We start from the raw sequence: 144,179 nt of genomic DNA on the forward strand, positions 1-144,179 counted from the left end.
CTGTCTTCTCCTTCACCTTCCATGAGCCATCTTTCCCCCACCCCCACCCCAACACACACATACAAAGACCCTGCAGGAAATGGCCTCCAGCCAGGTGTCACAGCAGAGTCCAATGACATTCTAAGACATCCTCGTTGCATGGCTACTGCCCTGGCACTTTATTTCTTTGGGTCCCAGGATTCAGCATCCCGCTCTGAGGGATGCAACCACCCTCACACATTCAGAGTCACCGGGATGCTGTTTGGGGGTTAGTAGACAGGATAGAGTGAGGAAAAAAGGGGGCATCCGGGAGTGCAGGACTAGCTGCCCGCGGCAGAAGAGAGAAGGGAGGGGAGAGGTGAGGCGCTGGAAGGGGTGGGGACGGCTGGGCTGGCCCAGGCGGGACCGTGCACCCTGTGTGCGCGCGGCGTTGAAATGCCCTGCACGTCGGGGCAGCGGGACAGAGCTTAGGGCGCCCAGCGAGTCTGCGAGTGCCTCGCTCCTCCTGCCGCAACCATGACAGAGAACTCCGACAAAGTTCCCATTGCCCTGGTGGGACCTGATGACGTGGAATTCTGCAGCCCCCCGGTGAGTACCGCCAGGGATTCCACACGCAGGGCCCGGGGTGAGTATCTGGTTCCACAGTTCGGACTCAGGGATGCATGCCACCGAATGAGTATGTTGGCGGGGGGGATAAATTTGGGTTCCAAATGTGTGCGTGGGGTGTTGCCCCACGCGTATGAGTGTGCAGGGGGCACGGCATCCACAGGCGGGTACGGAAGGGCGTCCCGTGGCCAGTGGAGGGTGCAGGTCGTGGGGCGAAGGCCCCGCGCTGCGAGGTTTGCTCACCGCACTTCCTCGCCGGATTGCAAAGGACACTCGGGAGGGAGGGCGGCGAAAGGGGCACCCGTAGGAGCCCGGGCGAGCTGTTTCTCGCCCGACTCCCCACTCCCTGGCGGCCACCGCGTGGGTCCGGGTGCGCGCGGGGCCGCAGGTGCGGGCGGCACAAACGTGACGGTCCCTCTCCCGCCCCGGTCCGCAGGCGTACGCTACGGTGACGGTGAAGCCTTCTAGCCCCGCGCGGCTGCTCAAGGTGGGAGCCGTGGTCCTCATTTCAGGGGCGGTGCTGCTGCTCTTCGGGGCCATCGGGGCCTTCTACTTCTGGAAGGGGAGCGACAGTCACGTAAGTCCAGAGGGCGGCGCGCGGGGACACCCGTGTCGTCCACGGTGCCCCTAGGGGGAGCCCGAGCGCGGGCCGGCGAGGGACGCGCGGCTGCCGCAGGACCCCTCCGGCCCAGCGTGAGCTCCTCTCTCCAGTCCCACTCTGGCACGCAACTTTCCGCCTTAGGTCAGCTTTGTAGAAAAGCAAGTGAAGGTTTCACAGGAGAAGATTGAAGCATAGAGTAGGGGAGAATGCAGTGGACGGTCCGAGAAAGGCCGTTTTCGGCCATCTCCCGCTAAGCAGTGGCGTGACAGTGGGGAAGGCACGTCACCTTTCGGCCTCAGTATACTCCTCCTTAAGGGAAAAAATGGAACTGGATGATCTCTAAGGCCTCTCTCCCTGCTGAGAAAGGCTATGGATGTAAAATCCAGGACAAAGACAGTGGAGGAATATTCAGACCCATATTCAGACTCATTGGGAAGGAATTTTTGCCTTTCAGAAGGTTTTTTTGTGACCCAGCCATGAACATTCCCTTCTCTCTCTGGAAAACAAAAACAACAAACAAACAAACAAACAAAAAGTCTAACTTCCTTAAAGGTGGAAAATCTCTTTTAACAATTCATTCTGGCCTAGTCATCACATGTGATTTAATAGTAGGTGTTTTACTGACTGCTGCCCTACTTTCTTTGTATGCAACTATTTATTTTAAAGCTCCATGGCTCTTCAGGAGTATAAAGACTGCCTCTAAGTTGACTGGGCAGAGCTCCAGTGTGTTCTCTAAATACTCTGAATGTGTTCACCTATGTAAAAGGGGGCATTTTATCTTGATGACCACTGCCAGGTCTGGTATAAGCTTATTTCGACTAATGGAAAAGAATTCCATCTCCAGGGCACACACAAAGGGTTCTTTCATAATCACTATCCTCAGAGGATTGGTGACTGCTGTTTTTTCCTCTCTCTCCTACCATGAAATGCAAAGCATGAACGAATTCCAGTACTTACAGAAAATGGTGCTGAAAGCAATTCAACCATTTTACACATCACATCTTCTGCAGTCACTGCATAATTTGTATTTTTAACTCAAATGTCTAATGTAGATAAGCATGCCATTTAGCACCGAGTCTGTTTTAGAAACTATATCAAATTTACAAGCATCGATTTGTAAGATCAGAATTGCACTGTATTTTGTGGGTATTTGAAAAGTGCCTTAATGTATCTGTATTTTAAATATAGAAGCTGGGCCAGATGCTCATGTTTGAAACAGCAAATGTGAATAAGAGAATGATTTCAGTATCTACATCTCCATTAATAGCGGAGTTTAGATTGTCATCTCTTCGGGAAATTCTGTAGTTTTAGAATGTAAACGATATCTTTTTTTATTATTATTATTCTTTTGAGACGGAGTCTTGCTCTGTCGCCCAGGCTGGAGTGCAGCGGCGCCATCTCGGCTCACTACAAGCAAGCTCCGCCTCCCGGGTTCACTCCATTCTCCTGCCTCAGCCTCTCGAGTAGCTGGGACCACAGGCGCCCGCCATTGAGCCAGGCTAATTTTTTGTATTTTTAGTAGAGAAGGGGTTTCACCGTGTTAGCCAGGATGGTCTCGATCTCCTGACCTCGTGATCCGCCCACCTCGGCCTCCCAAAGTGCTGGGATTACAGGCGTGAGCCACCGCCTGTAGATAGCATTTAAAATGCTATCTTTTAAATAACAAAGCCTCAGTGGTATAGGTCAATGGGGGATAAAAATAGCTATGCTTTTTTTTGGGTAAAGATTCTGGACATGATATATATTTTAAAATGAATACCACTTGGCATTTAATTATTCAAGGTAAACTTCACTAACTGACAAGCTTCTAAAAAGGAATTAAACAATCATACTGAATAAGCACAACTCCCTTTTTTCATATCTTTTACTTTACTGCAAGATGATTGGTTGTCTGGTTCAGGAGAGCAGTATTAAATTCTAAGAATGCAGAGGAACAGTGAATCACATTTTATTGCCAACAATCAAAGTTATTACTATATCCTACACAGACAGGAGAATGAAGAAAACCACGATAGTTTTTTTCTCCCTGATCCATATGACTTAAGTATGAAAAACAAATCACAAAATACTAAATAGAGTAACTTTGGCACCATCTACGCATAGCACACGCACAGGTCTCTTTGCCTGAATACAAATCTAGGTAGCTCAGACAAAATGTAATCAAAAGAGGTAAGTCTCTGTCAAACAGAAAGACTTGTCATACCAGATGGATTATCCACTCTTGGGGATTATCTGTGCCTCGGCTCCTCTGTATTGGTTTATAGAGGAGAACCAGCTGTAATTCACCACCTATCCCTTTCATGTGGGTAAATCCCCTTAGGACAGGTTTAAGGAAATTTAGTTGGAGGACTATGAAGCACCGGAGTACTAATAATCAGGGTACAACTGAACTGGGCTCCAATATTGAGGCCATTTTTCATCCACATTATTGTAAATGGAACAAGGCATTGAAATATGGGAAATTTCCACCAGTATGAGATAACTGACAACCCTACCCTGTGGGATGAGGGAAAGAGATCATTGCTTGGGGCCTTTCCTCTCAGACTAATTTTTCTAGACATTTTCCCAAACATGTAATTAATCTTATAGAACGTAGGCCTTGTTAAAAACTCATTAGCAAATATCCTTGGCTGTAAAAGGCACCATATTGAGCAGAATTTTGGGAAATAATAAATTTCATCTTATTTGGATAAAAATATCCTTGGGTGTCCACAGTTCCATGGACTTAGAGCAGATAAGGTAAATGCTGCTCCAACAGCCCAGCCTCGTCCCCAGCTCAGAGTCCAGTATGTTAGAAACTGGACTGCCTCCTCCCCCCGCAACCTCCCCCAGTAGCTTCAGGAGGGCATGAGCTTTTCATTGCTGTCCCATGCAGATGGCACGGTGCACATAAAAGGTGGGTAGCAGGCTGGGCATGGTGGCTCAGGTCTGTAATCCCAGCACTCTGGGAGGCCGAGGCAGGAGGATCACTTGAGGTCAGGAGTTCAAGACCAGCCTGGCCAGCATGGTGAACTCCCATCTCTACTAAAAATACAAAAAAATTAGCCAGGCGTGGTGGCGCATGCCTGTAGTCCCAGCTCCCTGGGAGGCTAGGCAGGAGAATGGCTTAAACCTGGGAGGCAGAGGTTGCAGTGAGCCGAGATGGTGCTACTGCACCCCAGCTTGGGTGACATAGTAAGACTCCATCTCAAAAAAAAAAAAAAAAAAGGTGGGCTGCAGCTGCACAACCAAGATGCCCTATGTCAACCTTGTCCTGCATGCGGTCCAGGGCGGTTTTGAATGCAACCCAACACAAATTCGTACTTTCTTTTTTTTTTTTTTTTTTTTTTTTGAGACGGAGTCTTGCTCTGCCGCCCAGGCTGGAGTGCAGTGGCCGGCTCTCAGCTCACTGCAAGCTCCGCCTCCCGGGTTCACGCCATTCTCCTGTCTCAGCCTCCCAAGTAGCTGAGACTACAGGCGCCCGCCTCATCGCCCGGCTAGTTTTTTGTATTTTTTAGTAGAGACAGGGTTTCACCGTATTAGCCAGGATGGTCTCGATCTCCTGATCTCGTGATCCGCCCGTCTCGGCCTCCCAAAGTGCTGGGATTACAGGCTTGAGCCACCGCGCCCGGCCCGTACTTTCTTAAAACATTATGAGATTCTTTTTTTAGATTTTTTTTTAAAAAACTCATCAGCTATCGTTAGTGTTAGTGTATTTTATGTGTGGTCCAAAACAATTCCTCTTCTTCAATTGTGGCCCAGGGGAGCCAAAAGATTGGACACCCCTGCACCTAGTTAGGGAGGCTTTGTTGGGGAGGAGACAGCCAGAGGTAGTGGTGGAGGAATGTGAAATTCAGACCACAGACCACTCTTCTAGTGTGACAACCTTGTCTCCTTAAGAACTGCTAAGAATTTAGAAATGGTTATGTTCTTAAATGTTGCATTGTTTCACTAGTAAAAGCTTATGTGCAATGTTCTTAAAAAACAAAAAACAAAAACCGAACCTCTTGTCACATGAGTGGAAGACACTCACATGGGTGTTGCCTGCCAGGCTCCTTCTGACAGTTGTCGCTGACCCATATGAACACTGGCTGCTCAGAGAGCACCGGACAGAACAGAGCCTGCTTTCCAAATCTCACCTGCAGGAGTCTCACAGCCAAAGAAAACAGGTTTCCAAAACCTGGCTGATCATAAGGGCCACCTGAGGGGCAAGGGGAAAAGAGACTGGTGGGCTGTGCTCCAGCTCCAGTAATTCAGAACCCCTAGGAGTGGTTCTTGTGATCAGGGAAGCCTAGGAGACAGTAAATTGCAGACATCTAAGTTCCTCAGAAAGAGACAGGGAAAGAGGGGCGATGAGGGATGGTTGAGCTGAAACAGGACACTGGTATTTTCTGTGCTGCTGAATGAATGCTGTTCCTAAAAGGGTGCTGGATAGCAAAGCCATTTCTGTATCTCTGCTGATAATAAAATAGTGCACCATGGGTCTTGTAATAATGAGTTTTCTGCAAGAAATAGATCCAACAGTAACAGATCCTTCTTCCAGTGTTTGTGCATGTAGCAGTCACTTTTCATAATGAGGAAGAAAAATCAGACTTGAATTGGATCTGAGCTATTTGCAGTTTTGACTGGCTGACCTGACATTAAGTAGCAACAGTTTTTCATCAGTTCTCACTCCTCCCCTTTAAAGATTTATATATATGTGTACATATACATCTACAATTTATATACAAGATATGTAATATATCATATGTAAGATATATAGCTATACATCCATATGCATCTAAATCCAAAAAACAAACCCACCTCCTAGCCCTGACACACGGAAAGGTCTACCAGGACAGCGCACACTGAGCAGGAGCAGCATCTGAGTTATTTTGAAACCAGTGCAGTAATCAGGTGTCTGAGCCCTTGGGGTGGGCTAATTAGTGGCAAACTTAAAAAAAAAAAAATGTTTTAAGTGTTGAAATTTGTCTTTCTAACAAAATGTTACTCAGAAATGCAACACATAAGACAGAAAAAGCAGAGCCACTCTGGTTAGACTGTGGATGGACAGGAGAGAACAGAGTACTACAGTGCCATCCTCACCTTTAGGCCATGCCCATGAGATCCCAACAGTTCTAAGTACACTGATGAAAGCCACCTATGAGGTCCAACTTCATTCTACACTCATGGCAACTCACAAGATCCAGAGATGAGTGGTATGGCCACCTGTTTTCCTGATTCCTGGACCGGAATCTCTTCTGCAGTGCCAGGTCCCTTCCCCTCTTCCACACACCCCACACATCTCATAACAAAATGCCCTACAGCACCATGGAGTCGTTCAGGGAGTACTACCGTTTTGAACGGAAACAAACGTGCACATCGGCCTTCCTCTCCACACATGCTGCTCTATATCAAGCGTACCCTGGTCCTGTCTGCAGTCCTTTTCATATACCTAATACCATATACCATATGCCTAAGGCACTCCATGACTAATCTTGACCAAAGGATGAAAACAACTTGTGAAACTGAGGTGCCACTGCAGACATGTTCAGCTGGGAGCCCAATTAACCTTCTGCCTCCTCAATTTCGATTTATCCATCAATAGTTCTCAACCCAGATGCATAATAGAGTTGAGCTTTAGAATAAGAAAGACCTATGCCCACGCGCCCTCCCCACAACTTCTGATTTGATTTGTCCAGGGTGAAACCCAGGCATGGTACCCAGAGAGTCTACCCAGATGCTTCTAAAGTACAGCCAGCGTTGCAAATTACTGAGCTGTTGGAATAGGTGTCAGAGACAACCAAAGGTTTTACTCATAAGGTGTTTTTAAGGAAATCATTGCATTAACTAATTGCTGTATGAATGAAGTCTTTGTATATAAATGTATTATTATTAAGGACTATCCCAAGTATCTCTGAAACATATGGACGCTACCTCAAAGACTGCCATTCTAAAGATAAGCCCTGAATTGCTCAAAAAAGAAAGCATCACTAACTCTTATGCTCACTTTCAGATTTACAATGTCCATTACACCATGAGTATCAATGGGAAATTACAAGATGGGTCAATGGAAATAGATGCTGGGAACAACATGGAGACCTTTAAAATGGGAAGTGGAGCTGAAGAAGCAATTGAAGTTAATGATTTCCAGAATGTAAGTATATTTCATGCCTTTACAGAGTTTAACCAGGCAAGCCTGGGGGACTTTTCCAATTCATGGAGAAGCAGCATTTCTCACACACATCCAAACGGTAACTGTTCTTTATAGCAGCTGTAGTGCCACTAATCCACATATGTCATATAGCATATTCTCTTTGAGAAAGGACCAAACTTTGTCCTTCATATTTGCAAAAGAAAAAAACAACACTTCAGTTGTAAAATACCAAAAACAAAAAGAACCACCTTCATTGAATTCATATACACAAGGATTTAGCTGTTTTGAAAAAATTTTTTTACTTCTAGGAAATTAAAGGTATTTCCTAGAAATCAAAATAAAACTTGATTTTTAAATGTGGGGAAAAAAACCCCCACAGTACCATAGCACTGAAAAGAGCAAGTTCTTCTTAGAATTATATAAAGTCTTGGCAGAAAGACTTGAAGGAGCTACTTCTTTTCAAGCGGATTTCTGTAACACGATGAATGAAATGCTCAAAACTATCCAAGAATGTTGTGAGATTTGAAACTTAAATTTCTGAAGTACAGGGAAATTTTAATGACCTAATAATTTCATCAGCAACAAGTGGGATCTACTTACATACTTTTCTCAATTCTGATTTCCTATGTAATCCGGAAAATTACCATGAGCAAATTCTCCTATTATAGCATATGTTTTCTGACCATAGCATATTAGAGATAAAACATTCACATCTCCTTTGAAGAGGAGAGACTGTTTTGTTTTGATTTTTTAACAAAAATTTCATTTACAGGCAATTTGAGACATTAAGCTGTGCAGCAATGTTTCAGTGTACATCTGCAAACCAAAGTGTCACTCCAGGCTGAATTTCCTGTTGGTCAACATAAATTTTGTTTTTTGTTTTTGTTTTTGAGATGGAGTCTCACTGTGTCGCCCAGGCTGGAGTGCAGTGGCGGGATCTCGGCTCACTGCAAGCTCCGCCTCCTGGGTTCACGGTATTCTCCTGCCTCAGCCTCCAGAGTAGCTGGGACTACAGGCGCCCCCACCACGCCCTGCTAATTTTTTTGTATATTTAGTAGAGATGGGGTTTCACCGTGTTAGCCAGAATGGTCTCGATCTCCTGACCTCGTGATCTGCCCACCTTGAACTCCCAAAGTGCTGGGATTACAGGCGTGAGCCACTGCCCCTGGCCTGGCCTGGCCAACATAAATATTTTATGCCCTTTCATGTTTCACGATGAGGAAGAGGCATCACTATTTGTGTTCTCCTGTTAAATCTGCAGATGGAGTAGGTGAAACTTCATAATGAAAAAAGGCTCTTGAAAATAATGTCTCTTCTGATAGTTTATTGGTCCACAAACACCTCATCGACCCATCTTCCTCTGATTGATGAGAAAAGCTAAAGGTGCTTTTCATTTGAGTGAAAGCACTCCTCTTGTTGGTACCAAAATATACCTCATAAGTCCATTTGAATACCCAACAGATGCTAACATTAGAGCTGCTGTGATGTTGGATATTATTTGATCATGACAAGGACTGACTGACTATGTTCAGAATGATCTCTGCCCTGGGGACAGCCTCTGCAGCTCTATATGTGCCCAGCTGCACTTTGTTTAGTCATAGCTTTGCAAATGATTCTGGTCAATGCACAAGTATAATTTCTCTGCACTTATTAAAGGCTTTTACTGCAAGACCCAGGACAGGGTAAAATCATTTTTTCTTTGTACTACTCAATATAAACTAATAAAATGTGACTCCCCAACACACATTATTCAATCCAGAAATTGAATACCTGTGGTGTGCCACAATATTAAGATATGCAAAGGGAGCTACAGAGATGAATAAGAAAAGATTCATCTTTATTGAGATGTTCATGTATCAAAAATATTCTTTTAACATATTTTAATCCCAAACCTGTATTTCTGTTTTATAATCCTTTGGTTCTTTTCTAATAATGGTATCGATTGTGTTTTGTTCTCGTAGACCAACAGGGCCACAGATATTTTATAAACTGATCAATTCTCTTTGATAGCTTCCACATTTCTCTAAGTCAGAACTGGTGAATAGAACATTTTTTTGATGGATAGAACCTGTTGTGGGTTTAAACAAGCCTGAACTTTTGAAAACACATGAATCAGTCACTATGGTGCCTACGCTATTACTTTCTCCTGTATTTCGAATCAACAGTCAAATTCAAGAAGCATTTATTGAGACATACTGTGTGCAAGGGATGGTGCTAAGCAGGAGGAATGCAAAAATGATTGACCCCTCCCTCAAGGACCCTTCAGTTCAGTCCAGGAGGCAGACACACTCACAGAAATAGCTTCAGGTTCGCCTGGAAAATGTGTTCCAATGAGCTATGAACAGAGAGGAAACATCCTTGCTGAACAGGGGATTGGAGCAGGTCTTACAGAGGTGGTGATGAAGAATGATTAGGATTTCAACTCAGACAGGTAGGGGAAGGCTCTCCAGGCCCAGGGAAAAATAGCAAACACGAATGTGCAGGCTTGCTCCAGGGTTCTTATTCTAAGTAGCCCAGTTCAGCCCAACTTGGGGAAGGAAAGAAGATGGGGATACAGGTGGGGCTAGATCATAAAAGGTTTTGAATTGTAAATGAACAGTCTCCCCAGTTCATCCAGGACCCCACCAAGATTTTAGTAGAACCCAGTGGGAAAAAACAACCCCCAAGGAAGGATAGCACTGAAAAAAGTGCTCCAGGATCTCCACCCTGAGAGATAGAAAAGCCAAGTTCATTCAAGCTGTGTGAGTTACATTCCAGTTATACTCTCACAAACACCAGCGCTGTGCTTTAAGCCAACCCCCTTAGACTGAATACCCCATTTATATAACAAAAAGGCTTAGAAATTGAAAGAATAAACTGATGGGTATATGGGTGTTCACTGTATAATTCTTTTAATTTTGTGAATATTTGAAATTTTTTATTTAAAAAGCTAGAGAAAGTAAAGACAGCATAACCTATCAATTCAGCCTCCAACTACAAGGTAAAGGAAAAAGAAAATGAAACTAATTTATATTAAAAATATGGACTTCATGTGTAAATGTACAGCCAGATGCACTAAAAGACATAAACACTTATAGTATAGTAGTAGTTGAATGACTGTCAATGCCACAGCCCAAAATGCAGACAGACACAAGTGTGTGTTGGCAATTTAAATGCTATGTAATTTTCTCAAACAGTGAAGAAAAGCACTGTTTTCTCTCCATTTCACAGTAATTGCATTCCTAGGAAATTTGTTGTACATTAAGACTATGCCAAAAATTACTTTGTGTTTACATATAAAACAACATTGAGTGCTAGGCACTGATATTTACAAACAGGTTTTTTTTTCCTCCAACCCAGGACAATTAGTTCTTCAGGACTGTCCCAGGCTCTGCAGGACCTGACATCCCTGGGCCCTGTGCAATAAAGGTCAGGAGTGCCCCCATCTTTGTGGCAACAAAAAACTCCTCAAAGGATTTCTAAAGTGCTGTCTTGGGGACAGGAACTCCTACCATCTTTGGGAACCTCTGGTTTAAGCCATAGAAACAGATAGATGAGATACCTTAGAAAGAAAAAAATGTGCAGCCAAGGTAAGATTACCTCACTCTTTTGAAAAAAGAATGTTAGATTCTTGGACTCTTCACTCATCACCGTTGCTAGCAAATTTCTTCATTACCACTAGCTTCTAAAGCCTGTTTGTTTGCAAAAACAGAAGGTTTGCTTGGCTTTCTTGTGCTTCTTTCAGTTCCCTCTATTTAATCTCTTAATATAGCTGGCTGCTTGATGTGGAGTTTTAGCTAGACATGGTGGTTAATATGTGTGAATTCTTTCCCACACTTCCCACCCCATGGGGGTTTCAGTTCTCACTGCAGTGTGTCGACTGTCAGAACGAACTTAATACTAGATTCCCATTCAGGGCTGTGAATCCTTCAGTAGAATCAGCTCTCCCCTTCGGGGATATCGTGACGGTTGTATAGCGTTCCCTCCACACATCTCACATTCAGGGGATGTGTTTGAAGTTAAGAGAAAATGTCACATAAGGAGCACCATCTCCCTCCCTGCCTTCTGTTTTTCAGCCTATGAGTCCTAAATTTACACGCCAAATAAGAGCAGCGGCCCTACAGGAGGCAGCATAAGAGAAAGCAGTTATTCTCCACGTGTATTCCTCAGGCTGCCAGTGGAGCATCACTGGAAGGCTTGTTAGAAATGCAGATTTTAGGCCCCACCCCAGACCTACTGAATGGGAAACTGGGGGTGGGGTACAACACTGTTTAATTTAACAAGTCCTCCAAGTGATTTTTTTTTTTTTGAGATGGAGTCTCGTTCTGTTGCCAGGCTGGAGTGCAGTGGTGCGATCTTGGCTTACTGCAACCTCCGCCTCCTGGGTTTAAGTGATTCTCCTGCCTCAGCCTCCCGAGTAGCTGGGACTACAGGTGCATGCCACCATGCCCAACTAATTTTTGTATTTTTAGTAGTGACGGGGTTTCACCTTGTTGACCAGGATGGTCTCCATCTCTTGACCTCACGATCCTCCAGCCTCGGCCTCCCAAAGTGCTGGGATTACAGGCATGAGCCACTGCACCCCGCCCAGGTGACTTTTTAATTTGCCTTTTTAAAATTGTTACATAATATTTTATATATTTATGGGTTATATGTGATATTTTGTTACATGAATAGAATGTGTAATGATAGGATATTTGGTTTTCATTTCTACGTGTTGGGAACTATAGTCATCCCACTCTGCTATTGAACATTAGAACTTACTTCTTCTAACTGCATGTTTGTACCACCCATTAACCAACCTGTCTTCATTTCCCCAGCTCCACCCATATACCCTTCGCAGCCTCTGGTATCTATCACTTTCTGCTTCCATGGGATCAACTTTTTTAGCTCCCACATAGGAGTAAGAACATATGACATTTGTCTTTCTGTGCCATTTGTTTTTCATTTAACATAGCGACCTCTGGTTCCATCCATGTTACTGCCAATGACATGATTTCATTCTTTTCTATGACCAAATAGTATTCCATTGTGGATATATAGATATATATACCAGTGATCCTTCTCCCTTCCAAGTAGCTGGGACTACAGGCACACACCACCACACTTGGCTAATTTTTAAATTTGTTTTGTAGAAATGGGGTCTCACCATGTTGCTCAGGTTGGTCACGAACTCCTGGGCTCAAGCAATCCTCCTGCCTCAGCCTCCCAAAGTGTTGGGATTAGAGGCATAAGACACTATGATTGGCCCTTTTAAAATCTTTTTTCTTTATTTTTGTCTGACTGGGTTATTTCAAAAGACTTGTCTTCAAGTTCTGAGATGCTTGAAATAGTCTATTGTTGAATCTTTTTTTTTTTTTTTGAGACGGAGTCTGGCTCTGTTGCCCAGGCTAAAGTGCAGTGGCGCCGTTTCAACTCACTGCAACCTCTGCCTCCTGAGTTCAAGCGATTCTCCTGCCTCAGCCTCTCGAGTAACTGGGATAATAGGCATGCACCACCATGGCCAGCTATTTTTTGTTTTTTGTTTTTTTTTTGTATTTTCAGTAGAGACAGGGTTTTGCCATGTTGGCCAGGCTGGTCTTGAACTCCTAACCTCAGGTGATCCACCCACCTTGGCCTCCCAAAGTGCTGGGATTACAGGCATGAGCCACTGTGCCTGGCCTCTATTGTTGAATCTTTTAAGTGTATATTGTATTTAATTCAATGAATTCTTCAGTTCCATAATTTCTATTTGGTTCTTTTTTATAATATACATCTCCTTATTAAATTTCTCATTCATATTCATATTAAATTTCTCAATCCTAAATTTTCTTTCTGATTTGTCATGTTTTTCAGTATTCTCTTGTATCTCATGGAGCTTCTTTAATATCAATATTTAAATTTTTTTCTGGGATTTAATAAATTTGTTTTTGATTGCGATCTGTTGCTGGAGAATTATTGTATTCCTCTGGAAGTGTCATATTTTATGGCTTTTTCATGCTTCCTGTGTCCTTGCGTTGATATCTGTGCATCTGATGTAATAGTCGCTTATTACAGTTTTTTAAATTTGCTTTCATGGGGTGGACTTTTGGTGTTGGGTAAGTAGGGCACTTAGGCTTTGATTCTGGGTGCATGCAGTAGTACAGTCTCTGTATGATTTTTTTTTTTTTTTTTTTAGCTGTAAACAGCATCAGTGGTGTCTGTGATTTTCCTTGGTGGCTTAAGGTGTGGTTGTTAATGAAGACTTTTCTGAAGTTTTGCTGGGGACCCAGGGGATTTTTGATACAAGGGAAGGTTTGTGAACCACTGATAAAAAGAAACTTGGGTCCAAAGGTTATTGCAATCATTTTAAAAGCTTTGTTACCTTGAACACCTTTCTCTTTCATATGGTAGTCTTCAACCCTGGCATCAACCCTTTAAATTATGAAACACCTGGGGAGTTTTTAAGACTACCTGGGCCCCAAAGCAAACCAATCAAATGGGAATCTCTGGGAAGGGGCACAGACATCTGTGTTCTTAAACCCTCTCCAGTGAATTCAGGTGCAGTGAGAGCCAAGCCTCAGCAGTAAGCCTCAGAGTTCGTCCTCTTCTGTAAAGTGGGGATAATGCCCCTGTCTCTCTCTGAGTGAGCAGTAGTGCTGGGAGAAATAGGTGAAATGAGTTACATATGTATACATGATAAATTAAGCCACAAGAAAAATAATAAAGAGCTTGAGGAAGAATGAGCCTTTTCTTCTGTGTTCTGCAGTCCTTTACTCACCAGCTTCTGTAGGACTCCTGGCTCTGTGACTGCATAAGATAGAGCTATCCATGAATCCCCTCCAGCATGACTTACATTTAATTTTCTTCTTCATTTTAAAGGGCTGAATCTTGAGCCAGGATCCCTAGATTTTAAGTGTTTTCTTCCCCCATTCCTTGTCACTGGCCCTGGTACCATTTCTATATCATCCCAACACTTGCCTCAACTCAACAGAGGACTGATAAGGTTCAGATTTGTGCTAGTATCTCCATTATTACACCATAAAAATTGTAGGCCTTTAATATTATTTTAGGTTCACTACTCCTGAAACTAACAGCAGCAGGGGGAGAGTAAACATTCTTGGGGCAGAACATCCTGTTACCCATCATGTCCTCTGTGGGTAGAACTGGGGCTGTGCTGTCAGCCAAGACCGGAGCTTTGATGTTGATGTTTCCCCTTGAGGCAGGTCTTAGGCAGACCAAGAGAAGATATTGTTTATATCTCTCAGGAGACAAAAAAAAAAAAAAAAACAAGTCCTTGGGTAAGGTATAGAAGGAAAGTTCAGGACCAGGTGCTGTAAAAAGTTTTACTGTTTACTCTGGGCTCAGTAACTTAGGAAAATTCTGAATTCATAGAATTAATTAATTTGACCAACATCTTTCGAGAACCTTTGTGGGGTCACCAAAAAAGAAAACAAAAAAGATTCAAATAGTGATCTCAAGAAGCTTATAAGTAAGTAGGCTATGTATAGTTGAGTAATTATCCCAGTTGAGGAATGAAGAGGGGAGGACTTATGGGAAAGCAGAGGAAAGATAGCTGCTTAGGCTGAGATGTTTGGAGAAGGCTGCATGGAGAAGGTGAATATAGATGGAATAACTAACATACTCTGTCCCAGCTCAAATATCATCCCCTCACTGAGTCACCTCCCCTGAATATGCTGTCTAAATTACCACCTCATTATTCCTGTCTTATTTTTCTTCGTAACAGTTATTACCTGACTTTATCTCTGTTTTTGTTTGTTTGTTTTTTTTTTTTTTTTTTTTTTTTGAGACAGAGACTTGTTCTGTCACCCAGGCTGGAGTGCAGTGGCTATCTTGGCTCTCTGCAATCTCTGCCTCCCAGGTTCAAGAGATTCTCCTGCCTCAGTCTCCCAAATAGCTGGGGTTACAGGAGCTCGCTACCACACCCGCCTAATTTTTGTATTTTTACAGGGTTTCACCATGGTAACCAGGCTGGTCTCAAACTCCTGACCTCAGGTGATCTGCCCGCCTCGGCCTCCCAAAGTTCTGGTGGCATGAGCCACCGTGCCCGGCTGTTTTTGTTTTTTTGTTTTTGTTTTGAGACGGAGTCTGGCTCTGTCGCCCACGCTGGAGCACAGTGGCGCGATCTTGGCTCACTGCAAGCTCCGCCTCCCAGGTTCACGCGCCATTCTCCTGCCTCAGCCTCCTGAGTAGCTGGGACTACAGGCACCCACCACCTCGCCCAGCTAATTTTTTTTTTTTTTTTTTTTTTTTGCATTTTTTTGCATTTTTAGTAGAGACGGGGTTTCACCGTGTTAGCCAGGATGGTCTTGATCTCCTGACCTCGTGATCCACCCGCCTCGGCCTCCCAAAGTGCTGAGATTACAGGCGTGAGCCACCGCGCCGGGCTGCTCGGCTGTTTTTATTATTGGTAAATAATGCTAAAAGGTAAGTTCCATCAGGGCAGTTCCATCTCTTTTGTTCATCCCTATCCCCAGCACCCAGAACAGCATCTGAAACACAGTAGACACTCAATAAATGGAATAAACTGAACAAATGGATAGATAGATGGATACACTTTTGTTTCATAGGGCATCACAGGAATTCGTTTTGCTGGAGGAGAGAAGTGCTACATTAAAGCGCAAGTGAAGGCTCGTATTCCTGAGGTGGGCGCCGTGACCAAACAGAGCATCTCCTCCGAACTGGTGGGTACCAACATGCCTGAGACAGTGAGACTGCTTGGCAAACATTGCTTGAAGGCACAACCCTTTCGGTTTTTATTTTTTGTTTTTATTTTTATTTTTATTGAGACAGAGTCTCACTCTGGAATGCACTGGCGCTTTTGGCTCACTGCATCCGATTCTCCTGTCTCAGCTTTCCAAGTAGCTGGGACTACAGGCACGCCACCACGTCCAACTAACTTGTATTTTTAGTAGATACGGGCTTTCACCATGTTGGCCAGGCTCTTCTTGAACTCCTGGCCTCAAGTGATCTGCCCGCCTCAGCCTCCCAAAGTGCTGGGATTACAGGAGTGAGCCACCACGCCCAGCCTAAAGGCACAACCCTTTTGGTTTCTAGTATCTGGATAGGTTCATGACTAGATCGTAAATTCTATTTCTTCTCTGCCAAAGGAATTTAAACTGTTTTTGTCCTACTGGGGTCAAGGGATTCTTCTCACGTGATATAGCATATTTAAACGTTTTGGGAAGCCACATTTTAAAGTGCATAAAGGGGCTGGGTGTTCATATGGCCTTATTTGCCTGCGGTTAGGGAACTATCTGGTCTGTGGTTAAGACTCCACAATAGAGACAGGCATGGTGGCTTACGCTGGTAATCCCAGCACTTTGGGAGGTCGAGGTGGGCAGTTCATCTGAGGCCAGGAATTCGAGACAAGCCTTGACAACACAGCAAAACCCTGTCTCTACTAAAAACACAAAAAATTAGCTGGCCGTGGTGGTGCGTGCCTGTAGTCCCAGCTACTCAGGAGGCAGAGGTGGGAGGATCACTTGAGCCCAGGAGATTGAGGCTGCAGGGAGCTAAGATTGCACCACTGTACTCCAGGCTGGGCGTCAGAATGAGACCCTATCTCCCCAAAAAACAACACAAAAACCAAAAAACAAAAAATAAACAAAAGAGACTCCACAATAAAGACAAAGGACTCCACAAGATAGAGTCTTCATTAAAGAGACCCACGATAGCAGATCACACAGCCTCCACTGGAAAGCAGCCACAGGTTACTCATCCCCCACCCCAACGCCAGCCAGCTTCACTGAGGGTGGTTCTAATTGTTTTGCCCTACATTAAGCTGAGATAGCTCCTCCTACAACTTCTTCCCACTGGTTCAGTTTCAGCCTATTGAAGCTACACAACGTATATCCAATTCCTTTTCTATGTGTCAAACCTGTGAGTTTTTAAAACATGTTTCTTTCATTTATTATTAATAACTTGCCTTTGAGCTTGATTTTTTTAAAAATTTACTTTAGGAATTGCATACAGTGTTCTAAAGACACATTTAACAATAATACCTTACTTTTAATGGTGGTTTAGGGCTTACAAAGTGGTCTCATTGATTATTGTCTTTTATTTGAGTTGTGGCAGGAGAAGGTGGAGAGAAAATGGGCTTTGAAGTCAGAAAAACGTAGATTTACATCCTAGCTCTCATACCCCCTATGGATATTGTCATCTGCAAGCTGGGGGTATGCATACAGTACCCATGGCCCTGAATCTACTTGATGGTTGACAGATGGCTGCTGCTTATTGTTAATTTTATTATGATCATCTTTGATCCTCCCAGTATCCCTGAGAGGGAGGTAAAGCAAGTATCAGCTCCCTCAAGGCAGAAGAGGAGAACTATGGGTAAGCAAAGGTGCCTGGAAACTGCCTGATTTTTTGCCCCCATAGGAGCAGCTGCAGGCGGTGTCTCAAAACAGAACAAAACAAAAGCTAAAAAACAAACCTGTGAGTTTGTAAAGCTGGCTACCATTCCTCTGTTTTCTCTTTTCTACTCTGTTTCCCATCCATCTTGTGAGATGTATTCCAGACCTTCCTTGCTCTGGTCATTCTCTCCTGATGGTGTTCCAGCTGGTTCCTTATGAGCTGCGCTGTTCAGAATCAAAGGCCATCTTCTCGGTGCAAATATGTTATACCAAGTATAAAAATGGGACCAAGACCTCCTTTGTTCTGACCCTTGAGCTTCTCTTATTGCATTACCATGTTTTATAGTCATATCCCTCAGTTTCTGTCATGAAGACTTCAGTGAACTATAATCCTTGCCATTTTCCCTATAAATGGACCCAGAACTTGTTCTCTCCTGCCTTCAAGGACCAATTCCCCAACAATGGCTGACCCAGACTTAATCATAAGTTTGCAGTATATTTTCTGGGTTTTTAAATATAGTTTTCCCTGATTTTTTAAAAAAATACTTTGTCACTGTAGGAAATTTGAGAGAGACATAAAAGTATATACAGAGATGGCCAAATAGGAACAGCTCCAGTCTGCAGCTTCTAGCATGATCAACACAGAAGGTGGGTGATTTCTGCATTTCCAACTGAGGTACCTGGCTCATCTCACTGGGAGTGGCTAGACACTGGGTGCAGCCCACAGAGGGCAAGCCAAAGCAGGGCGGGGCATTACCTCACCCAGGAAGCTCAAGAGGTTGGGGAACTAACTCCCTCCCCTAGCCAAGGGAAGTTGTGAGGGACCATGCCATGAGGAACAGTGCCTTCCAGCCCAGATACTATGCTTTTCCCATGGTCTTTGCAACCTGCAGACCAGGAGATTCCCTTGGGTGCCTACACCACCAGGGCCCTGGGTTTCAACTGGGTGGCCATTTGGAAAGACACCGAGCTAGCTGCAGGAGTTTTTCTTCATACCCCTGTGGGGCCAGGAACGCCAGCACGACAGAGCCATTCACTCCCCTGGAAAGGGGGCTGAAGCCAGGGAGCCAAGTGGTCTACCTCAGCAGATCCCACCCCCATGGAGCCCAGCAAGCTTAGATCCACTGGCTTGAAATTCTTGCTGCCAGCACAGCAGTCTGAAGTCAACCTGGGACACTTGAGCTTGGTGGGGGGGAGGGGCATCCACCATTACTGAGGCTTGAGTAGGCGGTTTTCCCCTCACAGTGTAAACAAAGTCGCCAGGAAGTTCAAACTGGGCAGAGCCCACTGCAGCTTTTCAAAGCTGCTGTAGCCAGACTGCCTCTCTAGATTCGTCCTCTCCCGGCAGTGCATCTCTGAAAGAAAGGCAGCAGCCCCAGTCAGGGGCTTATAGATAAAACTCATATCTCCCTAGGACAAAGCACCTGGGGGAAGGGGCAGCTATGGGCACAGCTTCAGCAGACGTAAACGTTCCTGCCTGCTGGCTCTGAAGAGAGCAATGGATCTCTGAGCACAGCACTCAAGCTTGGCTAAGGGACAGACTACCTCCTCAAGTGGGTCCCTGGTCCCCCATGCCTCTTGACTGGGAGACACCTCCCGGCAGGGAATGACAGACACCTCATACAGGAGAGCTCTGGCTGGCATCTGGTGGGTGCCCCTCTGGGACAAAGCTTTCAGAGGAAGGAACAGGCAGGAATTTTTGCTGTTCTGCAGCCTCTGCTGGTGATACCCAGGCATACAGTGTCTGGAGTGGACCTCAGCAAACTCCTGCAGACCTGCAGCAGAGGGGCTTGACTGTTAGAAGGAAAACTAACAAACAGAAAGGAATAGCATCAACATCACCAAAAAGGTTATCAAAACAGAAATCCCATCCGAAGGTCACCAACATCAAGGAAAAACCAGTGCAAAAAGGCTGAAAATTCCAAAAACCAGAACGCCTCTTCTCCTCCAAAGGATCACAACTCCTTGCCAGCAAGGGAACAAATCTGGACAGAGAATGAGTTTGACGAATTGACAGAAGTAGACTTCAGAAGGTAGGTAATAGCAAACTCCTCTAAGCTAAAGAAGCATGCTCTAACCCAATGCAAGGAAGCCAAGAACCTTGAAAAAAGGTTAGAGGAATTGCTAACTAGAATAACCAGTTTAGAGAAGAAATTAAATGATCTGATGGAGCTGAAAAACACAGCACAAGAACTTCGTGAACCATACACAAGTATCAATAGCCAAATCCATTAAGTGGAAGAAAGGATATCCAAGATTGAAGATCAACTTAATGAAATACAGCATGAAGATGAGATTAGAGAAAAAGAATGAAAAGGAATGAACAAAGCCTCCAAGAAATATGGGACTATGTGAAAAGACCAAACCTATGTTTCATTGGTGTACCTGAATGTGACAGGAAGAATGGAACCAAGTTGGAAAACACTCTTCAGGATATTATCCAGGAGAACTTCCCCAACCTAGCAAGACAGGCCAACATTCAAATTCAGGAAATACAGAGAACACCACAAAGATACTCCTCGAGAAAAGCAACCCCAAGACACATAATCGTCAGATTCACCAAGGTTGAAATGAAGGAAAAAATGTTAAGAGCAGTCAGAGAGAAAGGTCAAGTTACCCACAAAGGGAGGCCCATCAAATTAACAGTGGATCTATCGGCAGAAACCCTACAAGCCAGAAGAGAGTGGGGGTCAATATTCAACCTCTTAAAGAAAAGAATTTTCAACCCAGAATTTCATATCCAGCCAAACTAAGCCTCATAAGCATAGGAGAAATAAAATCCTTTACAGACAAGCTAATGCTGAGAGATTTTGTCACCACCAGGCCTGCCCTACAAGAGCTCCTGGAGGAAGCACTAAATATGGAAAAGAAAAACTGGTACCAGCCACTGCAAAAACATACCAAATGGTAAAGACCATCAACACTACAAAGAAACTGCATCAACTAACGGGCAAAATAACCAGCTAGCATCAGAATGATAGGATCAAATTCACACACAACAATATTAACTTTAAATGTAAATGAGCTAAATTCCACAATTAAAAGACACAGACAGGCAAACTGGATAGAGTCCAGACCCATCAGTGTGCTGTATTCAGGAGACCCATCTCACATGCAAAGACACACATAGGCTCAAAATAAAGGGATGGAGGAATATTTACCAAGCAAATGGAAAGCAAAAAAAAGCAGGGGTTGCAATCCTAGTCTCTGATAAAACAGACTTTAAACCAACAAAGATCAAAAAAGACAAAGAAGGGCATTACATAATGGTAAAAGGATCAATGCAATGAGAAGAGCTAAATATCCTAAATATATATGCACCCAATATAGAAGCACCCAGATCCATAAAGCAAGTTTCTTAGAGACCTACAAAGAGACTTAGACTCCCACATAATAATAGTGGGAGACTTTAACACCCCACTTTCAATATTAGACAGATCAATGAGACAGAAAATTAACAAGGATATTCAGGACTTGAACTCAGCTCTGGACCAAGCAGACCTAATAGACATCTACAGAACTTTCCACCCCAAATCAACAGAATATACATTCTTCTAAGCACCACATTGCAATTATTCTAAAATTGAACACATAATTGGAAGAAAAGTACTCCTCAGCAAATGCAAAAGAACAGAAATCATAACAGTCTCTCAGACCACAGTACAATCAAATTAGAACTCAGGATTAAGAAGCTCACTCAAAACTGCACAACTACATGGAAATTGAACAACCTGCTTTTGAATGACTACCGGGTAAATAACGAAATGAAGGCAGAACGAAAGATGTTCTTTGAAATCAATGAGAACAAAAACACAATGTACCAGAATCTCTGGGACACACCTCAAGCAGTGTTGAGAGGAAAATTTATAGCACTAAATGCCCACAGGAGAAAGCAAGAAAGATCTAAAATCGATACCCTAACATCACAATTAAAGAGAACTAGAGAAGCAAGAGCGAACAAATTCAAAAGCTAGCAGAAGACAAGAAATAACTAAGATCAGAGCAGAACTGAAGGAGATAGAGATATGAAAAACCCTTCCAAAAATCATTGAATCCAGGAGCTGGTTTTTTGAAAAGATTAACAAAATAGAGAGACCATTAGCCAGAATAATAAAGAAGAAAAGAGAGAAGAATCAAATAGACACAATAAAAAATGATAAAAGGGATATCACCACTGATCCCACAGAAATACAAACTACCATACTATAAACACCTCTACACAAATAAACTAGAAAATTTAGAAGAAATGTGTAAATTCCTGGACACATACACCCTCCCAAGACTAAACCAGGAAGAAGTTGAATAACAAGGTCTGAAACTGAGGCAGTAATTAATAGCCTACCAACCAAAAAAAGTCCAGGACCAGACATATTCACAGCCAAATTCTACCAGAGGTACAAAGAGGAGCTGGTACCATTCCTTCTGAAACTATTCCAAACAATACAAAAAGAGGGACTCCTCCCTAACTCATTTTATGAGATCAGCATCATTCTGATACTAAAACCTGGCAGAGACACAACAAAAAAAGAAAATTTCAGGCCAATATCCCTGATGAACATCAATGCAAAAATCCTCAATAAAATACTGGCAAACTGAATTCAGCAGCATATCAAAAAGCTTATCCACAACGATCAAGTCGGCTTCCTCCCTGGGATGCAAGCCTGGTTCAACATACACAAATCAATCAACATAATCCATCACCTAAACAGTACCAATGACAAAAACCACATGATTATCTCAACAGATGCAGAAAAGGTCTTCAATAAAATTTAACACCGCTTCATGCTAAAAACCTTCAATAAACTAGGTATTGATGGTATCTCAAAATAATAAGAGCTATTTATGACAAACCCACAGCCAATATCATAGTGAATGGGCAAAAACTGGAAGCATTCACTTTGAAAACTGGCACAAGACAAGGATGCCCTCTCTCACCACTCCTATTCACCATAGTGTTGGAAGTTCTGGCCAGGGCAATCAGACAAGAGAAAGAAATAAAGGGTATTCTAATAGGAGGAGAGGAAGTCAAATTGTCTCGTTGTGCAGATTACATGATTGTATATTTAGAAAACTCCATCGCCTCAGCACAAAATCTCTTTAAGCTGATAAGCAACTTCAGCAAAGTCTCAGGATACAAAATCAATGTGCAAAAATCACAAGCATTCCTATACACCAATAATAGCCAAATCATGAGTGAACTCTCATTCACAATTGCTACAAAGAGAATAAAATGCCTAGGAATACAACTCACAACGGATGTGAAGGACCTCTTCAAGGAGAACTACAAACCACTGCTCAAGGAAATAAGAGAGAACACAAACAAATGGAAAAACATTCCACGCTCATGGATGGGAAGAATCAATGTTGTGAAAATGGCCATATTGCCCAAAATAATTTATAGATTCAATGCTATCCCCATCAAGCTACTACTGACTTTCTTCACAGAATTAGAAAAAACTATTTTAAATTTCATATGGAACTGAAAAAGAGCCCGTATAGCCAAGACAATCATAAGCAAAAAGAACAAAGCTGGAGGCATCATGCTACCTGACTTCAAACTATACTACAAGGCTATAGTAACCAAAACAGCATGGTACTGGTACCAAAACAGATATATGGACCAATGGAACAGAACAGAGGCCTCAGAAATACTGCCACACATCTACAACCATCAGATCTTTGACAAAACTGACAAGCAATGGGGAAAGGATTCCCTATTTAATAAATGGTGTTGGGAAAACTGGCTAGCCATATGCAGAAAACTGAAACTCGACTCCTTCCTTACACCTTGTACAAAAATTAACTCAAGATGGATTAAAGACTTAAATGTAAGTCCTAAAATCATAAAAACCCTAGAAGAAAACCTAGGCAGTACCATTCAGGACATAGGCATGGGCAAAGACTTCATGACTAAAATACCAAAAGCAATAGCAACAAAAGCCAAAATTGGCAAATGGGATCTAATTAAATTAAAGAACTTCTGCATAGCAAAAGAAACTATCATCAAAGTCAACAGCCAACCTACAGAATAGGAGAACAAATTTTTGCTATCTATCCATCTGACAAAGGGCTAATATCCAGAATCTACAAGGAACTTAAACAAATTCACAAGAAAGAAACAACCCCATCAAAAAGTGGGTGAAGGATATGAACAGACACTTCTCAAAAGAAGACATTTATGTGGCCAACAAACATATGAAAACAAGTTCATAATCACTGGTCATTACAGAAATGCAAATCAAAACCACAATGAGATACCATCTCATGCCAGTTAGAACGGCAACCATTAAAAAATCAGGAAACAACAGATGCTGGAGAGGATGTGGAGGAATAGGAATGCTTTTACACTGCTGATGGGACTGTAAATTAGTTTAACCATTGTGGAAGACAGTCTGGTGATTCCTCAAAGATCTAGAACCAGAAATACCATTTGACCCAGCAATCCCACTACTAGGTATATACCCAAAGGATTATAAATCATTCTACTATAAAGACACATGCATACGTATGCTTACTGCAGCACTATTCACAATAGCGAAGACTTGGAACCAACCCAAATGCCCATCAGTGGTAGACTGGATAAAGAAAATGTGGCACATGTATACCATGGAATACTATGCAGCCATAAAAACGATGAGTTCATGTCCTTTGCAGGGACACGGATGAAGCTGGAAACCATCATTCTCAGCAAAGTAACACAGGAACAGAAAACCAAACGCCACATGTTCTCACTCATAAGTAGGAGTTGAATAATGAGAACACATGGACACAGGGCGGGGAACATCACACACCAGGGCCTGTCAGGGAGTGGGGTGCTAGGGGAAAAATAGCATTAGGAGAAATATCTAATGTAGATGATGAGTTGATTGGTGCAGCAAACCACCATGGCATGTGTATACCTATGTAACAAACCTGCATGTTCTGCGTATGTATCCCAGAAATTAAAGTATAATTTTAAAAAATTAAAACCGTTGATCCCAGAAATTAAAGTATAATTTAAAAAAATTAAAACCGTTGAACTCATAGAGATAGAGAGTAGAAGGATGATCACCAGAGGCTGGAATGGTTGGGGGAAGGGAGGATGGTAATGGGCACAAAAAATAGTTATAAAGAACAAAAAATAGAAAAACTAAATAAGACCTAGTATTTGCTAGCACAGCAGGGAGACTGTAGTAAAAAATAATTGTACATTAAAAAAAACCCTAAGAGTATAACTGAATTGTTTGAAACAAAGAATAAATGCTTGCAGTAATTACCCTCATGTGGTAATTATGCATTGCATGCTGGTATCAAAATATCTTAGGTAACCCATAAGTATATATCTACTGCAGATGCACAAAAATTAAAAATAAAAAAAGAAAATAGGTGTAAGAATCTTAACTAAAATATTAGTAAAAGGAATATAGCAATATGTTGAATAAGTAACATGTCATGACAAGGTAAGGTTTATTTCAGGGCTGTACAAATGGTTCATACTGGGACATCTTAGGGAAAAAAAGTATAGATAATAAAATTACATACAATTATATAATTCACAAAAAGCTAATGCTAATGTTTTGGTGAATTTTCTCCGTTGTGTGTGTGTGTGTGTATGTGTGTGTGTGAGAGAGAGAGAGAGATAGTCTTTCCATAAGTGAAATTATACTGTTGTATGTATGGCTTATTATTGTCATAACTTTAGTTCTTCTAAAATGTAGATTATAATGGACATAATGCTTTATCATATGATTATACTTTTAAAAGTCTTTTATTCTTAAATACTTCAGGTATCTTCAATTTTTCATTACTTCAAATAATAACAATTAAAAATAACTATTTTTAAATACCATTATTTACCATGGTAAATAAATTCGCCATGATAGTGAATGCTTTTATATTTAAATCTTTGTCTGCATCTGATTCTTAGGCCAAAGAGGTAGATTATTTGTCGTGTGTTTCAGTTGTTTATGTCATGCATAATGGATCCTCTAGTGGACAGAAACAAATTCAGACAATATATTTGTGTGAATTAGGAATATGTTTGGCTGTCAGTAGCAGAAAACTACCCTTAGAGTAACTTACACAAACTGGGATCTGTTTTTCTCCACAGTAAGCAATGTGGAGGCAGGTGGCTGCAGGCATTGGCTCGGTGGCCAGCATTTCTGTGATTTTTAAAAATCTTGCCTTCCAGCTACAATCATGGTTGCCACTGCTCAACCTCTTCCTGACTTCCTTAGTTGGCATTCAAGTAAAAATGTCAGGAAAAAAGAGGTTGAGCAATGCCAACCACGACTTCCCTTTAATCAGGAAAAGCAGAAGGCCTCCCAGGCCCTCAGCATACTCTGGATCTCACTGGCTAGCACTGGTCACCCGGGCACCCCGGATTGCTGGAGAACTAGAGAAAGCAAGTGTCTCTCCTGGGGCTGGGCTCATTGCTGCGTCCAATAAAAGGACATGTTACAAGGCAGGTGAGGGAGGAAGGAGATTGGGTAGGCAACCGAAAGTACATACTTCAAGATTTATTTAACATTCTTAGCGTGGAGGATGCATCTATATGCATTATCCCAATCACCCCACTCTTCCCCACACACTTTAGACTAAGATGGGGTAGATTTATGTACCACTTGCTTTCATAAATTTTTCATCAGTTTTGTATAACTTTAAAAAGCTACAGTACTCAAAGAGCATTCATTTCCTGGATGGAGCCATTTAATTTAAGGTAAATAACTGGATTACCTGACTGTTAGCTTCCTCCAATAACTTTAAGTTGTTTTAATGCAGCCATAAGCCTGAGGGAGAAAGCATAAATGAAGTACCGCTTTTAGCTAAAAATTAGGAGAAAACATTTTAATTTCTCCAAGCTATTGCAAACTAATAAATACATGAAAGGAATAACCTGGCAAGATAAATTTGTCTCCTGGGTTATCAAACCATTCTCAGCATCTCACTGTGGAAGAAAATCCAAGGTTTAACTTTGAAATCTCAGTGGTGTGCTTGATGCAAGGAACATCTGAAATATGTGTTGTTACAGCTGGGAAATGGAGAAATGGTTTATGTTAAATAATACTTTGAACCGAAGACATTAAAGAGGCAATCACTTGCTTTTTCCATTGTTGTTCAGAAGCTGCAGAACCAAACCCCACAAGATTTTCACTTCAAATGAAGGCTTCCTCTATCCTTTGTAGGATTCCAGGGTTCATTCAATTGCTTTTCCTAAAAAACATCTTTGATCAAATACATCAGATTAACCTAAATCTCAAAGTTGGTATCAAGTAATTTTCACTTCAACTCAGGGTACTTATGTTCACATGGTACAGCTATCCAGAGGCAGGGCAACAGGAGGAGGCGTGCTGAATATTGTGAAAAGAGCTGCAAAGAGAAGAGATTAGAACCGTAAAGTGCACGACTGTACACACGCACGCTCGGAATTCTCATTAATTTTTTATAAGGCAAAATAACCTTTTAGCAACACGTGACTCTTAATATGCAGCATGTTTCACTGTCCTCTTTGCTCAAATGCAATCGTTTTTACTTTCAGGAAGGCAAGATCATGCCAGTCAAATATGAAGAAAATTCTCTTATCTGGGTGGCTGTAGATCAGCCTGTGAAGGACAACAGCTTCTTGAGTTCTAAGGTGTTAGAACTCTGCGGCGACCTTCCTATTTTCTGGCTTAAACCAACCTATCCTAAAGGTAACATTTTAAATTATCTTAATGCTGTTTACAACTCTCTCTGTTCATGCATGTGAGGTTCCTCCAAGCCCCTCCACAGGCCTGAGCATGTAACAAGGAGGATAAATCAGGATGCATGTGGCAGTGTCTCAGTAATTAGCATGAGAGATGAAAGCAGGAAAATAGCCCATGACTATTGTAGGGAAAGGAGGGAGCAGTAGGGTTAACAGGAGGCAGATCAGGAAGACAACGCCAAGGCATTACCTGCAGCTTTTGTTTATGACACTTCTTTCTGCTCTGCCCCTTAATCTCAGTTGTTTGCACCTTCCAATTTTACATTTTTTTATTTCTAAGGCATAGAATCAAGGGACTAAGAAACTGTCATACTGCCGAGTCTTTATTGTGTTCAAATCTAGAATTATGGGACAGCCAAAAGCTGCTGTGGGTATTGGCTGAGATTCCTCAAATTCAGAGCTTGAATATTAGCTTCCAAGTCCAGTGAAAATAAATGCAGACTCCCTGGAGTTCACAGCTAGGCTGGAGCATATCTTTGAGCTATTTCTGGGTGATGTAGGGCAGGTGAGCCCAGTGGACCTTGCTCTGCCTCCTGAGTTTCTCCTGTCCCCCAAATTCTCTCACTATTTCTACTGCAGTCACCACACTGGCCTCCCAAAGGCCTATTTTGTAGCTCTGGTTCAAGTGTGGGAAAAAAAGGCCTTTCTCCTAGCACAGCTGAGATAGGCTAATGTTTTCTGAAAGATTTTATGGAAGACTAGCAGAGAGCAGCATGGAAATAAAGAAAATATAGGCCTTTAAAACCACTAAGCTTGGTGGGCACGTAGGGAAAAGACAGGGCAGTTGGCGTTTAATAGGTACAGTTTCATGTTTTGCAAGATGAAACATGTTCTAGACAGTGGTGATGATTGCACAGCAATGTGAATGTACTTCATGCCACTGAACTGTACACTTAAAAATGGTTAAACGTGGTAAATTTCATTATGTATATTTTACAATTTTTAAAAATACCCACCAGGCTTAGGAAGTACAGGTTTCTGATTCTGCCATGACTAACTTATTCTTATGGTTCACAAGTCCCATTCTGTCCCAAAGCTGGAGAAGATGGCTCCTCTCTAGCCTGGGTGAGGCAAATAGGATTCAGTGACAAGCCACTGGCAGTAACTTCCCGGCACAGTGGGCTGGGAAGGAGCTCGAGACCATATGCAGGCTCAGGAAGAAAGAATTCCAAACTCAGTCAGCACGGGCTGGCTGGCTGAAGCGGGCAGGAGAGGGGCTGCCAAATGGGCTGTGCTGTTGCCATTCCTGCTCTTGCTCCTGTGGGTGGTCACAACTCACAGTTCTATGATGGCTTGCCAAGTTCTGACTTTCTGTTCCACACCTGCCGCCACCTGGGTGGGCCTTCTTACTTTCCATGGCCCAGGAACTCCCACCTTTTCCAGTTGAGGACGAGAGTCTGCAGTGCGCTACCAGTTAAGGCTCTCCCTAATCACACTGAGGACAAGCCTCTTACCCAGAGAGTTCGTTCACTCATTTGACAGACATTCATGAGGGCCTAGTATGTGCCATATACTTGTCATAGGTACTTGAGGTGCATCCATGAATAGAATAGACAAGAATCCATGCCCTCAAGGAGTTTTGCATTGTAGCAAGGGGAGACAGCAAATAAACACTAAATTAAAATAAGAAAATTGTATAATATGATACAAGGTGCTATGGAAAATGCCAGTGCAGGGCCATGGGGTGGGCATTGGCGATAAGAACACAGCATTATCGGCAATGCTAAGACAACTGACATGATGAGTAATTTCTCACTTGGGGAAAAAGCTTCTTCCCTACACATTCAAGATGTGGTTTGGTCCCTCCTAGCCCAATAGCATGAACACACTTTAAGTATTCAATCACCACAACATCCAGACAAGAATCACACATATTATGTACACAAGAAAAGTGGAAAATACCTCAATGCCCCCAGATTAGAAAGGTAAATGTTGATATATCCATAAAATGGAATATCATAGATAGGAAAAATGGACTCCCCCCATCTCTCATAAGTACAGTTATATTTTACAATACAATCAAGAGGCCGGGCACGGTGGCTCAAGCCTGTAATCCCAGCACTTTGGGAGGCCGAGACGGGCAGATCACGAGGTCAGGAGATCGAGACCATCCTGGCTAACACGGTGAAACCCCGTCCTACTAAAAAATACAAAAAAAACTAGCCGGGTGAGATGGCGGGCGCCTATAGTCCCAGCTACTCGGGAGGCTGAGGCAGGAGAATGGCGAGAACCCGGGAGGCGGAGCTTGCAGTGAGCCGAGATCCGGCCACTGCACTCCAGCCTGGGCGACAGAGCGAGACTCCGTCTCAAAAAAAAAAAAAAAAAAAAAAAAAAAAAAAATACAATCAAGAAACTAAGTCCCCCTCTGATGATGCCAGGCTTCCTACCACCTAATTCTAATAAAAGCACCACACTCCAGGGTCCAGTGGCCCATGTCCTTGGATCTAAAGCCAGCAGGTCATCAGTGTCACACAGCTGTATTATCAGAGACACTGGGAATGACAGCTGGACACAGGCCAGAAGGGAAGGGGGAGAGTTGACGCCTGCTGAGCTCTATGTGTCAGGCATGGCACTAGAGCATTACGCTTTGTCCTCATTTAATCTTCACCAACAACTGTTGGGGTAACTACTCGTTCCCATTTTATAGATGAAGAAACTAAGGTTCACAGAGATAAGTAATTTGCCTAAGGTCATTTAGTTAAATGAAGCAGAATTGTGATCAAATCGAGGTCTCACTTGTGCCTCTCCAACCATGCTATCTGTGGAAGCTGCCAATGGCTTTAAAGCACATCTGAGTTCTCCTAAATAACAAAGCATGATATAATCCTCATCACCTAATAATTCAGTGCTTATTATATGCAACACACTGTGCTTAAACCTTTAGACAGATTCTCATTAACCCTATCACTACCCTATGAATTAGATACTATTATTATCCCCATTTTACAGGTAACGAAACTGGGTCTCAGAGAGACATCAAAATCCAAGCTGTGTGGTACTTTCTACTTTTTTTTGAGACGGAGTGTCACTCTTGTCATCCAGGCTTGAGAGCAATGGCACAATCTTGGCTTACTGCAGCCTCTGCCACCCAGGTTCAAGTGATTCTCCTGTCTCAGCCTCCCGAGTAGCTGGGATTACAGGTGCCTGCCACTGCGCCCGGCTAATTACTGTATTTTTAGTAGAGATGGAGTTTCACTATGTTGACCAGGCTGGTCTCGAACTCCTGACCTCAGGTGATCCGCCCACCTCAGCCTCCCAAAGTGCTGGGATTGCAGGTGTGAGCTACCGCTCCTGGCCTGTATTTTTGTTAATTGGCAGCCATCAGCCCCACTGCAGGACCCATGAGGCTGTGTGGTAAACTAGACCCAGGGTGTTCACGCTGGGCACCTAGCTATGCCAACCATTCTGTGATCTTGGTCAAGTCACTTGGCCTTTCTGAGGCTTGATACCCTCATATATAAAAGCATTTGCTTTTTCTATCCCAAATATCTAGAATAAACCAAGATATTTCCCTTGCAAACTGTAAAGCTTTATACTGATATAGTCAATCCATTAGGAATACTTAGGGCTACAATTAACAGAATATTTGATCAACAGTGGTTTCAACAAACACAGGTTTATTTTTTTCATATAGTCAGAAGTCTAGAGAGAGGAGGTTTTTGACACTATCTGCTACTCAATGATACCATCAAGTCTCTTTCCAGTTACCATTTTACTACCTGTAGCATGCTGGCTTATGGTGCCTATCACTTCATAGTCACAAGTTGACTCTTATAACTCCAGATATCACATCTGTGTTCAAGAAAGGAAAAACAAGACAGACAAGCCTGTCTGTCCCCTTTTACCGAGAAAGCAAAAGGCTTCCCAGAAACTGCACTAGCATATTCTGCTGATGTCTCCCTGGTCAGATATGTCTCACCTGGCCACTTCTAATTGCAAAGGAAGCTGGGGAAATGAGTGGTGTTTTACTTTCTTAGTCCCAGTAGTGAAGGCAGACCAAAAGAAAGCGGGGAGGTGGTGTTGAGGTTTGCCAGACCATCTTACAATGTCGTCCTCAATCAGTATTACAAAACCAAATTCAGATTATCTGTATGTTTAACTATTAGCCCAAGACTCTAAAACATGCTTTATTATTACAAACATCAGTATAAAAATTTTAAACCATCTGGTTATGCACAAACTTTGATATCCTTTTCTTATGTTTTTCATCCTGATAAACACAGATCTAATTTCCTTAATTATTCAAATAAAGGGATTAACTTATGGAAATTTTTGCAGAAATCCAGAGGGAAAGAAGAGAAGTGGTAAGAAAAATTGTTCCAACTACTACTAAAAGACCACGCAGTGGACCACAGAGCAATCCAGGCGCTGGAAGACTGAATAATGAAACCAGACCCAGCGTTCAAGAGGACTCACAAGCCTTCAATCCTGATAATCCTTACCACGTGCGTTCCGGTGCTTTATGACATGATTAGACAAATGCATTAAATATAGTGCCAAGGCCTGGTGCGGTGGCTTACGCCTGTAATCCTAGCACTTTGGGAGGCAGAGGTGGGCGGATCACGAGGTCAGGAGTTCGAGGCCAGCCTGGCCAACATGGTGACACCCTGTCTCTACTAAAAATACAAAAAATTAGCCAGGTGTGGTGGCACATGCCTGTAATCCCAGCTACTCCGGAGGCTGAGGCAGGAGAATCGCTTGAATCCAGGAGGCGGAGGTTGCAGTGAGCCAAGATCGGGCCACTGCACTCCAGCCTGGGTGACAGGGCGAGACTCCATCTCAAAAAAAAATAGTGCCGAAATGGTGTTTGTACGTGAGGTTTCAAACGAGCATTTAGGTATTCAACTTAGACTTTTATTCAATTATTTTAAAAATACATTTTCATTTGTTGCAAAGTTTTTTTGTTGTTGTTGTTTCACAGCAACAACTCCCTGGTTCAAGCGATTCTCCTGCCTCAGATTACCAAGTAGCTGGGATTACAGGTGCCCGCCACCATGCCTGGCTAATTTTTTGTATTTTTCTTTTTTGGTAGAGACAGGGTTTCACCATGTTGGGCATGCTGTTCTCGAACTCTTGACCTCAGGTGATCCACCTGCCTCAGCCTCCCAAGCTGTTGTTGGGATTACAGGCGTGAGCCACCGCGCCCAGCCTGTTGTAAGGCTTATAATTAAGGGTAAGAACACTTAAGCATTACCTCTGTAGTGTAAAATCCTGATTGGCTGGTAACCCTTATTCAGTTGTTTTCTGTGCTCTCTTTTTTGAGTCACAGGCAAATTCATGAAAACAAATTCATATCAGAAATTTGATTATTTGAAAATGTTTCCTAGAGTGCTCCCTGGAGGAAACATATGGAAGTATTCTTTCCCCTTTATATCCACTTTATTCATTCATTCAACAGACAGTCATTTAGGCACCTGCTCTTTCCCAGGCTCTGTGCACAGTCAGTCAGGAGAACCTTCTGCCCTCAGGGGCTCTCAGTCCAGTTAGAGGATAGACCCACAGTTAGACGTCAAACGCTTTAGGCTGAAACACTAAAAAGTGATGTTTGTGAGGATGACACGAAGGTGCTAAAAACTCAAATCTTCCACAAAGTATTTACCATTATACTTTTCAGGGAGTGAAAAAGTAGAATAAGTATTTATTTGTAGCTAGCTTTTAAAATAAAAAATACGGGCTGGGCGCGGTTGGCTCACACCTGTAATCCCAGCACTTTGGGAGGCCGAGGTGGGCAGTTCATCTGAGGTGAGGAGTTCAAGACCAGCCTGGCCAACATGGTGAAACCCCATCTCTACTACAAATACAAAAAATTAGCCAGCACAGTGACGCGCACCTGTAGTCCCAGCTACTCGGGAAGTTAAGGTAGGAGAATTGCTTGAACCCAGGAGACTGAGGTTGCAGTGAGCCAAGATTGCGCCACTGCACTCCAGTGTGGGTGACAGAGCGACTTCAACTAAAAAATAAATAAAATTCAAAAATACATGCAGAAATTTTTTAAAAAACAGTACAAAAGTTTTATTATGAAGTGTTTTCCTTCCACCCAAAACACCCTCCCCAAAGCAACCTATTAACAATGACTATTTGTCCAGTGTCTTTGCTTAAGTACACACAGACACAAGCACACACACTTTTAACACAAAAAGTTTTAACACAAAACTTTTATACCTTGCTCTCATTCCAGTTACAATATTTTGGAGACTGTTTTCCTACATAGTACCTCATTCATTTAATGACTACTATTCATTTAATAGTAATTCATTGTATACATAAATGTACAGAAATTTAGTTATGCTTTCATGACTATAAATTATTTCCCTGTCTTTTGCTGTTTGCAAATACTGCTACAGGATACAATCTTGTACATGACTTACAGGATTTGTACAGGATTATCAACAGTAAATCAAGGTAATGCAGGTAGAGCTCTTAGCACAGGGCTTGGGACACACAGGTGAGCAGTAACTTTCTCAGTGTTAGCTATTAGTATTGTGCCGCTAACACACGGAAGTCTATGTTTAGCATAAATACTGAAGCACGAGTCTGCTGCATTGAAGTACATTTACATTTTAATGGAGGATACCAAATTGCCTTTCAAGAAATTACATCAGCTATATGTCTGCAAACAGTAATGGAAGGACCCACTTATTATCAAACTTAAAAAACTTTCACCAATCTCTTGGGTGTAAATTTTATCTCCTGGTTGTTTATCCTGCTTGTCTTTAATTATGCGTAAGGGTGAGCATCTTTTCATATACTAAGTCATTTGCACGTTTTTCTATGTAGCCTATTCAGTCCAATACTATTTCAGGTGTTGCCAATATATTTCCTAGTTTATCATTTTAAAAATATTTTAGAAAACCTTGGAGCAAAAAGTATTTTCTAAATAACCAAAGGCTTATCATAAAATTCAGGACACCATAATACTACCTTAGCTTGAAGAAGAAAAAAAAGAATCTGAATAGATGAACAAAATTTAATATTGTTTATTCCCTGGAGAGCTGGGCTGGCTGAATCTGGCTCAAGGGGTGAGGGCATCAGTCCCTTCACAGATGGGCAGGATGTGACTTTGCCTTGGATCCAGTCTTGAGTGACCTGTATCCCTTGAAAAACTCCAATTATATCAATTTTTTCCTTTATTATATGTTGGACTTTAAGCAGAAATGTTTTCAGCATTTATCTCCATGATCTCAGTCCTTCAGTTATTCCTTTAAAAAATGTATCTTAGGGTAACAGCATGAGATTTCCTCCCAACCTTTCAATCCTAAAACTTTGTCAGACCTTCAGATAAGGAAGTGCCTCAAGCCACAGGCCTTTTAACTCTCCCTGCCCCATAATAAATAAATGAGGTTGTTGTCTTTTTGGTGTCCCAGATTAACCTCTTCAAGATATAAGGCAAAGAACAGAGAGAGTCTGATGAATTAAAAAACGAATGCTTTAAGAGTAAGATAATAAATATTTTGACGACATAATTTGAATATAGGTTGTATCAGATCATGTCAATTTTGTGATAATGGCAATCTGGTTGTAAATTTAGGAAAACATCCTTATTTTGGGGGGCACATTCTAATTATTCATGGATGAAATGTTACAATTCCTCCAATTCTCTTTAAACTCACTTCAGAATTCACTTTAAAATACTAGTTTTGTTTTGATGGACATTTCCCTATCTTTTGCTGTTGCAGGAAGGGGAAAAGCAAATTTGACAATAGGTTAGCAATTGTCCAATCTAGATGAGTCTACTGGTGTTCAATATATAATTTCCTCTACTCTCCAGTATGTTTGAAATTTTTTTTCAAGACAGTTTCACTCTTGTTACCCAGGCTGGAGTGCAATGGCACAATCTCACTTCAACCTCTGCCTCCTGGTTCAGAAGATTCTCCTACCTCAGCCTCCTGAGTAGCTGGAATTACAGGTGTCCACCAACCACGCCTGGCTAATTTTTTTGTATTTTTTAGTAGAGATGGGGTTGGTTTCACCATGTTGGCCAGGCTGGTCTCAAACTCCTGACCTCAGGTGATCCACCTGCCTCAGCCTCCCAAAGTGCTGGGATTGCAGGCGTGAGCCACTGTGCCTGGCTGAAATTTTTAATAACTTCCGGGATCCCCATCCCAAATTATGATTAAAGACTTTTTGTTTCAACACCAGAATCAGCTAACTTTAGGAAAGAGGCTTAAACTGAATCAAGAATTTAAAGATAAGGGCTTCTTGGGAATGTACTTCAATACCGTATTAAAAATAATGCAGAATCTCTACCCTTAGAAGTCCCCCAAAAGGAAAACCAGATACGCAAACTGGGCAGGGTTGGAGGGATGGGAGTTCCTTCCAGTTCTGTAATCTCACCAGCAGTGAAGATGGAGATTTTTACTTCAATATAATCTTGTGTTTATATAACTATACTTACATAAAAAACTAGAAGGTAAAGTTTAAGGTCTTGAATTTTACATGTTTTTGTGGAGTCTTTTCCTGAGACCCCTTTGTCCCTACAGGGATAACATCCCCATTCTGTTACTGAAATGAAAGCAGGAGAAACTAAATGACTTGACAGTGTTCTCAGAGCCAGTGTAACTGGAACTGCAATCTGTCTTTAGCCTAGATTGATGTTTCAAAATGTGCTTCTAAAGAGCCTGGAAGCCATTACTGCAAGAAGTCACAAGCATTCCACTGACTTAGAATTAGCAGTGGCAGAAATGCTACTTTTGATCATAATGCTTCCTTTCTTGCTTTCCTACTTAAAACAAGCTGAGCTACTGAGTGGTAACCATGGTTCATTAAAGGCATGGAGAAACTTCAGGATATCGTTTTAAAAGACAAAACAACTTTCTAGTCAGTGACAGGTGAGATAAGTGTAGATTCCTTGGTGTCAAAAGGAATTATGAATGACAGCAGGTAAACAAAATCAGAACTCTTTACAGCAGATTACAGTATCTTGTAGCAGTGAAAAATTCAGAATCTTATTTAAAAATAACATGCATGCTATGACCTCATTATGCAGTTATCACAAATAATTATCTTTTATTTCACAGCAGCAGGAAGGGGAAAGCATGACATTCGACCCTAGACTGGATCACGAAGGAATCTGTTGTATAGAATGTAGGCGAAGCTACACCCACTGCCAGAAGATCTGTGAACCCCTGGGGGGCTATTACCCATGGCCTTATAATTATCAAGGTTGCCGTTCGGCCTGCAGAGTCATCATGCCATGTAGCTGGTGGGTGGCCCGCATCTTGGGCATGGTGTGAAATCACTTCATGTATCATGTGCTGTAAAATAAGAATTAGCTGAAGAGACAACCAAAGAAGCATAAGGCATGCTGATGCTGATGGGACCACAAAATATTTTTACACTCTGAGCGGTTATTCTTGACACTCTTAACAGAATTTTTTTCCAGAACTTTAGTATGTGCAAATGTACTGAAAGGGTAGTTCAAGTCTAAAATGCCATAACCCCTTTATCATTTGTTATTTTTTGCTTTGCTTTGCCGTAAGTCTTCCCTTGCTTGTATCTTCCAAAGCTATTTTAAAATAAACATGAAAATTTACAAGTTGTCAAAAATCTCAATCGTACACTTGAGCTCCTTTAAGTCATGATGAAAATAAGTCATTGTTATTTGTACAGAATTCCTCAATTGTTCTTAATCTTTTTGCTCTTCCTCTTATAAATGTGCCCCCAGAATTCCCAGATAAAAACACATAAAAAGGAAAGGATATATAATGGAATCTATCTAAAAGTGAACATTTTTAGCCTCAATGTGGAAGCTCATGGGGAATTATTTGAGTGCACTGGCATGTGACCTGTGTTAAGAGTCACCTCCAGGAAAAGAGCTCTAGGATAAAGAAAAATGCAGTCAACGATAAATCAGACTTGTGGGAAGGACTTTACTGACATTCTGAAAAGCAGGTCTTCACACCTTTCTCAATCTGTTTTCAATAAGTGGTCACTGGGCATGAAGAAGCATAATGATTTTTACCTTTGTAGTACAAATCAGGCTGCGGCTGTAGTCCAATTACCAATAAGTTACTCTCCTAGTAACAGGGCTGACAGTGTTGCTTGGCAGATACAGCTGAGGAGGAATAGCTTATTCATGTATAATGACATAAAGAAAGTCTCTCAGGAACAAGGACTGTCTTTAGAAATTGAAATATTAGATCAAGATGATGAGCAGGTATTTTATATTTTTGACATTTCAGTTTTGCATCCCACAGTTTTTGAGAGATAAACAAATTTCCTAAGGAAAATAAAAGTTTTCCAAAACACAGGATTCTGAGATGATAGAAAGGTCTTGATGCCATGATCTCACTACACTCTCATATTCAGAATACACCTTATTACTGTGTATTCCACAGTAAATCCCTAATACTGGTATTTTCCAATTAAAGTCTATAATGATACAATTTTAAAAACTGGTTTTCAGGTGAACACTCAGATCCCTCCATTTAATGAAATACCCAGCAAGCCTAGGTCTCTGGAGAAAAAGAGATGAAGAAAGATACTGTAATGACATGTAATGGTCACACTGTTCTCAGGAAGCAGCTACTTCCTACAGCTACGAATTTAACATGTTTAGTCTTTAAAACTGTTGTTACTCTATTAACTAAAGAAATATGCACCAATGGTTATGCATATCATCTCCCACCCCCATGGCTCAGCAACCTGTACTGGGTTCTAAAAATAAAGAGAATGATTTAGTGATCCCAGCCCAGAAGAGCACATGGTCTCATGAGACACACAGATAATAAGGGTTCAGGACACCAGACAAAGCCTTGATAAAGATGGAGGCAATGGGCTTCTTGGAGAATGCCTACTCTCTAGATTTTCAAGGATGAGCAGGAGTTAGCCAAGTGAAGGTTAGAGATTTGCATTCCAGGCAGAGGGAGTTTTGAGTAAGACCAGAGGTGTGAAGCTGCATGGTACAAGCAGGAAAAGAGCATTCAGGTCAGGGTAGGAAATGTCAAGATGGAAACGTAGGCAGAAGCTTTAAGTGGCATGTTAATTTGGGGATATTGTAATTTGGGGATATCGTGTGTGTGTGTGTGTGTGTGTGTGTGTGTGTGTGTAGGAAATAGGGAACCAATGAAAAGTTGCAGGCAAGGAGGGAGCTGGTTTTCACCTTAGATGAATCCCCTTTGGTGGCTTCCCATGTGAAAACTGAGCAGGTGCCATACAGTCCAAAGAGGCATCTTAATACGGACAGCAGGTCATAAGGAAAGGTTGCCTTTTGAAAAGATGCTCCCTTTCAAAGCTTCATAATTAGATGAAAATATAGGAGATGGATATTTACTTCTAACAGGTAAAGGGATTATGTTATGTTATGAAATGTTACTAAATACCCAAGGACATCAGTTTAACAGGAAAAAAATCAGGATGATTTAAAAACAGAGGAAAAATTCAAGGTTGGATTAAGGACAGGAATGACAAAGGAGACTTAAATTGTATTCAAGGATGAAAATAAGGGTCTACTTTGAAAGAGAAGTGGACAGATGAGCATTCAATAAAGGAAGAGACTGCAACAGGGAAGAATTACAAACTTCTTCACAACTTGGTACTAATTTCCCAAATTACTTTTAACCAGGCCAGTCTAAAAGTTACAAATACAGCCCAGTTTGCTGTGCTGAATCTTGACTGAAAAGTTAGCATGTGTGTATAGACATATGACTTACTGGTACTTTATTACAGGTACTCACTTAATTCTCAGTAGTGGTACAAGCCAATCCTGATGGAACATCTCAAATTAGATTTCAAGGTCCTAGTTTGACTTGGAATGGAAGGAAAAATGTGGTAACTGCCATTTAGTCAGCATATGGAAAATGTTTTCTTTTTGTTTTCTGGCTGCAAAAACTTATGTTTTTACACTTCCCCTTCCACCAACACCTCAAATAACTGTGACACTAAAAAAGTAGATATACTAAGAATAACCACTTAACCCACTCACCAGTTTCTTACATCAGATTTTATTATACTGAAATACAAGCTACATTTTTACAAAATAGAAATTCTTCGTGAGAGTGGATTGACTTAATTTTATTTCTGTATAAGGTAAATATGTTAATCTGTTTTATGAACATGTATTTTATAAAAATGGTCACAATATATTTTTTAAGTTAACTGATTTACTGAGGGAGGAGGAAGGAGTTGACCAAAGTCTACATGCACAGACAGTCCTAAAAGTATATCTCAAACATGAAGATGTAAATTTGAGAGTTAATGATACAAATTTCAGCAAAAACATTTACAGGCAGAGAGTGTTTTGGTGTTTATAAAAGCTGAACTCCTTCTGAAGGGCTTCTGTACATATATGCATGCTCATATACTATATGCATATATAGGTGTGCTTCATTTTGAGAAAGTCCAGTATAATACTAGCATCAAATTTACAAAACAAGTTTAGTGTTGACTGACTGAAGAACTCACTACAGGTTTTACTTCAACTGCTTACATTCAAAAGTATTCAATTTACAATTTTTAGGTACTTACTGTGTAAGGTAAGTACATCTATACATAAATACTTTTATGCATGTATAATCTAAACATAGCAAATAGCTGAGGCTATTTTCTAAGGTGTTTGGCTTAGTGAACCTTTTTTACATCTTAATAGTTTTAAAATCAAATACGTAACAGTCTTTATTTGGGTGTATGTTATCACAGAGGGATAAAAATCAGTAATGGGACTGGAAACAGTATACCCACTAAGTTAAATTAAGTCACTGGTTAAAACACCAAACTATTCAAAACCATTTAAGAGATATACCCCCACTAAATTCCCTCTGAATTTAGTAATTTACAGATGTTGTGTTTCATATTCCTGTTCTCCCCTTTGTGCCTGCTCCTTTGTAAACATTCTTTTCACACCAAATTCTTACAACTGAATCAGAACCGCAGAAAATCCAACACCTTTTCTCTCCTCTGCACATGGCTACAAAAATTCTAATAGTAACAAGATAGTTTGAAAGACATACCTCTATATACTTTTTACTAGCATTGCATTTGCAAATTTACTTGAAATTACTTTTTAAAAAATGTCCTTCAGGGTTCCTTCTAAGGTATGAATGCTAAGAATTTTCTTTTCAGCTGCCTATATTTCACCAGCCTAGATAATTAACTATCTTTTATACTAAATTTGCCATATACTGACAAAGTCAAAGACCTGTAATAAACTAGACAGGCAAACAACTTTCTCTTAGCGGGACTAACGCTGTTAAAGGCAAGTGGTTTTGTTTCCATGAAAACTATATTCCTGTCTGTTGTAACTCTAAAAAATTAAGTAGTAAAAAAGATCTCCATGGGATGTGCCCTAACACAAGTTCTACTCTGCCTATTCAACCAGCACCGTAATTTTTAACATTCACTTAGCACCTATGGGTAATTAAACAGGCATCATCTGAGAATATTCCAGTCGCTGAATAGTACCTCATTATTAATTAGTACTATGTCATGGCTCTCTATGACTATTTCTCTGCTCAGTTCTAGTAATATCTTAGCAGTGATAAAGTAGTGTTTTGCCCAAGTAGTTATTCCCATTTTGTTTCACTTTGACTGAAACATTTGATTTTCTTTCATCATGTGCTGTCATACGGTGATATGGATTCAATAACTTAATCATAATGACCCCCAAGGTTAAGAAGAAAAAAAGGATCATTCAGCATCTCTCTTCTACCTTTTACTTTCTATGTTAAGAGGGAAACAAAACCTTCAAAGGAGCAAGCCAAGTAGCTTTTCCCCTTCTCTAAAAGTTACTGGAAATAAGGCATTAGAGGTGATTAGTGCTAATCTCACTTCTGTTCTCTCCTTTACTCCTTGACATCACTGTGTTCTACATGCAGTCCTCCAGGTCACCTGCTTCAACACCATCAGTTCATTCACAACAAAGATTTACTGGACCCTCTCTCTCTCAAAGGTACTGATTCAAAATCTCAGGAGGAAAGTAATGAAGGTCTACATTTTTAAACATAAGCTTCCCAAGTGAGGGTTACTCACCAATAAGCTTAAGAACCACTACCCTATATATTATACAAAATAGCTGCCCAATGTTATAATTTTAGTTGTCTGATATCAGAAGGTCAGCAGAGGATTAGGGTAAATCAGCTAAGCATGGTGGCTCATGCTTGTAATCCCAGCACTTTGAGAAGCCAAGGCGAAAAGGATTACTTGAGGCCAGGAGTTGAGAAAGCAGCCTGGGCAACACAGCGAGACCCTGTCTCTACAAAAAAAATTTAAAAATTAGCTTAGTGCACTAGTAGTGTAGTCCCAGCTACTTGGGAGGCTGAGGCGGGAAGATCACTTTACTCCTGGAGTTGGAGGTTACAGTGAGCTATGATTGAGCTATTGTGTGCCTGGACAGCAGAGCAAAACCCTGTCTCTTAAAAAAAAAAAAAAGGATTAGGATAAATAAGTTTTAAGAGACAGTCTATCACCAACTATCTGAGTGAGTTACATTAAAAACCTGTTACAAATAAAAAAGTATATGAGATGACAGCACTCTGGAAAAAGTGCATCTGTAAAACCAAAGGTTTGGACTACATAGTATTTAAGATCCATTCCAGCTCTAAAATCCTGACTTTGTTTTTGTCTCCTCATATTGACAGTGGATGGAATGCAAATACATGTTTGCATTCCAGAGAATAAGAGGTTCCAAAGCTACCTCCAGTCTTGGTAGATGGCCCATAAAAACATGCTCTGATGATCTGATTTTAACAACTCTAAAACAAAATCCTATGCTACACATATTCCTAATTCCCTGTTCACAACTGGTCATTCTTCAATCTTGCCTTGGTACTTATTCTGTTATAACTGTACTTACATTCCAGAACAAGAAATAGCTTTGCTAAACAAAGATTAGACTCACATATGCTATTACCTGTAGTTTAATGTGTTAAGGGCAGACATAAGTTGAGTATTCAGGCTGAGGGCTTCTTTCCACCACCAGCTAAGCTCCATGAAGGCAGGGAATTTTGTTTACCTAGTACCTAGCACCTAGCTCAGTGTCTGACACATATTTGGCAGTCAATGAATATCTGCCAAGTGAATAAATGAATGAGTGGATGTCATGAACTAATTTCTTTTTCAGTTACCTATATTATTCTATTACATACCTTAAAGCAAAAGCCCACTCAAAAAGAAAAAGTACATGGTTTTTGACAGCAAAGACTTCAAGGGCCTCAAGGGTGTTAATACTGTTTAAAAATGAAGTATACAACCCTCATCAAAGAGGGCTTTCTAGTATTTAACCTCTCAAAATTTCTTCGAGGATTCCAGGAAAAAAATGGACTGGGGAGCAATTCAGACTTTCGTCTCCAAAGACTGGTATGCTTATAAATTGACTCACTCTGTTTCCAGATTGCTATATATGCTCAAACCTAATTCCATGCCTGGCTTTTAAGATCTGGCCTCCCCTGTACTCTACCCAAGACATTTGGGCTCATAATTTTTTTATGAATGGACGGCTAACCTAGTTAAAAAGTAAACTTCAGTCTGTTCCACTGAAAAACAAAACAAAACAAAACAAAAATCAGCCAGGCACGGTGGCTTACGCCTATAATCCCAACACTTTGGGAGGTCAAGGTGGGAGGACTGCTTGAGCCCAGGAGTTTGAGAGACCAACCTGGGCAATGCAGGGAGACCCCATCTCTACACAAAATTTAAAAATTAGCTGGGAGTGGTGGCACATACCTGTGGTCCCAACTACTCAGGAGGCTGAGGAAGGATTGCTTGAGCCCAGGAGATGGAGGCTGCAGTGAGCTGTGACTATGCCAATACATTCCAGCCTGGGCAAAGAGCAAGACCTTACCTTAAAAAAAAAAATAAAAAATAAAAAAATTTAAATACTCAGGACACCCCTCCAAAAAATGGTATCTCAACTCCAGCCTGAGCAACAAAGCAAGACCTCATCTTTTTTAAAACAAATCACTATTCCATTTACATTGACAAATATCATTTATTTGTTGATCATTTCAACTTTAAGGGGGTGATTTAAAAAAAAAAAGTTTTAAACACTACAATTTGGGATGAATAACTTCCAATATTTGAGTATATACTATGTGAAAGGCACCATGCTATGTATCAAAGATCCAAAGCTTAAGTAAATAACACTAACTGACCAAGACACACAAGGTAAAAAAGACACAGCCACAACTAACCCTAAAATATGTGACACCATGAGGTGTCATAATACAGGCATAAACAAGACACCTCCACATCACAACTAGAGTGGCAATGCATTTCAGCAGAGGGCTTGGAGCAGGGAATTCCACAAGAGTACTGATATTTTAATTGAGGTCTCATAGAATGAATGGAAGAAAATAAGGGCATTCTGTGCAGTGATAAGACCATGAGCAAATCCATCCAATTCTGAGAGCCTGTTCTGTATGCACCAGGTGCTACACATACAAAGATGGAAGCCAGCCCCCACCCTCAAGAAGCTCAGTCACAAGGGGGAAGAAACAATTAATGTACTGATCTGACAAACAAGGAATAGATCAGCACTCTCAAGCATGCTCATGATACACTGTAGTTTTGGTATGACTCCATCAAAGGATCCAATGATGACTCAACCATAAGCAAATAACCCAATCCAATGCCACAGAAGTCAGTAACAGAGTAGCAAAAGATTAGGTTGCTTTCCTGGAGGTAGCATACAAACTCAGTTTTGACACATCAGTATGAAACTGGAGATGCCCAGGAGGGGCTGAAAAAGGAATGAAAATACATGACATATTCAGATATAGCAGATGTCTGAACACTAAAAACAAAGAATACGCAATAGAGACTGTAAGTGTCCTTTAAAGAAAAAGTTTGACTATGCCTAAAAGATTCTTGTGTGTCTGGGAGCTTTAGTACACAGCAAAGCAGTGACAAGAGATGTGGCTAAAAATTTTGGCTGGGGTTGAATTCTGAAAACTCTTGAATAGCCGGTAAATGGCAGACTCACCCTCCTTTGAAGAATTTCAACAATAAACAGGACTGAGGGGAAAAAAATAAATCAAAGACTTTACACTTAAGTAGCATTTATTGATCACATAATTTGAGTCAGGACTTAGTTATTAAATCCTCACAATCCTGAGGGTTATCATCTAGTGTTATAAATAAGAAAAAAGTTCAGATAAGTCACTTGCCCTCAAAACGCACAATTATTAAAGTATCAGAACTGGGATTCTAAGAGTCTAGATTCGTAAGTTACTACTCCTTCCATTACAAAACAACAACTGTCTCTGTGGTGAAGTATAATTTTTTAAAGTCAACTGTTTTGAAATAGCAAACTAGTAATAATGATAAAGTCAAGGAAATGCACTCATTTTCTTAAGCATGTTTCATCCACCACTGGATATACCTCAGCCTAAGCTCATTACTTATGAATGTCTTCACTTTTAGTCAATTCAAGTCACAGAAAAAGTTTAGAGAACAGATAATCAGTAAAAAATGATAGTTGTGAGAACTCCCAGCTGAGAGTGAGCCCATATTAATGTCTATACACTTGTATTTGCTGCACACTGATTCATTTGGGGCAAGAATAAGATTGATGAACTAACTCATAAAAAACATCTATCAGCTTCTTTTCACTGATGGGAATAACAAGATAATCTGTGTTTATAAACAGTGTGATTTTGTACCTTGCATTTTTTACAAATTCTAATAGTTTTACCTTCTGTTTTGAGCTTTGAAATTGAAATGAAAACCAGAGAACTTCGGAAGGAAGTCCCTTAACATTCTACAAACAGTTGATATTTTCTGCCACCATTTTATTTTACGACTCTATAAAGTGCTGCTGACAAGACTTACATAACTAAGCTCTCTGTAAGTAAAATTATTAAAATTTATTAAAAACTTTTCATGAACTCTTATGCTCTCCAAAGTAGAAATTTTATAAATTACAGTAACAATTGTTAACTAGCTGATATACTTTCCTCAGAGAGAATTCCAAATCTTGCAAGACTGAACTTACAACACAAAAAAAGCTTCTCTAGGATTTACACCTTCCAGCTTAGGATCTCAGATCATCTTATCTGTTACACGAAACACTGCTCTTTGCACTTCACACACATAGATACATAATTCCAAAACCCTCAGACCAGATGAGTTTTTGAAGTCAGAATTTTGGATTTTAGAAGATAATGCAATATAGATAGACCATTAATAGTAATTTCCCTTTATCCAGTTTTGCTTTCCACAATTTCAGTGACCCATAGTCAACTATTGTCCAAAAATAACTGTTCACATAAGTTTTATTGCAGTATATTGTATATTCTATTTTATTATTAATATCTTACTGTGCCTAATTTATAAACTTTATCATACGTATAAGTGTATAGAAAAAAATGTAGTATATATAGCATTCAGTACTGGGGGTCTTGGAATGTATCTGCCACAGATAAGGGGCAACTGCTGTATTTTGTAACAATTTCAGCAGGATCAGTGCTAGCATTCTATAATTAAACATTTAATATTTCTGCAGCAAAATCTGACTATGCATATTACAAATTCAGGTTGGGTTTTATATCACTTGTCATACAAATGCGCGCACGCGCGCACACACACACTCACACACAAAACCTTAGTATTTTGAGCCTTTTGGATTAACGTAACTGTGGAGTTATATGAATTCATTCAACTCAGACCATGAGGCATGAGGTGGATCCTATTATCTCCTTTATAAAGACACAAAAACTGAGGCACAGAGACATTAAGCACCTATCCACTGTCACACAGCTAGTAAGCAATGTAGCCAGGATGATCCCAACAGGATGGCTTCAGAGTCCATGCATTTAACCACTATGCAGTACTGTCTTTTCATGTACTTAACAAAAGCATTAAATATATATTAATAGTATGCACAATTGTTTATTATTTAGAGCTTTTGTGGCTGCATTGTAGGGTACGGTTTTTAAGAAAACCCCATATGGGTATTAAGGACCATTTTCCTAACTCCTTCTAAAGAAACTGAAAATTACCTTTAGGTAAATAGTAGTGTTTCTGAAACATCTTTTTGTATAACTGAATCCTTTAATCATAGGAAAAAATAAAGTCAATGATATAGGCAGAAGTCTCAATGTAAAAATAAAACCAAAAATTCATATGTGAAGGCATACCAAATATCTAAAAGACTCCAGACAAGCCAAAATTAAAAAAAAAAAAGAAAAAAAAAAATATATATATACACACACACACAAAATGCTAACTAACATAATTAGGAAAAAGGAACTAATCTGAATTATTCTAATTTTATTGGAGAAATCAGTGATACACAAATCCTAACATATCTGTAGGAATAAAACCTTGAAACAATCTCAGCATTTGTGTAACGGAACTGGTATGAGAGCTCTCAAGTTAAAGGAAAAAAGGAATTTCACTGACATCATGTGCCAGTCTTCTTACACATCTTCTTACACATGCAACAGTTGTTAAAGGTATACTGTTTCTCTGTAATGATCTGGATTTGAGAAAAACATTACCCTCTCAAAAATCAGACTACTTCTTTGCATTACTTTCTGTAAGAGGCAAGAGATTTGGATTCCTAATAAGCTTTCCTACTTAAGAAAGTGAGGATCTCTAGGAATGTATCTTCCCAGCTCATATATAAGAATTAGTTATTGGCTGGGCACAGTGGCTCACACCTGTAATCCCAGCATTTTCGGAGGCCAAGGTGGGCAGATCATGAGGTCAGGAGTTCAAGACCAGGCTGACCAACATGGTGAAACCTCGTCTCTATCAAAAATACAAAAATTAGCTGGGCGTGGCAGTGTGGCAGCGCACACCTGTAACTCCAGCTACTCAGGAGGCTGAGGTAGAAGAATCGCTTGAACCCAGGAGGTGGAGGCTTCAGTGAGCCGAGATTGCACCAATGCATTCCAGGCTGAGGAACAGAGTGAGACTCCGTCTCAAAAAAAAAAAAAAAAAAAAAAAAAAAAAAAAAAAAAATTTAGTTCTTTAACTTGCGTATTCTCTGCTTCATTTCCAGTCAGCTGATTTGGTAATAAAAATCATTCATTCCACATCTAGCTTACTAACCTGATGAGAAGACTGCAGTTGTCAAAAGTAAGGGTAATGGAGTCTGACCGTCGGTCTGGGTTCAAATCCCAGCTACTGCAATTACTTACTAGTAGAGTGACTTAGGCAAAGAGCTTTACTTTGGCCCCATTATCTTTCTGATTTGCAATAATAGGATGTTATTGAAGGGCTATTAAAAATGAGATAGTGTCACCCAGTCCATAAGAAATGCTAGTACGCAGTAACTACCACTATTTGCAGTAATGGGTTAGCATTGTATATGATTTTAGCTGACTTGGAGAAGCAACTTTACTAAGGTAGGAAGTGAGGCTAAGAGTTAAATTAATCTCAGAAACAAAACACAAGGATGGCTCCGAATAGTAACATTTGTAGGTAAATCAATCTTTTCCCCACAAGTTCCGAAAATAAAATCTCTTGGTGTGTGTAAAATGATCTTATGATTTAAAAAATGCACAGATGGAGAATGGGAAACCACATCAAAAGAGATGATCCCTTTTATTTAAAACTATGTATGACCCTTCCCTGCACAGAAGGCAGCATTTTGTCCTTCTAGCTTGTATCATCTCTCTAGTTCCTCTAGGCAGAAATAACTTACATCCATACTCTCATATGGTTACAGTAGCAGCTATGAGCAAAAGATGTACTTCTTTAGAGCTAGTAACAAAGGGTAAGTGGCTCTAGGAACCAACAAAAACAAACACACCACCTAGAAACCTTCTACCTGTTTTTGGAAATGTCAGTAAAGCTACAAGTTCAGAGAGATGCACACCAATCCGAACAGGAAAGATTCCAAAGGAATTTAAGTGCATTAGGCTGATTAGATGGTAAATTAATATGCAGTTTTGCTCTGGGTCAGTGATATATCTCAGAAATCAATAATCTAATCCAATATGTAGGTAACTGAGGAGGGAGCAGAGAAAGGTAAAATGGGAAAGCATAGCCAAAAAATATTTAAGTACTGAACTAAGTTAACATTTCTATCTAAATAACTCATAATAGCATTGTGATATATCTCCATTTTAAACATTTACTTGAAGTTCATGACTGGGCCACCGTAGTGGCTCACTCCTGTAATCCCAGCACTTTGGGGAGGCTGAGGCAGGAAGATAACTTGAGCCCAGAAGTTCGAGACGAGCCTGGGCACACAGTGAAACGTGGTTCTACAAAAAAAAAAAAAAAAAAAAAAAAATACAGAAATTAGCCAGTCGTGGTGGTGCATGCCTGTGGTCCCAGCTACTTGGGAGGCTGAGATGGGAGAATCATTTGAGCCTGAAAGATCAAGGCTACAGTGAGCCAAGAAAGAAAAGGTGGGCCAGACACAGTGGCTCACACCTGTAATCCCAGCACTTTGGGAAGCTGAGGCAAGAGGATTACTTGAGCCTAGGAGTTGGAGGCTACAGTGAGCCATGATTGTGCCACTGCACTCCAGCCTGGGTGATACAGCAAGACCGTGTCTCTAAAGACTTTTTTAAAAAAGCAATAAAAATGTTCTTAAAAACTAGAGTTATTAATGCAAGCTATCCTCTTTCTCCATTCCATTTCATTCCCTACAGAGAGAAAACAGATTGGCCAGTAAGTGCCAGAGCTAAAGAATGAGTTTGTTAGTTGGCAATCAACTCTGAATGGGTATCAAGACGTAAGACAGGAAATTATCAAAATTGACCTTGATGTTCCAAACTTGTGGTATAGATATCTAAAGAGATTACTCGATAGCAGAGTTCAAAGAAGCAGATAATTCTCTTTGAAGACAGTGGGAGAATTCTGGAGTCATCAAGGCGCAAATTATTACGGAAATCAGAAGAGATGAGTCTGTAAGACCAAGAAAGATATGTATTCCAGGGCTAACCTTAAAAGGGAAAGGAAACAAGAGGAAAAATAGATATATTCTGAAGAAACAAAAGGCTACCAAGAGCACTAAAAGAACCAAAATTTGAGAAATGAAAATTGGAGTCCAGAAACAAAGAGGTAACAATTAATAGCTACAATGAGATAGCAGAGGATAAGGATAGAGTTAAGAGGCTCTCAATCAGAATGAAGTTTTCTGTTTTAACTTTCTGGAGGCTTACAAGCTTCCATTATCTAGAATGATTAAACAAAGCAGTACTTTAGACTGGGATTCTTGAGCAGCAATCTAGCCTACTTTTCAAAATTCCCTGGACCTATAAATCTAATGTATTTGACAAGGTGCGTTTTATAATGCTTTCAGTCGTGTGTTTTACAAACTCCCTTTAGACCAGCAAAATCCCAAATGCCACAACACTTAGCAAATCTAGCCAATAGGTAAGCATATTCTAGATAATATGTCCTTTAAAAACAACCAAAGATAGTACTAGATTTTTTTTAAAAAAGCAGCTATTTTATTTTTTTTGAGATGGAGTCACCCAGGCTGGAGTGCAGTGGCATGATCTTGGCTCACTGCACCCTCTGCCCCCCGGTTCAAGCAATTCTACAGGTTAATGCCACTACGTCTGGCTAATTTTTGCATTTTTAGTAGAGACAGGGCTTCACTATGTTGGCCAGGCTGCTCTTGAATTCCTTACTTCAGGTGATCTGCCCGTCTCTGCCTCCCAAAATGCTGGGATTATAAGCATGAGCTAAAGCACCTGTTCAAAACAGCTATTTTAGTAGTGTCATTTTTAAGAAAGAAAAAGTTAAGTGGCAAAAATATGCCTCTGTATTTAGAATCATGGACCTTTAATTATAACTCTTAAGACTCTATGGATTATTTACAAAGGAACTAAGAAAGGCCTAAACCTGTTGACGATTATGAAGGCAGCAATGACAGAAGATCTGCTAGAGCTAAGCATTCCTGTCTCTGGTGTAGTGCTGTATGTCCTCAACTATGCCTCTGCAGCAATAGCTTTCCTCCTCATCTTAGGAATACTGATACTGAGAAAATTTAATACACAGAATACAAAAGTCACTATCCTATTTCCCTAAGGAGAAAACTTTAGAAATTCATCCAACCAAAAACTTAATTTTGCCTTTTCCTTCAGTGTTCAAGAACAAAAAATGTATCTAGTAGCTCTAAGTGGACAAAAGGACAAATGAAAACTCTAGAATGCTTAACCAAGCTATAACAAGTTTGGGCACTATCTGGTATCATCCTACTGAAACTTTCCTTAGTAATTCCCCTACACCCCACAACAAAGGACTAGAAGGAAGGAGCTGAATTCCTACTGTTTTGGAGGCTGAAATGATGACCTGTTTGCCTCCCACTCACCCTGCTCTGATGGTACAGGGTAGTGCTTTGCCATAAAAATGTTAGTGACACCTAACAGAGCTGAGACCAACCTCTGGGGTATTACAGTTGAGAAAATTATGGTGAGAAAACAAAGTCAGATCTACAGGTCATCCATAGCCTATACTTTATAACAGCTTAGACTGTAAACAATTTTAATCACAGAACACTTTCCTGTCCCTAAAGTGTACTTATGCTGAGTTCAGCATTCAGTCTTTACACAGTTCCTTCATGAATGTTATTTTTTCCCTGCTACATTTATAAGCTCTTTGAAGTTAATAATCATGTCTTTTACTTTTTGTATTTTCATGATATCTATATATTTTAGGCACAGAGTAAATAATAAACATATACACATTAATTTACTCACAGCAGTTACCATAAACCAATGAAACCAAAGTAAACATGGGGACGTGACAACAGAGATTTTCTAATAAAGAAGAAAAAAACATACCAAAAAAACCCACCAATGCTGTAATTTCAGGAATCCTGCTGTGATAAAAGAAGCAAGCGGAGTTGGGCTTTCCTAGAACCTTCTTTGCCCCACCTTCACAGATTATCCTTAGTATAAACTTGCAGTGTGTTATAACTCAGGTATCTATGTTTTATACAGAAATTTGCAAGGTAAGGACCAAAATATCTCAGTGCAATTAAAATTACAAATTCTTCCCATTAAATGAACTAAATGGGAACTCCCTGTGATAATTTCTCAAAGTTCTCATTAAAAACTTAAGAAAAAGGTAAATAAACCAAACATCTTCATAGAAAAATTGTATTTACAACTCCATTCAAAAGCAGTTTTTAAAAGCAAACACAACGTTAACACTGAAGGTGAAAAATCTATGCTCACCCAAAGCTGCCAGATCTAATAAATTACTGACAGAATACTGCATCAAAAATAAGGCAATAACCCAAAATATACCATTAAAGATTTCTCCATCCCTACAACTAGATAGAATGAATCTATCTAGGAGTAAGTGATACGCTTTATTCAGTTTCACCATGTCTGAAATCTTTAAGGACAGAAGTGATAAAATGTTATCTTCATTCTTCATTAGACTTGAACACTTGAAGGAAAACAATTTCTAAAGCACAAAGAGGTAAAGAGGTATAATCTTTCAAAAAGATATTCAGTGTTCAAAATTCAAGAATGCAATATCAATACACAACGGGCATTAGGTGAATATACATAATACAGTGAGAGCAAATTAATTTATTTAGTACTTTTTCCATTCCATATCATCTGGAGGGTTGATTTCAACTTTCCTTTTACCTACATCAGACCAGTTGGTACTCAAAACTGTACCACCCGACTCCATCTGCAATAAAAAATTAAAATAAGATTAATTCCTGGACCATGTAATCAAAATAGAATATTTTTCTAAAAATGTTCCAAGCATAGAGCCCCAAATATTGGCTATTATATGCATCTCAATATAAACTCTATACAATACATATATATAAAACAGATTACACACAGACAAAATACATAGCTCAATATAAACTCAAAACAGTATTTTTATTTAATTTTAGGCATTCCAGAGGTTAACAAGTTCCATAAAATCTGAAAAGGAAATCCTAAACTAGTCAGGGAGGTGCACTACATGCTTTGCTAATGAGCATAGACATATATGGGGAAAAACGACCTTCAAATGAAGGTTCAAATTAAACTACCTTCAATTATTAGCTCCCGCCAAAAAATGATTATCGTAATTTCTTTTGCTGAAGACCATAAAGACCAATCAAAATAATCTCTTTCTATACCAGCTGAAGAGAACTTTAAGGCCTCTACTTTGTGCTTTGTGCCAAACACAAGCAAGTTTATCCAAAATTTTTTAAAAATCAAGGTACATATATGCAGGTATAGAAAGTCAGTGTCTCAGTGAAAAACTGGTCATTTATTTACCATCTACTGAATATACCACCCACTAACAACCCAAGAATATTCATTAATATATTTAAAAAACATCTGGACATTTCTTATTTTAACGATAAAAATCAATGGATTTGAACCACAGTAAAGAATAGTGCAAATTATTAAAATATAAACATTTAAAAATAACCAATTGGGTTAGTGGCCAATGTATACAGTTACATATCCTACACACTGGAACCTCAATGTAACCCCATGTCTGACACGCTCTACTGAGCTCCCTTACATGGGCTTTTTTTGCACGGCAGTGATTTTTGTGTCCTTAGTCATCTTCCAAACATGAAATGTCATCACCTCTCTGTGGCTTTACTCTGACCTCTTATTTCTCTATTCCTGTAAATTCGTCTATGTAAGCCTAATTACTACTTACATAACATGTGTCACACTGCATTGTTGCAATTTAAGGTTCTGTCTTCTTATATCTGCTTTCCACCCTCGACTTCAACTAATGCTGAGAGCTCATTAAGGGCAAGGAGTACATTTTACTAATATTCATATCCCAGTTCTAAGCACAGTGGCCTAGCACATAGTGGGCTTTAAATAAAATGACTGAATTACATTTGACAAATCTGTATAATAAACTACCCCAAGGTAGAGCGTAGTGGCTCACACCTGTAATTCCAGCACTTTGGGAGGCTGAGGCGGGCAGATCACCTGAGGTCACGAGTTGAAGACCAGCCTGGCCAACATGGTGAAACCCCGTCTCCACTAAAACTACAAAAATTAGCTGGGCGTAGTGGCATGCGCCTGTAGTCCCAGCTACTCCAGAGGCTGAGTCATGAGAATCAATTGCATCTGGGAGGCGGAGGTTGCAGTGAGCTGAGATCGCATCACTGCACTCCAGCCTGAGTGACAGAGTGAAACTCTCTCTCAAATAAACAAACAAACAAACACAAACTACCCCAAGAGGACCTTCGGTTATAAAACTAAAAAAAAGTAGATTAGTTTACAATCTGACCATATTTGCTGATGACACTTACCGCGCCCCGCCCCCTGCCACCGCATCTCTAATAGACTGCAGGGCAATTTAGCATTTCCCTGTGATTATTTTGTATATCTTGGTCTTTTGTCCCAACTAGATAAGGAGATTACAGAGAAAGAGGTCTAGTTTCTTTCGTATTCCATAAGGACAGAAGTCCCTGGTATAGTCCAGATCAATGTTGCTGCAGATGGCTTATTTTATGGGTACACATAATTTGGTTATAATTGTCAAAGTTTCTATATGAAAATGATTGCAGATTCTATCTTTGATCTTTGATTTGATTTGAGTTGACATCTTTGATCTGACATACTGCTAATTTTGTCTACCACACTTTCAAAAGTCAAAAGTGAGAACGACTTCTCCTGGGAAGATCGAGTAGATGTACTTTTCCTATTCTTCCAAGTAGTAAATCTAAACACCCTGGACGCTACATATGAAACAAAGATAAAATGACTCTACAAGGGGCCAGGTGCAGTGGCTCACACCTATAATCCCAATACTTTGTGAGGGCAAGGCAGGAGAACTGCTTAAGTCCAAGAGCTCAAGAACAGCCTGGGCAACGCAGTGAGACCTTATCTCTACACACAAGAAAAAGAAGAAAAATAGCCAGGTGTGGTGGCACACACCTATAGTGCCAGCTACTGAGGAGGCTCAGGTGGGAGGATCACTTGAGCTCAGGAGTTCAAGGCTGCAGTGATTCATGATCGCACCTCTGTATTCCAGCTGGAACAACAGAGCAAGATCCTGTCTAGAAAAAAAAAAAAGACACCAAAAGGTAAAGTGAAGACAGACCCACCAAGGACCTTGGGACTCAAGAAATGACGTGGTGGCAAATTCTGGGTTTTCCTTTTGCCTCATATATCCTAGACTTGGAGCTGAAGAAGCTGGAAACACCAAGGAGCACAAACAAGAAAAAAGTCCCAACAAATCCCAGCTCTCTCTTGCCAAGAGATCAGGAAAGGATGCTGCCTAGGAAAACAGAAAACTTTCAGACAACGGGCCAGGCATGGTGGCTCATGCCTGTAATCTCAGCACTTTAGGAGGTCAACATGGGAGGGGACTGCTTGAGCTCAAGAGTTCAAGACCAGCCTGGGCAATATGGGGAGACCTCGTCTCTAAAAAAATTGAAAAAAATTAACTGGGCATGGTGGCGCACACCTGTGATCCCAGCTACTCAGGAGGATTACTCGAGCCCAGGAGGTCAAGGCTGCACTGAGCCATGATTGCACCACTACACTCCACCCTGGCGACAGAGGGAGACCCTGTCTCAAAAATGAGTGAATACATAGAAATAGATAATAGATAAATGTACATCTTAAGAACCTAAAAAAATAGGAACAAAATGCAACTAAAGCAAGCAGAATAATAATAATAATAATAATAATAATAGAAATGAATAAAATGTAGAACAAAAAATAGAGGAAAAAATGAAACCAAGAGCTAATTCTTTGGGAGAAAAAATTCAATAAAATAAGCAAACCTACCCAATGGGTAAGCATATGCTAGATAAGGTGCCCTTTAAACCTCTAGAAGACTGACAAAGAAAAAAGAGAAAAGAGACAAATTACCATTACAAGAATGGTAAAAAAAGTATCACTATAAATACCCTGCAGACATCAAAAGAGTAAGCAAGGCCGGGGGCGGTGGCTCACTACTGTAATCCCAGCACTTTGGGAGGCCAAGGTGGGTGGATCGCTTGAGCTCAGGAGTTACAGACCAGACTGGGCAACATGGCAAAACCCCATATCTACAAAATAAAATAAAATAAAAATACATTAGTTGGACATGGTGGCACATGCCTGTAGTCCCAGCTACTAGAGAGGCTGAGATGAGAGGATCACTTGAGCCTGGGAAGCTGAGGCTGCAGTGAGCTATGATCACACCACTACACTCTAGCCTGGGCGACAGAAAAACGCCATCTCAAAAAAGACAAAAAACAAACAAAAAGAATAAGGGACTAAATAAACACCGACAACTTGGACACAATGGATCAGTTTATCAGAAACACAAACCACAAGTCACCCATATGAAATAGACAATTTGAACAGTCCTATAAAAACTTTTAGGTTAACTAAATTCATAACTTTAAATCTCCTAATAAAGAAATCTCCAGTTTCACTGATAAGTTCTGCCAAATACTTTAAAAAAGTTAACACCAATTATACACAATATCTTCTAAAAAATAGAAGAGGATGAAATGCTTCCTAATTCATTTTACGAAGTATTACTCTGACGCCAAACCAAAGATAGCACAAAAAGTACAGACTCATATTCCTCATGAATATAAACACAATAACCCATAACAAAACATTAGAAGACAGAATTGAGAGATACACTATATGACAAAGTAGGGCTCATGCAAGTCTGTCTCAATACTTGAAAATCAATCATATTAATCATATAAAATCATATTAACAGGCTAAGGAAGAAAAATCATATAATCCTATCAACACAGAGAAAACATCTGACAAAAAGTCAATGTTAAAAGTTAATGATAAAAAAATTTCAGAAAAATAGGAATACAATAGAACTCTCATAACTTGACAAAGATCTACCAAAAACTTACAGTTAACATGCTACTTAATGATGAAACAATAAATACTTTTCCCTTAAAATGGGAAGCAAGGGGGATGTCCACTCTCACTACTCTTACTTAACACAGTGCTGAAGTTGCAGTCAGTGAAATACAGCAAGAAAAGGAGATAAAAGGCATACAGATAGAAAAGGAAGAAATAAAACTCTATTTGCAGATAAATAAAACTTCCATATTTGAAGATGATTGTACACATTAAAAAAGTAACAATCTCCAAAAATATTCCTAGAACTGAGTCCAGCAACGTCATAGAATACAAGATAAACATAAAATTAACTGTATGTCTAGATTCTAGTAATACACCAAAATTATATATACATCACTTTACTTTAAAATTTACACGGAAAGACAAATGAGTTAGAGTATCTAAAAACAATTGTGAAAATAAAGGATAAAGTAGGAGGAATGAGTCTGCCCAATTTCAGACTTACACAGCTACAGTTCAAGACGGTGGGACTGACAGAGGAACGTACATATAGATCACATACAGCTCAATCTAACAGAACGGGGAACTAAGAAATAGACTCACACAAATATGCACAACTGATTTTTGAGAAAGGTGCAAAAGTGATTCAATGAGAAGAGATAGGTGCCAGAACACTTGAACATACTATCCACCCCACAAAAAGGAATCTCAAGTTAAATCTCACACTTGATGTAAAAATTCAAAATGCATCACAGACTTAAATGTAATATGCAGGCCAGGTGCTGTGGCTCACACCTGTAACCCTAGCACTTCAGGAGACCAAGGCCAAAGAACTGCTTGAGGCCAGAAGTTCGAGACTACCCTAAGCAACACAGAGACACCCCATCTCTACAAAAAATTTTAAAAATTAGCCAAGCATGGCAGCATGGATGTATAGTCCCATCTACTTGGGAGGCTGAGGCATGAGGATCACTTGAGCTCAGGACTTTGAGGTTACAGTGAACTGTGACTGTGCCACTATACTCCAGCCTGGGTGACAGAATGAAACCCTATCTCTAAATAAAAAAGAAATATAATATGTAAAACAATATTACTTTTATTTAAATAGGGGAAAGTCTTTGAGATCTAGGACTAAGCAAAGAGTTAACAGACTTGAAACTAAATGCATGATCCACAAAAAGTAGTAAATTAGACTTAATCAAAATGAAATATTTTGGTTCTATGAAAGACCCTGCTAAGAAAATGAAAACTACAAACTGGGAGAAAATATTTGCAAACTACATATCTGACAAAGATTGCCAGATGTGTGATCATCAGGGATCACGGAAGGGCAGAGATGGGGTGAGTATGGCCATAAAACAGCAACATAAGCGATCCTTGGAATCCATGAAAATGTTCTGTATCTCTCTCTTTTTTTTTTTTTTTTTTTTTTTTAAAGAGATAGGGTCTCACTTTGCTGCCTGGGCTGAGTGTAATGGCACGATCATAGCTCACTGCAAGCTTGTACTCCTGGGCTCAAACAATACTCCTGCCTCAGACGCCTGAGTAGCTGACAGGGGCACAACACCATGACAAGCTAGTTTTTAAATTTCTTGTAGAGACCAGATCTTACTACATTACCCAGGCTGGTCTAGCCTCAAGGGATCCTGTGGTCTCAGACTCCCAAAGCACTGCGATTAAAGGTGTGAGCCACTGCATGCAGCCACGTTCCCTATCTTAACTGTCAATATCATGGTAGTGACATTGTACCATAGTTTTGGCAAAATGTTTCCATCAGTGGAAACTTTGTAAAACGTAGAAAGAACTTCATTTCTTAGGATTGCATGTGAATCTACAAGTATCTCAAAACTAAAAGTTTAATGAAAACTTTTTTTTTTCTTGAGAGAGGGTCTCTGTTGCCCAGGCTGTAGTTCAGTGGCATAAAAAAATAACCCACTGCAACCTTGACTTCCCAGGCTCAAGAGATCCTCCCACCTCACCTTCCCAAGTAGCTGGGACCACAGGCACATGCCACCAGGCCTAGCTAATTTTTTTTTTTTTTTTTTTGGTAGAGATAAGAGTCTCTCTACGTTGCCCAGGCTGGTCTCAAGATCTTTAGCTCAAGTGATCCTCCCACCTCACCCTCCCAAAAGTGATGGAAAAAAATTTATTTATTAATAGTGAGGCTGGTTGAGGTGCCTCACGCCTGTAATCCCAGCACTTTGGGAGGCTGAGGTGGCTAGATTGCTTCTTGAAGCCAGGAGTTCAAGACCAGCCTGGGCAACATGGCGCAACCCCATCTCTACAAGAAATAAAGTAGCCAGGCGTGGTGGTGTATGTCTATAGTCCCAGCTACTGCAGAGGCTGAGGTAGGAGAATCACTTGAGCCTGGCAGACAGAGGCTGCAGTGAGCCAAGATCACGCACTGCACTCAAGCCTGGGCAACAGGGAAAGACCTTGTATCTAAATAAACTGTGAAAAGCACAATCATGACCAATTACCACGTATTTCTTAAGTGTGAAATACCTGAGCCTCAACCACATTAACTAAATATTATTAAATACTAATTTTAACTTTCTACTGTAAATATGAATGTCTTAAAAGAGTCATTTTTCCAGAGCTACTGGTATTAATAAAAGTCACATGATTACAACTGCAAGCTAAATAATCTATAAAGTTCTACAGTGATGAATTGTTACTAAAATCTTGAGGTCTAATTTAGGTATTTATGCTGCCCTGACAAAAAGCCTGAATTCTCTTAATCAAGAGAGTTGTTAAACCAATGAATAATGTACACCTTCTACTTGCAAACACTATTCTGGAAAGTTTCACATCTATATTCTTCATCTCTAACATTGACACTACATACGAATCTAGAAGGGACACAACAGAAGTTCACTCAGCTACTGTGAAAATCCAAGTAAGATGACTCCATATCAATCTAATTCACCGATAAAAAATACCTACTTAGGATAAACTACTTGTTTCTCATCATCTCTTCTGTAAGTTTTCAACTTCTTCAAAAATTACTCTTAGAGCAAAAAGAAACGTTCAGACAGACCTTATTCAAAAAGTTCTCCCAGCTATAGTACATGCAATTTGGTCTCACATTACCAATTTTCTCTTTTAAAATATGTAAAATTTCCTCCCATATATATTTCTTAAAAGTTTATATTCTTACAAAGGATTTGTTCATGGCACGTTTCACTTCATCAGAACCATCTGAATAGATCTGCTGAAATAATCTGTTTAAAGCTGCATCTCCCTCCAACTTTTCATTCTTTTCTTCTTCTTTGATCTCACCAACCAATTTATCCCAATTTCTTGTATAAGGAGATGATGATGGATATAGGTTCTTTACATCTGTGAAGTAAAAAAAGGCAGAAGTAATTAATCAACATGTTTCAATTATGTCAAGAATATGTAAACTTTGTGACCATGTATATGGAACATCTTAGCAAACAGTTTAGATTACCGAATTTCACGTATGCAGTAAGTGTCTTTCTGGTATATACATCAATAACAAAATTTACATTTCTAAAAACTGAGTCAGTTACCATAATGTAAAATCTGGGGATTTGAGTACAATAACTCAATAAAGTGTAAACTTCTGATACTTTATATAAAATTAGATTAGATTAAAAGCAGATTCTTCATGTTGATAACAGGACAAACTAGATGAAAAGTATACAGAACTTTTATGTTTTCAGAAAAGTTGCAAAGACAGTACAAACAATTTTAAAAATAAAAGTTTTTTTAAAGGATGCCTATGAAATCTTTCGTAACTAAGATTTTAATAAATGTTAAAACTGTGGCTTTTCTAAAGTATTTAGTATCTTTCAGAGTATAAATGGCCTGAAAATATAAATAATCATCCATGCCACTCCATACTCTCCCCACATCAAAAATATAAGATTATTTCAATAGGCAATAACAATAAGTAATGCCTAAATGTTTAAAGTACTACACTTGATGATCTGAAGTTCAATGTCCACATGCCATACACCTAGCAAATAATAGTGTTGGTAGGGCACACTGGGGTTTATAAACAGAGGCTGCTTGCAGCCAGAAAGGCTACTGGCCCAGGGGCTCGGGGTACTGCCAAGATTGCTCCAAAGACCAAAGGCATCAAGATCTTGGCACACAAATAATTAGAAAATAACTAGCCAACCTAGTTGCTATAGGAGCAGCTCTGTTCACTGTCCAATAAAAATATGACAGCCTCAGATGTGAGTCACATACATAATTTTAAAATTTCTAATAACTACATTACTAAAAAGAATCAGGTGAAATGCAGTTTAATAATATATTTTATTTAACCTGATATATATCATATATAGTATCATTTTGACATGAAACCAACAGAGGCTGGGCATGGGGGCTCACGCCTGTAATCCCAGCACTTTGGGAGGCCAAGGTAGGACGATTGCTTGAGGCCAGAAATGTGAGACCAGCCTGGGCAACATAGCGAGAACCCATCTCTATGGAAAAAAAAAAAATTAGCTGAGCATGGTGGCACATGTCTGCAGTACCAGCTACTTGGAAGGCTGGGGTGGGAGGACTGCTTGAGTCCAAGAGGTCGAGGCTACACTGAGCCATGACAGTGCCACTGCATTCCAGCCTGGGTGACAGAGCAAGACTCCCTTTAAAAAAAAAAAAGAAAGAAAGAAACCAACAACAACAAAAAGAATATATTTTACATTCTTTTCTTTTACATATTTTACATATATTTCACATAGCAGATCTCAATGCAGACTAGTCATATTTCAAGTGCTGAACAGGTAACGTGTGGCTAGCAGCTACTGCGTTGGACAAAGCAGCTGTAGTCTTCAAAAAACCCGATTCAAAATTTCCCCATCAGCGTGTATTAGGACACATTAATACTAATCTAAATGTTCCTCCCAATATTGCTTTCTACATCCCTTTTGTCAAAATAGCTGAGAAACTATTTAACATCCACTGTTTTTCTATGCTTTCTCTTCACTTGTAAACCGACTTTCTCCCTGCCCATTCCTCCTCAAAACAAGACAAAAACACACACACACCACCAACACATAGCTTTTTTCAGGGCCAAATATATTGTTTTGAAAATCCCATCCACCTTCCTTCTACTAGACATCCTTCTATCTTTGTACATTTTGACTAGAAGCCAGATAAAACAAAAAAATGCATGCCATGGTAAGTTAAGAGCCCGGGAAACACGGATTTAATTAATCCTAATGCTGACTCCCAGGAAGCATGAGAACAGAGGTTTTAATCTCCATTTTACAGATAAGCAAGCTGGCTCTCAGATAGGTTAAGTGATTTGCCCTTATCTATAGTCTCCAGCTTGCAATACACAGGAATCTGACAAGCATATTAATTTCTTATAAAAATAGGACAGGAAGAATATCATCTTGAATACCTAAGGTGTTGAGTTTAGAAAAAACATGGTAACTATAACACTAAAAAACCTTGATCTTTAATCTCAGAAAAACTTTTTAACACCTGGAGATGGTAGAAAAACTACTTTGAGAGATGAGTAACCTCCCTGTTCATTCACTATAATATCAAATAACTACATAGATACTCATGTCGGCAAAAATTGTTTCCATTGTTAGAAAATGCAACAACAAGCAGTATGCAACGAGTAGACAAGGGGTTAAGAGAGTAACTGGAACCAACTGAGAAGACCTAGATTTTAGTCCTAGACAATGAGAACTGCTGGATAATCTTGAGCTTAACTTTTCTGAGCCTGCAAAATGGGAGGAGTAATAAGGGGTTGCCTGTTATGCAGGGCTGTTAGAACCAAGTAAGATGCTACATTTAAAGTGATTATATATTTTTAAACCTTTCAGCTACATATAAACCTCAGCCTCAGAATCTCTTGGAGTCAGTCCTAAAAGAAGCACATACATCTTTCCAGTAGAGTGGGAAGCAGATGCTTAACTAAATACCTTAAATACCCACTAGATATACTTCAGTCCTTAGAAAGTATCTGTTGGTGTTAATACCCTGATTTTGAAAATTATACCACAGACGACTTAAGAGGTAATCATTGGACTAGTTAAGACACTATCACCGGGGGAAACTGGGTGAAAGCTACATGAGAATCTCTTATTTTTGAAACTTCTAAACATCCAAAATTATTTCTAAAGAAATAACTACACACACACACACACACACACACACACACGAATGATCTGTTGAATAACTTGGTGTTTTCTAAAAGGTGCCACAAGGAAATGTGTTTTCTGTTACAGAAGAAAGCAGTCAAAATCAGAAGAAGTAGCTGAGACACATGTTAGCTTGTTTCAGTCATTAAATCAGACCATTACTTCTAATAAAAAGAAATTTCGCTCCACTCATTAATGAGGCTATTGCTATAAAATATAATCTTGGGTTGTAGTTCTGAGTGTGCTGTGAATTAGTCCATTACAAAAATTCTTATCTAGTTATTGCATATACTTAAAATTGACCTCAACACAAAGTTCTGTCTGTTTCTTACAGGACTATATATACAATGAAGCCTGGTTTTCTACTCTTTTCCTAGACTTTCTTTTGGCATTTATTACCTATTTGTGTTCATCTCTAAATTAGCAATAAGAAATGGGGTAGACACCTTACCCTGTAAAGCCCTGAAAATTCCAGGAAATCAGATGACAGTATCAGTAGAAGGAATAGAAAGGAATAAGTGAGAGAGGGAGAGGGAAGAGTGGGAAATATATCAGCTGAGTAAACCAACTTACAACCCAAAAAGAAACAACAGGAGGGGCCAACACACAAAAATAAACATCCTCCAACTGATGTCATAAACTTTACATGGTAAACAATAAATCCCACCTCCCTCTGGGATTTTGCTGCCATTCATTTTATTCTTAGAATTTGAGAAGTTAGAAGTTTCACAGAAAGGCTACTTTATATTTTATGGAGCAACCTTATTATACTCAATGTATCTTATCTTCAGAACATAAATAATGAAAGCAAAAAGAATGTTCATTACTATTTAATTTCAGTTACACAATACGAATATAAAGCTATCAAGGCCAGAAAACAAACCTGTTACGAATTGTTTTGGCGTAGGCACATCTCCTTGCCCCTCTAGCTTTTCCCATCTCACAGCCTCTGGCTTTTTCAGTTTAATTTCAATCTGGAGGAGACAACAAATAAAATCCATTATTCGATGTAAAATACACAAAACAGTAAAAAATGCAGTTTTCTTAATAGTATCTTTGACAGTTTCCTTAAATTACACAAGGTTAAATTTGAAGAACTATGAAACAATTTTGTTTCTACACTCAAAATTCACCCTTGAAAAAAACAACAAACATACTACATATAAGCTACAATCAAGAAGAGACTTGAAATACATATGCTTTTTTTCATCCAAAGCAATCTGAGCCAGGGATAATTCTGCCACCCAGGGGACATTTAGCTATGTCTGGAGACACTGTGGGTTGTCATACTGGAGTGAGGGAAGAGGTGGTAGTGACATCTAGTGAGTAGAGACCACGGTTGCTACTAAACATTCTACTATGTACTGGGCAATCCCCCAAAATGTCAATAATGCCACTACAGAGAAATCTGATTCTAAAAGAATTACTGCATTTACATGTACATTAACCTGTTTTACGGTGGAGAAACTTATTTCACTGTATAAACATAATACAACTAACGCTAACATTCTGGCAATCTCATTCAACAAATAATTACTAAGCACCTACTATGAGACAGTATAGTCTTCAAGGCTGTGGGAGATCTTTGTTTTATTTTTAGAGACAGGGTCTTGCTCTGTCTCCCAGACTGGAGTGCAGTAGGACGATCATAGCTCACTCTAGCCTTGAACTCCTGGGCTCAAGTGATCTTCTAGCCTCAGCTTCCCAAATAGCTGGGACTACAGACAACTGCCACCACTACTGGCTACTGTTTTTAAAATTTTTTGTAGAGACAGAGTCTCACTAGATTGCCCAGGTTGTTCTCAGATTCCTGGCCTCAAGCCATCCTCCCACCTCAGCTTCCCAAAGTGCTAGGATTACAGGCATAAGCCACCATGCCCGGCTGAATTTTTAAAATACTAAAGACACATCCTCGACCGTTTCGAAGTATGTGAGATACTTTAAGAAAGTTACTAAAGTTGTAAACAAGTAAATGTTCTAAAAGCTCAGGAGAAGCGCACCTGACTGTGAAGAGGAAAGGTTTTATATGCCTTGAAGGGCTTTGAAGGGTAGAAGCATTTGCAAGAGTGAAGGCGTAGGTCTGCAGAGGCACAGGAAATGGCCTAACTGGAGCACAGGTAGAAAGGACACTGCATCGGGGAGCACCGTGAAGACTAAGTTCACTTATTTACCGAGAAGACTAAGTTAACTTATTAAAATGAAAAGTTGGCCACGCGCAGTGGCTCACGCCAGTAATCCCAGCACTTTGGGAGGCCGAGGCTGGCAGATCACAAGGTCAGGAGATCGAGACCGTCCTGGCTAACACGGTGAAACCCCATCTCTACTAAAAGTACAAAAAACTAGCTGGGCGAGGTGGCGGGCGCCTGTAATCCCAGCTACTCAGGAGGCTGAGACAGGAGAATGGCGTGAACCCAGGAGGCGGAGCTTGCAGTGAGCCGAGATCGCGTCACTGCACTTCAGCCTGGGCGACAGAGCGAGACTCTGTCTCAAAAAAATAATAATAAAAATAAAATGAAAAGTTAATAGTATCCTAACGGCATCTCTTACTCTAATTAAGGCTAGCCCCCCGAGTCTATCTTTACCCCTAACACACACAATCACATAGCATTTTATCTACCTTTTGTTTTCTTTATTCAAATAATGCTCTCACCTCTATTTTAACAGGCTAAAATTAGCATTTTTAGTACAAATATTAAAGCAAGGACTATAATAAACATTATATGAAACAGTTTAAATGAGCAATTGAATTAGAATTTTATATTCTCATGTTATTTTCCTATGAAAAGGATCACAACTTTTGTAAACAGAATTAAAAAATCAAAAGGCAGACTTAAAAAGAGAAGCCTATTTACCCTTTGGTGGTTCTATCTTTTATCAGATGACTCATTTAAACTAGCAATTCCTGGTAATATTTATACCAAACGCATTCAGCAAAAGGACCTTCAAAATTTGCACCTTAAAATACCTTAACAAGAGCTAACATAGGGAAAACTGCCAGTATTTTTAATCAGAGATAAAATGATGGTATATGTATGGGGGGTATGTGGTCTCAAGTATTTATTTTTATTTTCTTTAGGAGCAAAGAAATGTAAATAAACAACTGTTTTCATAGTAAGAGAAAAATATGAAACAAATGTCACTGGGATAAAAGCAAAGAGTAGTAATCCCAGAATGTTAGGAGGCCGAGGCAGGCAGATCACCTGGGGGCAGGAGTTCAAGACCAGCCTGGCCAAAATGGCAAAATCCTGTCTCTACTAAAAATACAAAAAGTAGCCAAGCGTGGTGGCAAATGCCTGTAGTCCCAGCTATTCAGGAGGCAGAGACAGAATCGCTTGAATCTAGGAGGTGGAGGCTGCAGAGAGCCAAGATCGTGTCGCTGCACTTCAGCCTGGGCAACAGAGCAAGACTCTGTCCAAAAAAAAAAAAAAAGTATAGTATCTTTGGTGTAATTTACATGTTTAAACTCTACATACATAAAAACACATTTCATAAGAATTTCTAGAATTCCCTAAAGTGAACTACAATTAATTTTTATAAAGTAATATACCACCAATATTTTCTGTACTCTGGTTACTTTGTCAATGCTACGGTATTTATCAAGAGAGAACACAAATCAAATAGATGGCAATAACACAGCAACAGTTACTGAAAAGAACTATTAATATTATCTGAAATCAAAATTGCATCTTCTTTAATTTTCAGCTCATCTAAAAAATGAGGGTCTGGAAAGTACTGTGTACATCACCACATTAAACATGGCCACAGGCCACCCTATATTCACACTTCATGTTCCTGTAACTATGAACATACTGTCCATAAAAAGTTTCTTGTTTCACCTGAAGAGCAGCACAGAGTAGCATTTGCATCTACTGAAAACCACTATAACCTGAATAATTGTGCAGTATGAACAAAGAGGACTTTATAAAGCCAAAGGCAAGGCTCTTAGTAACAACCTGCTTCAGCTGAGACAAGCTGACCTCAACCTGAAATTACACTTAATCCATTTATTAAAATAGCTGCATGTAATAAACCACTTAAAGCAGCTTTTTAAAAAAGGTAAAGGGGCCAGGTGTGTTGGCTCACACCTGTAATCCTGGCACTTTGGGAGGCTGAAGTGGGAGGATCACTTGAGCCCAAGAGGTTGAGGCCACAGTGGGCCATGATCACTCCACTGCACTCCAGCATGGTCAACAGAGTGAGACCCTATCTCCCCTGACAAAAAAAAGTAAAAGAAGGGAGGGACTATTTCCTACGAAATCCTTTTTACCCTTAATTCACTTTCAATGTTCATACATGCTTTTAAAAATGAAGTTTTAAGTCTTGATGATTCTGGCAGATAGTTCTAGAATTAGCACCAGTCCAATTTCAGAAGTTTTTGTTGCAACCATTAACAAACCATTATATTTTCATTTAAGTCAAAAATACTTTAAAAGTAACTTAAAACTTTGGTAGTTTGCTTGTATGTTGCTCTCATATGTACAGGGAAGGCTCTCAGGGTGCTAATATCCCAAAAGAGTATTCACAGATTACATATGAGAATCCCTTCTGTGCTGGATCATTAGTTCTCAACAGTATACGTATTACCATCCACTTCTAAAGTCTCCTCTGCATAGCAGATAGTTTAATTCTTTCCAGTGAACGAAATTTCAGATTTAAAGAGATGTCATTACGCTTAAGCAGTCATGATATCCAGACACCACCATCTTAAGTGGTAAGTCAGATCTCACCTACCACTACAGACTGACATGAAGGGATCTTTCCCAGAGACTCAAGATCTTGCTGGGGCAATTTACTGGCAAACTTTTGAGACCCATACACTTCAAGACTGTACTCATTAAATAATTGTTCCTCTAATCTTCAGAATACAGTCTTCCCAACATACTCTTACTGAGCTGTTTGCACGTTTAATTGCTACATCAAATTCCTTTGTCTGATAATAGCTCAGTCTTTGAACCCAGACTAATATATCTACCTTGATTTTACACTAAAATATTTCTATAATCACTTTTTAAATGCAAAAAAATGGCAATGAATGGAGAAGACTGAAAGATCTTCTCCAAATTTCTAATCGTTCATTTCAAATATTTGCTGAGTACCGACTCTGTGCCAGAAACAGTGCTGGTACATAAGGACAGCCTCTGTTCTTCTTAAAGTAATTAATCAGGAGAGACATTCCCATAAACAAAACGATTCCAGTATGTGTCAGGTGTAGTGACTGACCTATGTATCAGGAAATATCGCATTATCTGAAAGGAAACATGCTAGAATTTCATCTGAGTGGTGAGTCTGAGTGATCACTTCCTAAACTCCTTTATCTTTTCCAGATTTTCTATGATACGCATTTGCTGAGTTTACAGCCTGAATAAAAATCGAAATAACTAAAATAAAACAGTAAGAAAGGTACTAGTAATATTTATTGAGCTCTTATTACATATCCTGTGTGCTACATGCTTCACATATATCATCTTACTTAATGGAATCACCCTATAAAAAAAAGATTGTTATCCATATTTTAGAGATGAGGGAGCCAAGATATGAAATCATTTGCTGTAAGTGCCTTTTTCAGCTAGAATTTTTACTGATTTCCTCAGAAACAAGCAGGGGTTGAGAATAAGACAAAAACAATCAGTTATATAATTAGAAGAGTCACAAATAGGTGCCACTGGTTAGATGTATGATCACAAGCAAGCAACTCAATCTCAGGGAGCCTCAGTTTCTCCTATAAAATGAGAACAGTAGGCCCTGACTCATTTAGGGTTCTCAAGAAGATTAAATGACATTATGTATGAAAAGAATAAACAATCGTATCTGGCAAATAACAACAGAACGCTATTATCAATATCCTGATCAGTATAATCGGTTAAAAAACGTGAACAAATTACTGAACATCTCTGGGTTAAGTTTCCCTACCTGTAAACTGGGGATAAAAATACTTACACCATGCAGTAACTATGAGAACTACATGAGATAATACACAATACAGTGCCTGACATGTGATAAAACAGTCAAAACACCTATTCTAATTCTCCACAGGTCAAACAAAATGGGACTGACTAAATAAGCTACAGTATATGCGTACGCCGAAATACTCTGCTGTTGAATATGTAAGGATGTGATAAAAATATCAACAAAGTGTAGCTGTTTGAAAATGATGTAGAGTAAAATTCTTCTTTTAAAAATGTATGAATATACATTACAAAATATATGAAAAGATAAGAATACATTCCAAGATCTACAATTTGCGATCTTTTTAAACTAATTCAGTTAAAAAAAAAATCAAATCTCACTATTATCACCACCACTGTATTAAAAAAGCAAAACAAAACAATAATTTTAAAAACTCCCGTATCTATGTATTCAGACCAGCAGAAGCATCACGCCCAAACACCCCATTCCATTACATTATTACCAGGATTTTTCTTTAACATACATACATTCTTCTAGGAACATTAATAGAATTCACTCTAAAACTTCTCAAATTTTAGTGGGAGAAGAAAAAGGAGGGTATTTTGTTTCTAAGACATACATTTTTATTTCTCACGATCACAGGCCTTCATATTTTATATTGTATTAATTACTGTGACTAAAAATAAGAATATAAGAACATTTTCACAAGGGCAAATTCACCCCAAAAGACTGAGAATTCTAATTCTTTTTTTTCTTTTGGAGACAGAGTCTCACTCTGTCACCCAAGCTGGAGTGCAATGGCACGGCATGATCTCAGCTCACTGCAACCTCCGTCTCCCAGACTCAAGCGATTCTCCTGCCTCAGTCTCCCGAGTAGCTGGGACTACAGGCACCTGCCACCATGCCCGCTCATTTTTTGTATTTTTAGTAGAGACAGGGTTTCACCATGTTCACCAGGCTGTTCTCAAACTCCTGACCTCAACGGATCCACCCGCCTTGGCCTACCAAAGTGTTGGTATCAAAGGCATGATCCACCTTGCCCAACTTGTGAATTCTAAATCTTAAAGGGAATGGAAATTAATTTTTAAAATGCATATTTCACAATATGGGTGCCACTAAAGTCACAATTCTAAGATTGTGACCAGAGAATATTGTCATGAAATCAACAAGATGAAATGAAAGACATATAGTTTCTTAATTTCTAAAAAATTAATAGGCTGCCATTAAAGCTGATATTCAGTAAAAAGTAGCAATAACTAACTATTAGCGATACTGAAAAAATATGAATCCTGGCTTGGAAAAACATATTGGATACTACGTTGTAAAATAGTTGAGAAATGCTATTTCATTAATTTCAGGGTTTTACCTCTTACTACTTTCATCACTAATTATGTATCACTCAAATTAATAATATTTAACCACTGGTTATACATGGATATGCAACATTCAATCTTGAAGGTGGGAAAGAAAAGAGAATTCCCAAAAGCAAAGAAATCGCCCTTTCAAGCTGCAAATTTTACAGAATCTCTACTATTAAGCAGATTCTCCTCTGCAAAATGCATCCTTTCTCAATTCACAAAGGTCCAAGATATTAGAACAATCAAGATTTCTGAATACATGAAAAGCAAATTATTTTAGTACTGTTGTCTCTTAAGTGTCCGCGAAGTAAGCCTCAGTAACCCAGAGATTTTATTTTCAGTATTTTAATATTATTTTCCTCTACTGTATGAAAAAGGAAATTCAAAGATTTTATCAGTTATTTCCCCAAGACATAATTAAGAAAACTTCTTTCAATTTGCTTCCCCCCAAATAGCTTAAGAGTAATCTAACAAGATTATGTGTGTACACACACACACGCACTTATGATATATAAAATATGGAGATTCCAGGATCAGGAGAAGAAAAATAATAACTCTTTAGAACACATCCTTAGAATCTAAGTTCTCCAATTCAAAACTTAGAAAAACCTAAGCAAAGATGCACTAGTTTGGTTGGCAATCAGAAGTGTATCTATGTCTCCTGGGTCAGGCCGAACAATTTAGTTAACTAGGTAAACTTGGGGAAAGTATTTAAAGTCCATTAACCTCAGATTTATTTTCCACCTGCAAAACTAAAAATAAAAATACTCTGCCAATGTCATGGGACTAAAACTAAAATCCAATTTTAATTCATTCACTGAACTAAGCACCCACTGTACAATGTACGTGGTGAGGGCTGCCAAGTTTGACAAATAAAAATATAGCATGAAACATATTTACATAAAATATTCATTGTTTATCTGAAATATAAACTTAAGTGAGCATCTTGTACTTTATCTGGGGATCCTAACTGGGGCACATACAAAGATACAAATAAAACATGCTTCTTATCCTCAAAGATTTACACAGAAATGAGGAACATGAAATGTATACATAAACCACTATACAAGGAAGAAAAGTAGTCACTTAGTATTTAAAGAGGAAAGGGGCAGAAGAGGCAAACTGAGAACATAGTAGTATGGCTGAAGAATGGTCAAAATTAACAAATCCAAGACTCAAAAGAGAAAAAAGAGGTAAGAGTGTTTAATTATCCTCGACTCTAGCCACACATCTGTGTATTTACCACACATATTCTTCCACCATAGGAGGTGGCTCAGTAATGTAAGTTCTTAAGTCATTTATTATTTATTCACACTTGATTTAAATAACTCCAAATGGACATGCATTAACGTTTTTTTTTTTTTTGAGACAGAGTCTCACTGTTGCCCAGGCTGGAGTGCAGTGACGTGATTTCGGCTCACTTGCATTAGCCATCTCGATAGACATATATCAAAAAAAGTCAAATTCATAATTTTCTGAACTATATTCCTCTCAAATCTACCTATTTTGTGCTTGATTACTCAAAATAATTCTTTTATTAAACCAATTCTATACTATGTGGATAGGACCCGTGACAGACCAAAATCCTGGTAAGATTTCGTCCCTTTCCTCAATTTCTACTGTCCCAAGCAGCTATTTCAAAAATCTGCCTCATAATTAACCAGCTTTGTTCTTGACAATCTTCAAATAAATAGGCAGATCCTTTTTAACTAGATGCAAAAACTACTTCACTTTGCACTTCCTTCTCCAACACTCTGCAGCTGTCTCCTTTCTGCAAGCCCAACTATCATTCTTCACAACACAGGCCAACTCCGATCCTGTTCCACAACAGGAAACTTCACATGTCCTTAGAGCTTCAACCTAATAAATACTAGCACAGCATGCTGCAGGACTTGTGTATAAAAAAGTAGTAGGCCGGGTGCGGTGGCTCACACCTGTAATCCCAGCAGTTTGAGAGGCCAAGGTGGGTGGATCACGAGGTCAGGAGATCAAGACCATCCTGGCCAACACAGTGAAATCCCGTCTCCACTAAAAATACAAAAATTAGCTGAGTGTGGCAGTACGTGACTATAATCCCAGCTACTCAGGAGGCTGAGGCAGGATAATCACTTGAACCTGATTCAAGGAGGCGGAGGTTGCAGTGAGCTGAGATCACACCACTGTACCCCAGCCTAGTGACACACCCAGACTCCATCTTAAAAAAAAAAAGTAATGGAAAAAGCCTATCTATATCATTTATTTCCATTAACTCATTTATCATATACCTTCACACAGTTCTACAGCTGAAAGGACTCCAGAGTTCATTTGGTCCACAGCTCTCCTTTCAAAGGTGCTGAAAATTCAGTCTTATAGTCATTTTGTGCCTAGACTAAATTCACAGGGCAAGCAAAGATCCAGAGTCAGATTTTTAAATTTTCAGTTCAGTATTTTTCCTACTAAATTACACTACTATCTACATCTTTTAAGTAATACTCTCTGAATATTAATTCTATTGTATATCTCTACTTCTTTTAGAAACTATAAAGGAATCTAAAAACTACTCAAACTATAATTTATTCATTGTTCCCTCATAATCAAGTAACCTAAAATTCAGTTTAATTAAAAAAAAAAAAAAAAAAAAAAAGACAAGGTCAGGTGCTGGAGACCAGCCTGGCCAACATGGTGAAACCCCATCTCTACTAAAAATACAAAAATTTAGCAGGGCGTGGTGGCACATGCCTGTAGTCCCAGCTACTTGGGAGGCTAAAGCAGAATTGCTTGAAAACAGGAGGCAGAGGCTGCAGTGAGCCGAGACAGTGCCACTGCACTTCAGCCTGGGCGACAGAGCAAGACTCCATCTCAAAATAAAAAACAAAAAAAACAAAACAAAAAAAAAACAGAGGATTAATCTTCATAGTAGTTTGTATTTTTAACTGCATGAGGTAGGGTGAGAAAAGTATTTGTACATCAAAACAAACAAAACTGACAAGTTCAAGAGATGACACACTATCAGTATCCAATCTTAAAAGACAGGCTTATTATTGGATCTTTTAAAAAAATCTCTTTATTGAAAAACATTATATCTGTTTTAATAAGTGCACAAACGCCACACAAGCTAAGTGGATTTTTCTACTTTACTGTACTAGAATTTGAGAGGTAAAATAACCCTTATACTCAAAAGTTATCATTCTTTTTTTCCCTGTCCCTTGTAAATATAAAGGGCTGAAAGAATCTGCAAGCTTATAAACACATGGGTGATCAGTTCAACAGTATTTCTATAATTCTGAAAATATTACTAGTAACAAACCTTTTCAATTGTCTTACCTTTGTTGAAAGTACTTTAAATGTGCTCTGTTCTGGTATTATAGGATGAAGAAGTTCCAGTTTCAAATTGTAATCCTCTCCAGAAGGAAGTTTAACCAAAGCAGACAACTAATGAACACAAAATTACCATCACATTTTGCAAATGTATATAATGGAGGGTAAAAAACCTAGACAAAATAATTATAAATCTTCAATGTAACCAATTATTTTAAACATCATATATGGGATTTTAGATTTAAGAACCTCAAAAGGTTCTGAAAGATTTAAGAACCTTTTTTTCCATCTGTTATCCTTGACATGAATTCTTATATACATCATTAAACAGCAGAAAAGAGTAAGTTTCATAATATTTGTCATATAATCACACCTATTTGACATTTAAATCTCAAGAAAACATACAAAACCAAATGATATATAACAAAAAGTAATTCATGTGCAAAACATACAGTTCTATCACTACCTCTTTTAAATTATCTATTAAAAGGTTCTCTACTAAACGCTAAGAAATCAAGTTGTTAAAAGTCATACTCAAGAGGCTGGGCACAGTGGTTCATGCCTCTAATCCCAGCACTTTGGGAGGCCGAGGTGGGTGGATCACTTGAGGTTAGGAGTTCAACAACAGCCTGGCCAACATGGTGAAACTCCATTTCTACAAAAGTTCGCCAGGCACAGTGGGATGTGCCTGTAGTCACAACCACTCAGGAGGCTGAGGCAGAAGAATTGTTTGAACCCAGGAGGAGGAGGTTGCAGTGAGTCGAAATTGCGACACTGCACTCCAGCTTGGGCAAGAGGGAGACTGTCTCAAAACACAAAAGAAAAAAGTCACACTCATTTAACACGGTTAGTCAATTCTAAGACACGTGTGATCACAAAACTAGATCTTTTTCATGAAGTACACCACATAAGTATAAACAAATCACATTATCTTACTAATATAACCAAATTCTGCTTTAAATTTCAAATTTGAAGAAAAAAATGCACATCCAGCTATAACTTACCAACATACATATTCTTAAAGCAATGGCTTCAGATTTTACTCAGTGTTTTCCACATCATCTCAGGAAGAAATGACATTTATCTGATAAAGTGTTATAGATTATTCTGCAATATACTAAATTTACAAATAATAGTAATTAACATTGAAAAATGATTCAAAGTCTACTGACCTCTTTTTCTGAAAATTCCACATTTACATCATTCTTCTGAACATTCTTGATCATAAGTGTAATAACTACTTGAGATTCGGTTTGATACCAGTCATACCTATTTAAAAAAAAAAAAATCTTAAATAACACTTCTAATTTTCTTAAAGCCATTGTCAAAACAAAAACTAGTCTGATAAACAACAAGAGCTCCACTTGGAGGAAGAAAACAGCAAAGCATCTATTGATTCACAGAAACAGCTTTACGTAACTAGTTTTTCATGCTCTGTACTAAAGGAAAAAAATGGTAAGGTAGATGATGCTCACACCTTTCCAGCAGACTTAAATACTTGCATGATTTTCTGGGTTCTGACTCATCTCCAACACTGTTGTGCTTAAACTAATATAAATATTAAAGATGCCATTTATTTTAAACAGCTAATATTTTATGCCATTAACAGAGTTTTTACACTCATGTCATCCAAATACTAAAGATAATCACTTAAATCCCTATTTCACAGATGATAAAACTTAAACTCAGAAAGGTGAAGCAATAAGCCTGAGTCAACACTCCAAGCTCTCATAACTGAAGTTGGAAGCTGATAAGACTTGAGGACAGGAAACAGGGGCAAATGAGCTAAAATTAAAATCATATAAAGTTTAACTATGTCAGGCACAACATATACAACACTTTCCTTCAATTTCAAGATACATGGGAAGACTAATGGGTCTAGATTCTAATTATGTGCACCTTTTGTACTGAAACTCTAAAAATAGAGTTTTTTTCCTACTAAATTACACTACTATCTACATCTTTTGAGTGATAACTCTAAAAATGTGAAGAGTTTGAGTGAAACTCTAAAAATAGAGTTTCAGTACAAAAATAGGGAATTCTCACTTTCAAATTAGACTAAAAATTCCCTGAGGGCAAAGCTGTTTATCCTGTCACTATTATACTCCTAGGACAAAGCACAGTGTCTGGTACACATAAATTAAGTCAGATGTTGGATTATTTTATGCTCTGAACACCTTATTATTTCACGGTTATGTGCCCTATCCCTGCTGCCGCCGCCAGGGCAAGTCAAAGTTCCTTATCTACTAGGTACTTGGAGTTTTATCCTGTATCTCCCCACAACGACCATGAATAGATTGTTTTTAACATTTCCAGGCCATTTTAGGTAATTATATCCAAAACCAACTTGATTAAAGAAATTAACCTTAAGAGTCTCGGTTTCCCTTTGCAATTCAGTAAGGATGCAAAGCTCCAGAGCAATGGCTTGTGTTTCTGCTACAGTCCTAAGAATACAAGCTGTACACAGGCTAATGAATAATTAAAAGTCAGAAACTTGCTAGTTGCTTATCATTATTATAATTGCTGTCCTCAGCAATTAACTTTCAACTCATAGTGAATGTTCCTATGAAAAATTTGCTCCAAATATAAAAGGCAGGGTAAGTTACAATTCTGTTAGGTCTACTACTAACTTGTTTACCTGTGTAGTACCATAAACTTAACTGGAAGAGACTCTCCTTAATATATGGAAAGGTAACATAGTATGAAACCAAATGAAGCAACTTTAAAGATGAGAAATGATTTGAATTTAACTTAAGTATACATATTAATTCTTAAACAGCCTTAAAATTAGCTTTACATAAAGCTATTACCACAATTTTAGAAAACAAAGACTTAAAAATCACATGGTAAGAATTTACTTACTATTAACTACAGGGTTTCTTTTTCTTTAGGAATATCTATCATGCATTGTTTTATGAAAAAGAAACACTTACTTGACTTTTGACTGATGAGTCCACTGGGATGCAGATTGATTTCGGCAAGTTGAAAGAGAAAGATTTTTACAAGTCAGTTTAGCAACTGTATATTAAAATGCACATATTAATTTACCCAACACTGCAGTTATTTTGATATAAAATAACTACATGAAAATTTTCTTCAAAGTATGGTAATTGTAATTGTTAAATACGACTAGTTTTCAAAAAAAAATTGGAATGTTCAGCACTTAAAAAAATCTTAGTTTCAATTTCATAAAAGATTTTTCCTCCAAAATAACAGAGCTTTAAATAACAGAAAACTTCTAAACGCATGATTAGAAAAGGCTGCTTACATAAAATGGCCAGTTCTAACATTGAGCAACTCCCTAAACTAAAACAACATTGTTTTAAAGAAACAGAGTATATTAGCCAGGCTTGGTGGTGTACATCTGTAGTCCCAGCTACTTGGGAGGCTGAGGTGGGAAGACTGTTTGAGCCCAGGAGTTTGAAGCTCAAGTGCACTATGATGGCACCACTGCACTCCAGCCAGCATGACAGGGCAAGACCCTGTCAATTTCCAATTTTCTTTAACTTTTGTCTTAGACTATCACAAAAAGCCCTTCAAGTGATTCAAACTGTTGAACCTAAATAAACGCAATAAGGTTTTTGCAACAAAAAGATAAATAATCATCCTGACCATACTAAAACACACGAAATCAACTTTAACCACACACTAAATTCATTAAAATAGGCCAATAATTTTCATGACTGGAAACTTCTATATTCATCAAAAAATGATTTTATTTCAGTTCCTAGAGGAACCAGCACTTAAATGGAATTACTCAATATTTAACTTCAGACAGCTCATCCTGAGTCTTGTCTCAAATATATTTGGTATTTGAAATTTAAAATAATAAAAACATGAAGAATGAAAACTTTGGACTTACCACCTCAGATTCTGAGCCTATTAAAACATAAAAAGGAAACATTTTCAGGTAACAGTGCATTTATAAGCAAAGTTATTTATATGATTTCTATAGCACAAACATACTGATTAAGCAAGAAAATTCTACATACTTTTCAACTAAAGAAAACTAACCAAAAGAAAAGTGGTTTCATTTTGCATTCTGAATTCATCTTAGACTCCTTGTAATTTCTTACTGATACACTACACAAGCAAATCCACCCTAATCTCCCTTTCAACATAAGAAGCTATGCAAAAACCAGTGTATCTTTGGAAGTCCACATCTAAGGAAACGTATACTATTTAAAAGAAATTATAAAGGTAAAAACAAATTTGTTTAAACCAAAAAAAATTCAGATGTTTATTTCTTTTTAAACTAAATACCAAGGGAGACCCACATACCATTCTGAGCTTCTTGACACCTTTTAATCCAGACACTGAAATTAGCATCTGCACCTAGAAAGAAAAAACTGACTATAACATCACTCATTTGCACAACCTATTAATCAACCAATACTTACTGAATACCTACTATATCCCAGGCACTGTTCTAGGCACTGGGGAGTCAGCAGTGAACAAAATCTGTCTTAACAGACCTTATTGCCAACCCTACTATAGTTATCAATATACCAACAGTTTAACATTTAGTTGTTCATCATGAAACATTTTGATTTTTAAAAAATTTTAACTACAGTCAACCTTATTAATTTCACAGATAAAAATAATCTACATTTCCCCCAATCTCACTGCTCTTAGAGAAGTTTCCTCACACACAACAAAATTGGATGTAAATCAGACTCTCAATATGCCATCAGTTAGGGTGGGGAGGAGGCTTGGTAACTGGGAGCTGAGCTGAGCTCCAAAAGCCCTTCCCAGCCCCAGCTTGCTCTTCAATGCAGATACCTATTCAGTCCACTATTCTCTCAGTGGCTTTATCTGTTACCATGCCCTTCCTACCAACATTAAGTATCTTTAAATTCTGTGAAGTTTGTCATATCTCCAAGTTACACGGTAGTCGAGAGGCTATAGGTGATGTATTATATATTTACAGATAACAATGTAAATGTATGCATAAACAAATTATTCATTTCTGGAAACAAAACAATGATTACATTTAAACAGTCACTGTGCATAGTAAGATATGTTAAAAATATTAAAAGTACTCTAAATAAAAGCTTATTAATTCAAGTCAACTTCAGGGAAGATTTGAAATTTTTAAATTAGAAATTTCTTAACAAAAATTTCTACTTTACTAATTTATAAAAGAAATCCAACTATGCCAGCCTTAATAAAAATTCTAAATACACTCTCTCACACACACTGTATTCTAGAGGAGAACTATTATATCAAAATCTTAGATTTGAGTAACCTATTATTTTAAATAATCAGTAACTAAAACCAAGCAATCTATCACACAAAGAGGGGAAAAGGTAAAAATTCTTTACCCTGTCTGATAAAAATAGAAGACTAAAAGCTTAACTTTTTCCCAGATTTTGGCCGGGCATGGTGGCTGATACCTGTAATCCCAGCACTTTGGGAGGTCAATGCAGGTGGATCACTTGAGGTCAGGAGTTTGAGACCAGCCTGGCCAACACGACGAAACTCTGTCTCTACTAAAAATACAAAAATTAGCCAGGCATGGTGGTGCATGCCTGTAGTCCCAGCTGCTCAGGAGGCTGAGGCAGGAAAATCACCTGAACTCTGGAGGCAGAGGTTGCAGTGAGCCAAGATCGCGCCACTGCACTATGGCCTAGATGACAGAGTGAGACTGCGTCTCAAAAAAAGAAACAAAAAACAAACAAAAAAAGAAACAAACAAAAAAACCCCCAAAAAACAACAAAAAAAGTTTTCTGGATTTAAAGACAAATTTTTTTTTTTTTTTTTTTTGAGACAGAGTCTCGCTCTGTCGCCCAGGCTGGAGTGTAGTGGCCTGATCTCAGCTCACTGCAAGCTCCGCCTCCCGGGTTTACGCCATTCTCCTGCCTCAGCCTCCAGAGTAACTGGGACTACAGGCACCCGCCACCACGCCCGGCTAGTTTTTTGTATTTTTTAGTAGAGACGGGGTTTCACTGTGTTACCCAGTATGCTCTCGATCTCCTGACCTCGTGATCCACCCGTCTCGGCCTCCCAAAGTGCTGGGATTACAGGCTTGAGCCACCGTGCCTGGCCGACAAATTTATTTTTAAGTGAAATATCCTCAATAGCAATTTTACCAAACAGGTCCTCTTCTGAAGGCCACCTCTGAAATAACTAAAAAATAAATGTCAATGGCATGATATTAAGATCTTACTCAAGAAAAGAACTTAGGGGCCAGACACAGTGGCTGGTGCCTGTAATCCCAGCACTTTCAGAGGCCAAGGCAGGCAGAACACTTGAGTCCAGGAGTTCAAGACCACCCTGGGCAACGTGGCGAAACCCCATCTCTGAAAAAAATAAAACGCAAAAATGAGTCAGGTGTGGTGGCATGTGCCTGTAGCCCCAGTTACTCAGGAGGCTGAGGTGGGAGAATCACTTGAGCCCAGGAGGTGGAGGCTGCAATGACCCGAGATCGCACCATTGCACTCCAGCCTGGGCAACAGAATGAGACGCTCTCTCGCTAAAACAAGAAAGAAAAATGAAAATGTAGAGAATGGTATGACTCATGTTTCTTCAGGATTTTCACATATGTATAAAAGCACTACATAATTTGACTCTAGAATTTGCTAAGTATCAAAGCACTACATAACTTGACTCTAGAATTTGCTAAGAGTGCAGATGCCCTGTTTGCTGACTGAATAGCCCTAATTATTCACGTACCAAAACTGGGATAAGCAAATTTGAGAATAAGCCTTACCACCCAGACCTCTCCTTTTTTAATTTGTAGCCTCCATTTGCATAATCACTGCTAAAATCCTTTTTTCTGAATAGGTACACAACAGAAAAGCAAATATTCAAAACAGTAGAGTAAGAATGTAACATAAAACACTAAGAGTGAAGTTTCTTATTTTCAGCACTACTGACATTTTGGACCAGATACTTCTTTGTTAGGCAGAACTGTCCTGGGCATTATAGGACATATAGTAACACCCCTGGTTTACACTCATTAGATGTCAGTAGTACATCCCCCTCCACCATTCATGATCATCAAAAATCTCTTCAGACACGGCATAGTTTCCTGGGAAACAAAATTGTTTCCAGTTAAGAACCACTTCTTTAAGAGAACTGTGATAAAACTCTATCATAACATAAAGATAAAATGATAGTACAAGTAGGATTATGTAGTTTCCAATTTTCTGAGATTACTCACAACCTCTTAGTATTTTTCAGATTTAAAAATTCTTGGCTCTCACAATTTCTATATGTCCAGATATCCATACCACTGTGATACTTTTCATACATTCCCCTCAAAAAGGTAACATTAAAAGTCACAATACTCTCAAAACTGTGTTCCTTCTGTACCCTCTCATAATTTAATCAAACATACACTTCACTTCTCCATAAAAACCTTTAATGTTAAGATTTCACATCTCAGCAATCTGATTAACGTAAAATGAACAGACTTCTGACCAAGAAGGCAAATTACACTTTCACTTTTCCATTAGAAAAAAAAAAGCCAGACCAAGTAGAGACAACGTAAGTGTTTCCATAGTTTTTTACTTCTAATGGTAAAGTTCATCTGTGATTTAAATGCCAAAAGGCTAATTTAATCAATTTTAAGTGATCTCATATCTGCAATCAATGTGAAATGTAATTAAGATGAGAAAAACAGGTATTGGGGGTTTCTACAATTAACCTGAAATTAACATTACCAAAATTCAGCTTTGGAATTTAAGACAGAAATAGATAAGTTTATTAAAGCATAATTTTTAATACTTACTATCTAACTTTTGTCCTTCTGTAAAAGTTTCTAGGGCAGCAGCATAGTTTTTTTCATGGTATTCACATATTCTGCATGAATGTATTTAAAACAAATTAAGACACACAAAAAACCTGGAAAATAGCCTTTTTCTAAATAAAAAAACTTAGTATTTTCTACCATTGAAATGAAAAATTTATTTTAAGTATATGTTAATAAACCAAGACTTTCTAATATACTCTTAACATCTAGTACAATTCCTAGTAAAATTCAATTTTGGAACTCACTTCAGAAGGAATCTGACTTTAATTGTACAGACTTGCTTACTCCAAAATATAATTATACAAAGGAATTAAAGAAGTTTCTTAAAGAATAGTTATACTTATCAACAGAAACAAGATGGGATATAAAGTACACAGATATAGAGCTTTCACAGCATCAAATGTCGCCTATTTGGCTTGGCTGAATAGGATGCTGTCCAGTAAATTAAATATAGTAAATTCTAAATGATTTAAAAAAAAAAAAGGAATGTGAAATCTATCAGCTTCATCTATATCTTTCAATTACTTCAATCATCACTTTTAAAATTTACTAAGTATAGATCTCATATTACATATTATGGTTAACAAAATAATAGAACCATAAGTTGTATTTAAAATTGAATCATATCTCTGCTATATAATGTATAAATACAGAATTTTACAACTTATATAAAGCTTGCAATGAACTCATTCAACAAATTAAACACCTACTATCTATACGAAGCTCAACAAGAAGAGTAGCTATTGCATACCCTTTTCTCAACATAGCAGTGGAATTATTTGGATTGAGTTTGAGAGACTTCTTTGCATCAGCAACAGCAACTATGTAGAAAAAGACGGGTTTTTAGTCAGTTATTTACAGATCCTAGCCAATACATATAACATATGAATCAGTTTTAGATTTCTAAGTTTTCAAGCTGGTACAAGTGCCAAATGGTTTTAAATTAGGAAAAGCTAATACAAGATAGAATTCAAATAAATTATTACTCTTGTATCTTCCTTTTGGCTTAACATTTAGCTTCCTTCTTAAAGCTCTTCAGTCAATGAATACAGCTGTGTCACAAAATTCACCTCCTTGTCTCATTAACATCGTCTACGTAATTTTACTCAAGGTATTCAGTTTTACCCTATTCAGATTCTTGATCAGAATAATTTTTTAAAGTTACAAAACACAGAAATATATTACTTTTTAAATATAGGTGGTCTTGTTATGCTGCCCAGGCTGGTCCTGAACTCCTGGGCTCAAGTGATCCTCCTGCTTTGGCCTCCCAAAGTGTTGGGATTACAGGTGTGAGCCACCATGCCTGGTCACATTCTTTTTCATAAATACAAACAAGCATTTCATTTTAATACTCTGTCAAATACTAAACGTGATGCTATTTTTTATCAGCATACCCAATAACTATGAATGAAATCTGTATACATTCTCCACCCAATGAAGGAAAAAGCGACATCCATAAAATTTAAATGGGTGTTGCTCAACATGTCTGTCACATTTGAGCTACTTTACCTTGTATCAAAGACCAATTTAAAAATTCTCAAAGACAACCTTTAATTTGTCATGGGTAAAATGTGTAAGTAACTTATTAAAAAGGGCAATATACTTTATAAGAAAAGTTACCACAGTAATTCCCAAGAAGAATGTGACAATAAGCTCTTTGACAATAATATTGTGCATCATCTGGTTTCTCTTCCAAAGCCTTAGTTAGCTCCTACAAAAACAAACATGTTGAGTGTCAATAAAAGTTTGTAAAAAGCCATCAAATTCTAATTAAAACATAATTTTTAATCAAGTAACTTATTGTCAGAAGCTATTTGGAGGAAAGCTAACAGGGATATAATCTTGGAGTTTTTCCTTATAAAAGGATCAGTATCTCCCCCACTTCTCTTGTCCCTCCTCCCGAAAGTAGACAATCTAATGTAGTATCTGTGTACCATAAAGTATTTAGTTCCCGGTCTACAGAAGTCAATAAATGATCATTATTATCAGCTCATATATTCTGAAGAGTTTAATTGTTATATATTGACCACTACAGATTTCCTCCTCCTAATCTGAAGAAGATTCAAACACCATATAGAATTTGAGATTCCTAGAAAATGTGAAGCTGTGCAATAAAAAAAGACTAGAAGTTAAATCTAGCACTCAGGGAGGTTAAGACAATCAATACATACACAATCAAGCTTACCTGGCCCTCTTCTAGTCTCTATCAATAGCACACAACTCTAATAAAACCCAACTAAATATTCTATTCAAAGCCCAGACACAAACTAATAGATGGCTACGTCAACTATCAGGAGTTAACATTAGAGACTGAAACTTTTTCAACCTGTGCAGTCACAACATATAGGTGTGGTAGCTGGAAAACCAATGATGCAAAAGATTACACAACTTGGGAGATCAAGGACAAGTGCAGGAACACTTTTATTTCTGCCAACTGACTACAAACTCTAGGGATTTGGTAGTTTTCTTAAATGGTAAAATTATTTCAAGAGCCACATGTATCATTGACTTTGCTTTAACCTAGTAGTGTGACTCTCACAAAGCAACATATACAGAAGTTCCTCAAATCACATGGGGTTACAGTCAATCAACAGAAAGTGTGGCTCAAACCAAGAGAGCAAAGAAGCTGTAAGATGCTACTTCAAGGCCCTCACTTTGTAGTTTGCAGGCTGTATAAGGAATTTGGAACTTAGGTGTGATGGAAAGCCATGGAAAGTTCACTATAAGGGCATGGTCCAATTTACTATTTTTTTAAATGTCATTCTGGCTGCAGTATGGTGAATACATTATCAAATCAGGACTGGAAATGGAGACTTCTTAGGAAACTACTACATTAAGTCTAGGTTACAAAAGGATGTTAGCCACAGAGGTGACAAAGAGAAATACGATAAGTTGGAACATATTAGAATCAGCGAGACTTGCTAATGGGTGAACATGTTAAGATAAATTGAAGATGACTGCAAGGTGCTGGGCTTGCCTAGATCTGTATGTGGCATCCAGTAACCATTCAATGAAAAGTGTTGATTTTTCTCCTTGCAGATTTTTTTTCAGACCTTTCCCTGGTCTCTACTTTGACTTCATCTCCTTTGCCACAGAATACAAAAATATTTGCCTCTCTAGTCTTCATCTTCTCAAAATCACTAATAACCCCTTATCAAATCCAACTGATTCCTATCTGACTTGATCTCTCTGTGGCCCTTGACAATAATAACCAGGCCTTTCGGCTTACCATTCTGCTGCCTCTTAAAAACTAATGTTCTCCTTGGGCTCAGTACTTAAGGCTTCTTCCCCTCTACAAACAGTCTTTGATTCCTTAACTACTGGGGGGCTTCACATATGTGTTGATGCATGCTGATGACTCAAGTCTATTTTGAGCCTAGACAGTGCCTCTGAGCAACAGCAGCACATAGTTTTCTCTAGACTACCTGAAATGTCCCGGGCAACTCATATACAAATATTCACAACCTAAAACTACTTTCTTTCCTCAAACCTATTCCCCAATGCTGAATGCAATCTTCTAAGTGCTATCATCCTAAGTGCTATCTAAATGAATGGCACCAGTTCCTACTACATTCCCCCAGCCAGAAACTCAGGAGACATCCCTTATATTCCAATTGTTACCAAGTCCAGTGCATTTTACATAAAACAACTCCCCTTCACGCTCTCAATGCAGATATCATTCTTCGATCCGGTCAGCACCACCATCTTCCTGCTATCCACTATCCCTTGTTCCTCCTCCAAATAACGATCTATTCTGCTTTTAAAGTAGGTTTTGTAATTCAGAAAATTTCATTTTCCTTCCTCCAAATTCTTGACACATCTCCATGATCATATAAAACTGAAAACCCTGTGCTGGGATTTAATGCCTTTGATGGCCGGACCTCACTGTCACCTGGGCTGGAGTGCAATGGCATGATCTCAGCTCACTGCAACCTCTGCCTCCAGGGTTCAAGCGATTCTCCTGCCTCAGCCTCGCGGGAAGCTAATTATGGCTGCCCACCACCACGCCCGGCTAATTTTTTGTATTTTTAATAGAGACGGGGTTTCACCATGTTGGCCAGGCTGGTCTCAAACTCCTGACCTCGTGATCCGCCTGCCTTGGCCTCCCAGAATGCTGGGATTACAGGCGTGAGCCACCGTGCCTGGCTGCACTTCTAATTAATTGCCAGGTGATACTAATACTGCTGGTCCAAGAGCCACACATTAAAAACCAAGGTACTAATGCTAGCCACATGACTATCCTAGGCAATTCTTCTTCTAGGTACATACAACCAAAAGAAATGCATGTGTTCACCAAAATTCACGTACAAGAGTATTCACAGAAGCTTTATTTATGCTAGCTAATAACTAGAAACCCAGATGTCCACTGTTAGAATAAATTGTGCTGTACTTACATCTATACAACATATATTTATACAATGGAATATTACACAGCAATGCAAAAGAACTATTGCTTCACACAATATGAATGTATACTCACGTAATGATTAAAGCAAAAACAGAGTGCCTACATTCAACAAAGCACCTACTGTATGATTCTGTTTATGAGTCAAGAACAAGCAAAACTAATTGATTCTGATGGAGGTCAAGAGTCAGCAGGACAGTAAGAATTACTGGCTCAGAAGGAGCACGAAGGAGCATTATGAATGGAGATACTCTGTATCTTAATCTGGTGGTGTAAACATATGTGAAAATTCGTCAAACTACAGACTTAAAATTTGTGTTATTTACATATATCATACATGCCTCCATAAAAATTTTTAAAAGTACAATTAAGATGAAAAGTGACAATAAAATTCATTATGTTAATATTGTTTAAAAGCAACTATTACATAAAGCGGATTTCCAAACGAAGCACTAGGTCTAACAGGACAATAACAAAAGTAAATTAAAAGTAATAGCTGTCTAGCTAACACAAGGAATTATGGAGAAAAATTATCAGCGCTTTCTGTAACATTATCCCCAAACTGATCCCAGAAGCCTTACTCCCAGTATCTAAACGTCTATATATTTAGGTGTAAAAAAACATACCTGGACCCTAAAAGGCCTTATAGGACCTGGCTCCTAGTTTCCTGCCCAACCTTACCTCTTAATCAAATGGGCCCTCTAATAAAAAGAGCCTTTTTGTTGCTTCCCATACAGGCCAACTTCACTCATACCTCAGGATCCTGGCTCTTGGTCCTGCCTGGAATATGCTTCCCCCAGAGGTTCCAAGTTATTTCCCTTGTTCCTTCAGATCTCCGCTCAAAGATCTTCTCAACGGAGGCTCTAGTACCATGTGGCACATTTCTTATAAGTCATAGCTAGAAAAAACGCTGTCTTGCCTCAAAGTGTTAAACGTAACAACAAAACAGGTTTTCTCTTCTCTGTGATGTAACGCAAAAACCAAACTCCTGGCTAAATTCTGTGACCCACACCATCATTTATCTTTAGGTTCTCCTTAAATTCTTATTATTTAACTCTTGCTCTTTTACATTCCTTTACAGCTTTGTGGTTTGTCTTCACTGTACACCTACAAAAAGTGATTTCTAGGTTAGCTAAGTATATAACCAAGACTTTAACCCATAGCAATCAGCGCCTTTGCACACAGCCACTCCAAAAAAAATTTTTGATGAATATACAAATGAGTGAATAATGAACTGTGATAAGACATCTGGAAAGTTTCAGGGAAGTGAGGGAAAAGGTTTTTGCTCCAATAGACTGACTTCATACCGACACTTTTACATAAGAATGGCAAGAATGACTGTCAAACGAAAAAATTAACTTCATCGAGCCCAGAGTCCATTTTTCTAGTCATAAATGTCATTTAAAAACAAAAATTCTTTCAGCCCAGCCCAGAACCCACTTTTCTCTTCTAGTCATAAATGCCAATTAAAAAAAAAAATTCTTTCAGCCCAACTACAAACGCCAACCATGCTCCCAAGAAATACAGGTTTTTCTCAGGAGCTGTAGGGAGTGGAAAGGGCGAGATAGGCGTCTAGGGTAACGCGGCTACCGTGGAACACAGAAAGGAGACCGAGAATCTCAACACCGGGGCTGAGACGCAGCATCAACAAGAGTCTGGGTCCCTGTCCGGCGGTGCTGGGAGAAGGCGAGTCAGCCGGGCCCCGAAGTGGCCCAGTTCTCCTAAAGAGAGTGGAGGAAGCAGAAATGGGCTCTCTCACCTCTAACGCCGCCTGAGGGTCCTCGTCGATTAGGGCATCCGAGAAGCTCTGGAAAAACCTGTCAGGAAAACAAGGACTTCAGCAGGGCTCACTAGCCAAGGAATGGGGGATAAAATAAATAGCAAAGGGAAAGAAAAACACGCACCTCTGGGATGTTGCACTTCCTGCTGCAGCCGCCGCCATCCCTCGTAGTCACTGTTACTGCCGCCGGAGTTGCTACTATCGCAGTTACCACCTCCACCACCGCCCAAAGGGGAAACTTCTGGAGAAACACCAACTGAGCTTCCGTCCTAAATAGCCAACGAGCAGCCACGCAGCGTGCCGCTAGCCGGAAGGGAGGCGACACGCCAGCGCGGGGCCGGCCGGGACGGTGGAGGACCTATTCCTCCCAGCCCCTCCCCGGCCCTGGACTAGTGCTCCCAGTCCCCGCCCCTCGCAGCCATGGTTACTGAGGCCTGGGGCGTACACGTTCTCCCTTCTTTCTACGGCGCCCACCCCAGCGGGCGCTCCCACGGAGCTTTCAGTAGTAGTTTAGAAGCACTTTTGTAACGTACTGTCATCCCTCAGGAACGTGTGGCGGTTAGGGGCGTTTGTATGTCCGTTAATAACGCAAGCTACTTCGAGCTTCCATTTTCCCTAGTTTTTATCATGGCTGCCACAGGTAGCCAAGTCCTTTCACTTCCATTACCTCATTCGCGGCTGCGTGGTCTCTTCCGGGAGCAGAGGCCCGGATGACGCATGGATTCCCGCGATATTTGGGCTGGGAATCCTAAACTGCTGGGACTCACCGGAAGTCATTCTGCCCTAATAGCGGCGAAAAGCCTTCTGGTTCCTGGGGCAACGCGCCAGGCGGCCCTTCCCCAGAACGCCACAGCCCAGGATTTCTTCTTAGTGGGCTTCCCAGACCAAGAAGGGAAACCTTTTCCATCCGAAGGTACTGACGGGAGGAAGGTGGCCTGAAGTTATCTCAGTGCCGCTTTGTTTCCCACGCCTGTCGGTCAGCCCTTCCTCAACGCTCTTTACGCTTGCAGATCGGATGGAGAAAGCTGCCAGTACGTTCCAGGGATGGGGGCAGATTGAGGAGCGAGAGGGAGTAGTCTTTGTCTAACTTTATACCAGTACCAAACTGTGTTAACTTAATGTAGTTTTATAATAAATCTTTAAGTCCTGTAACTTATTCTCCCAAGATTGCTTTGGCTTATCCTACGACCTTTGTATTTCTAGGTGAATTTTGGAATTAGGTTAAAAAAAAATGGGATTTTTACTGGACTTGCATTGAATCTATAGATCTGTTTGGGGAAAACTAGTATCTTAACATTAAGTCCTTCAATCCATGAGTATCATTCTACCCCACCATTTATTTAAGTGCTCTTTAATAATGCAGCTGTGCTTGGATAGATTGCAGTATAGAGATCATACATATCTTTCATTAGATTTATTGTTAAATGGCATTTTGACTATATTCTGCTCGTTGTAAGAATAAACAATATTGATTTTTACATACTGATCTTATATTCAAGCATCTTGCTAAGTTCCCTTGTTACTTGTAATACTCTAGATTCTTTCGGAATTTCTGCGATCAAAATCTTGCAATCCACGAATAAAGATGGTTTAACTTCTCTGTAACCTTTATACCTTTTATTTGTATTTATTTTTGCCTTTTGTTGCTGGCTAGTATTTCCACTATTGAGTAAAAATAGTGATAATGGACTTCCTTGTCTTGGTCGTAACATCAGGAGGAAAGCATTGAATATCAAGTGCTTTTTCTGCCTTTATTTAAATGTTCATTTGTATTTTTTAATGTTACTGTGAATTACACTGGTTAATTTTCAGATGTTATCTAAATGGCCAATTGTTCTTCTGGACCCACTGACTCCAATTGGGATGGCACTGTAAGAAGAGAGGCAGAGCCAGTGAAGGAGACAAGGTTTATTGAGGACTTACATACAAGGGTGGTCCAGTGGTGATGGGCTGGCCTGGAGAACTGCTACTATTTGTAAAAAGCATATAATCTGTATACGATTTTCACTTAGCACCCTCCTTCTAGCAACCTCCATTGAACCCAAAAACAAAGGGCCTTGATTTCCTGTACAGCCTAAGATATGGGCCAGGGATGTGGATGTCCTTCATAGATAAGGAGTGAATCTCTGGGTTGGCTACTCCTGGATTCCTTAGCCCAGGACTCCAAACATAGGTTCTTCTTAGACCATAGGGTTAGTCTCAGGTATGCCCCAGTTATGGCTCTGCACTAATGTGTGTACACCAGCCTCTGCCATGCACCAATACACATAAATGTATGGCCTCTGAAAGGGTGAATTCCAAGACTGACCTATAGACCCAACATGAGAAGAAGTTCCATATATTATGGACATTGAAATCAATGAGATACCAAAACTACCACCAGAATGGCTTAAATTAAAAGGACTTCCAATACCAAGCATTGACAAGGATATGCAGCAACTATATCTTTCATATATTGTTGGTGAGAGTTTAATCCTTTTGGAAAACTGTGGTACTGTATGTCTGTTCTTGCATTGCTATAAAGAAATACCTGAGACTAGGTAATTTATAAAGAAAAAATGTTTAATTGGCTCTTGGTTCTGCAGACTGCACAAGAAGCATAGCAGCTTCTACTTTTGCAGAGACCTCAGGAAGCTTCCAATCAAGGCAGAAGGCAAAGGTAGAGCAGCCATCTTACATGGCAGGAGCAAGTAGGGTGGGGGGAGGTACACATTTTTAAACAACCAGATCTCACAAGAATTCACTGTTGCGAGGATAGTACCAAGGGAGGTGGTACGTAACCATTCATGAGAAACCCACCCCTATGATCCAGTTACCTCCCACCAGGCCCCACCTCCGACACTGGGGATTACAATTTGACATGTGATTTGGATGGGGACACATACCCAAACTATGTCAGACACTCTACTAAAGCTAGTTATACATAGACCATAACCCAATAATTCTACCACTGGGCATATACCCAAGAGTATTTATTATTTATGATCATGTAGAAGAATATTCATTGCAGCATTACCCAAGGTAGCAAAAACTGGAAATAATCTAAATGTCCTTAAATAGGAGAAAAAATATTACATAGCAATGAGTTAACAATGAACGACTACTACACACAACGATATGGATGAACTTTATATACATAAGTTGTGGTAAAAAAAAAAAGCCAGACAGAGTACATCATGATTGATTCCACTTAGATGAGAGGTATCATAAGGGAACCTCCTGGTTGTCAGGGAGGGTGGGGAAAAGGAGCATGAAGAAATCTTCTTGGATGCAGGAAATGTTACATATCTTGATCTGGCTGGTAATCACAGCAGTGTATTCAAACATAAAATTTTATCAAGTTATGCACAAGATTTATGCAGGCACCCGGGTACATGCTCATGCCTATAATCCCAATACTTTGGGAAGCCAAGGCAGAAAAATCACTTGAGCCCAGGAGTTCAAGACCAGCCCGGGCAAGGTGGTGAGATCTCGTCTCTACAAAAAATAAATAAAAAGCATTAGCCAAGGATGGTTGTACGTGCCTCAGCTACTTGAGAGGCTGAAGTAGGAGGATCACTTGAGACCAGGAGGTTGAGACTCTTACCGTGTTACTGCACTCCAGCCTACATAATAGTGTGCGTCTCTTAACAACAACAACAAATTGTTCACTTTGATTTTGCAGATTCATTTGCGGAGAAATGATATCTTTCCCTTGTATTGCCTCTTCCAATCCATGAACGTAATTGCTTGCTTCATTCGGTTATTCATATCTATCTTTTAGCAAAGTTTTTATAATTTTCTCCATAAATTCTTGGCATCAGTTTATTGAAATCTTGGGAGGAAGGAGAGACAAATGCTTAAGAAGTTATTAATAAAATGTTTTCGGCTGGGCATGGTGCCTCATGCCTGTAATCCCAGCACTTTGGGAGGCCGAGGCAGGCAGATCACCTGAGGTCAGGAGTTCGAGACCAGCCTGGCCAACTTGGTGAAACCCCGTCTCTACTAAAAAATACAAATATTAGTGGGGCCATGGTGGCAGGTGCCTTAATCCCAGCTACTTGGGAAGCAAAGGCAGGAGAATCATTTGAACCCAGGCAGCAGAGGTTGCAGTGAGCTGAGATCCAGCCATTGCACTTAAGCCTGGGAGACAAAAGACTGCTCTCAAAAAAAAGTTAAAAAAAAAAAAGTTTTCATATGCAAATGACATAACTAAATATGCCAATGTACTTAGCTTTGGTAATTTAAAGAAAGGGAGGAGTAACCATGCTGGATTAAGTGGGCATTTATTGAAGGAGAATTCATCTTCAAACTGAAGAGTAAAAATAGTAATCTATACTGTATTACTTAACATCTTCCTAGGAAAAGGATCCTTTTCATTTAAGAGAGAAAACCTTCCCAGTCTAACATTGAAGCCATCCTTAAGTGTATAATACTTGATAATTTCAAATTGAATCTAACAAAATCTCTTATTTGTGTCTTTTTCACAATAAAGCTTTCCCAAAGAGAAGTTTTTTTTAAAAAAAGAAAATTTTAAAAAGATTTGTGCACTTTACAAAGTTTATACTTCAATAGAAAAAAGATTTAAAACAAACTCAGTAATAATCAAAATTTAAAATGCTAAAAGCCATGACATTTATAGTAACATCAAAATATTAAATACTGAAAAAAATCTGACAAAATATATGCAAGATGTGCACTGAAAACTAAAAAATATTGCAGCCAGGCACGGTGGCTCACGTCTATAATCCTCGCACTTTGGGAGGCCGAGGTGGGTGGATCACCTGAGGTCAGGAGTTTGAGACCAGGCTGGCCAACATGGCAAAACCCTATCTCTACTAAAAACACAAAACAAATTAGCTGGTTGTGGTGGCGGGTGCTTGAAATTCCACCTACTTGGGAGGCTGAGGCAGAAGAATTGCTTGAACCTGGGAGGCGGAGGTTGCAGTTAGCCAATATAAGGCCATTGCACTTCAGCCTGGGCAATGGAGCAAGACTCTGTCTCAAAAAAAAGAAAAAGAAAAAAAAACAACAACATTGCCGAGAGAAATTAAAGAAAACTAACAAATGGAGAGCTCCTCCAAATTCATGAGTCAAGAAGACTCAATACTGTTGAGATCTCAGTTCTTCCAAGATTGACCTATAGACTCAACATGATCCTAATCAAAATCCCTAGTTGGGCATGGTGGCTCATGCCTAATCTCAGCTCTTGTTGGGGCTGAGACAGGAGAATCGCTTGGAGGCAAGGAGTTCAAGACCAGCCTAGACAATAGAGACCCCATCTCTAAAATAAAATACATTTAACAATCCCAAAGCTTTTCCCTTTTAGAAGCTGACAAACTGATTCTAAAATTCAAATGGGGGAAAAAATTCAAATGAAAATGCAAAGGACTTAGAATAGCCAAATCAGCTTTGAAAAATAACAAAGTTGGAGAGATAACATTACTTGATTTCAAGACTTGTCAACCTTGTGGTATTGGCGCAAAGATTGACAGATTAATGCAACAGAGAATCCATAAACAGACCCAAACCATATGTAGACAACTGATTTTTAACACAGGTCCAAAGGTAATTCAGTGGAGAAAAAAAGAGTTGAAAAGGAGAGACTTTACAACAGATTGGATATACATGTGCCAAAAAGTGAGTTTCAATGTATATCTTGCACCATGTACAATTCACTCAAAATGGATTATGGGGCTACAACTCCTATAAAACTTCTAGAAGAAGAAAATCTTTGTGATCTTGGGTTAGACAAAGATTTCTTAGCACACCAAAAGCATGATCCATAAAAGAAGAAATTTGTAAATTAGACTTCACCAAAATTTAAGAGATTCTACACTATGAAAATATTTGCAATCACATCTCTGATGAAGAGTCTGCATCCAGAATATATGAAGATCTCTCAAAACTTAGAAACTGTAAGTCAATAGGGAAATAGAAATTAAAACCACAACCATATACCACTACACACCCATTTAAATGGCTAAAATAAGAAAGAATGACCATGCTGGCAAGGATGTAGAGCAACCGGAAGACTCATACACCACTGGTAGGAATGTAAAAAGGCACAACCATAAAATGACTTAGACCACTGCTACACAATTAGCACCCAAGAGATACGAAATAACATGTTCATGCAATGTTTGTACAGGAATGTCTATTTATAGCAGTTTTAGTGGTTAACAGTTGAAAACTGGAAACAACCCAAATGTTTATCAACAGGTGAATGGATAAACAGTAGTACAGCTGGCTGGGCGCAGTGACTCATGCCTGTAATCCCACACTTTGGAAGGCCGAGGCAGGTGGATCACCCGAGATCAGGAGTTCGAGACTAGTCCAGTCAACTCTGTCTCATCTAAAAATACAAAAAAATGTGGCGTGCACCTATAGTCCCAGCTACTCAGGAGGCTGAGGCAGGAGAATCGCATGAACCCAGGAGGCGGAGGTTGCAGTGAGCCAGGATCATGCCTGAGGGACAGAACGAGACTCCGTCTCAAAACAAACAAACAAACAAAAAACAACAGTAGTATAGCCAGTATAGCCACACAATGGAATACTGCTCAGCAATAAAAGGAATGAAGTATTGCTACACACTACAACATGGATGAATCTCAAAATTATGCTAAGTGAAAGAAACCAGACAAAAATAGTACACTTTGTATGATTCCATTTATATAAAATCCTGAAAAATTTTAAAACTCATCTGTATGACAGACAACAGATCAGTAGTTTACTGAGTGGGGGTGGGGGTTGGAGAGCAGGGTGGGATTTTAAGAATAAAAGGGGCATTAGGAAACATATTGGGGTAATAGGTATGTTCACTATCTTGATTATGGTGATGATTTTACGAGTGTATACATATGTAACACTTCAAAATGTACACTTTAAATAATGTGTGTGGTTTGTTTTATGTCAATTATAGCCCTATAAGCTTTTTTTTTTTTTTTTGAGACGGAGTCTCACTCTGTCGCCCAGGCTGGAGTGCAGTGGTGAGATCTCAGCTCACCGCAAGCTCACCTCCCTGGTTCACGCCATTCTCCTGCCTCAGTCTCCCAAGTAGCTGGGACTATAGGCACCCACCACCACGCCCAGCTAATTTTTTGTGTTTTTAATAGAGATGGGGTTTCACCGTAGCCAGGATGGTCTCAATCTCCTGACCTCGTGATCCATCCACCTCAACCTCCCAAAGTGGTGGTATTACAGGCGTGAGCCACCACGCCTGGCCTAAAGCTATTTTTTAAAACACATTTAGAGCTGTAGATAAGAGTTGATAGTCATAAGCATATGGATGGTGGTAAGCAACATGAGAACACTAGCACAAGGAGGCCAGGCATAGTGGCTCACACCTGTAACCCCATCACTTTGGGAGGCCAAAGCAGGAGCATCCCTTGAGTCCAGGAGTTCGAGACCAGCCTGGGCAATACGGTAAAACACTGTCTCTACAAAATACATTAGCCAGATGTGGTGGTGCACGCCTGTAGTCCCAACTACTCCTGAGGCTGAGGTGGGAGGATTGCTTGAGCCCAGATCGAGGCTGCAGTGAGCTGTTACTATGCCACTGCACTCCAACCTGGGCAACATAGCGAGACCCTGTGTCAAAAAAGAAAAAAGAAAAAGGCAAGAAGAAAATTTAGTTTTTTCACTTAATAAATATTGAATCCCTACTATGTATAGATATTATGTGAGGTATTAGGGATACTAAAATGACTGCAATCTTGGTGCTTAATAATCTAGTATTGGAATCACACATATCAACAGGCAGTTATTGCAGTGTCATATATGTCTAAATGGGAGAGAGTAAAGGGTTCTGTGAGAGAAGTCAGAAGATTCTGAAAGCTCAGAGGAAGTAATGTCTCAGCTGAAGCCTGAAGAACATATAGGAGTTAACTAGCATGAGATAAACTGCTGAGCAGAGTGGGCTGGAAAGCAGAGCTAGCACAGTGATTTGGGAAATACAGCTTCAGGGATGTTTATTTGCAAAAGCCCCTTCAAACCCTCTATCTAATTTGTTAATATAATTTTGTATGTATTTTTCCTAAATAAATCCGCTCCCCACTCCCACAACCCCACCAAATTGTGTAAATTTTGGCCCCACAAAACCTGGATTTGTCCTTAAGTAGGTCTTTCTTTTGGGTTATTTAGAATTCAGCTCTTTCTTATGTTTGGGGAATTCCTTGAGTCTTCCCACTGAGCCAGTCTCCCTCTATAAAAGCTGAAAATGCCACACGACTTAAGTTGAACTTGCACATACTTTAAAATTGGTAGCTAGTTAACAACAATAAATCAAGGAAGGACCTTAGTGTATCCTCTCCAGATGCAGTAGCACATGTGTCAAGATTAAATTCCCAAAGCAGCAGATAGTATTACAAAGCACAGTGTGTCAGGGCTTGGCAACAGCGGCTACAATCTCCTCACCCAACCAGTTATGCAGTATAGTTCCAGGATTTATTCCCAGCCGTGTGGCTGAGACTGATGCTGATTCTCTAGTCCTTTTGGCCATTCTGCGAGCAGCACAATATTCTTCTAATACAATTTATCTTATGCCGAAAACCAGAATCCATCTCTGTTGCTTATGACTAAAAATCCAAACTGACATACAATGTGGTATTTGGAAGTGGAGTACTACCAAACAGACCTGGAATGGTGTGTAACTGGCCACCACCATTACAGTGGTGGTGGCCAGTTACACCATTACATTACAGCATCCTGGAAAAGGCAGGATGGAGGGCAGAGACACAACTGTTTCGGGCTAGGAAACTACTGACTCTGAGACAGGACACCAAGGTCACACAATCAAGAAATGTACTCTAAAGCTGAGCAGCCTTAGAAAGAGTCTTCTTCCCAGTGCTCATATTAGATGTGGCTGTTGAGGACAGAACACCAGAGAGCCACAGCCACCAGTTGAAAAAGCAGCCTGTGTATTCCACCAGAGATCTTAGACATGAAGCTGGATAGAGTATCTGGATGAGATTCTGGTTGATTCTCTTTGGGAAACAAATACATTTTTCATATGGGCATGAACATTTTTCACTGTATGTACAGGAAGGACAAGTATACCTAACAGTAGGATACTTCGGTCCTCCTCCCTTCTTCCTTGCTGTGGAGCCCCAATTTTGTTTCTCCAGCACATGACTAAGTCATTTGTGGTAATCCCACAACCCACACTGTTGGGATCCCCAACCCCCCATTGGCCATTATGGCCAACAATATGGTTTACGAAGGGGTATATAACTAATCTAGCCAATTAGGCCATGCATGAGATATCTGCTCAGGGATTCTGGGAAAGGTCTCCTTATTGATAAACAGAAACACAGAATAAATTACTGCAGCTACCATTAGCAATAGCCATCCTGGAAGACCAAACCAATATCCCAAGGAAAGTGAAAGCAGAAGGATGGAGAAAACTGATTCCTAGTGTTACCACTGAGCTCCTGAGTTAACCAACCCAGAAACCTCCAAACTCCTGACTTTTTGTTTTGTATTATTTAATAATTTTCAGTTAGGTTTTTCTGTTTGCTTCTTGCAATTGAAAGCATTCTTATTCTAATTGCTATTATGTCTGGGAGTGTAGAATTTGATCATAAGGCTGGTGAAATAAAGAAGAGGTGAGACCACATAGGGCCTCAACTCCATCTGAAAAGACTAAAAAAACCACTGAAGGCTTGACATAATTAGACCGACACTCCTGTTGCATTGGGGAGAACAGATTGGAAGCGGACAAGTTGAAAACAGAGAATAAGAACAGTGACCTTTAGACAAAACTTGGGAGAACTCTAATCTTTGAAAAAGTCTCTGGAGCAACACAAAGGGAACATTAGGAAATTATTTTTTACATGGTAAAAGGGGGAAAATATTACAGAAGCAGGAGGATAGGAGAGTTGGGCACTTCAGATTGGGCAAAACTGAAGGCAATAGAGGGTTTAGAAGAAAAGTGAGTTATGAAAGGTTATCAATTGATCAAGAGGTCCAGGAAGAGAAGGAAGGATGGGATTCAGCAATATGGAAATTGGTTACTCTTAGTGACTTTTACAACAACAACTTCAGGGTAATAAGTCAAATGCAATACTACAGAGGGTTAAAGAATAAATGGAAAGTGAGGGCCGGGCGCGGTGGCTCAAGCCTGTAATCCCAGCACTTTGGGAGGCCGAGACGGGCGGATCACGAGGTCAGGAGATCGAGACCATCCTGGCTAACACGGTGAAACCCCGTCTCTACTAAAAAATACAAAAAACTAGCCGGGCGAGGTGGCGGGCGCCTGTAGTCCCAGCTACTCGGGAGGCTGAGGCAGGAGAATGGTGGAAACCCGGGAGGCGGAGCTTGCAGTGAGCTGAGATCCGGTCACTACACTCCAGCCCGGGTGACAGAGCAAGACTCCGTCTCAAAAAAAAAATAAAAAAATAAAAAAATAAATGGAAAGTGAGGAAGGCAGCAAGTTTACAGGTTAAGGACAGTGACAATAGCATCACAGGTCCTTCCTTAATAAACAATCTTGAGTCAATGATTTGGTGTGGAGAGGCCAAGTACTGAGAGCCATGTCCTATTCAGGAGTTGATGACTAGATTATGTTAGGGCTATAGAGAGTTAAGACGTAATATAGGGACAGATCATGCTGGTCCTTGTAAACCCTGTTCAGAAGTTTGCATATTCCTGGTAAGAAATGGTAACTTAAACTAAGGTAGAAACATGAAGATGAATGACACATTAAAAGCTTTTGAGGAGGTAAATTACCTGGGCTGCATGATTGATTGGATGTGGATATCAGATGTGACTGAGCCATGAAAGTAGATGAGATTCTCAAAGGAGCATGTGCAGTGGGAAGAGAGCCAAGAATGGAATCTTAAGAAATACCAGGACATAAGGGAGAGCTCCCCAACTAATGTACTATGAATGGGTTATGGGTGTGCCCAAAATACTGATCCCTTTTGTTTAAATGGATGGTGAGAGTCACTGGCTGGTCACACGCAGCAGTAAGCAACTTCACTGGTTAACCTCAGTGTGTCTCTGGAGGGCAGACATTACATTCTGTCAACTTTGTACTACAAGTTCCATGATTATGTGGAGCCATCCTTGATACCTTACCCAATACATGTTGGTTAAATGAATAAATGTAGAGCAACATTGAGGGACAAACTTAAAATGATAGGTTGGGGCCAGACCAGTTATTCTTAAACTTCCAAGTGTACATTAAGATTACCTAGTGCTTTTCAAACTTGAATGTCTATATTATTCTGATCCATTAGGTCTGGAGCAGGGTCTGGAGTTCTAGTTTTTCTAAAATGTTTCCAGTGATGCTGATGCTAATTTGGGACCACTCTGAGTAGCAAGAAATAAACAATACTAGCTAAAAATACAAACTGTACAGCTTTCCCATGAGATACAAATTCAGTAGGTATGGGGTGGAACCAAAGAATTCACATTTTAAGAAAAACATCAGCTGGGTGCAATGGCTCATGCCTGTAATCCCACCACTTTGGGAGGCCAAGGAGGGGTGGATCCCTTGAGCCCAGGAGTTGGACACTAGACAGGGAAACATGGTGAAAACCCCTTTCTACAAAAAATACACACATCTATTAGCCAGGTATGGTGCAGGCCTGTGGTCCCAGCAACTCGGGAGGCTGAAATGAGAGGACTGCTTGAGCCCTGGGAGGTGACAGTTGCTGTGAGCAAAGATTGTGCCACTGCACTCCAGACTGGGTAACAGAGCGAGACAATATCTCAAAACAAACAAACAAAAACAAACAAACAAAAAAACAAGAACAACATTAACTCTGAAATAGTTGGCCTAGGAACCCAGTTTGATGGAGAAATTTGAACGGTAAGCTAAGGATTCTGGACTTTATCCTACACGTAGCAAGAAAGGCATTGAGGTTTTCCATACACAAATACTACGTATTCCCAAGGGATATTTTTATTTTTTTATTTTTTATTTTTTTTGAGACAGGGTCAACAAAAAGAGAAGAGAACAGAAAAAACGAGAGAAAAATAAAGGAAGGCCAGGAGCTGGCAAGCAAAGACACACTCAAGAGCGCTTCTCTTTGCTTCCTTGCCCTCTGAACTGTTCAATAAATAGTGAAGAACACAAAGCTAACTGCAGTATTTATTTCAGACCTGCTGCTGCTCTCCAATTTAAAAGCAATACAGGTTCCATTAAATTTGTCACAGTTGAAACTGGTAAAGGTAGACCTCTACAGGTGCTTCTTGACTTACAATGGATTTATTGGGAGGGGAAATTATCGTAAGTCAAAATGCCTTCAATACACCTAACCTACTAAGCATCAGAGCTTAGACTAACCTACCTTAAATGTACTCAGAAGACTTACATTAACCTACATTTGAGCAAAATCATCTAACACAAATTATTTTTTATTATAGAGGGTTGAATACCTCATGTAATTTACGGGAACAATGTCCTAAACATGAAAAACAGGATAGTTGTATGGGGGCTCAAAGTTCGCTTTCTGCTGAATGTGCATCGCCTTTGGAACCATCATAAAGTCAAAAAATTCTGAGTCAAACCACAGGCCTGCACCATACCTGGCTAATAGATGTGTGTATTTTTTGTAGAAAGGGGTTTTCACCATGTTTCCCTGTCTAGTGTCCAACTCCTGGGCTCAAGGGATCCACCCCTCCTTGGCCTCCCAAAGTGGTGGGATTACAGGCGTGAGCCATTGCACCCAGCTGATGTTTTTCTTAAAATGCGAATTCTTTGGTTCCACCCCATACCTACCGGTTCCTAAGCCCCGGACCGTCTGTATATGAAGTGCTCCCTAAGGGGCACTATGCCAGATACCACGCCTAAGTGTTTTCCAACTTTCTGTACCACATTCAAAAGGAGTATCTTCATAAAGATGTTACTGACATTGTGGAAAATATTAGTCCTTCCTTTCTTTGCAGCTGACAGGATTTTTAAAAGAAGCTCTAAACCACAAGCATATTCCAGCAGCTGTTTGTTCTTCCTGGTATGAGTTACTTCCTCCCTCTGCCACCATCGCTTGTATTCTGGTTTGAGGAAATATTAAGCAGCACAGTAAATCAGTCTGTTTTCAGAAATTGCTTAGCCCTGGAATTAATATATTTTACAAAGCAGGTTTGCTTTAGCTCCTTAAGATTTGGTTTCTTAGAATAAAATCTTCCAAATTTAATAGCCAATTTGCATACATGTATAAATACATGAACTTTAAAAGCACCTTTAGGATTAAGAGGGTTTTGTTATCTGTTTTTACAGAATGTAAAGCTGATTACCCTCTTTTCTCCACTGGAGAATTGCTTGAACCCAGGAGGCAGAAGTTATAGAGAGCCGAGATCATGCCACTGCACTCCAGCCTGGGCGACAGAGTGAGACTCTGTCTCAAAAATAAATAAATAGGCCGGGCGCGGTGGCTCGAGCCTGTAATCCCAGCACTTTGGGAGGCCGAGACGGGCGGATCACGAGGTCAGGAGATCGAGACCATCCCGGCTAATATGGTGAAACCCCGTCTCTACTAAAAATACAAAAAACTAGCCGGGCGAGGTGGCGGGTGCCTGTAGTCCCAGCTACTCGGGAGGCTGAGGCAGAAGAATGGCGTAAACCCAGGAGGCGGAGCTTGCAGTGAGCTGAGATCCGGCCACTGCACTCCAGCCTGGGCGACAGAGCGAGACTCCGTCTCAATAAAAATAAATAAATAAATAAATAAATAAATAAATAAATAAATAAAAGACAAGTTAATTTTTGTCAGGCCATGCCAAATATCTGGCTCCTCCTTTGCAACTACCACTTTCAGGGTTTAAAGGAGAGAAAGAATAGAAACTTTATGTAAATACAGAACAATTTTAGATTCTAAAATAACTATGTAAGACATGGCTCGGCATCTTCAAGAACTTCAAATCAGTAATTTCAAATGGCCACAAATAATCTACCATTTTAAGGTATAGGGTGCAGTGGCACGATCTTAGCTCACTGCAACCTCCGCCTCCCAGATTCAAGCAATTCTCCTGCCTCAGTCTCCTGAGTAGCTGGGACTGCAGGCGCTCACCACCACATCTGGCTAATTTTTGTATTTTTAGTAGAGACGGGATTTCACCATGTTAGACAGGCTGGTCTTGAACTCCTAACCTCGTGATCTGCCTGCCTCGGCCCTCTAAATTGCTGGGATTACAGGTGTGAGCCACCACGCCTGGCCTACGCCTTTCTTTCTTTTCACTGATGGTGGGTCATTTCTCTAAGGTTTAACAAAAGATAAGCATGTACAGAGATATAAAGGGTAAATGAATACACAGTATTAGGCATTTATATTTAAAATGAAAAATAATGTTCCTCACAAAATATTTGTTTGTTCAGAATTCAGTCAGCTCTACCTATTCTAAATCAAAGGACCCCTATTCACTGTGGGTAGATGGGAAGCATTGCCCAGTTTGACTTAAGGTATAGAAAAATGCGGGACTGGCTAAATTCAGCACATGGTTGCCTCTCTAGGAAGTGGTATACAGAGAGTAAGAACACAGATGTAAATGCATTCATAATGTTCACATTATCCAACAGCAATAATACACACATGCAATAAGGTAAATCTACAGTTAAGGTAAAACCTAACTACACAAACAAAACACAGCAGACTACAAAGCCTGATACCTGTTTCTAAGATCAGCGGTCTTCTCCTGGTCAGGATAATTGTCAAAGACTTGGTCAAACTGAGTCTGATGCTCTGGTCTTAATATTAACTCTAGTTGTAGCACATCTGACAATTTTCGTATCTGATATTTTGTTACTGAAACTGAAATAATAAAAAGGTCAAGTGCATTAGAAATCTTAGCTACTGTGGGGCGCAGTGCCTCACGCCTATAATCCCAGCACTTTGGGAGGCCAAGGCAGATCACCTGAGGTTGGGAGTTCAACACCAACCTGGCCAACATGGAGAAACCCCGTCTCTACTAAAAGTACAAAATTAGCCGGGCATGGTGGCAGGTGCCTGTAATCCCAGCTACTCGGGAGGCTGAGGCAGGAGAATCACTTGAACCCGGGAGGTGGAGGTTGCAGTGAGCCGAAATTGTGCCTTGCACTCCAGCCTGGGCGACAAGAGTGAAACTTTGTCTCCCAAAAAAAAAAAAAAAAAAAAAAAAAAGAAACCAAGAAACCTTAGCTACAGAACAGTAACAGACTTTCTGAAACAGAAGTGTGATATCATTTAATTCTTATTTCATTTTTATCCACTAATTATATAGCGTACAAGGTTATGTTTAAATTTAAAAAGTCATCTATTAACATTCACATAACACAGAACATTACAATTTTTGTTTATTTCCATCTTTTAAAGATGTTCTTCAGAAATTTTCATTTCAAACATAAAAGTGTCACACGAAAAATTATTCTGAAAAAATGAAAGTACAATCAGTATCTGTATACCTATCACCTACATTCAATAACTAAATTAAAACCAAGAGATAGATATATTTATTTACTGCCGTGTATTTGTGCAAACACAAACAAAATGAGTCACTGAACTGACATTCCAGATACCTATGGCTTTCTTTTTCTTTTAAATATAATTTCTTTCAGAGATAGGGTCTCACTCTGTCGCCTAGGCTGGAGTGCAGTGGTGCCATCATAACTCAATGCGGCCTCAAACTCTGGACTTAAGCCATCCTCCTGCCTCAGCCCCCAAAGTAGCTAGAACTACAGGCACACGCCACCATGCCCAGCTAATTTTTTTTATGGTTTGTAAAGATGCGGTCTTGTTTTGTTGCCCAGACTGGTCTCAAATTCCTGGCCTCAAGTGCTCCTCTTACCTCAGCCTCACCAAGTGCTGGGATTATGGGCATGAGCCACCACACATGGCCATTTCTTTTAACTTCCTGAAATACATCTGGTACACATGTTCATTGGGAACAACAGATTTAGATCACTCTCCAAAATGAAGCAGTGCTACCACTTACTACAATGTAGGCAGCAAGGAGTCTAACATAGTATAAAACAATGAGAGATGAAGAGAGTAAGTGGAAAGATGTCAGCTTAAACATAAGAATAAGAGGAAAAAGAGAAGGAAACACAGACCTGAAGATTGCCATACCATGCATAAAAACAGCAGGCTATTTAACTGAAAAAAAAAAAAGTACTTTTCTCAGAAAAGCTATCTTATTCTGTTATTTGTAATAACGTTACTGAATTTATCATTTCTTTTTTCATGGACAAGAAACTGTAATTTCCTAAAAGGAAAGTAACTATTCAATTGGTCTCTTAAAACTATAATCTTACTTAAGACGTAAGTTTTTTAAAAACTTGAATTGCTAAAATTCCACTTACATGGTATATTCTATATGTAAATTCCCTTATGTGGTATATATTATATGTATTACTTACTAGCCACATGAAAATGGCCTATTTTGAGATACAAACATTTACTGACCTAATGGTTTCATTCACTTACCTAATTTTAGGTCTCTCTCCATCTCTCTGTGCCCCACTCTTCTTCATGCTATGGAGCTGCCTGAGCAGCTCTGGCTTGTTTGTCAAAAGAGGGCAGCAGATGCAGCTGCCACCAACTCAAGACTCAGGGGCTCATTTCTGAAAAAGAAAATGAAAACCAAATGAGAAAGAAAGAAAGAGATTGATTATTATGCCATTAGTTTAGTGAAAAGTAAAATGATTTTGGGGGGAAAATTTTCTGTTGATCAAAAAAGTATCATTCAATTCAATTTCTGACAAAAGTAGGAATTCTCAACTATTAGGTACCAGTTTTATATAAACTTTGAAATGTAAACTCAGAACAATATATTAACGTGGAGGGATGCGGGATCAGCCTCAAAAATTATAAATTAGTGGAATTTTCAATTAGATGCTATTCTATTTCAAAAACAATATATACTACAAGCAAATATTAAGGCAGCTTAACCTGCTCACGGAAGTTTTACTCATAATAGCACCAAACTGGAACCAATCGAAGGTCTGTTGTTAGAAAGAAAAAACAAACTGTGAGGTATCCAAACAATGGAAGAGTACTCAGCTCACGCCAACATGACTCTCATAGACATTAGATCAAGTGAAAGAAGTTGGACACAGAATATATTCTGTATGATTCCATTTCTGTCAAGTGCCAGAACAGGCAAAACTAATCTGAGGTGAAAAAACAAAACAGCAATTGCCTCAGGACAGAAGGCTACTGACCAGGAAGATGAAAATGGGAAACACAGTGTCTTGGTTAAGTGTGTGGGTCACATGGGCTTATCCATTTGTCAAAGTCCTCCAGCTAAGATTTGTACACTTTAATGTATGTAAATTTTACCTGAAAAAAAAAAAAAAAGCCATCAATCATTATCAAGTCGGAGACGGAAACTGGGTGAAGGTATACATAACACAAGAATGGCAAAATGTTGATCATTGTTGAAGCTGGGTGACAGTATCAAGGGGTTCACTGTACCATTTTGTGTTCTCTGAGTATGATTTAAATTTTTCATAAGAAAAAGCTTGTAAAAGCTTCCTAAATAAATTAGAGCAGTTCATACAAAAACATTCTATTATAAAAAGAAAGTAAATTATATATAACATTTTTTCCTTTTTTTTTTTTTTTTTAAGAGATGGGATCTCAATATGTCATGAAGTCTGGCCTCAAAGTCCTGGGTTCACGCAATCCTCCCACATCATCTTCCTGAGTAGCTGGGACTACAGGCATCTGTCACCATATCTGGCTATTTGCAACATTTTTAAACTCACTGAGAACTGCCATCTCAAAATTAATATTTTATTATGCCTGGCTTTCTATATTATGATCTATTACCTAATATGTAAATTAAAGTTCCCAAATTCCTACAGTTCTTGAAGATTTTAAGGACTTAACTGAGACATGGAAGATCTAAAATCTGATAGGAATGGAAGAAAAATAGAAGAATGAAAAAAGGGGTTGAGCATGGTGGCTCATGCCTGTAATTCCAGCACTCTGGGAGGCCAAGGAGGGAGGACTGCTTGAGCCCAGGAGTTCAAGACCAGCCTAGGCAAGATGGCGAAACCCCATCTCCACAAAAAGAAAAAAAAAATTAGCCAGGAGTGGTGGCATGCGCCTACAGTCCCAGCTACTTGAGAGGCTGAGTGGGAGGATCACTTGAGCCTGGGAGGTTGAGGCTGTGGTGAGTGATGAGTGTTCCACCACACTCCAGTGTGGGCCACAGAGCAACACTCTGTCCCCCCGCCCCCCAAAAAAGAAAAAGAAAAAGAAAAAAGGAAATATAACAGTTAAAATGAAATGTACTTTCAGAACTGTTATCTGTAAATAAAGCTTTAACCTTATTCCACATCCATTTAACCTTATTCCATGTTATTTCTTTCATAAACCACTTGTAAACTTCATTTCCAAATTTTAACATATGTATTTGATCACAGTATGCACAGAACATAGGTGAATATTCATTTTCTAGAATCATGCATTTCATAACAATGGTTTCCTTCATAGTTACAGTCTCTGGCTTTATAATGTTCTAATTAATAAAAACTGTAGGCAGCCTGTGTTATTGAACAAGATAATTTTTACATACAAGGATCTTTCTTCATAGATTTTAACAATGTAAAGAGAACTTGTTAAAGTATCTTTTAGGGCTGCGTGGTGGCTCACGCCTGTAATCCCAGTACTTTGGGAGACCGAGGTGGGTGGATCACCTGAGGTCAGGAATTCGAGGCCAGCCTGGTCAAAATGGTGAAACCCCGTTTCCACTAAAAATACAAAAAATTAGCCAGGCACGGTGGAGTGCGCCTGTAATTCCAGCTACTCGGGAGGCTGAGGAAGGAAAATCGCTTGAACCTAGGAGGCGGAAGTTGTAGTAAGCCGAGATCACACCACTGGACTCCAGCCTGGGCGAAAAAAAGAGCAAAACTCCATTTCAAAAAAAAAAGTACCTTTTCACAATCTATTCAATCCTGTAATTAAGACTATTTCATGAATACATACTTTTCCCCTTCATAACTTTTTTTTTTTTTTTGAGATAGGGTCTCACTCTGTTGCCCATGCTGGAGTGCACTGGCACAATCTCAGCTCACTGCAATGTTTGCCTCCCAGGTTGAAGCAATTCTCCCACCTCAGCCTCCTGAGTAACTGGGATTACAGTCACATGCCCCCACACCCAGCTAATTTTTGTATTTTTTTGATAGACATAGGGTTTCACCAGGTTGACCAGGCTGGTCTCAGCTCCTAACCTCAAGCGATCTGCCCACTTTGGCCTCCCAAAGTGCTGGGATGACAGGCATGAGCCACTGCTCCAGGCCCCTCACGAATATTTTTAAATAATCTCTAGATTACTTGTAATACCTAACATAACAAATGCTACATAAGTAGTTGTTATACTGTATTTTTAAATTGGTATTTTTTTCTGTGTGTTTCTCAAAAAATGTTATCAGAGGTTATCTGTAGATGCAGAACCTACGCATAGAGAGGGCCAACCACATGTTGCTCTATTCCTATCAATGACTTTATCCTTGGTAAGATGGTTTCTCAGAAGTGGTTGTGGTAAAAGCACATATCCTAGGAAAATGAAAATCAGTGTGGAAGAGGGTAAACATGGTAATGTCCAATCTTATACCAGCCTAGGTCACTAAAGAGAAAATACAACTGGCTGGGCTCGGTGGCTCACACCTGTAATCCCAGCACTTTGGGAGGCTGAGGAAGGTGGATAATGAAGTCAGGAGTTCAAGACCAGCCTGGCCAACATGGTGAAACCCTGTCACTACTAAAAAAAACAAAAATTAGCCAGGCATGGTGGCAGGCACCTGTAATCCCAGCTAACTCGGGAGGCTGAGGCAGAGAACTGTTTGAACATTTGAACCAGGAGGTGGAGGTAGCAGTGAGCCAAGACCATGCCACTGCACTGTCTCCCCTTCCCTAGGAGACAGAGTGAGATTCTGTCTTAAAAAGAAAAAAAAAAAAAAAAAGAAAGAAACAAAATACAACTTCCTCTTGGCTCACTTTCTCTTGAAACATCCACCCTGGAACCCAGCACCATGCGGTGAGAAAGCCCAGGCCACAAAGAAAGCCACATGTAGGTGTTTCTGCTAACACCCTCAGCTAAGGTCTCAGCTGACAGCGGCATCAACTGCCAGACCTATGACTGAGCAAACTTCAGATGATTCCAGCCTCAGACTACTAAGTCTTCCAACTAAGGCCCCAGATATCATAGAGCACAGACTGGCCTTCCTCACTGTGTTCCAGCCAAATTGCTAACCCACAGAATCTGAGAGTATAATGATTGAATGTTTTATGCCACTAAGTTTGGGAGGTAGTGTAACCATGGTAACCATATCAATGGGGATTTAATATACAATACAAAGAAAGAAAAGCAGGCTGTGCATGAAGCTATGATGACAGTGCCTCATTAAGCAAAGATCATGACTAATCTAATCCCATGCACCCTGGAGTCCTTGAAAAGCGGGAAGGGGAGGCAAAAATAATTACAACACACCTTCTAAAAACTCAAAACAAATGCACCTCATTCACCAATCTTTTGATGTAGGACCAAAGCCGCTTTTTGAAACATAGGACCACTGATAAAAGATTCTAAGACATATCTTTTATACGTATCACACCCATCCTGCAATATTTTCAATTTTGGTTTAAGTGGAAAAGTGGAGCAAGAAAGTAAGAAAGCTTACAAAGCAATCTAAGGGTATGATGCTCCTGTGTATGTACATTTGTCTCACTCGTGCCTAATTGGAAGTAAATTTTTCACATGACCTTTACTGACCCTTTCCAAAGCATTCAACTCACTTTACCATTTCTGTAGTAGTTAATTAAATTATAATAAAGGGCATCAGGGGTCATAAATAGGTCTGGGAGCCTTTAAAATGCTATTCTTGATAAGTATTTATATATGTTTGCGTGTGTTATTTACTTCCATATACTTATATAACTGTTTTGTTTCTAAAGGAGTAGGAGGAGGAGGAAGTACTTATTACGGGTAATGATTGTCTGAATTAGCTTACTCTACCACCCAATTATACTTTCTAGAGGTATTTTTGATACCATGTAGAAACCAAGAGGTTCCATTAAAATGTTAAATCATTCGGGGAAACAGAAGCCTGTATTATCTGTTTGTTCTGATAAGAGAAGTCAGTGATGGGTATCCTAAAGCCACACACCTCACTACTTGAATTAATGACATCACTGAAATACATCATTATGTATCACTAAAAAAAAATACTGTCATTTAACCTACAACACAATGCCAAGATATCACTGATTACACTTAGAATTAAATATAATACCCTTTTGACAAGCACAAGTAATTACAGTGCTCTGAGGAAGCCAAGAAAGCTGAAAGCACTGATAGTTATTGATCACAGGAAGTCATATAGAGCAGTTAGAATCAACATGCTAAAACTTCATTCCAGAAAAAAAACTTTAAAATGGAAAATTTTAAATAAGTGAGTCCTTTACAGACATGAGGTTACCTTCAAATTAAGATGTAAATAATATTGTTAATTAACAGCTTAAAGAGGCAATTAAGTGGCAGTTAATAACACCGATAAATATGTAAGAGTGTGGAATTCTCAATGAGATCACTTTTCTTTTCCTTTCACTGGATTGTGTACAGATATCCTCTTGCTATTTAAATATAATACAATCACAGCATTTCTCAAGTAATTATTAGAGTCCCTGTTTACAAGCTGATATTTATTCTTCATTAATTCAACATATCCCAAGTACTTGTATTACAAGTATTTTTTGCCAAAAGAAAAAGCTTACTGGAGTTTCAAAAATTAGTTTCAAACGGTTGGGCGCGGTGGCTTATGCCTGTAATCCCAGCACTTCGGAAGGCCGAGGCGGGTGGATCACAAGGTCAGGAGATCGAGACCATCCTGGCTAACATGGTGAAACCCTGTCTCTACTAAAAATACAAAAAATTAGCCGGGCGTGGTGGCGGGCGCCTGTAGTTCCAGCTACTTGGGAGGCTGAGGCAGGAGGATGGCGTGAACCCGGGAGGCAGAGCTTGCAGTGAGTGGAGACTGCGCCACTGCACTGTAGCCTGGGTGACAGAGCAAGACTCTGTCTCAAAAAAAGAAAAAAAAATTAGTTTCAAACAACATTCAAATTACAGTTAAATTTACCTCTTCTTTGGAGCATGTTCTGCAGCTCTTTGAGGCCCGCCAGTTGTTGCTTTTAAGTGGACTTCTGCTGGGTGGCTTTGTTGTTTGTACATTTACTGTGCTCGATTCAACTTTCGTGCCCTTAATAATGTCTAACAAGTCTTTTTTCCTGTTTTCCTTTACACTGTTTTGGTCCTCTGAAGTCTCCTTGGAAGTCTCAACAGTTCAGACCGCTCAACTTTCTTGCTACAGATTGCGCCATTAGTGCCAAAATATCTTTGGATATTATTTTTTGTCCTGGAAAGATGTGTTAAAGAAAAAAAAAGAAAAATACAATGCAGGCTAATAAAGCAAAAAAAAGTATCTAAATTTTTTTTCAATTCAAGCCCTTTCCATTTGTTTGTATAATTATTGTTAAAAACCGTAACAGCAGCAACTTACCATTTATTAGCACACACTACATGCCTCACCTTGTGCAATGTTTTATGTACATTTTTCACACCCACATTAACTCCCTAAGGTCCATTTTGCAGATAAGGAAACTGAAAATCAGAGATGTAACTGACCCAAGGTCATGCACCTCACAGCTCACTAAGGCCTAAGACACACTGGCGTGCCACAAAGAAGTAGAGGTGTGCTGAGATATTGATCACCTGCTCCTTGGGGTGGCCAGGGGAAGTCTGGGGGTGCTGGTGCTCCCAAATCTGTTCCTTCCATTTACCCCAGAGTTCAGCAGAAAAACTCTGACATGGTTAATAAGTGACAATTTATTATTCTCAAACCCAGATCTGACTGACTGTGAGTCCATGCTCTTAACATGATATAAGACCTCTTTAAAAAGTTATAATTAAACAATATAAAAATAAATTTCTATCAAAAAAATTACTTTAAAAAAACTGAGTGGGTGTTAGTTTAATCTGATCAACGTTCTCATGAGCTATATGCCACTTAACCCATAACCACTTGTAAGCTAAGCTAAAATGGAACAGAAAAGAGAAGAATCGATGGCTAGAAATGTCATTTTTGCTTTCTTCATTAGATACGTTTATGAAAGAGAACACCACAAATGATTGCGTCTATATTAGACTCATGCAAAAGGTGTCCTAATTCTAAGTAACCCAGATATCCAATTTTATTCTGTGGGGTTAAAAACCTCTTTTGGCATTTGATTACTGAAGAACTTTAAAAACTCTGAATGTGTTAGTTTCCGTAAGAGGGTATATTTTAAAGTTCATTAAACATAGTGAATATCTACCCTGTGTTGAGCACTATATATTAGTAAATAAGAATTTCATGGTCCCTACTTTTATGAAGCTGATATGCTACAGCACTGCTTCTCAAACTTTAATATGAATAGAAATTATTTTTTTTTGAGATAGGGTCTCGCTCTGTCACACAGGCTAGAGTGCAGTGGCATGATCTTGGCACACTGCAGCCTCGACCTCCCCAGGCCCCAGTGATCCTCCCACCTTAGCCTCCTGAGTAGTTCGGACTAACTTTTTGTAGAGATGTGTTTCCCCATGTTGCCCAGGAACTCCTGGGATCCGACCACCTAGACCTCCCACTGCCCACCTAGGCCTCCCTAAGTGCTAGTATTACAGGCATGGGCCACTGTGCCTGGCCCATAGAAATTATCTATGCTCCTTGCTAAAATGCAGATTCTTTGATCGGGAGTTGGAGAGCAGCCTGACCAACATGGAGAAACCCCGTCTCTACTAAAAATACAAAATTAGCTGGGGCATGCCTATAATCCCAGCTACTTGGGAGGCTGAGGCAGGAGAATCACTTGAATCAAGGAGGCGGAGATTGTGGTGAGCCGAGATCGTGTCATTGCACTCCAGTCTGGGCAACAAGAGCGAAAATCCATCTCAAAAAAAGAAAATAAATAAATAAAGTTAATATTAAAGGTATTCTAACAGAAAGGTGGTAATCAGGGGAATGAATCTCACATATAATCTTTACTACAACGTTTTCTTTCAAGACTTCTATCATACCACAGAAAGCAATCTACATTACAAGAAAATCATGTATTATACAACTCCGTAACGCTAATATAACAAAATTATAAACCTACCCTCCCACCTGTGTTTGTTTCCACTCACAGCATCTCATCAGTACTTCAAATGCAACACCTTCAAAACGACATTCAAGACGTCCCTTCAGACTGACTTTCCATTTTTCACACTTCTATATTAAAATGCCTCCTGACATAAACAGATATTTTTTTTCCAAAAACCATAACATATGTAAAAATCTTTCTCAACCCCGGCTCTGCATTCTTCTGCTAACATTAAGGATACCCTAAATCCTCCAAAACAGCCAGTTGAAATCTTTGCTCTCTGTGACCACCCTACCATTATCCCATGATGTCACATCCCCTTAATTCTACCTCTGCAATTTTTCTCCTCCATTCAGCTGGTCCTTCCCATCTTCACGGCTACTAACCTGCTTCAACACTGTACTTAACCCAACTGGCTTCTGAGTGTTATGCATGGAATTTACACAGTGGAATTAGGCTTTCATAACAATAAAGTTCTCGGAGGATAAATAGCAAAACCAAGTATGCCGCAACACCTTTTCTTTCCTGGCTAACTTCAACCAGTGGTCCTTCAGATTTCAACAGACTTTTCTTCCAGAAAGGATATCCTGAGACGTCCCCGCGATGGTTAGGTGTCCCTATTTGCTCCTCCAGCAATTACTTGTTGGATGAAGAGTGTATTCTGTGCTTCCGTACACTATCTCAGCAAGTACTTCACTACAGAGCCCTTGAAGTGTCTGTCTACTTGCTGTAACTACACGCTCCGTGATACAAGGCTCTTACTTGGGGTTTATAACCAGTACTGGAACGCTGTAAAGTTTTTCAGTAATGAACCAAAGAATGAAGGAAACAGAAACGAGACTATTAAATAAATATTGGGAGGCAAAAGATAAAACAACTTCGCTTTTGGAGCTTGGATAAACTGACAGGAGTTGATGACAAGAGGAATGAGGCACAGCGACCAGGCTTGTAATCGGAGCTATCCGATGTTTTCCACGCACGCTATGACCTTGGGCAAGTCATCTTATCTTTCTGGGAATTTTCTTTTCACAGATTTAAAGCAATAGCTTCTAAAACCCAGAAGGTAATAATATCGTTCCCAGGAAGTCGGAAGATAACTGAATGTACAGGACGGGGCACTGGAATGCCCGAGGACCTGCGGGGCCAAGAGCGCTGAACTGCGGTACCTGACCGTTCCATGCAGAGCAGCGAGTAGCAAAATTGCAGCCGCTGATGTCTCCGGGCTTCCAGAGGACAACGGGTGGCAGGAACGGGGATGAAGAGGTAGAAACGCCGAGACTGTAGGAAGCACCGCCGAGACACAAAGTCAACCAACAGCGCACCTGAAACAGTGGGTCCCCATGCCAAAAACATCCCCTGCGCTCTCTTCCGTTTCCGGTCCGGCGCGTTCCTCTCCCTTTGCCTTCCGGTGGGCAACAGGGGCAGGTAACTGTGTTCCGGACTCGCCCGCGGGCCCTGACTGCCGAACGAGATAGTGGAGGGCGTGATTAGTAGTGCGAAAACTACAGATGATCAGTCTATTTTTATGCTTGTTGTTTTTTTTTTTTTCTAAGAGGAGTCTCCCTCTGTTGCCCAGGCTGGAGCGCGGTGGCGCGATCTCAGCTCACTGCAACCTCCGCCTCCCGGGTTCAAGCAATTCTCCTGCCTCAGCCTCCTGAGTAGCTAGGATTACAGGCTTGCGCCACCACACCTGGCTGTTTTTTTGGTTTTTTTTTTTTTTTTTTTTTTTTTTTTTTTGTACGTTTGGTAGAGACAGGATTTCACCATGTTGACCAGGCTGGTCTACGAACCCCTGACCTCGTGAACCGCCAGCCTCGGCCTCCCAAAGTGCTGGGATTACAGGCGTAAGCCATTGCGTCCGGTCGATCAGTCTGTTCTTTAACAGCACTACTGTCCATTCTTTGGAGGGAAAGGGTCTACAGCGTTCATCACGTTCTCAAAATGCGCCATGGCCACCAAAGAGGTTTTAAAAAGTTATCATAGGACCTGCTGCCCGATGAAACAGCGTTTTGTTTTCCGTCTTTATCCTTGATGCAGAGTCAAAATAAGACATACGTTTCGTTTTCACCGCCGGTCGCGGTGGCTGACGCCTGTAATTTCAACACTTTGTAAGGCCTAGGCGAGTGGATCACCTGAGGTCGAGTTCCAGACCAGCTTGGTCAATACGGTGAAATCCGTTCTCTACTAAAAATGCAAAAATCAGCCGGGCCTGGTGGCGCACGCCTGTAAATCCAGCTGCTCAGGAAGCTGAGACTTGGACCGATTCCCCGCGGGCGCGCGGGAGTTGGGCAGGCAGAGGCGGGTTCAGGGAACAGGCTGGGCGGGAGCGTGGGAAAAAGCTGACGCGCTCGCCTGAGTTCCCACTTAGGGAACTTAAAGGAGAGTTTTAATTTGTCCTCCCTGCCGTTAGGGAGCGCGTAGGCGTGTGCTGCCCCAGCAGCCGGCGCTGTAGTGAGCCTCGCCGCTTCCGCTGCCCCCTTAGGGCCACTCAAGGGGTGGGTGGGAGGTGACCCAGGTCACCCTTTCCCACCCCTCTGTCTCCTGCTGCGGTGGGGAAGGCAGAAGACGCGAGGCAGGCCCCTGGTACATGGTGCTCCCAGCTTAACCGCACCCTGCGTGGCTCCAGGAGCTGGCCAGGCTTTCGTGTCGCAGGTTCCCGCTAAGTGCGGGATTCAGATCTTACCATGGTTCTTTTTAATAGTGAGGAGTTGCCTCCCTGCAAGATGAGGGTGTTGTATTACTCTTGTTAATGGAGCTTGTGCTGTCGACCTGTGAGGTCTCAAAGTTAAGTTTTAATTTGATCATGAATATACACAAAGCAAAGGCTTACGGATATTAAAGAATTATTTATATCTTTTTTTAAACTAATTTTCATCATAGTTTTAAAATCTTCATAGAATCTGTTTTCAGTGAGGGACTTTAACAAGGAATTTGAAAAGGAAACCAATACAATCATTGGATTTGGGTTCAGTCTTTAAAAATAAATTTGCAAAAAATTCATTCTACACCTAGTTTTTATGAAAGTATTTTCCCCTAAGGTCTAGGGACTCCTATTTGGAAATAGAATTTTTATTAAATGCCTGTGCAGTCCAGGCGTGGTGGCTCAGGCTTTTAGTCCCAGCACTTTGGGAGGCCAAGGTGGGCGGTTCACTTGAGGCCAGAAGCTGGAGACCAACGAGCCTGGGCAACATGGTGAAACCTCATCTCTGCTAAAAATACAAAAATTAGCTGGGCGTGGTGATGCACGACCGTAGTCCCAGCTACTCGGGAGGCTGAGGCAGGAGAATCGCTTGAACCCGGGAGGCGGAGGTTGCTGTCAGCCAAGATCCTGCCACTGCACTCCAGCCTGGGAGGCAGAGCAAGACAACGTCTCAAAGAGAAAAAAAAAAAAAAAAGATAAAAAGATGCAAGAGAGAGACTTGGCTTTTACCTGTCCTTCATGAAAAAGGGAACTGTGACCCAGAAGAGATGTAGAGATGTGGGGTTCCCAAACCTAGAAGGGCATGAGAATAAACCCGGCAGGAAACTTTGGCTAATGGGGCACATGGGAACCACTAGCCTAAAATTCCAGAAAGGCATTCCAAAGTTCACATCAACATTTTCTCCGTCCTGGCAAAAATAATCAAGGTGGGGAGGTGAGCTTTTGTGACGCTAAAAACACAGCTTACATTGAGCAGATCTTCCTAAGATTCACTCACGCTAACAGAACCTTTGTGACTGAATGCTATACACAGTACACTTGGGAATGCTTATTTGCTTTATTTGTAAAAAACAAACTTTTTTTTAAAAAATGAAGTATAACTTCGTCAAAAGACAAAATTATGGTAATTTTAGTTTAATTGGTTTTTATTTGTGATTGTAGAATACGGCAACATCATCTCCTTCTATAAAGTAGAATGAGTGTTCCAGTGAGTTGAGCAGAAGTGTTTGGCTTTATAGGCACAAAAGGGCTGAAGAAAATAGAAGAAACAAAAATCAGATTGGTCATTTCAAAGTTACCTTCCTTATAGGGTTAAAACAGAGGGGATTTCCTTGTCATGCTGGCTCAGGTAAACTAGGCCCCCTCTGATTGGTGCTGCGAGTCTCCTGCTTTTGGAAAACTGGCCCTGATTCAAAGTACAATTTGATTACTTGGCACTTAACACAAGTGACTATTCTGGTTTGGTCTGGTGTACTGGGGGCTAGTACAGAAAGCTTGTCCAAAACTGTGGCCTCCTACAAACTTTATTATCTTCAATACGGAAAAGTGCCTGAATCTTAAGTATGTTGATGAAAAAAAAATTTTTTTGAGATGGTGTCTTGCTCTGTCACCCAGGCTGGAGTGCAGTGGTGTGATCTCAGCTCACTGCAACCTACGCATCCTGGGTTCAACTGATCCTCTTGCCTCAGCCTCCCAAGTAGCTGGGACTGCAGGCATGCACCACCATGCCAGGCTCATTTTTGTATTTTTAGTAGAGACGAGGTTTTGCCATGTTGGCCAGGCTGGTCTCGAACTCCATCTCAGGTGATCTGCCCGCCTCAGCCCCCCAAAGTGCTGGGATTACAGGCGTGAGCCATCACATCCAGCCAAAAATGTTTTAAAGGAATGATCACAGGGTTAATTTACCCATGTAAACCTCCATCTGGATCAAGAAATAGACTATTAGCAGTAAGGCATACTTTTCTTGATGCCATTTGATACCCAGTGGAAAATCCATTCTTGAGTATAATAAGCAGTTCATCCAAATCACATTTAATAGTTACTTCATCTTTTTTCAATTTCTTATAATAGCATTCAAATGGGTTTTTTTTAAAACCCAAAAAACTCTTGACAAAGGAGATAGAAACTTCCATCTCAATTTCAGTTTTTCTAGGGGAAGATCTTGTCCAGGTTATCCTGTACTGAATCTACTCAAGGCAGTGCAGGCACAGTAAATTACCTCCCTGCTGCAAGAGGGCAGATAGGCTGCGACTATGTGAAAGTGCCTCGCTGAGGGTCACAAGCGGGAAGTGAAATTTAGCCTTCTCTACCAATTGGTTCCTTCAATTTTACTTTCTTACAAAAGAGGCTTTCTTTGATTACCCTGGTTAAAGTAGTCTCCCGCCCCATCTAGTTGCACTCTCTGGCAGGGATTGCTGTTGTCCACTTATATCCATTCTCTTTTGGAGTTTTGTCGAAACACATGGCCACAGAGGTAGAGACTACATCGCCCAGCATCCCTTGCAGAAAAATGTATCATGGACCGGAAGTTCTAATCAATAGACTCTGAACAGAAGTGATGTGCCCTTAAAAAAATGGGCTCATATTCCCCACAAACGTTTTCTCCTTTCTGCTAACTGGAATACAGACCAGATGATAGGAGTTGAAGCAACTAGACAACCGAACAATGAAGTTTACAGAGATGAGGGTGACAAAGGCATTCTACATGTGTCTTTCACCACCTCCTCCAGAGAGTTACAGAGGAAAGAGGAGGAATCCACTTCCATCTTGTTTAAATGTATCTGTGAGTCTCTTTGTTACAAGCAGCCTAGGCTGTACCTTAACTAATGTATCCTCTATGTCAAAACATTGTTTCATTATACAGAGTATTTTCAATGATCTGCAATTATATATTTATGTGCTAAAATGCTTATTGTCTACCTTGCCATGGTAGAGTATGTCCTTCACGAAGGCATGGACTTTGTCTTATTAGCTGCTGCAATCTTACTTCTTAGAACTGTAGCTAGATTTAACAACGGTGCTCAAAAAATATTTGGCGAATAAATTAACTGTTTCCAAGTCAAAAGGAAGAAACAGGTGCAGAGAGGTCTTCAGTAATTTGCCCAACTTCATAAAGCTAGTAACTGGCAGAACCACATTCAAACTCAAGTTCATCTGACTCTGATACTCTCATTAATTCTGGAATAGCTGAGGGTCTCTTACTTTAGTCATGTGAAAAAGTCACCTGGGGGTGTTTGTTAACACACATTACTGAGGAGTAGTTCAGACACACTGACTCAGTAGATCTGCATCTGAGAATCTAACAAGAACTCCAGGTGATTCTGCAAGGGTTCCTCTGACAGAGCTTTGAGAAACATCATCATGGCCCTGTGGCTTATTTAGCTATTCAAAACTCTGCATGTCCTTAGGATACACATAAAGAGAAAGCTGAGAGATTGGTACAGTACTAAAGGTAAAAATCTGAAACAACATGGATGGATCTCTAAAGCATTATGCTAAGTGAAAGAAGCCTGATATAAGAAGACCAGTGCTGTACAATTCCACTTACGTGACATTGCAAAGACAAAGTTAGAGGGACACAAATCTGCTCACTGGTTACCAGGAGATAGAGATGGAAGGACAGAATTGATGACAAAGAGGCAGGAGGAAACTTTTGGGGGTTGTTGAAACACTTGAATAAGAGATTGCTAAGACTCTGGTGGGCTTATATGACCGTTTACATTTGCCAAAACTCATAGATTGTACACCTAAAAATTGTGAATTTTACTACATATAAGTTATAACCCAATAAACCTGACTTTTAGGCTGATCATGGTGGCTCATGCCTGTAATTCCATCACTTTGGGAGGCCAAGACAGGAAGATCCCTTGAGCCCAGGAGTTTGAGACCAGCCTGGGCAATGTAGGGAGGCTCTGTCTCTATAAAAAATCAAAAACGTAGCCAGGCATGGTGCACTTGTGGTCCTTGCTAGTTGGGAGGCTGAGGTGGGTGGATCGCTTGAGCCCAGGAGGTCGAGGCTACAATGAGCAGTGATCGAGCCACTGCACTCCAGCCTAGGTGACAGGGTGAAACCCTATCTCTCTCTATAAATAAATAAATAAATAAATAAATAAATAAATAAATAAATTTCACTTAAAAAATAGGATAGTTCTAGTTTGCCATAAATTAAACCATAAAGAGAATTTCAATAAACTCCCCCAAATTTTAAAAGTCTGTCCTTCGAAAAACTATAATTTGTCCAATGTTTGTCCAGAGCAATCATTTATGAGAGTGACAAAAATAAAGCCAGAAAGTAGAAAATGTTTTTCTTTCTCTAACTTCCTATTATGATATATGATTCACCAGTCATTTTCTTCCCAGGAACCCCTGGAAATGCACTTTTTAGAAACAAGTGACCTTTGGTAAGAAATAGCGAATCAACTGAGATCGATCCTGACACATTAGAGATCAGTACTTTGCACTAGATATCTCATGAAATTCTACACTAATAAACTCAACAAACCTTACAGGAAAATGAAGAAACAAAATTATCCTATGTTCCAGTTATCCATTGCTGTGCAACAAACCATCCTAACACTCAGTATCTTAAAACAGCAACTTACTATCTCTCCTGGTTCTGTGGTAGATGGGCCTCAGCTGGGTGGTCCCTACTTTGATCTCCCATGTGGTCGCCATCAGATAAGACTAGATGTCCTGGATGGTTTCTTCACCCACACATCTGATGCCTCAGCTGCAGTAATTGGAAGAAACGGGCTGGCTGAACCTCTTTCCACAACTTTGCCCCATGACCTTTTTTTTTTTTTTTTCTTTTTGAGATGGTGTCTTACTCTGTTGTCCAGGCTGGAGTACAGTGGTTGTGATCTTGACTCACTACAACCTCCGCCTCCCAGGTTCAAGCTATCCTCCTGCCTCAGCCTCCAGGGTAGCTGGAACTACAGGCATACGACACCACACCTGGTTAATTTTTGTATTTTTTTAATAGAGACGGGAGTTTCACCATGTTGGCCAGGCTGGTCTCAAACTCCTGACCTCAGGTGATCCGCCTGCCTCGGCCTCCGAAAGTGCTGGGATTACAGGCGTGAGACACTGCACCTAGCTTGCCCCATGACTTTTGTACCTGGCTGCTTGGGCTTCCTCACAGCATGGCATCTCAGCATATTTGGATTTCTTCTTCATCTTTTTTTTTTTTTTTTTTTTTTGAGTGTCACTCTCTCTCCAGGCTGGAGTGCAGGCTGGAGTTACAGGAGATGGGACAGAAGAGGAAGTGGTTTCGTGCCCTTCAAATTAGATTGTCTAGGTACTTGTCTTTCCCCTCCATGTAAGATGACTCACTCTTAGTATATTCATGTGTAAAATTGCTTTGGATTTTAAGTGCATGGAAGACCAGGATCGTGTCACACTAGTGTGTATTGCATAGCATATGACATAGAACTATGTTGAAACAGTGCTTAGTGCATGACTTTTGGAGATGACAGAGATAGGACCAAGCAGAACTGTCCTCAGGTCAATTTCTAAAGTACGTGAGAGTACTCTGGTTCCCCCAGCCCATCCTCTTGCCTTCTTGTACTCAGTCTCCCCTGTCCCTTGGCCCCTCTCTATGTTGCCTTTTAGCTTCTCAGAGCCTCCTTGCTTTGGGTCTCACCCAGGCCTGACCTTGCTGAGACCTCTCTAAATTAGCCTTTCGTCCCCTCTCCTACTAGTCAAACTCCTCTCTCATCTATCCACCAAGGGGAGGGCTATGTTGTTAAACTAACACTAATGTGTGAAAGCCCACATTGCTAGCTTACACTTGTACTAGCTCATAAAAGTTAATTTTTAAATGAGGTGCTTTCAAATTTCAATAAGCAAAGGCTTCAGCTGAGATTATTTTCTTTTTGTTTTCCTGGCCCTCTGAAGTTATGCTTTCAGGAAACTGCTTCTCTTAGTGTTAACCCAAGCTGGCCCTTAGATGCATTTGTTATGTTCAAGTGCCCTCTGGAGGCAAAAATAGTCTCCTGTTAGATAAAAGATATGCCTGCCAACGACCCACAAATGATTGGCCCCTGTGCTGTGGGGTCCATTCATTCCTTTCTTTGTGCATTCCCAGCACAGCCCTGCCTCGGGGCCTTCAGCTTAGGCATGGAAAATTCTTTGGCCTGGAATAGCTGCCCCAAAGACTGTCCCATGACTGATCCCTTCACACCATCCACTTTAGCTCAGCAGTGCTTTCTCAGCCTGTGCACCGCATCTAGCTAAGTCGACCTTCCCCCTCTGTCAAGTCGCGCTGTTCCCTTGTCTTCCGGCACTCAGCACTATCTGAAATAATCTTGCATTCACTCAACACGTTCATCGAGTGGCTGACCCAGGTCCTGTCTCATGCACTTGGGATAGATCCAGGTACAAATGCAACACGTTCCCTGCCCTGGTGGAATGTACAGGTCTTGGGAGTCACACTGTTTCCTTTTTCATCATCAGCTTCCCCGCTGGAATGTAAGCGCCATGAGAGCAGGGACCCCTGTCAGCCTCATTTACTACCTTATCCCAAGAGCATAGAACTGTGCCTGGTACATTCTGGTCAATCAATATTTGTGGAATGAATAAACAAATGTTTACATTAGGCAGGCACAATGGCTGAGGCGAGAGGTTAGCTTGAGGCCAGGATTTCGAGACCAGCCTGAGCAACATACTGAGACCCTCATCTCATAAAGGAATCTTTTTCAGTTTATATTTTCTATCAGGATATACAACTAACATTTTAAACTTATTTTGCTGTGATAATGTGTGGGGAAAAGAAACAGAAATCAGACTGTTACTGTGTCTATGTAGAAAGAAGTAGACATAAGAGATTCCATTTTGTTCTATACTAAGAAAAATTCTTCTGCCTTGAGATGCTATTACTCTGTAACCCTACCCCCAACCCTGTCCTTGCAGAGACCTGTGCTGTGTCTACTCAAGGTTTAATGGATTTGGGGCTGTGCAGGATGTGCTTTGTTAAACAAGTGCTTGAAGGCAGTATGCGTGTCAAAAGTCATCACCATTCTCTTAATCTCAAGTACCCAGGGACACAAACACTGCAGGGACCTCTGCCTAGGAAAGCTAGGTATTGTCCAAGGTTTCTCCCACTGTGATAGTCTGAAATATGGCCTCATGGGAAAGGAAAGACCTGATCATCCCCCAGCCCGACACCCGACACCCGTAAAGGGTCTGTGCTGAGGAGGATTAGTGAAAGAGGAAAGAAGGCCTCCTGGCAGTTGAGATAGACAAAAGCATCTGTCTCCTGCCTGTCCCTGGGCAATGGAACGTCTGGAACCTCTCCTTGTAAAACCCAATTGTGTATTCTATTTACTGAGATAGGAGAAAACCGCCTTAGGGCTGGAGATGGGACATGCTAGTGGCAATGCTGCTCTTTATGCACTGAAAATGTTTATGGAGATGTTTGCATATGCACATCAAAGCACAGCACTTTTCCTTAAACTGATTCATGTCACAGAGATCTTTACTCATATGTCTTTCTGCTGACCTTCTCCCTACTATGACCCTATTGTCCCGCCACTTCCCCTTTTCCGAGATGGTAAAGATAATGACCAATAAATACTGAGGGAACTCAAGAGACTGGTGCTGGCGTGGGTCCTCTGTATGCTGAGTGCCGGTCCTCTGGGCCCACCTTCCTTTCTCTATACTTTTCTCTGTGTCTCTTTCTTTTCTCAAGTCTCTCATTCCACCTGATAAGAAATGCCCACCGGTGTGGAGGGGCAGGCCACCCCTTCATCTGGTGCCCAACGTGGGTGCTTTTCTCTAAGGTGAAGGTATGCTCGAGTGTGGTCATTGAGGACAAGTCGACGAGAGACTCCCGAGTACGTCTACAGTCAGCCTTGCTGTAAGCTTGTGGGCTCGGAAGAACCTACAGTAACAATGGGGCAAACTAAAAGTAAATATGCCTCTTATCACAGCTTTATTAAAATTATTTTAAAAACAGGGGGAGTTAGAGTCTCTACAAAAAATCTAATTACGCTATTTCAAACAATAGAACAATTTTGCCATTGGTTTCCAGAACAGGGAACTTTAGATCTAAAAGACTGGGAAAAAATTGGCAAAGAATTAAAACAAGCAAGTAGGGAAGGTAAAATCATCCCACTTACAGTATGGAATGATTGGGTCATTATTAAAGTAGCCTTAGAACCGTTTCAAACAGAAGAAGATAGTGTTTCAGTTTCTGATGCCCCTGAAAACTGTGTAATAGATTGTGAAAAAGAGGCAGGGATAGAATCCCGGAAAGGAACAGAAAGTTCACAATGTAAATATGTAGCAGAGCCGGTAATGACTCAGTCAATGCAAAATATTGACAATAATCAATTACAGGAGGTGATATATCCTGAAACGTTAAAATTAGAAGAAAAAGGTCCAGAATTAGCAGAGCCATCAGAGTCTAAATGATGGCCAACTCCTCTTACAGCAGTTCAGATGCCTGTAACATTACAACCTCAAATGCAGGTTAAACAAGTACAAACCCCAAAAGAAGATCAAATAGAAAAAGATAGAGTCTCTGTCACGGCAATGCCAATCCAAATACAGCATCCACAATATCAGCCGGTAGAAAATAAGACCCAGCTGATTTGTTTTTCTAAGACCACCAGAGCAGGCACAAAAGAACCAGCGAGTAGGCAAGTGTAGGAGCAAAACTGCAAGTTTATTTTGGTCACCTAGCTTCAGGGGAAGAAGGTGGGTAGGGAGAGGTCTGTTGGCCTCCAGCAAATGAGGCCCACAGAGTCACCCATGCAGCTCTCGGACGGAGTTCCAACAGTCCCGACCGCAGTGGGGAAGCTGGGAAGTCCGTGCATGGCGTTCGTCCGGAGCCGCTTTTCTAGGAGTGGGAGGGCAATAGGAGGGGCACGGGCGTGTCGGGGGGCGTTCCGCAGGTGTGACCAGGTAAATCTTGGTCTCTTCAGATTGACATCACCTGGCGCATGCCTAGTTGGTCTGCACCTTCCTGGGTCACCGGCTGCATTTTCGCGCGCGCGGGAAAAGTTGGGAGGGGATGAAGAACCCGGAAGTGCACCACCTTGCCTCCGTTCTTCCAAACAGTCCAACCCTTTATTGATAATAGTGATAAAGGGGCGCCGTGGTCTGTCTGGCTACTTCCTGCTGTTAAGGGGCGCTGTTAAGGTCGGGGCCCATGGTTGGCATTTGGACGTACGGATGAAGAATAAAATAAGGCACAGTATTAGTATAGGAACGAGGTATGGAAGCATTTGTTGGAATATGTGCAAAACCCAGAAGGAAGGTCCCGGCAAGGATGGGGTATTAAGGTTCTGTATCTCAGTTTTTTATTTTATTGAGGGTTTGAATGTTAGTGTCTACTAGGCCTGACTTGCTAACATAATAGCAGCACTCTTCTCCAAGGAAGAGACAAGTGCCTCTTTTTTCAGCTGTAAACAAGCCTAGGGCTCGCCTGTTTTGGGCAGCTACTTGGGCTATTGAGGTAGTTCGGCGCTGCAGGGAGGCCAGGCTTTCAGCTGATTCCAATAACTAGAGGGAGGAAAACAGCCCGTTTTTGATGGAAGTGGCGTAGTGGCATGGAAAGTTGCTGGAAAAGCTCTGCGACTTCTGCCTGGCTGTATAAAGTTAGACTGGGGACCAAGGACATGGGGACATAGAGGGATCAGTTAATGGCTGTATGGTTTAAGAGTTTTAGAGAGAGAGATCAGTTGCACCAGAAATAGCCTCCAATGGGGGCTGTTTAGCCTCCATTGGGTGCCTGAGTATGATTACCTCAGGATGAATTTGGAGTTGAATAATGGAAAGGAAGGATTGGGCTATTTGAATTTTGGTATAGTGGCACCTGGAGTGTGAGTGAATTGTGGGATGTTTGACCAGTTGTGTTGAAGGCCCTGGGCAGGGGCTGCCACTAGGCGGGGGCCTTCTAAAGCCTCACAGAGGAAGCAGTGGGAGAGATTGGTTATATTCACAGTGTAGGTTAAGTTTAGCCTTTGGCGGATAAGTGTGAGCCATGAGAAAGGGGTCTCTATTGTGCGGAGAGAAGTTTGATAGCCTTAAGGAAGACAACTGGCAGAACTATGTGCTACTGAGTGTGTTCGGCTGTCTTGTGGCCAAGTTTCAGTGATGAGAAAAAAATTGCCATACAGTAGGCGGACTAGCAAAGGTCTGAGTGTATGAGTGAAACAGCAATATAAGTATAAAATGAGACTTCATTTTCAGTGTAGTCACGGAGTGTCCCTTGCCACTGGAGATGTTCGATGAAGGTTAGGAGACGGGAGAACCACTGCTCTGGACTATTGTCTGGAGGTAGATATGGGTCTGGGGTTATGTATTGAAAGTCTGATAGGTTTATGTAGAGGATGGTGAGAAAGCGAGCTAAGCAGCAGGGATCAGGGAGCATGAACTAGTTAAGAAAGTTTTGTAAGTTTGAGGCGAGTGGGGGAAAGTTGAACTGATGTCCACTGATTGTTCCCGGTGGGGGCCCTTTTTAGCTGGGAAATATGAATCCAATGCGTGTGCCCTAGGAGTTCTGCTGCTGTATGTGTAGACAGGAGGACAACGTATGGGCCTTTCCACCTGGGCTGTAAGTCTTTGGCTTGGATATCTTTTATGTATACTTGGTCTCCGGGACTGAGGGAGAGATGTGGGTTGTAGGTGTCTGTTGGAGGAGGGTGTGCTAACTCAGCGTGTTGTCTTAGGAGTTGTCTGAGAAGAGTGAGATATGGGAGGTAGTTCGCCAAAGGGGCTGGCAGGGAAGGTATTTGTTGGAGGGTTAGGGGCCGTCTGTAGACTAATTCGAACGGACTGAGGCCTGTTGGGCTTCGAGGTGCTGCCCGCAGTCGGGTCAGGGCTAAGGGAAGGAGAGTTACCCACAACTGTCGGGTTTCGATTGAGAGTTTGGTGAGCTGCTGTTTGATGAGTCCGTTAGCCTTTTCTACCTTACCAGAAGACTGAGGCCTATAAGGGATGTGGAGTTTCCAGGTGATGTGTAGGAGGGCTGCCACCTGTTGGACTACCTTAGAGATGAATGCTGGACCATTGTCGGATTGAAGAGTGACCGGGAGGCCAAACCCGCTACCAGGAGAGTTACCTGCGGCTCGGCGAGGGTGATGGGGGTCCCCGAGTCTCGGCACCTTCAGTTGTCGTCGTTGTCCAGATGTAGGAGCTGGAAGGAGCTCCCAGGATCCTGGGAAAGGGGGTCACGTGGAGACGCAGCACCTGTTCTCAGGGTGGGGCAATCAGAGTTCCAGTGTCCTCCCTGCTGGCAAGCAGGGCAGGGGGCTGCTGGTAGACGAGGGTTAGGACATTCATTGGCCCAATGTCCTGACGCCTTGCACTTATAGCAAGGCTGCGTTGGGGCTCGGGGACCTTGCGGACACCTGTTGGCATAGTGTCCTGCCTTGCCGCACTTATAGCAGGCTCCTTTCGTGGCCTTGGAGTCTGTGGGGTGTGTGCTCTCTGGTCTGGGGTTACAACTGGGCTGTAAAGCCACTGCTAGGAGCTGGGCCTTCTGTTTGAGGCGTGCCTGTCGCACTGCCTCAGCCGTCTCCTCTCTGGAGTTATAGACCTTAAAGGCTAATTTAACCAGGTCTTGTATTGGTGTCTGAGGACCATCCTCTACCTTTTGAAGTTTTTTACGAATGTCGGGAGCTGATTGAGAAATGAAATAAGATGCCAAAATGGTGGCCCCTGTGGGGGAGGCTGGATCTAACCGGGTATATTGGGTTAGAACCTCAGTCAGCCTATTTAAGAATGCGGCTGGATTTTCTTCTGGATTTTGAATAATTTCTTTTAATTTGTTAAAATTTACAGTTTTGTTTGAAGCGGCTTGCATACCAGCCAACAAACACTGAACCATTATGTCTCGCCTACGGCGCCCAGGCTGGTTTGCTTGGTCGTTCCAGTCTGGGTCTGCTGAGGGGACTGCTTGCTCCCCTAGTGGGATGGCGGCGTCAGTTAAATGTAGTTGGTTGGCGTGCTGCCTGGCGGCCGCTAGGATGCACTCTTGCTCCTCAGGGTTTAGGGTGGTGGTTAGGATAACCTGGAGGTCATGCCAAGTTAAGTCATAGGCCTGACAAAGGTATCTAAATTCCTTTATGTAGATGGCGGGATTAGCTGAGAAATCCCCTAAACGCTTCTCAATTTTGGAAAGATCGGCCAATGAAAAAGGGACATGTACTCTGACTACCCCCTCCGCCCCAGCCACCTCTCGCAAAGGTGCTAACACTGTAGGAGGGTGTGGGGCAGGAGTGGAGGCATCAGCAGGGCACTTAGAGCGGGTGTATGCAGAGATAGGAGACTCAAGACAGCCAGTTGGGGGCCCCAAAGGAAGCACGGGACTGAGTGGATTACTAGTAGGTAAGGAAGAGGAAGGAGGAGTCTGGATGGGGGGAGGAGGAGGAGTCTGGGCAGGAAGGGAGCGGGTGGAGAGAGCGGGGAGAGAAGGAGGAGTATAGGGACGAGAGCTTAAGGCCCAAAAGCCTTGTACGTAATTAATTTCGGACCACTTGCCTAGCTGCTGGCAGAAATTGCTGAGGTCGATCACGCCACAGTGGAAAGGAAAATTAACCGCTTCCTCCTAAGGTCTTGTTCAAGCTGTAAGGTTTTTAAATTGGCTAGGAGGCACCCCAAGGGGGTGCTCTTTGGAAATTTGGACTGGGGGTTTCCCGTTTGTTTCCTCTTTACCGACACAATGGACACAATGGAAATGGAAATGGATCCCTGCCTGGCTTCAAAGCGTCCTTTGGAACCAGCAGAGACAGACTGGAGGCTCATGGAGCCAAAGTGGAGATTACCTTCAGGCGGACGTCTCCGTCCTGAACGGGTCTCCCGAGCCACATGGTGGCTCCAAATGGACCTCGGACCTGCGCAGGATTTTGGCCAAGGGAGGTAAAGAGGAGACAAGGGCACTTACCCCAGAGAGGCCGTGAGAGTGAGGGAAGCGGGTCTCAGGTCCTGGTCCGTCTGCGGCGTGGAACGAGGAGGAGGAGGAGGCTCCCCAGACCCTGGGGGCCCCGAGGAGGGGTCTCCTCCCGGGTTCGGCACCAACTGATTTGTTTTTCTAAGACCACCAGAGCAGGCACAAAAGAACCAGCGAGTAGGCAAGTGTAGGAGCAAAACTGCAAGTTTATTTTGGTCACCTAGCTTCAGGGGAAGAAGGTGGGTAGGGAGAGGTCTGTTGGCCTCCAGCAAATGAGGCCCACAGAGTCACCCATGCAGCTCTCGGACGGAGTTCCAACAGTCCCGACCGCAGTGGGGAAGCTGGGAAGTCCGTGCGTGGCGTTTGTCCGGAGCCGCTTTTCTAGGAGTGGGAGGGCAATAGGCGGGGCACGGGCGTGTCGGGGGGGCGTTCCGCAGGTGCGACCAGGTAAATCTTGGTCTCTTCAGATTGACATCACCTGGCGCATGCCTAGTTGGTCTGCACCTTCCCGGGTCGCCAGCTGCATTTTCACGCGCGTGGGAAAAGTTGGGGGGGATGAAGAACCCGGAAGTGCACCATCTTGCCTCCGTTCATCCAAACACCAGCCACCAGTAGCCTATCAATACTGGCCGCCAGTGGAACTTCAGTATCGGCTGCCCCCAGAAAATCCGTATGGACAGCCAGGAATGTTTCCAGCGCCACAGGGCAGGGCGCTATAGCCTCAGCCGCCCACTATGAGACTTAATCCTACAGCACCACGTAGTGGACAGGGTAGTGCATTACATAAAATTATTGAAAAGGCAAGAAAACAAAGAGATATTGAGGTGTGGCAAGTCCCAGTAATATTAGAATCAAGGCCACCTGGAGAAGGGGCCCAAGAGGGAGAGAGCCTCCCACAGCTGAGGCCAGATATGAGTCTTTTTCTATAAAAATGCTAAAAGATATGAAAGAGGGAGTAAAACAGTATGGACCCAACTGCTTACCTGAGAACATTATTAGATTCCATTGCTCATGGACATAGACTCATTCCTTATGATTGGGAGAATCTGGCAAAATCATCACTCTCACCCTCTCAATTTTTACAATTTAAGAGTTGGTGGATTGATGGGGCACAAGAACAGGTCTGAAGAAATAGGACTGCCAATCCTCCAATTAACATAGACGTAGATCAAATATTAGGAACAGGTGAAAATTGGAGCGAGTCAATTTTGTAGTTAACAAGTAATAATGCAAAATGAGGTCATTGAGCAAATTAGGGCTATCTGCCTTAGGGCCTAGGAGAAAATCCAAGACCCAGGAACCACCTGCCCCTCCTTCAATACAATAAGATAAGGCTCTGAAGAGCCCTACCCTGATTTTGTAGCAAGCCTTCAAGATGCTGCTCAAAAGTCAATTACCAATGAGAATGCCCATACGGTCATAGTGGAGTTGATGGCATATGAAAACGCCAATCCTGAGTGTCAATCAGCCATTAAGCCATTAAAAGGAAGGGTCCCGGCAGGATCAGATGTAATCTCAGAGTACGTAAAAGCCTGTGATGGAATTGGAGGAGCTATGCATAAAGCTATGCTTATGGTTCAAGCAATCACAGGAGTTACTTTAGGAGGACAAGTTAGAACATTTGGGGGAAAATGTTATAATTGTGGTCAAATTGGTCATCTAAAAAAGAATTGCCCAGTCTCAAATAAACAAAATATAACTACTCAAGCTACTACAATAACAGATAAAGAGCTACCTGGCCTATGTCCAAGATGTAAAAAAGGAAAACATTGGGCTAATCAATGTCGTTCTAAATTTGATAAAAATGGGCAACCACTGTCGGGAAATGACAGGAGGAGCCAGCCTCATGCCCTGCAACAAACTGGGGCATTCCCAATTCAGCCCTTTGTTCCTCAGGGTTTTCAGGGACAATAACCCCCATTGTCACAAGTGCCTCAGGGAATAAGCCAGTTATCACAATACGGCAATTATCCCCCGCCACAAGCGGCAGTGCAGCAGTAGATATATGTACTATACAAGCAGTCTCTCTGCCTCCAGGGGAGCCCTCACAAAAAATCCCCACAAGGGTATATGGCCCATTGCCTGAGGGGACTACAGGACTAATATTAGGAAGATCAAGTTTAAATCTAAAGGGAGTTCAAATTCATACTGGTGCGGTTGATTCAGACTATAAAAGCGAAATTCAATTGGTTATTAGCTCCTCAATTCCTTAGAGTGCCAGTCCAGGAGACAGGATTGCTCAATTATTACTCCTGCCTTATATTAAAGTTGGAAACAGTGAGATAAAAAGAACAGGAGGGTTTGGAAGCACTGATCCGGCAGGAAAGGCTGCATATTGGGCAAGTCTGGTCTCTGAGAGCAGACCTGTGTGTAAGGCCATTAATCAAGGAAAACAGTTTGAAGCGTTGGTAGACACTGGAGCAGATGTCTCTGTCATTGCTTTAAATCAGTGGCCAAAAAATTGGCCTAAACAAAAGGCTATTACAGGACTTGTCGGCATAGGCATAGCTTCAGAATTGTGTCAAAGTACTATGATTTTACATTGTTTAGGGCCAGATGATCAAGAAAGTACTATTCAGCCAATGATTACTTCAATTCCTATTAATCTATGGGGTCGAGATTTGTTACAACAATGGGGTGCAAAAATCATTATGTCCACTCCATTATACAGCCCCATGAGTCAAAAAATCATGATTAAGATGGGATATATACCAGAAAAAGGGAGTAGGAAAAAATGAAAATGGCATTAAAGTCCCAATTGAGACTGAGGGAAATCAAGAAAGAAAAGGAATAGGGTATTGTTTTTAGGGGCGGCCACTGTAGAGCCTCCTAAACCCATTCCATTAACTTGGAGAACAGAAAAAACAGTATGGGTAAATCAATGGCTGCTACCGAAACAAAACTGGAGGGTTTACATTTATTAGCAAAGTAACAATTAGAAAAGGGACACATTGAGCCCTCATTCTCGCCCTGGAATTCTCCTGTGTTTGTAATTCAGAAAAAATCCGGCAGATGGTGTGTGTTAACTGACTTAAGAGCCATAAATGCCATAATTCAACCCATGGGGCCTCTTCAACCCGGATTGCCCTCCCCAGCTGTGATTCCCAAAGACTAGCCTTTAATTATAATTGATCTGAAAGATTTTTTTTTTTTTTTTTTTTTTTTTAACCATTCCCCTGGCAGAGCAGGGTTGTGAAAAATTTGCCTTTACTATACAAGCCATAAATAATAAAGAACCAGCCACCAGGTTTCAGTGGAAAGTGTTACTTCAGGGAATGCTTCATAGTCCAACTATTTGTCAGACTTTCATAGGTCAAGTCCTTCAACCAGTTAGAGACAAACGTTCAGATTGTTATATCATTCACTATATTGATGATATTTTATGTGCTGCAGAAACAAGAGACAAATTAATTGACTGTTACACATTTCTGCAAGCAGAAGTTGACAATGCAGGACTGACAATAGCATCTGATAAGATTCAAACCTCTACTCCTTTTCATTATTTAGGGATGCAGATAGAAAATAGAAAAATTAAGCCACAAAAACTAGAAATGAGAAAAGACACATTAAAAACATTAAATGACTTTCAGAAATTGCTAGGTGATATTAATTGGATTCGGCCAACTCTAGGCATTCCTACTTAAGCCATGTCAAATTTGTTCTCTATCCTAAGAGGAGACCCAAACTTAAATAGTAAAAGAATATTAACCCCAGAGGCTACAGAAGAAATTAAATTAGTGGAAGAAAAGATTCAGTCAGTGCAAATAAATAGAATAGATCCCTTAGCCCCACTCCAACTTTTGATTTTTGCTACTGCACATTCTCCAACAGGCATCATTGTTCAAAATACTAATCTTATGGAGTGGTCATTCCTTCCTCACAGTACAATTAAGACTTTTACACTGTACTTAGATCAAATAGCTACATTAATTGGTCAGGCAAGATTATGAATAATAAAATTGTGTGGAAATGACCCAGACAAAATAGTTGTTCCTTTAACCAAGGAACAAGTTAGACAAGCCTTTATCAATTCTGGTGCATGGCAGATTGGTCTTGCTGATTTTGTGGGAATTACTGATAATCATTACCCAAAAACAAAAATCTTCCAGTTTTTAAAATTGACTACTTGGATTTTACCTAAAATTACCAGACATGAAGCTTTAGAAAATGCTCTGACAGTATTTAATGATGGCTCCAGCAATGGAAAAGCAGCTTACACAGGGTCAAAAGAGCAAGTTATCAAAACTCAATTATCAGTCGGCTCAAAGAGCAGAGCTGGTTGCAGTCATTACAGTGTTACAAGATTTTAATCAACCTGTTAATATTGTATCAGATTCTGCGTATGTAGTACAGGCTACAAGGGATGTTGAGACAGCTCTAATTAAATATAGCATGGATGATCAGTTAAACCAGCTGTTCAATTTATTACAACAAACTGTAAGAAAAAGGAATTTCCCATTTTATATTACTCATATTCGAGCACACACTAATTTACCAGGACCTTTAACTAAAGCAAATGAACAAGCTGACTTACTGGTATCCTCTGCATTTATAAAAGCACAAGAACTTCATGCTTTGACTCATGTAAATGCAGCAGGATTAAAAAACAAACTTGATGTCACATGGAAACAGGCAAAAGATATTGTACAACATTGCACCCAGTGTCAAGTCCTACACCTGCCCACTTAAGAGGCAGGAGTTAATCCCAGAGGTCTGTGCCCTAATGCGTTATGGCAAATGGATGTTACACATGTACCTTCATTTGGAAGATTATCATACGTTCATGTAACAGTTAATACTTATTCACATTTCATAGGGGCAACCTGCCAGACAGGAGAAAGTACTTCCCATGTTAAAAAACATTTATTATCTTGTTTTGCTGTCATAGGAGTTCCAGAAAAAATTAAAACTGACAGTGGACCAGGATACTGTAGTAATGCTTTCCAAAAATTCTTAAATCAGTGGAAACTTATACATACAACAGGAATTCCCTATAATTCCCAAGGACAGGCCATAGTTGAAAGAACTAATAGAACTCTCAAAACTCAGTTAAACAAAAAGAAAGGGGAGACAGTAACGAGTGTACCACTCCTCAGATGCAACTTAATGTAGCACTCTATACTTTGAATTTTCTAAGCATTTATAGAAATCAGACTACTACTTCTGCAGAACATCTTACTGGTAAAAACAAGAGCCCACATGAAGGAAAACTGAGTTGGTGGAAAGACAAAAAAATAAGACATAGGAAATAGGGAAGGTGAGAACCTGGGGAGAGGTTTTGCTTGTGTTTCACCAGGAGAAAATCAGCTTCCTGTAGAACCCACTAGACATTCGAAGTTCTGCAAAGAAAAGTGCCTCCACGGAGACGGAAACACCGCAGTTGAGCATCATTGACTCGCAAGATGAACAAAGTGGTGATATCAGAAGAACAGATGAAGTCGCCACCCACCAAGAAGGCAGAGCCGCCAACCTGGGCACAATTAAAGAAGCTGACACAGTTAGCTGAAAAAAGCCTAGAGAACACAAAGGTGACACAAACCCCAGAGAATATGCTGCTTGCAGCTTTAATGATTGTATCAACCGTGGTAAGTCTCCCCAAGTCTATAGGAGCAGCTGCAGCTAATTATACTTACTGGGCCTATGTGCCTTTCCTGCCCTTAATTTGGCCAGTCACATGGATGGATAATCCTGTTGAAGTATATGTTAACAATAGTGTATGGGTACCTGGTCCCACAGATGATCGTTGCTCTGCCAAACCGGAAAAAGAAGGAATGATAATAAATATTTCCACTGGGTATCATTATCCTCCTATTTGCCTAGGGAGAGCACTGGGATGTTTAATGCCTGCAATCTAAAATTGGTTGGTAGAAGTACCTATTGTCAGTCCCACCAGTAGATTCACTTATCACATGGTAAGCGGAATGTCACTCAAACCCCAGGTAAACTATTTACAAGACTTTTCCTATCAAAGATCATTAAAATTTAGGCCAAAAGGGAAACATTGCCCTAAGGAAATTCCCAAAGAATCAAAAGACACAGAAGTTTTAGTTTGGGAAGAACGTGTGGCCAATAGTGCAGTGATATTACAAAACAATACATTTGGAACTGTTACAGATTGGGTCCCTCAAGGTCAATTCTACCACAATTGCACAGGACAAACTCAATCATGTCCCAGTGCACAAGTGAGTGCAGTTGTTGATAGTGACTTAAAAGAAAGTTTAGATGAACATAAGCACAAAAAATCACAGTCTTTCTACCCTTGGGAATGGGGAGAAAAAGGAATCGCTACTCCAGGACCAAAAATAAGTCCTGTTTCTGGTCCTGAACATCCAGAATTATGGAGGCTTACTTTGGCTTCATACCGCCTTAGAATTTGGTCTGGAAATCAAAGTATAGAAACAAGACATCGTAAGCCATTTTATTCTATCCACGTAAATTCTAGTCTAACAGTTCCTTTACAAAGTTGTGTAAAGCCCCTTTATATGTTAGTTGTAGGAAATATAGTTAATAAACCAGACTCCCAAACTATAAACTGAAAATTGCAGTTGTTTATTTGCATTGATTCGACTTTTAATTGGCAGCACCGTATTCTGCTGGTAAGCGCAAGAGAAGGCATATGGATCCCTGTGTCCATGGACTGACCGTGGGAGGCCTCGCCATCCGTCCATATTTTGACTGAAGTATTAAAGGGCATTTTAAATAGATCCAAAAGATTCATTTTTACTTTAATTGCAGTGATTATGGGATTAATTGCAGACACAGCTACTGCCGCTGTGGCAGGAGTTGCATTGCACTCTTCTGTTCAGACAGTAAGCTTTGTTAACGATTGGCAAAATAATTCTACAAGATTGTGGAATTCACAATCTGGTAATGATCAAAAATTGGCAAATCAAATTAATGATCTTAGACAAACTGTCATTTGGATGGGAGATAGGCTCATAAGCTTGGAACATCGTTTCCAGTTACAGTGTGACTGGAATACATCAGATTTTTGTATTACACCCTGAGTTTATAATGAGTCTGAACATCACTGGGACATGGTGAGACACCATTTAGAGGGAAGAGAAGACAATCTCACTTTAGACATTTCTAAATTAAAAGAACAAATTTTTGAAGCCTCTCAAGCTCACTTATCCATTGTGCCTGGAGCTGAGGTGTTAGATCAGGTGGCAGAAACTCTGTATGGATTAAACCCCAAGACTTGGATTAAGTCTATTGGGGGCTCTACTGTAGTAAATTTTGAAATTATGTTTCTCTGTTTAATCAGCTTGTTTTTAGTGTGCCAAAACAGTTAAAGAATCCTGCGTCAAAATTGAGAGAACGAACAAGACTTCATCACCATGGCACATTTATATAAAAAGAAAGGGAGATATGTTGTGGGAAGTCAGGGACCCCAAACAGAGGGACCGACTGAAGCTGTGTCAGAAGAACATAAATTGTGAAGATTTCATGGACATTTATTAGCTCCCCAAATTAATACCTTTATAATTTCTTACACCTGTCTTTACTGCAATCTCTGAACATGAATTGTGAAGATTTCATGGACACTTATCACTTCCACAATCAATACCCTTGTGATTTCCTATGCCTGTCTTTCATCTCTTAATCTCGTCATCTTCATAAAATGAGGAGGATATATGTCACCTCAGGACCCTGTGATGATTGATTGCGTTAACTGCACAAATTGAGCATGTGTGTTTGAACAATATGAAATCTGGGCATCTTGAAAAAAGAACAGGATAACAGCGATGCTCAGGGAACAAGGGAGGCAACCTTGAACTGACTGCCAGTGAGCCAGACGCAACAGAGCCATATTTCTCTTCTTTCTTTGGCAAATAGGAGAAATACTGCTGAATTCTTTTTCTCAGCAAGAAACATCCCTGAGAAAGAGAATGCGCCCTGAGGGTAGGTCTATAGCCCTCCTAGGCTTATCAGGACAAGGAAATTCCCACCTAATAAATTTTGGTCAGACAGGTTGTCTGCTGTCAAACCCTGTTTGCTGATAAGATGTTATCAATGACAGTGTGTGCCAAAACTTCATTAGCAATTTTAATTTCGCCCCATCCCGTGGTCCTGTGATCTCGCCCTGCCTCCACTTGCTTTGTGATATTTTATTACCTTGTGAAGTATGTGATCTCTGTGTCAGTACCAGAAATGGAGGCAACTGCAGGAGTTGCTGATGGCCTCGCAAATCTTAACCCCTGTCACTTGGGTTAAGACCATCGGAAATACTACTATTGTAAATTTCATATTAATCCTTGTGTGCCTGTTCTGTCTGTTGTTAGTCTGCAGGTATACCCAGCAGTTCTGAAGAGACAGCGACCATCGAGAATGAGCTACGATGACAATGGCGGATTTGTTGAAAAGAAAAGGGGGAAATGTGGGGAAAAGAAAGAGAGATCAGACTGTTACTGTGTCTATGTAGAAAGAAGTAGACATAAGAGACTCCATTTTGTTCTGTATTAAGAAAAATTCTTCTTCCTTGAAATGCTGTTAATCTGTAACCCTACGCCCAACCCTGTGCTTGCAGAGACGTGTGCTGTGTCTACTCAAGGTTTAATGGATCTGGGGCTGTGCAGGATGTGCTTTGTTAAACAAGTGTCTGAAGGCAGCATGTTTGTTAAAAGTCATCACCATTCTCTAATCTCAAGTACCTAGGGACACAAACACTGCGGAAAGCAGCGGGGAGCTCTGCCTAGGAAAGCTAGGTATTGTCCAAGGTTTCTCCCCCTATGAGAGTCTGAAATATGGCCTCATGGGAAAGGAAAGACCTGATCGTCCCCCAACCCGGCACCCCCAGCCCGACACCCCCCAGCCCGACACCTGTAAAGGGTCTGTGCTGAGGAGGATTAGTGAAAGAGGAAAGAAGGCCTCTTGGCAGTTGAGATAGACAAAGGTATCTGTCTCCTGCCCATCTGTCTGGAACATCTGAGTGTAAAACCCAATTGTATGTTCTATTTACTGAGGTAGGAGAAAACTGCCTTAGGGCTGGAGGTGGGACATGTTAGTGGCAATGCTGTTCTTTATGCACTGAAAATGTTTATGGAGATGTTTGCATATATGCACATCAAAGCACAGCACTTTTCCTTAAACTAATTCATGTCACAGAGATCTTTATTCATATGCCTTTCTGCTGACCTTCTCCCTACTATGACCCTACTGTCCTGCCACTTCCCCTTTTCCGAGATGGTAAAGATAATGATCAATAAATACTGAGGGAACTCAGAGACTGGTGCCGGTGTGGGTCCTCTGTATGCTGAGTGCTGGTCCCCTGGGCCCACTTTCCTTTCTCTATACTTTGTCTCTGTGTCTCTTTCTTTTCTCAAGTCTCTCATTCCACACCCACAGGGGTGGAGGGGCAGGCCACGCCTTCGACAAAGTTCATTCATTCCATCATCACAAGTCTATAAAATGAGACAAGCTATATACCTCATTATTATTCAAATGATCAATAACAACAGTAGTTAGCATTTATTGACCAGTATTAGACACTGTAATAGTGCTTTATATGTATTGTCTCATCTTCACTCAATTTCCATTTTTCACTTTTAAGATGTGAAATTTGAGGCTTACAGGAACTTCTCACCATCACAAAGTCATCAGGTGGGAAAGCCAGCTTTTGAGGACTGGACAGTCGACCCAGAGTCCATGCTATCGGCCTCCTCCACACAGCCACGTTCACATCAGGAAGTCAGTATTACTCAACAGCTCCCTCTACCATCCTCTAAAGAAACCCTGTGCTCTTAGCAGGGCCTGTGAGACCCCTCAAGATCAGCCCTGCCTCCTTCACTAGTCTCCTTCCCGTTACCTCTCCTCCTATCCTGACCGGAGCCCCTGCAGCTCCCAGACGTGGCCATGCCTTCCCCTGCCTCCTTGCAATCCTATGGTGTGTTCCCTTCTTCTTCCCTGCCTAACTCCTGCTCCTACTTTCAGGCTCAGCTCTTGCCCCAAGCTCCAGACCCTTTCCTGATCCTCTGGGCTGGGTTCTGTGCCCATGCCTTACTGCTCCCAGCCCCCTGTGCCTGGCTCTGTGATTCTCCATGAATGAAATGAGGTGTGGCTTTTCATCTCCAAATATCCAGTGCTTAATTGGAACAGAGATTGACTGAATACTATGAATAATGGAGCATTTGGGAATTGGCCTTGTTTTACAAATTTAGGCCCAGTGAGGAAAACAATCCCATTATAAATAAGAGGGTTAGGGCTGGGCACAGTGGCTCACACCTGTAATCCCAGCACTTTGGGAGGCTGAGATGGGAGGATTCTTTCAGGCTAGGAATTTGAGAACAGCCTGGTCAATATAGTGAGACCCCCTTCTCTAAAAACAAACACTTAAACAAAACAATTAAAAATTAGCCAGGCATGATGGCCATGATGGCACAGGCCTGTAGTCTCAGCTACTTAGGAGGCTGAGGTGGGAGGATCATTTGAGTCTGGGAGCTCGAGGCTGCAGTGAACTATGGTCATGCCACAGCACTCCAGCCTGGATGACAGAGCAAGACTTTGTGTCTTAAAAAAAATAAAAAAGGTTAGAATGTGGCCCATGGAAATCCTCAAAGGTACAATCGCATGAAGCTGAGAAGCAGCGACATGGAGCAGGGGTACTTAGAGCATCAACTGGCGGAACGAGATCTTTCCTCTCATTCCCACCCCAAGAGACTTTTCCGTCTCATCCTGCTGGAAGCAGAGAGGCCAGGATTTCCCCCTCACGTGTCTAACCCAGAGCCTGCACGCTAATCTCTAAGGCAATGGCATCTCAACTCCGCTGGGCCTTTATTTGTATGTCCTTTCAATGGTTATATCTGCATGTGTTTGCCCAGAATAACTAATTTAATGAAAGCATTTTTAAAAGAAGTTTATAAATGGCTAAGTATCTAGTGATAGGTGCCATACAAATTTTTAGACACAAAGGGGCTACATTCAGATTATTTTTACTGGGGGAACCATTATTAATGTAATTATAAAATAGTACATCGTGGAAGTGTACACATAAGAGAGAAGGAGAGAGAGAGAGAGAAGCTGCATACACTTGCTATTTCACAAAAATGATGCAATCCAACAGTTTACAAAGATGATTCCTTTAGGATAGATACTGACTAAAACTCACCAGGGGCAGAGCCTTGGGCCCAGCAAGGAGTTAGTCACGGTTCCTGGGCCTCAGCAGAGAACACTGAGTAAGATGCAAGTACTTGCCCTTGCTGGGCTTGATAGCTCACAACTGTAATCCCACTGCTTTGGGAGGCCAAAGCAAAAGGATTGCTTCAGACTAGGAGTTCAAGAGCAGCCTGGGCAACATGACAAAAACCCATCTCTACAGAAAAACACAAAAATTAGCTGGGGGTGGTGGCACACGCCTGTAGTCCCAGCCATTCAGGACATGGAGGTGAGAGGATCGCCTGGGCCCAGGAGATTGAGGCTGCAGTGAGCTGTGATCATGCCACTGCACTCAGGCCTGGGTGACACAGCAAGACTGTCTCAACAACAACAAAAAAGTATTTTCCCTTGAGGTTGGAGCCACAAGGACCATGAGTTTAGCAGGGGCTCCTGCCGGCTACTCCAAGCCACTCTCCCAGCCCTCACTGCTCTCTTCTGCAGAGCCAAAATGCTTCCAGTTCCCCAACTGTGCTCTGCCGGTTCACACCTCTGTGCCTTTGCATGTTTCCTCTGACTGCGATGCTCAGTCTGTGCAGAGTGGACACGTATCATGCTTTTTGGCTGCCTAGCATTGTTTGGAAATCCCAGCTATGTTCTGGGAACTTCCTAACATGTGAGTGAGTCCTGCCTCTCCAAAGCAGATGCCAGAGATCCCCCTCGGCCAGGCTTCTATGCAGAGCAGGGTACAGGCACATGACCCAGCCTCCCTCCATCAGCTGCATCTACACGAGATACCAACTTAGAGATGAGCAATCCAAGGCAGTGGCGCAGTGTGGAAGTGATGTATCAGGCAAAGCTGGTAAGGCAGGCGCCAGGCTTTGGAGGAGCAAAAGTTACCGGGCTGTGGCCCTGGTACAAAGAGGGGCAGCATCACAAACCATCACATCCAGAGCTCTAGAGGGGCAGCAGCAGTGGTTTCCACTGCAGGCCAGGTCTGCGGTGGGTATAGGGACTTGTTGCAGGAAGCTATTCACGGCATTCCACCTCCCCATCCAGCAAGCAGAAGAGTCACTCTGTAACCTTTTCATCCTTTTAATCAATCTCTTTTGTGCTTCTGTTGATTACAACTAAGAGCCTGGCTGAGTTGCAACTCTCCTGGCCCCTGGAGTAGGTAATACACCAACCTACATTCGTCCTCTTAACAAAGGGCCAGATGCCATTTACGTTGGCATGGAGGTCTCCTGTGGGCCTCCCCTGAAACCTTCTATTCCATCCCTCATTCATTCCCTCCGGGGATGCCCCCCTACCCACACGCCTCTTGCCGCATACCCCCCTGAATTATAGTTGCTTGTTTCTTCCTCCTCTGCTTGGACAATGATTTCTTTGAGGCTAGCCATTGGCTCTTTCACTTCTGCATTTCCAGCAGTTTGGGTTGACAGCATCCAGCACAGGATAGGTGCTAAAGGGAAGTTTGTCAGGGATAGGAAGGAATGCTCCAATTTGGCTTCTGAGAACCAGGAATCAGAAACAGGTGCTATGGGGCGGCTGCGTCTAAAATAGATCTCGGTGGATGGCAGGGACTTCAACAAGCAGAATTGGTTGGGATCATCCTGCCTATATTGACGTGTAATTTGCTTTTTAAAAATTATCATGACCCTCTGCATTTTTCCATCTCCTTAATGTGCTGTAGGGGACATTCTCAGTTGCCTAACAACAATTCCCTCACCCTTCTTTTTTTTAGGTGTGGTTGGTGATGTCTCAGGGAAGGGACAGCCACAAAAGGATGAGTCCTTATTGCTCCAAACCAGGGGTTGACAAACTACAGCCTGCTAGCCAAATCTGGCTTGCGCCTGTGTTTGTATGGCCTCATACCATACAAAATGCTTTTTACACCTTTAATTCACTGGAAAAGGAACAAAAAAAATGCTTTGTAAGAGGTAAAAAATATATGAAATTCAAATTTCAGTGTCCACAGTGGCACTGGAACACAGGCACATGTATTTGTTTCCGGTGTCTCTGGCTGCTTTGGCTCTACAACAGCAGAGCTGACTAGATGTGACAGGGACCCCATGCCCTGCAAAGCCTGAAATATTTACTGGCTGGTCCTCTTCAGAAGAACGTTGCTGACCCTATTCTCAAGCGATCATGCTAACATCAGTCTCCTCTGAGTGTTGATTTTTGGGAGGAGTATGAGACCCATTTCTAGGCCAATGAAACACAGGGGGAAGCCTGACAGAGGGCTGCTGGGAAAGATTGTTTTCTCTGATGACAGGAAGGTATGTGAGCGTGCTTCCTTCCTGCCTTTGGATGTTGCATGTGCAGATTGATAGGCAGAGCTGTGGCAGCCATCTTGTAGTCATGAGGGAAAGGCTAAAAAACTTACAGAGAAGCTGACCCAGATACTCTCAAGCTGTTAAATTAACCGGCTCTGGAATCTCCTACTTCCAGAATTTTTAAATTCTAGAATTAAAATTTCTAATCAGCAGCCAAGAACATTTAATGGTAACTAAAATTGCATAATCAAAAGGAAGTTTTCTTCTTTCTTATGTGGTTTTGTTTGTTTGTTTGTTTGTTTTTTCCAGATGGAGTTTCGCTCTTGTTGCCCAGGCTGGAGTGCAATGGTACGATCTCAGCTCACTGTAACCTTGGCCTCCCGGGTTCAAGTGATTCTCCTGCCTCAGTCTCCCATGGAGCTGGGATTACAGGCACCTGCCACCATGCCTGGCTAATTTTTTCTGTATTTTTAGTAGAGACAGGGTTTCACCATGTTGGCCAGGCTGGTCTTGAACTCCTGAACTCAGGTGATCCACCAGCCTGGTCCTCCCAAAGTGCTGGGATTACAGGCGTGAGCCACCATGCCGGGCCCCTCTTCTTTCTTATTAACTAAAAATACATTTGAGTCAGAGATGTTTTATGCTCTTGATCTATTTGCAAGCCCAATTAACTCACTTTGTTAAAACATGCCCCACGTGGTGTCAGGACCAGGGATGCATTTTGTGAAATTATTTCTCCTTTTAGTGTCATTAACCAGGGCATTATGAAATTCCGTAGAATAGCAAATGCTCACTTTTCCATGCGGCCGTTCTGTCTGTCCTCTCACCTCTGACCCACATCACACCTGCTACCCATCACAAGGCCAGCTGCATTGAAGTCTGACTTGTGCAATCCCCAGTGTAGCAACCAGTCACCTGGAGCAGAGAGGTCAGTGTGGTGACATGTTTGCTGGTTGGAGCCTACATGTAAAATACTATTGAGTTGAGCTACCTCTATAGAGAGCAGTGATCCATGTCCCTAAAATGCTGTCCTCAAGAGGCCATAGGATCCCTAGGAAATTACACTCAGAACAAAGTTTGCAAGGACACTTTCTTGATTCAGTGCCAACCAGGTGATTTTGCAATCAGTTCTCTGAGCATCTGAGAGATAGGAAGCATTTTAACATCAATATCTTCATTTCTCTCTTCCTAAAATAAAGACAGCAGAAAGAGCACTGTTGTGGGGAATATTAAGTTGCTGAGGTGATTTTATAAAATACTGTGGAAGGAGATCTATCCTGGAAGAAAGAACTTCCAGTTCCTGCAGCTCTCTTGCTTTTAATAAGAATCTCTGTGCGGGAGCATTGCACAGCGTAGCGGCTGAGCGCCTGACCTTCCGAGTCGGACAGAACTTTATTGAGTCCCTGCTCTTTGATTCGCACCTGTGTAACTTTGGGGAGTGACCTGGCCTCTCTAAGCCTTGGTTTCTCCCTCATCCTCATTCTTCCTGGCCATTGGGCTAGGCAGGGGGACACAGCAAGTAAGTTGGACAGTGGACAAATGGGTGAGAGTTTGTGCAAAAAAAGAGGTAACTTTGTAGATTAGGGATTAAAAATCTGAGCAAAATTCAGATTGTTTCTTATAGAACAAATTGAGGCTGACGGTTGCCCAGGGGAGGCGTGGAGAGAAGAAACGTGGAAGGCTTGGAAGTGATAAGAGTCTGGAACAGCCCTTGTGAGGATAAGAGAGGAAGGGGCTCAAGGAAGACAAGACAAAGCACTAGGCTGGGGCCCAATGGCTGGGGGAAAGTACCAAGCGCCCTGCACAGTGGATTCTTCAAACAGGCTGAGCACAGGGGTTTCAGAGGAGCCAGTAATGCAGTCATGCTGGGGCTGGGGTTTACGAAAGGTTAAGTGACTCAACTAAAGGTCATGCAGGGACATTTACACAAACATCCTGGCCCCAAGTCCAGGACTCTTTCTAATCTGTAACAGGGTCTATCCTTTATTTATTTATTTATTTATTTTTGAGACAGGGTCTTGGTCAGTCATTCAGGCTGGAGTGCAATGGTGTGAACACCGCACACTGCAGCCTCAACCTCCCAGACTCAAGTGATCCTCCTGCCTCGGCCTCCCAGTATTGGGATTACAGGCATGAGCCACCACACCCAGCCAAGTCTGTCCTTCCTTAATCAGGGTTCTTTTGAGTCTCATTTTCTTAAGCTGCAAAAGCCACTGGACCAGGTGATATTGCCATCCCCTCTAGGCTCCTGTAACTGTAGTTTTGGCTCCTGGATCTGCTTCCAATTAGTTATGTTCCCTGTCACTTTGGATAAGTCATCCCAGCTCCACGGCTTGTTTCTGAAACTCAATTATGGTCCAGAAGCCCGAGCTCTAAAGTGCTGGAGCTGATGAGTGCCCATTTACCGGGCACTCTGATCCCATCATGGCATCTACTACAGCCTGGGAGGTCTATTCAGGTGTGTATTCATGTTAAGCACTATCACCAATCAAATCACTTAAATTATATAGGTAATAATCCAACAGCACATCCAAGCAAGGCTGAAAGTTGTAAAAGAAAGTTACACCATGTGTGTGTGTGCGTGTGTGTGTGTAAGAGACAAGATCTCTCTCTGTCACCCAGGCTGGAGTGCAACGGTGCCATCAGCTCACTATGGCCTCAAATTCCTGGCCTCAAGCAATCCTCCTGCCTTGGCCTCCCAAGTAGTTAGGACTATAGGCATGTGTCACCACGCCCTGTTTAAGGAAGAAAATTGTGTTGAAAATGAAAATCAATACACAAAGGCTGAACCAAAGCAATGGAAAGGCGGTGGCTGCGTGTTATGTTGAGGGGCTGTCTCAAGTAGAGCAAGACCCTTCTGACCCTTTGTCTTAGGGCATTAAAGATGGGCAGGCCAGGTGCGGTGGCTCATGCCTGTAATCCCAGTACTTTGGGAGGCCCAGGCAGGAGGATCACTTGAGGTCAGGAATTCGAGACCACTCTGGCCAACATGGTGAAACCCCGTTTCTACCAAAAATATAAAAAATTAGTGGGGTGTGGCCAGGCGCGGTGGTTCACGCCTGTAATCCCAGCACTTCAGGAGGCCGAGGCACATGGATCACAAGCTCAGGAGATCGAGGCCATCCTGGCTAACACGGTGAAACCCGGTCTCTACTAAAAATACAAAAAATTAGCCGGGCGTGGTGGTGGGCGCCTGTAGTCCCAGCTACTCGGGAGGCTGAGGCAGGAGAATGGCGTGAACCTGGGAGGTGGAGCTTGCAGTGAGCCGAGATGGTGCCACTGCACTCCAGCCCGGGCGACAGAGCGCGACTGTGTCAAAAAAGAAAGAAAGAAAGAGAGAAAGAAAGAAAAAAAGGAAAGAAAAAAGCAAGGAAAGCAAGGGAAAAATAAAATTACTCTGGGCAAACAACAGCTTCCTTGAATACTTTCACTTGTTTAATAAAATGCCAGAGAACCACAGATAGAACCTATAATTCCTTGGGGACTACAAGATCAGAGCTGACAGAGTTACGGGTTTCATCAGTGCACTTACAGAAATGGCATCAGATGGATTTCCTTTGGAGAAGGGGATTGGGAAATGGCTTTAAAAAAAAAAACTGGTAACAAAATAATCTACTTTCCATCTTTACAATTCTAGTACTTTCATACTTAATTTTAACTTACGACTTTGAATCCCGAGTATAATTTTTTACTCAAATATAAGTTATAATTAAGGTATTAGTCGCCCAACAAGATCAAATTAACTAAAAATTTAAGTCCTCCCAATCACTGACATTCCCAGTTCCCAGTGCTCATCCCTAGCCCAGCGGACTAACTAGGGTCCGGCCTCGGAGAGGGTCTCTGGGAGCTCAGAGGCAGGAAAGCACCCGGAGACGCAGGCCTCCACCTTCTCTAGGCGTCCCGCGCGCTCGCGGGCTGGGCTGGGCTGGGCTGGGCTGGGCGCGCCGCGGCCGGGCGCCCACTTCCGCTTCTCAGCAGCTGGGGAGCGCCCCGGGCAGAGAGAGCTGGGCACGCGGCGGGCCTCGGCGCCTGGGCGGTGTGACCTTCCCGGGCGTCCAGGGAAGCGGCGAGAGCCGCCACTCACGTGCCGCGGGACCCGCGCGCCGCCCGGGGATAGCCCGCCGGGGTCGCCGGAGAATCTCGGGGTCGTCGGCCTCCTTCCCGGAGTGCCTACCTGGTGGGAACTGTTGTCCTCCTTTGCCCCCAGGTCCGTGTCATTTGGCCGCGGGCTTCCGCGCCGCCAGGGCACCAGTGGTGGGCAGCACGGAACCGCTTCTGAATGGAGACTTGCAGGCTGCCAGACAGTGGGCGGCTGGGCAGGGGCGGCGAGCTTTCAGGGCCGGTCAGAGAAAGTTGGAAGTCTCTCCCTAACCTGTTCCTTGCGAGGCCGCGGGGAGGAGGCGCGCCTGGCCCGGCTCCTTGGCGGTAAAACTGGTCGCATCCCAGCGCCCTAAAGCCCGAGCTCTGGGGACTGGATGGCGAGCTGGCCGGCAGCTCCTACCG

The 144,179-nt window shown here is 40.9% G+C and overlaps 2 protein-coding genes and 1 long non-coding RNA gene across 8 annotated transcripts; 1 reads left to right on the plus strand and 2 right to left on the minus strand.

The window, feature by feature from the left end:
* Window positions 1-266: 266 nt before the first annotated feature.
* CNMD (chondromodulin) lies at window positions 267-36,877 on the plus strand. The gene is made up of 7 exons (XM_010376263.2): window positions 267-567; window positions 1,022-1,162; window positions 7,161-7,301; window positions 15,830-15,943; window positions 27,132-27,285; window positions 31,617-31,783; window positions 36,356-36,877. The coding sequence occupies exons 1-7, from the start codon at window positions 496-498 to the stop codon at window positions 36,569-36,571; spliced, it is 1,005 nt and encodes a 334-aa protein (XP_010374565.1). The 5' UTR covers window positions 267-495; the 3' UTR covers window positions 36,572-36,877.
* Window positions 36,878-51,536: 14,659 nt separating this feature from the next.
* Window positions 51,537-87,024, minus strand: SUGT1 (SGT1 homolog, MIS12 kinetochore complex assembly cochaperone). Its single transcript, XM_010376261.2, has 13 exons — window positions 86,764-87,024; window positions 86,619-86,676; window positions 82,075-82,165; window positions 81,206-81,275; window positions 80,434-80,504; window positions 76,980-77,033; window positions 76,561-76,577; window positions 75,632-75,654; window positions 73,871-73,967; window positions 72,705-72,812; window positions 63,020-63,110; window positions 59,163-59,344; window positions 51,537-51,887 (listed from the first exon to the last, which is right to left on the minus strand). Exons 1-13 carry the CDS (start codon window positions 86,799-86,801, stop codon window positions 51,786-51,788), a joined length of 1,002 nt encoding a protein of 333 aa, XP_010374563.1. The 5' UTR covers window positions 86,802-87,024; the 3' UTR covers window positions 51,537-51,785.
* Window positions 87,025-89,274: 2,250 nt separating this feature from the next.
* LOC104672462 lies at window positions 89,275-112,011 on the minus strand. 6 transcript variants are annotated; one of them, XR_004054727.1, is made up of 7 exons: window positions 111,880-112,002; window positions 111,229-111,502; window positions 108,676-108,951; window positions 103,756-103,873; window positions 103,019-103,155; window positions 101,227-101,368; window positions 89,275-90,453 (listed from the first exon to the last, which is right to left on the minus strand). It is a non-coding gene; the product is annotated as an uncharacterized LOC104672462 (long non-coding RNA). The 6 variants fall into 6 exon arrangements; XR_004054723.1 differs by lacking the exon at window positions 111,229-111,502 and having other exon boundaries at window positions 111,880-112,011; XR_004054725.1 differs by lacking the exon at window positions 111,880-112,002 and having other exon boundaries at window positions 111,229-111,665.
* Between the last annotated feature and the right edge of the window lie 32,168 nt (window positions 112,012-144,179).

The sequence above is a fragment of the Rhinopithecus roxellana genome, chromosome 18 (genome assembly GCF_007565055.1).
Source record: "Rhinopithecus roxellana isolate Shanxi Qingling chromosome 18, ASM756505v1, whole genome shotgun sequence".
In the NCBI taxonomy this organism is placed as follows: domain Eukaryota; kingdom Metazoa; phylum Chordata; class Mammalia; order Primates; family Cercopithecidae; genus Rhinopithecus; species Rhinopithecus roxellana.

What these genes read in the sequence shown, in the direction of transcription:
- SUGT1 (XM_010376261.2), bottom strand. Translation starts at nt 86,801, where the DNA reads ATGGCGGCGGCTGCAGCAGGAAGTGCAACATCCCAGAG. An exon ending in ACCCTCAGGCGGCGTTAGAG is followed by an intron (nt 82,166 to 86,618) that starts GTGAGAGAGCCC and finishes TTGTTTTTGTAG; the next exon opens with GAGCTAACTAAGGCTTTGGA. An exon ending in AGAAGGACAAAAGTTAGATA is followed by an intron (nt 77,034 to 80,433) that starts GTAAGTATTAAA and finishes TTTTCTTTCTAG; the next exon opens with GTGCAGATGCTAATTTCAGT.
- CNMD (XM_010376263.2), top strand. Translation starts at nt 496, where the DNA reads ATGACAGAGAACTCCGACAAAGTTCCCATTGCCCTGGTGGGACCTGAT. An exon ending in TGGAATTCTGCAGCCCCCCG is followed by an intron (nt 568 to 1,021) that starts GTGAGTACCGCC and finishes CCCGGTCCGCAG; the next exon opens with GCGTACGCTACGGTGACGGT. An exon ending in ATCCTGATAATCCTTACCAC is followed by an intron (nt 31,784 to 36,355) that starts GTGCGTTCCGGT and finishes TTTATTTCACAG; the next exon opens with CAGCAGGAAGGGGAAAGCAT.